The following is a 144,179-nucleotide window of genomic DNA, read 5'->3' as shown; positions in this document are numbered from 1 at the left end:
ACCATAGACGCCAACTAAAGTTATTCATTATAGAGGGTTTGGGTTATATTGCAGATTCTTGCTTCATTGTGATAAAATTGTTTATGATGACTAGAGTCAAATTGATTATAAAATTTGTAATTGCATGTCTTTACTTATTTCAACAATTACAATCATAGTTTTAAAAATCGGATCGAATTGACTAGTTCAACCAAGCATCGGACCCTAATTGATCAAAAACCAGTCAAAACTGGTAAAAATCGGGAACCGTGATCTTTTCTAGTTCTTTGATTGTTCCAGTTTTTAAAACCATGATTACACCTACTAATAGAGTCTTTTTCATTTCTATAATTAATTTTTTTAATACATAATATGCAAGGAAAAAACTATATATATACACATACAAATGATGGCTGCAAATCACAAAATTGTATATTTCCGGCCATTTTAAATAATAATCGGCTATACGAAGACCCACTAAATGCCTCAAGTAGATTTAAATGAAAAAAAAGTCACAATCTATTCATCCTTAATACTTCACAGTTAGTTTGTCTTTTATCATTTTATCTAAATATTTGTTTATATTTATGTTTATTTTACATTTATATTGACATTATATTTATATTTTTCACAATTATATTGTTTCTTACCTTATATATACATACACACAAGGACATACATGGTCATAAACATAAATATAGTGGTTTCTCTTTTCGTACAATAAAATTGTTAACTTGGTATATAGATATGGATAAAATTAATTGAAATTAATTTAGCATTATAACTGTGGGGGGAAAAAGGCCCAATCTAACATAGTGGGCCTAGGACCCCATGTGAGGATTACTGTGCGTCCGAAGAGAAGGAGAGGTAAGGGCAAGGCCCATCTGGAAGAGGGACCCCCAAAAAGAAAAGTGATTACAATCCGAAGAGGTCGCCTTCTGTCCGAAGAGGTTATACTCCTCTGATGCGAATAGTATGGATCAATTGAACGTATAAAAGGTCAAAATGATCTTCCGAGGACTCCTCCTGATCAAGATAAGCTCTGAGTATACTTTGAGACGATAAGGATGAAGAAATATCTAAAGAGAAAGCTGCTACCACCGTATTTAATGCTTTGCAGCAACTTTTCTGGCCGCATTTATGTGGAGAAGACTCCTAAACAGTGTATCCTCACCTACCACCATTCACACAGAGCTAAAGGAGATGCTTGACATAACATATACTCAAGTAGACTCACGGATGAGGTACAAATGGACGATGGAGATGAGGAGAAGGGAGGTTATATAAAGGAAAGAAGCTCCTGAGGAAGGAGGGAGATAAGGAAGGAGAGAGAAGAAAAACAAAAAGAGCTTGATTGTAACCCTAAGATCTGTATTCACCACATAATCAATAATATACTTCTTCGGACATCCATTCTTTACGTGTAAATTCATGTTGGTTTGTGCTTGAGGGTTGTGATTAATTGTTGTCGATTCCATAATCAACCTAGCTCTTTCACCCATTCTCTACAAATTCATTGTTTTGGGCTTGGGCTATAAATCCTAACCCTACAATTGGCGCCGTCTGTGGGGAGAGCTTGAGTGTAAGGGGAAGCAACAGCAGTTGGTCATGGCCGAACCAGGGCAACAACCGGCAGAATCTGGAGCGTCCCAGCATATAGACCATTTTCTCAATTTGGAGCGAAGACAAGATCGTGAAGGTAGTGTGCATACTACACACACTGAGCGAACTCAACCTCATGGCGGAAGTCATGTGTCTCATGCAGAGAAGAATAGCATGCAAATAGAGATTAAAAGGTTAAGAAGGGAGTTGCGCCATGCGAAAAGAAAACGTACTGCCTCGCATTCTGATGAAGACTCAGGTGACGAACAAGACATCACTTATGAACAAAGGTCTCGAACTCCAATCAGTGAATCTTTTTCATATGAAGATGAACACCCTCGCAACAAGCAACTTCAAAGGCCATCACATGACGGGGTGGGAAATGATGCCATGAGCAAGGCTTTGAATCAAATCTCTAGGTCACCTTTCACGCGCAGGATTGAAGGAGCAAAGCTTCCTCGGCGCTTTAACCAGCCAACCTTCACTATTTATAACGGTAAAACGGACCCTGTGGAACATGTGAGCCATTTTAACCAAAGGATGGCTATTTACTCCAGAGATGAAGCTCTGATGTGCAAGGTATTCCCTTCTAGTCTTGGACCTGTGGCAATGAGGTGGTTCGACAACCTGAAAGCAGACTCCATCAATTCCTACCAAGAGCTTACTCAAGCTTTTGGTTCACGTTTCGTCACATGCCGAAGGGTGGCCAGGCCCTTGTCTTCTCTGCTATCCTTGAGCATGCGTGAAGGTGAATCCCTTAAGGCGTATTCAAATAGATATTGGGAGATGTTTAATGATATGGAGGGCAACTTTGATGCAATGGCCCTAGACATGTTTAAGCTGGGTCTCCCCACTGATCATGGTTTAAGGACATCCTTGTCCGGCAAACCTGTTACTAACATGCGTCAACTTATGGACCGTATTGAAAAATATAAAAGGGTTGAAGAAGATCAGCAGCAAGGGAAGGATAAGGATAAGGTTATCCCCCATGACAGGAAGGACTTCAGGTCGGATCGTTACAACAACAATGAGCCGCGGAGAGATGTCGCTGGGCAGTCGGGGTCAACAAATGCTCAAGCAGTCAATACAGTATTCAAGGAGCCAGTTCATCAAGTTCTGGAAAAGATCAAGAATGAATCATTCTTTAGGTGGTCGAGTAAAATGGTAGGGAACCCTGAGAGACGCAATCACAATCTCTATTGTTAATACCACCAAGACCATGGGCATGCCACTGAAGACTGCAGAAGTTTATAGGATCATTTGGACCAACTGGTCCGCGAAGGCAGGTTGAGGCATCTTTTGCACCACTCCAATGGCCGAGGAGGTTAAGTGAACTTTGAGTCCGAAAAGAGAGATTCTACGAAAACTCCATTAGGTACTATTAACATCATTTTCGCAGCGTCAGGAAGAACAGGGTCCTGGCCATCTAAAGTTATGTCAGTGGCTCGGCTACCAGTAGGGGATATTAGTCGAGATCCGAGGAGCTCTAGACAGGCTGTCCCGCCCGTTTTAGGCTTTTCGGACGAAGATAAAGCTGGAACCATTCAACCTCACGACGATGCTTTGGTAGTCACCCTCAGAATTGGGGGATATGATGTGAAGAGGGTGATGGTGGATCAAGGCTGGGCGGTGGAGATTATGTATCCTGACCTCTACAAGGGGTTGAACCTCAAGCTTGATGACTTAACTCCATACTGTTCTCCCCTGGTTAGCTTTGAGGGAAGGATGGTCACCCCGAAAGGACAGATACGGCTGCCCGTACAGATTGGCTCCGAAGTGGTGGAAGTGGATTTCATTGTTGTAGATGTTTTTTCCCCGTATACAGTAATTGTAGCCAGACCTTGGTTACATACGCTAGGGGCTGTTTCCTCCACTCTACATCAAAAAGTTAAATATCCATCCGAAGGGCGCGTTTGTGAAATCCGCGAGGATCAATCCTCGGCTAAACAATGCTTGGTGGCTGCCATACGACATGAACCTGAGACTGAATCCTCAATCAGGGTGGAGGGAGACTTATAGCAGTTAAGAGGTCGGTTGTCACCCGTCGAAGATCTTGATGAAGGCGCTAAATGCGAGGACTTAGTGCAAGTTTTAATTGGGGGCAATCCTGAAAGATACTTTCAAATCGGGTCTCAGATACTTCAACCAGAAAAAGAAGAGCTGATTGATTTCCTTAAAAGAAATATTGACGTATTCGCCTGGAGTACTTACAAAGCCCCAGGAGTAGATCCAGAGTTCATTTGCCATCATTTGAGGGTCAACGCACTATGTGTACCCAAGAAGCAGCCTCCTCGGCGGCCATTCAAAGAGCATGCGGACGCAGTTAAAGAAGAAGTGATGAAGCTCAAACAAGCTGGGGCTATTAAAAAGGTTTTTTTATCCAGAATGGTTGGCAAATACTGTGGTGGTAAAGAAGAAGAGTGGAAAGTGGCGAGTTTGTGTGGACTTCACGAACTTAAATAAAGCTTGTCCTAAGGATCCTTTCCCTATACCGAAAATCGATCAATTTGTAGATGCTACTATCGGCCATCTCAGATTTTCTTGGATGCTTTCCAAGGTTACTATCAGATACCGTTAGCCCCAGATGACCAAGAGAAAACTGCTTTTGTTACTCCCATTGGTAATTACCATTATAAAGTGATGCCATTCAGTCTAAAAAATGCAAGTTCTACTTATCAGTGGATGATGACCAAGATGTTTGAATCACAATTAGGCAAAAGCGTTGAGGTCTATATAGACGATATGGTGGTAAAAAGCAAAGTTATTTCTGAGCATGTGAAGGACCTTGATAACGTTTTTGAAACCCTGAGGAGACACAATTTGCTCTTGAACGCCTCGAAGTGCTCATTTGGTGTGGGATCAGGCAAATTTTTGGGTTACATGGTAACGCATAGGGGAATTGAGGTCAATCCCGATCAGATAAAGGCTATTCAAAATCTGCAGCCTCCTCGGAATTCAAAAGAGGTTCAGAAGTTAACAGGGATGGCAGTTGCTTTGAACCGATTCATCTCCAGGTCTGCGGATAGGTGTAAACCCTTCTTTTCGCTGATCAACAAGTGGAAGGGATTTGAATGGACTGAAGAATGTGCCTCAGCTTTCCAACAACTTAAAGACTACTTGGCTCGGCCACCAATTATGTCTAGCCCTGAACCAGATGAGGTCTTATTTGCCTATATCGCAGTGGTTCCCCATGTTGTAAGTCTAGTGTTGATAAGAGTGGATCAAGTATACAAAGGTCGGTTTACTGTGTGAGTAAGTCTCTACATAAGGCTGAGATCAGATACTTGCCATTGGAAAAAGCTATTTTGGCAGTAGTACTTGGAACACAAAAATTGCTCCACTACTTCCAAGCACATACTGTCATTGTGCTCACGCAACTCCCGCTTAAGACCGTACTTCGAAGTGCCGACTACACGGGGAGGATAGCCAAGTGGGGCACTATCTTAGGAGCTTTTGATATCAAGTATATGCCTCGCGCTTCAGTCAAAGGGCAGATCCTTGCGGATTTAGTGGCCGAGTTCACAGAACCCAGCTTAGAAGAAATAATGACAGAGAGAGACATGGATGGAAAATCGGTTGGCATGATTTCTCAACAAGATCCTACCCACTAGGGAGTATATGTGGACGGCGCTGTGAACCGGAAAGGTTCTGGAGTAGGGCTAGTCTTGATATCTCCAGAGAAAATCATCATTAAAAAGTCATTAAGGCTGGATTTCGGTGCAACCAATAACGAGGCAGAGTATGAAGCCCTATTGATGGGAATGTCTATAGTCCGAAGAATGGGAGGAAAGGCAGTGGAGTTGTTCTCGGACTCAAGATTAGTTGTGGGCCAAGTACAGGGGGAGTTTGAAGCAAAGGATGAAAGAATGCAAGGATACTTGAATCGAGTCAAACGTTTGCAGTTGGAATTCGAATTTTTCAGCTTGCTACATGTTCCTAGAAGCAGTAACGCACATACAGATTCTTTGGCCACACTAGCCACCTCTTCGGAGCAAAATTTACCGAGAGTTATCCTCATCGAGGATTTCCATAAACCCACCGGGACAGGAGGGGATGCAGTCCGAGTCCACCAAATCAGAGACAGTCTCTGCTGGATGGACCCTATAACCAAATTCTTGAAAGATGACATTTTGCTAGAAGAACGGGGGGAGGCTGACAAAATTCAAAGGAAGGCAACCAGATTTTGGCTGTCCGAGGACCGAAAATTATACAAACGATCCTATTCGGGACCATACCTGTTATGTATTCATACAGAGACGGCTGAGTTGCTACTAGAAGAGTTGCATGAAGGAATTTGTGGGAGTCACACTGGGGGTAGATCTTTGGCTCACCGAGCCATTACTCAAGGGTATTGGTGGCCGAACATGCAAAAAGAAGCCCATGATTATGTAAAGAAGTGCGATCAATATCAACGATTTGCACCGAACATACACCAACCAGGTGGAGTCCTCAACCCACTATCTAGTCTGTGGCCGTTTGCACAGTAGGGCTTGGATATAGTGGGTCCATTCCCAAAGGCCACATGAAACAGGAAGTACCTTCTGGTCGGCACAGACTATTTCACCAAATGGGTTGAAGCTGAACCTCTGGCCAATATCCGAGATGTAGATGTGCAAAGATTTGTATGGAAGAATATCATTACTCATTTTGGATTTCCTCATACTCTCATCTCGGACAACGGCTTACAGTTCGACAGTAATGCGTTTTGGAGTTATTGTAGCGAACTAAGAATCACGAATAGATACTCTACCCCTGCCTACCCTCAGGGGAATGGGCAAGCTGAAGCAGTTAACAAAGTCATAGTTAATGGATTGAAGAAGAGATTGGACGATGCGAAGGGCAAGTGGGTTGAAGAGTTGCCACGCGTGCTTTGGGCTTACAGAACTACGCCTCACAAATCTACTGGAGAAACCCCTTTTTCGATGACTTATGGCGCTGAAGCTATCATTCCTCTGGAGACGGGGTTCCCAACTCTAAAAACTAGCTTGTTCAGTCCGACCAGCAATGATAAACTTCTAGAAGCAGGCTTGGATTTGATCGAAGAAAGGAGAGAAAATGCAATGGTTCGACTGGCACATTACCAGCAGAAACTCAGGCGGGGTTATGATGCCAACGTAAAGCTAAGGCCCCTAGAACCCGGTGATTTGGTACTCCAAAAAGTTGTTGGCACTGCAAAAAACCCAACCTGGGGGAAATTAGGACTAAATTGGGAAGGGTCATATCGTATTACTTCAGGGGCTGGCATTGGGGCATATTTCCTGGAAGACTTGGATAGTCATGTAATACCACGCCCCTGGAATGTAAATAACCTCAAAAGGTACTATTATTAATCGAATCATTTCTTTGGTCATTGTGATAACTTGTCATTCTTATCAGTTCTCTAAGTGTTTAAACTTAAATCCATTCATGCCTGTAGTCCTCGGACCAGATGATTTGGGTTAGTTAACACTCCTTCTCAGTTCTCTAAGTGTTTAAACTTAAATCCAATCATACCTGTAGTCCTCGGACCAGATGATTTGGGTTAGTTAACACTCCTTATCAGCTCTCTAAGTGTTTAAACTTAAATCCAATCGTGCCTGTAGTTCTCGGACCAGATGATTTGGGTTAGTTGACACTCCCTTATCAGTTCTCTAAGTGTTTAAACTTAAATTCAATCGTGCCTGTAGTCCTCGGACCAGATGATTTGGGTTAGTTAACACTCCCTTATCAGTTCTCTAAGTGTTTAAACTTAAATCCAATCATGCCTGTAGTCCTCGGACCAGATGATTTAGGTTAGTTAACACTCCTCCTCAGTTCTCTAAGTGTTTAAACTTAAATCCAATCATGCCTGTAGTCCTCGGACCAGATGATTTGGGTTAGTTAACACTCCTCACTGGTTCTCTAAGTGTTTAAACTTAAATCCAATCATGCTTGTAGTCCTCGTACCAGATGATTTGGGTTAGTTAACACCCCTTGGTGATTCTTCCTAAGTATTTAAACTTAAACCCAATCATGCCTGTGACCCTCGGACTAGATGATTTTTAGTTAGTTAATACTTTTGTGTTGCTATTAATACTGAAGGTTAACTTTAGAATGAATTTTGGCTGACATTCTTAACTGTGTTTAATATCAACTCTAACCTATGCTAATATTCTTAGTATACGTGCGAAAAGATCTATCCAACTTTTATAATACTTGTTATGTTCATTACTTAACAGCAACTTTTATGTACTGTCCTCTTCGGAATCAATTTTAGTTATATATATTATCAGCAAGATAGGGTGATTATGTTTGCCTACGCTACCATAATTACAAAGTGAAGTTACTTGTAGCAAAAGTAAGTCATAAGGTATGCAACAAATACACCAAAAGTAAAAGAGAAATTGTTTCATTGATCAAAAGAGGATAGTTTACAATCCCTTACATAAAAGGAAAACAAGAGGAAAAAAAAACCAACTAAAATCTAAGTATCTAAGTTTTTGCTGGAAGGACCCTAGGATCGGTAGCCTGGCTTGTTCGAGTAGCAACAGCTTCTGGGGCCTGGTCCTTGGGTTCTGAGGATGTTGTCTTTTTTTCCAAGCCCTCGCCCATGTCCTTGGGTGGCTCAGCTGGGGTACTCTGATCACCTAGCTGGCCAAAATCCTTGGAAGGCTCAAGGGTGGTTAGAGGAGCTTGGCTGACCAAGGGTTGCTCCGAGGCCTCTGGGAGTTGTGTTGGAGGTGGGGGATCAGACTTTGGGAGCTCTCGGATGTCTGGGTCGTAATAAATGCTCCTAGGCAGCCTCAGTTTCGAGTCAGCAGACACCCCAACAGCATCTAGCGCCTTGCCCCATGTTATATCGCAGTAGTCCTGGCTGACCGAGGCAAACTGCTCAGTAAGACCTTTTTCGGTCACCTCCACTCCCAGTTGGTAGGCTGCTTTCTTTTCGGCCTCGGTCTCCTCCTTGGCCAGCTGAGCGTCCCTCTAAGCCTGCTTAGTAGCCTCCCTGGCCTTCTGAAGTTCGGCGCGAAGTTCCTTCACAAGAGCTTTCTCAGAGGCCAGATTGTTCTGAGTATCATTTAGCAGCTTGCGTTGGGCTTCGGCCTGGCTCTCAGCATTTTTGAGACCAGCATTGAGGCTATCCCTTTCCTAAGTCACCCCTTTTAGCTGGTCGGAGATCTGAGAGACCTTTTCCTTTAAGCTGCCCAAAGCTTTTTCCACCTCGGACCTAGAGTGGGCCTCCGCTTGGGCTTCAACGTAGGCTTTTCGGTTCCACTCCTCGGCCACGAAGACTTGCTGGGTAATCTGAATAGTAAAGTAAAAGAGTTAGCATAAAATACAGAAAATTAATATGCCAACGAAGAGCTGGATAAGCACACTTACCATGGCCAGGTCCCTCTTCAGGGACATGAAAAGTTCATACTGGCTGAAGCGCCTGTATGACTCCATGTATCGGGGGAGGAGCAGTGGTTGCTCCAAGGTTTCAGCTATCAGCCCCGCTCTACTCCCATCATAGTTTCTAACAGAGGTCTCCCAAGAAAAAGGAACGTCATCTAGTTCAAATCTGGAAGACCACATGCGTTGCCCTCGGCGCACGTCAGCCACAGGAGGCTCCTCCCTACTCTTCACGGATGAGGCCTTCTTACTCCAGTGGTCCCTCACCACCTTTTGTTGCTTTGAGGTCTTTGGTGGTATCACCACCTCCCGCTCCTTAGGCTCGAGAGGCCTGTTTTTCTTTAGGTCCGGTATTGGTTTTAAGGCCGGATCAGGAACCTGAGGTGGGGGTAGAGGTGGAGGTAAATTCACTACTGATCGGGAAGTCCCCGTCCCTTTGGACTCAGCTTTCTTGCCTCTTGACTTTAGCAGAAGTTTTAAGTCGGACATCTCTTCTTCTTCCGAAGAGTCCTCTGGAAGAGTGGTTACCAGAACTGGTTGGCGGACGCTGGATTGCCTGTCGGCCTCCTCCTCGGAGTCTGAGGAGGGTATTACCTGCACTCCCTCTGAAGCTTTCCCTTCAAATCTGAACTTGTCTATCTGTTCCTCTAGCGAAGAGGATAAGGAGCCGACCCTTTCTCCTACGACCGCCGGCTCGAGGGGGACTTGTTGAACTGGTTGGATTAGAAATGGCACACCCTGTGGGTTGGGGTGTGGAATGGGCTCAAGGTCGTATGGCGCTAAAAAGTGTCGCCGAGCGACATCTATTCGCCAAAGCCGGTGATCACCTTGTGTAATGGCGTTGTCGGCCAGCTGAATATCTGCTTTCTTAGGTGTATAACCGAGGATAAGTGGGATGGACCGGAGCTGTCCGTCTTCACTCACAAATATCTCCGAGCGAAGTAGATAATTAAGGGCGGCAGTGTTGGTAAGACTGAGTCGAGGAGTAGTATGTGCTTTATCTATAAACACAAAAAAAAAAAAAAAAAAAACAAATAAACAAACAAACAAACAAACAAACAAACAAACACGGTCAGAGGATTGAAATATGACGGCATAAAAAACAAGTTATGAAGAATGAAGATCCTAAGACTATTGTTAGAAATCCTAAGTCTAGGAAGTCACACCTAGCTCTCCTAGCTCGGTCGGACAGTGTATACCGTCATGCCATGCGCCTGAGACGATTAAATAGTCGTCTTTCATCCCTTTATTTGATTTGGGAAGGCAGGAGAACAATCTAACGATGTCGGATCGGGATTTAAGGTAGTATCCCGCCCCTTTTTGGCTATGACACTCATACATATATACCAGGTCATGCCAGGTCAGCCCTAATCCTAATTGTTGGTTCAAGGCATCGATAGCTCCTAGTATCCTAAAGGTGTTGGGCGCGCACTGCTCAAGAAAGAGCCTGTGGTTGCGAAGGTAGTTCAAGGTGATGGAACCCATTGGGAGGGTCATTCCCCCTTCGATGAAGGCTATCATTGGGATTACTACCTCTCCCTCTCTTCGGGCCATTAGTATCTGCTCCGGAGGGCAATATCACAAATTCACCCCCCGCGGTATGCCATAATTTCGCTTAAATTCCTCTATCAACGTCGGACTATCGACGAGATGTTGAAATTTACCCATTTTTAGAGAATGATTGAAGCAGTGGCCAGGAAATGGGTTTCGAAGGTAGAAAATACTAGCCGAGAAGAAAATAAAGGACCAAAAGATGCTGAAACTTACACAGACAAGAGTGGAGAACAATCCCTGGACTCAAAATGGACTCTTGGTAGATCCTGGAAGGAAAGAAGACAGAAAATCGAAGAAGCTTGAAGGGTTTTGAATGAAAGAGCTCGCTGGGTATTCTGAGGATACGTAAAGTAAAGAAAAATAACCTCCTCTGAGGGTTTATATACGGGGACAGGTGAAAGGGTGTAATTCATCTCGTCCAAATCCCGAAGAAGAACCCTGTTCGTTGGATCAACAACCCACCGTTGGATGCAAAAGATAAAACGCCGCCTGGAGTAATTAATACAATGCTTTGGGAATACGGAACTGACAGCAGCAATAATGAAGTGCTTGTCTCTATGCCCGCGCACGTGTAAACTGGGGTATTTACGGATTCTCTCTTTTAAACTTTTTTATTTTTATTTCTTTTTCCTTACGTGGCAGGTCAAAATCTCATTCTTTCTCCTCGGATGTGAGGAAAAAATTAAAATTTTGAGGGGCTATTATGGGGGGAAAAATGTCCAATCTAACATAGTGGGCTTAGGGCCCCATGTGAGGATTACTGTGCCTCCGAAGAGAACGAGAGGTAAGGGCAAGGCCCATCTGGAAGAGGGACCCCCAGAAAGAAAAGTGATTACAATTCAAAGAGGTCATCTTTTGTTCGAAGAGGTTATACTCCTCTGACGCGAATAGTATGGATCAATTGAACGTATAAAAGGTCAAAATGATTTTCCGAGGACTCCTCCTGATCAAGATAAGCTCTGAGTATACTTGGAGACGATAAGGATGAAGAAATATCTAAAGAGAAAGCTGCTACCACCGTATTTAATGCTCTACAGCAACTTTTCTGGCCGCATTTATGTGGAGAAGACCCCTGAACAGTGTATCCTCACCTACCGCCACTCACACAGAGCTAAAGGAGATGCTTGACATAACATATACTCAAGTAGACTCACGGATGAGGTACAAGTGGACGATGGAGATGAGGAGAAGGGAGGTTATATAAAGGAAAGAAGCTCCTGAGGAAGAAGGGAGATAGGGAAGGAGAGAGAAGAAAAACAAAAAGAGCTTGATTGTAACCCTAAGATCTGTATTCACCACATAATCAATAATATACCTCTTTGGACATCCATTCTTTACGTGTAAATTCATGTTGGTTTGTGCTTGAGGGTTGTGATTAATTGTTGTTGATTCCATAATCAACCTAGCTCTTTCACCCATTCTCTACAAATTCATTGTTTTGGGCTTGGGTCACAAATCCTAACCCTACAATAACAAATTAGCTTTGAGTTGCCCACACTTTAGTAACTCTTTACTAAAGTAGTTGAGCCCAACACTTTGAATAACTAATTCTCATTAAATTTATCTTAGGGGGTGTTTCATGTCTCTAGAAAGAGATTGTGAATTTCATCTTGAGAATGTGTGTTCTCTTAAGTCTTAACCCTACATACGCTTGTTTAATGTGTTCAGGTTTTCACCATTGATAAGATCTTATTGTTGTATACATCAAAGCAACTAATATTTCATATTGGGGTTCACAATACTTTTAGGAATGAGAGTTTATGAAAGTAAAAGCAGTGAGATTTATTATTCTATTAACAATAGTTAATCCATAATAAATCTCACAGCGATCCAATTTAATGTATCTTACACACTTAAAAGACTCCAACATATCAATTAGAAGTCTCTACTTCCATAATCAATACAAATGATTTTAATTGATACGTTATAATCTTCAAAACTAAAATGTTCAATTTTATCACCAATTATGATATATGAGCAAGTAATTTTATATCATTGGACTTATTAGCAAGAGAAATTTTAAGGATATGATAAAATCTCACAACATTTTCACAGTACCCTTATTTTGAGTTGTGGTAGATCCACGCATAAATTACTTTATTTTACTCTGACTTGTGGTAACTTGACACTTTACTTTATTGTGAAAATGCTGTGACATTTCATTGTAAATTTTTTTTACAAACATAGAGGACAAAAGAGAAACATTAATAAATCATTTTTCATTAATATTTTTATTCGTAAAAAAATTATTCCATGGCAAAGCAAAGCGATTTAAGAAGAAATAAATGTATTAAAGGAAGCAACCCACAAAAATAAAATTCACAGCTCTCCCGAGAGAATTACATCCCCACAAGTTCCAAAGATCCTAGCGATTCAGTATCTTAGATAATTTATGACATAGATAAATCATTGAATCATTCAACGGGCGAGAGAGCTTATAAACATAACACAATCCCCACACACTGTTCAAAACAAAACAACCGAAAACAAAAGACAAAGACAGAATTAGCTAGAAAGTCAGAGCCAGAGGAATACTGTATATGATCCCCACAAAATGGGCACAAATAATTGTAAAAGAGAGCAGCTAGCGCAGGTCACTCATCCAGTATATATGTGAACACCAACAGCGATGAGGAAGATAGTTATGAGGCCAAAGAAAATGATGGTGTGGACGAGTATGGATAACCCACTTGTCTGCATGCTCCCAAACTCCACCACTTTGTTCCTCCCGGGAAGTTGAAACAATAGCCCTGGGCTTAACAGCACAAACAGCACCACTGCTATCACCACTGGACCCCAATCCGACATGTTTACTTTACTCTAAATTACTCTCTTTTTTTTTCTTTCTTTCTGTATGACTCTCTCACACACATATAAATGGAAGTATGCTATGTATTATATATGTAACACGAATAAATAGGTGATCTATATATATATATATATATATATTCACACTGGTAAGCATGAAAGAAAAGAAAGGAATAAAAGAGAGAGTATGTCTAAGCAAGAAGAAATGTTCTGGCAAGTTGATGCGTCATAGGCGGTGCCTTCTCATAGATGCCAAAGCCATGGCTACGTGTTAGAATGTGACTTGAGCTCTTTAAAGTAGAGCTCTTATGATTTTCCTAGAGATGACACTACTAGTAATTAAACACATTTTTTATTATTATCATGATGATGATGTTTTAGCATTTGTTCTTCGTTCACACGGCACAGAATGAAGAATTATTCACAATGCCAATAAAAATAATATTCTGGAAACTTTTTTTAATCAAACAAATCTGACTTAAATTCACTACGTCATCTCGTGGTGGGTTGGGCCATGAGAAACTTACTGTCAAACTGTATATTCATTAGACCGATATGTATCTTTGGTTCACTTCCTTCGCTCTTTTTCTTCACAAATTGGAATTTGCCACTGCACCCTAATGATTACTAAAATTAGTTTGTGAGAGTAAATATGAACCATAGTTTTCTAAAGTGATCATTAGTTTGCCAATTAATAAGGAAATAACCCTAGCACATCATCTAAAAAGAATGATCTATCTTGGAGAATTTGTAGATTTGTACCCTGAATGTTGGTCCAAGAGGGAAGTGCCGAAATTAGATATTTGTACTGTTAAATATTAACATTGATACACCATGTTGAATGTTGGTTCAGGAGGAAGTGCCGGAATTAGATATTTGTACTGTTAATGAGAGTTACGTGATTTAGCCTAACAGCCTATATCCATGGAGAAAACCCTAAAGGGCTACATCAATAATATATTATAGTGTAGTACAAATCTTGTATTACAATGAATTATAACATGTGTATATATAGTAGATTAAATTCTAGACTAATAGATTTTTAGTACAAGTAAGAGACTTGGCTTGAATACAAAGTAGAATTAGACTTGAGCCTATACTAATGGGCTAATATATCTCTAACATGTACTGTATTGCATCAAATTAAATTAGGCTTTGAATCTGACTTTTTTATTTAGTCTAAAGAATCTTATGGTAAAGCCTAGAATAGTGGTTTTTCTTATATATGGGCTACCTATATCCTCTCACTCGCCCATTATGTGTATGCTATCCAAAGCATATATCTCATATGCTTCCATACACTTGTCCTACACATACAAGTGAAAATTATTCGTTCCATGGACAAGCCTAACCTGCAAGGCCTACATTGCAATTAAGCTCCATCAAACCAGCATAGTGCACCCCCTAAAAGAAACAATAAAGATGGTTTGTTATGTCCCACACACTTATGTGATAACTTTGGATCTAATATCCTAAGATCCCTCATAAGCTTAACCAACTCAAAGTTATGCTCAACCCCAACTTCATAGTAATGTACTCACCTTCATGTCCAGACTCCCTGAGTCGACATGAATCCAAGGAGAAAGCACAAAAACCGTCTTTCCTTAGCCCTAATATCATTTATCATTCAAGTATTGCCCTGTGTCCTTTTAAGTTGAATAAATAATGACCGTAGGAACTAGGAAGCACGCCAAAGCAATATTCATTTATTGTAAACTTATTACACCACATTGATTTTTTTTTTTTTTTTTTAGCTATAGCCATTTATGTCATTGACAAAACATAAGATATAAAATTTTGGGGAGGGGGTGATGGTGGATACTGTAGAAATTTAGGCACATTTCAGTTATTTTGGAAGTTTTAAGGGGTATTTTGGTTATTTGCAATTTTGGAAAGTATTTTCAGTTGTTTAGAGCTTTAAGGAGTTTTTGGCCCAAGGGGAGATTGATTTTGTGATATTGATGATTTGGGATTGTTTATTTAAGTTGTTTTATTGTTTGTATTTGGAAGAGCTATGGGCTAAGGAATGCGCTAGTGAGTTCTAGTTAACTTAACTGGTAAAATCTCTTATTGTTAAATAAGAAATCTGGAATTCTATCCCCCTACACCAAAAACTAATTAGTGTCTTGGTCTAATGATAAATGACAATTATTAAGAATGGACACCATAGATTGAAATTTTACCTCTCAAAAAAGAATGTGCTAGATTTTTTTTTCTTTTCTTTTTTTGGGTTTTTGAACCAATTTTAAAATTTGAGGGAGGCCGAATGAATAATTAGATGGATTACACTAGTAGTATTTTTTTTTTCTCAAAATCTAAAGGGCTAGTAAGTAAATATTAATAAATTTATAATTTTGTTAATATTATTAATGGAAAATTTCAAAATCCATGAGGGCCATGACCCCCCTAACTTCCTAGCTTCCCCACAGCTCACAATACTTGTAGTCGTCTTGGCTAGTTTATTTGTAACTGCATATTTATAATACAAATGTAATAATCAGTATATTAATTTTGATTAATCACTTAATTAATATCTCTTGTTTGGACTGACCACTACTAGCTGTAATTTAAAAAAAAAAAATATAATATATATATATATATGTGGGGCAACGATGGAGCCAAGGGGGCGAGAGGGGCAACTGCCCCCTGACTTCTCAAAAAACATTATTCTTGTATCCATCAACCTATGTCTTACTCCTTCTAACATAAAATAATTACAAAGCAACGCTCTTCAATTCTAAGTAAAATCAACCAAAACTAAGGTGTAATTGGAAATAATAAATAAATAAATAAAGAATAAAGTTAGTAGTAACACTGTACAAAAGGGAGCAAAGAGCTCCTAATCAAGGTTTTGAAACCGGACCGGACCGTACGGTCCGACTGGAAAAACTTTGAACCGTTTATTTTTGCGGTTCTTTTAGCCTCAAGAATCGCTCTATGGGAAAAAAGCAGGGACCCGTGCAAACTACGGTCGGACCTCATGGTTCTGGAAACCGTGATCAGACCGCTTCTCACGGTTCCCTGAATTTGAACCTAAAATAATCCTACTGGACCCTCTGTTGCACAAACATGCGAAGCATTAATGACCCTCGCCTGAGCTGAGCACTATAAATAAGAGGGAAGGAGAAGAAAGAGAGGGTTGGTCAGAAAAAGGGGGAGAAAAAGAGAGTCCGGAGAGCAGTTGGGAGGAAAGATTGTGTCGCCAAGAAGGAGAAAGGTGATCTCAGTGAGTCCTTGGTTGTAGGATCACCCATAGTAGGAAATTCAGCCTTACAAACAAATTAGTTGTGAGCCCAAGTGGGGCTGAGCCCATTGGCCTCATTTGCGACCCGCACATATATATATATATATATATGTGGGGCAACGATGGAGCCAAGGGGGCGAGAGGGGCAACTGCCCCCTGACTTCTCAAAAAACATTATTCTTGTATCCATCAACCTATGTCTTACTCCTTATAACATAAAATAATTACAAAGCAACGCTCTTCAATTCTAAGTAAAATCAACCAAAACTAAGGGTGTAATTGGAAATAATAAATAAATAAATAAAGAATAAAGTTAGTAGTAACACCGTACAAAAGAGAGCAAAGAGCTCCTAATCAAGGTTTTGAAACCGGACCGGACCGTACGGTCCGACCAGAAAAACTTTGAACCGTTTATTTTTGCGGTTCTTTTAGCCTCAAGAATCGCTCTATGGGAAAAAAGCAGGGACCCGTGCAAACTACGGTCGGACCTCATGGTTCTGGAAACCGTGATCAGACCGCTTCTCACGGTTCCCTGAATTTGAACCTAAAAAAAAAAAAAAAAAAACACAGAAAAGGAGAAAAGGAAGAAGATGACGACAAAGCAGTGGTGGCGCCATGAAGCAACTGCTTCTTCTTCTTCTTTCTTTTTTTTCTTCTTCTTCTCTTTCCGTCTCCCTCTCTCCTTTTTTTTTGCTAAACTATGTTATGTATGTGGTCTGGTTTCTCACTTTCTCTTTCTCACTTTCTCTTTCTTTGTATTTGTTAGGACTACACTGACACTAGCTGCCTAGCCTTGGAAATATTGAAAGCTTCCTAAACTCTCCACGTGCCTACAGTACACTGACACTAGCTGCCTAGCGTTGGAAATATTGAAAGCTTTTAAATTTTGAATAAAAGATGAGCTCTCCACGTGAAAGGAAAGAAAAGAAAAATAATAAAAAGAATAAAAAATCACAATTAAATGTTACTACAATATTTTTATAATGTTTCACAATAAATTTTAAGTAACATATTATTATTAGTTAATATTGATAAGTAAAAAAAATAATTTCAACAGTAGGTTCAAATTAGAACTAGTATTAACTTTTCATATAAATTTTGTTGTGAAAGTATTACTAAAAATGTTGTAGACTTCTTCACTGCTTCTGGAGACTTTTTCTTTGCAGCTACTTGCTTTAGTGTCAACTACTAACATATAATGCTTGCTTGCTGTCAAGCACTTCCTTCTTAGATTTTGTTATTTATTTAACTTTAACAATTTTTAAATGCATGGACATCTTCTGATCTAGCTTTTGTTTTTTTTTTTTTTTTTTTTTTTCTAATTCATAATAAATGGTGAACAGTGACTATTCAAATGGGCTTGGGAAAAAAATGATTGGCTGTCAAATGGGCTTGGCAATGAGCAAATAAATTAATTGGTCTCTTAACTATTTTATTGCGTTTCATAAAATATAAAATTATTGGATACTAAAGCGTCTTTGTCATGACTTAAAAATAATTTAGAAACTCAATAGCTATTTATTTTTTTAGAATTTAATAATTTTTATTTGTATTATGAAAGTTATGTTATAAAAAATACTATCTATATTTGTTTTGGACTATTTTAGTAATTTTTCTATTTTTATTAATTTAATGATTTTATATATATTTAAATAATTATTAAATTAATTATGATATCATCACGGTTCGACCCTGGTTCGACCTCAAAAACCTTGAACTCTCCTTTTTACAGTCAATGAACGGTCTGGATCTAAAAACTTTGCTCCTAATAGCATTCACAATAAGACTTTTAAAAGCTAAAAAGTCAAATTTTAGCATCCATTCCACAAAAAAGCCCTACAACAAAAATGTTATTGCTATAAATTTTGGCATATGAGCTATAGTAGACTGCCATAGATAGCAGTCTACTATAGCTCAAATCTTATAACAAGAAATATTATTATATTCCTTAGATAAGTGACGTTGCTTTTAATGTTTGTAAAGATAGTTTTTTATTATTATTTTAAATAAAGTGTAAAAAGATAGAACTTTTGATGTAGGGTATTGTAAAATAAGGTGTTAAAATTTATAAAGTGACTTTTTGAGATGCTAAATGCTAATTTTTTTTTGAAAGTTTTGATGGGAATGCTCTAACAAAGTCAAAAGTTTATTCCAGCTTTTTCACTTTTCCACTAAAGTCATACTTATCCCTTTTTTCTTTAATGCTATAGAGCATAGGCACAAAAATTTCATATTATAGTTGTTGAGGATGCAAAAAGATTGTCACACAGTTTTGATGAATTATGTTACTCTCATACAAAGAGGGAATGTAATGGTTTAGCTCATAATTTGGCTAGATACGTCGTACGCATACCAGATTTTTTACTATGGATGGAGGACGTTCCACCACAATTTCAAAGTGTACTTCAAGCCGATTCTTTAGGCTTATTTCAATAAAATAAGTTCCATGGTTTCCCCTCAAAAATAAAATAAAATAGAAAGAAAAGAAAAGGTTGGTAAATTTTAGTGGTTTTTATTTCGGCCCACCATTTAAATATGTGAAATATTACATCTATAATATTTTTACCAAAAAAAAAATATATGTGGTAAATTGTTATTGGTTTTAATTTGAACTCACAATAAAAAATTACTTTTTGCCCCTAGTTATAGTCAATAACAACCTGTTGCTTAATATTTGTTATGAAGTATTATGAAAATATTATAGACAAAACATTTCTTTTTAATTTTTTTATTTCCTTTTAACAACTAGTCTCCTTAACAATTATAAAAATATTTTGTAAATTTTGTTTGTACTCTAGAATTATTGCAATTTTTTGTGTCTCATGCCATTTTAATTAGTGAGTCCTATATTTTACACATAATAATAGTAATAAACTATTTAATGCTCTTTAAGACACTAAAACCATCACTATTTTTTTTTCTCTTCCATCTCTTTTTTATTTTTTTTATTATTTTTTTTTTATGATTCCAAACTCTAGATTTTGTTATGAATCCAAATTTTAAATAGTCATAAGAGTAGAAAAAAAATGTTCAATTCTAAATTTTTTGATCAAGGAAAGTGAACCTATATACTATTTTTTAGGTATATTGCTATACCCTTAACACTTTTAGATTGACAAAATATTACAATTTACATTTATAATAGATTTTTTTTTTTTTTTTTGGTGACAATTACATTAGTTTACAATTATTATTATTTTTATAAATATTGACTAATATTTTTCAGATTAGCCTTACTTTTAATCTTGCCCCCTCTCCCCCTAAACTGAAATCCTGGCTCTGCCATTGATATGGGGTAAAATTAAGACCGATGTTCAATTGTTCCAATGCCATTTTTTACCTAAGAATAACAAGAATGGAATCATAATCTATAGGATTTGAATTTATGACATTGGGTTTTGGAGACTCGTGTTCTACCAAACTAAAATAAGAGCATTTTATTACATTCCCACGTCTCCATTCCACAATTGAGGGAAAGAAAAAAAATTAGTACAGAGATTAGTGAGAAAGAGAAAGAGAAAAAGGTAAAAAGAAGAAAAAAAGGGAGGGAGAAAGAAAGAAAAATAGTATAAGTAGATAAATAACAACAAAAGAAGGTACATGCTTAGTTGAAAGAGGAAAAAAGAGGGTAAGGAAAAAGGAAAATAGAAAATAATGAACGTAAGGTGGGATGAATGGCATTAGGTCACGATCAAGTCTTATGTGAATTAAGAAAATCAATTAAGAACTTAAACCAATTGCTAAAAAATATTATAATAAAAATTCCCAAGTCAATAAATCAATCACATAGAAGAAAACAAATGTCTACATTGAAACCTCTTTCTCTTTTAAAGGGAAAACTACAAGACAAACTCTGGAAAAAAAAAATCACTAATATAAAAACAAGTACAATATCTTTTTAAAAATTTATGCCTAACTTAAGACTAACACCATAAGTTCTTTCAATCCTTTAGCCAATTCAAGTTTTTAATGCCCATTTTGCAAAACTGTTTGGAAGTAGAGCTTTTCAAATATAGATAGTATTTTAACTATGTGACAAATTACAATGAATAGTGCTTTAAAGTTTTGGATTTATAAAATATGAACAGTAAATTGTAGAGCTTCTTTCTTAAGAGTTCCAAATTTCAGCTTTAGCCTATTTAAGGACCCCTTTAAAGCACTTTAGCAAATTTGTCAAATGTTTGGTAATTTCTATTACCTATATAAAAAGTGTGAATGAACTTGTGAACAGTACTTTGTCGAGTACCTTTTTTATTTATTTATTTATTTATTTATTTATTTTTAAAATGAGACTTTGCTTGCTCTGTGTTTATTGTATGTTTAATATTTGCAGTAACCTTTTTACCCTTAAAATACAAGTAGGCTGAATGCATTTAAGGGTTTATTTTATCTCTTTCTAATATATATATATATATATAAGTGCAAATGCTTGTATTCAATGTAATGACTTTTTTGTCCTTGAAAAGTAGTTAGGCAGCCTTAAGTGTTTCTGGGTATTTTTGTCTTTTTACACTTTAATTGGCAGCAACCTATAACAAAAGTTGATGGAAAAGTATTAATTAAATAAACTTGAAAACTAGAGACTAAAATGAGTTAGAGGATTTAATGAATTTTGGTGTAACATAGATGATGAGTTTTGCATTTTAGCCTTTTTTTTTTTTTTTTAAGTTCGTAGCAGAAATGTAGAATCAATAGGCATGGTCTTTATGCCATTTACTCATTTACTCCCACAGGATGCCTTTTAGCCCTAGATTTCTGTATGGTTTGTGTTAATTTCTATATATAAAAAGAGCTAGGAGCTTATCACAATATTTTCACAATTAGTGAGGTGTCATTTTTTTACCTATATGAAAAGTGCAAATGAGCCTGTGAATAGTGCTTTGTCGAGCACCTTGCTTGCTCTTTGTTTATTGTTTGTTTAATAATTGCAATAACCTTTTACCCTTAAAATACAAGTAGGCTAAATGCATTTGAGGGTTTGTTTTGTCTTTTTCTATACATCTATCTATCTATTTATCTATCTATCTATCTATCTATATTTATATATATATATATATAAGTGCAAATGCTTATATTAAATGTAATGATTTTTGTCCTTAAAAGTAGTTAGGTGGCTTTAGATGTTTCTAGTGTTTTTGTCTTTTATATTTAATTGCGTATATACAAATTGTAAAAGTCGATACTGAAAGACTAAATACCCTCAATTTTTCTGAAAGTCAAACTTTAAGGAACATCTTATTGTCTGCTAAAATGTATAGTTTTCAAACTACTAAAATTTAAAATTGAATTAATAATGAATAGGAACATTAGATTAATGACTTTTATTTTTAGAAACAGGACAAATGGACATCTAAAGAATAGAGACAAAAAATGACAGAGTAGAAGATTGAAATGAATTTTGGTGAAACGTAGAGGATAAGTTTTGCATTTTAGGCCCCCCCCCCCCTCTTTTTTTTTTTTTTTTTTTTTTTTTTAAGTTCATAGCAGAAATGTAGAATCAATAGGCACGGTCTTTCTGCAATTTATTTATTTGCTCCCACAGGATGCCTTTTAGCCCTACATTTCTGTATGGCTTGTGTTAATTTCTATATATAAAAAGAGCAAGGAGCTTATCAAAATATTTTCACAATTATTGAGGTGTCATTTTTTTTTTTTAAAGTTAAAATAAAATAATAAAATATCATTCTAAAACGAAACACAATAGAAAATAAAGGCATTGTGAAATGTTGTGACATGTTGTTATCACAATATTTTCATAACCATTGAGCTATAAGTTCTTTAAAAGTCAAAATAGAATATACTGTAATAAAATAATAAATGTATTGTTAAAGTGTTGTGACATTTTGTTGAGCCAAAATTCACTGTTTCACGCACAATTTTTTTGTTGACTTTTTTTTTTTTTTTTTTTAATGCACTGTTTTAAGTGTGTGTGTATATATATATATATATATATATAACACACACACACACAAAGAAGCAAAAACTAAATATAAAAACACTTTCCATCATTTATGTTTGGGATAGTTCATAATTCCCCCCTAAACTTTAAAATCAAGCAATTTCTCCTTAATCTTTGGGAAACTAGAAAATACCCCATACTTTACTATCTTAGTTAAACTTTATTGAAATCTTATGATTCATAAAATAAAATGTAGTGTTTAAAACACCCCAACTAAATTTTGATATCCCAAAAATTTTCTTCAAGTGTTTTGAGTTTTAGATGGTAATAAAGCTTTGAAAATTGGAATGGTGATATAGGGTGTTTTATTTGTTTCTCTTATATTTTATCTAAATATAAATGATTATGGCTATTATTAGTATAAATTTATTATGAATGTGTTTATATATGCAACTATCTATTCTATCATTTTAAAAAATATAATGTGACAAAATTCTAATGAATGGTTTGTGTTGGGGAGATAACATCTTGTGTAGACTTTAATTAACTAGTTAATATGACATATAGGGACACAGCTTAACCTATGTGGTGGGCCTTTTTTGAGATTGTGGGCTAGACTACCTCTTGCCACACTACAGCCCAAAGGTTCTAAGTAGGAGAGTCAGGACTGGTCCAATTGCAACTCACCTTGAACCGGCTTGTGCGTAAACTAAAGCCCGTTTGTTGAAACTTTGGTTATATGCCCATGACAGATGAAACTGTTACAAAAGAGTTACGGTAGACAAGTATAATATAACAACAATAAAGGATAAGGGCTTACTGTTAGTCAAAACAAGCAAAGAATTCCAAATATTATAAAAAAGAACAGCACAACAATAGAAATGCACTATGAATAAAATGGCAAGGATAAAAGAGAAATAACACTGAAACTTAATCAATAAAACCAAAGAAGAAATGGTTAGTCTGTCGTGCTTAGTTGCATTACGGAACTAAGACCAAGGAGGAAACCATTTCCTCAATGTGGATAACATCACAAGAAGGTCCTGCAATAGAAATTACCCACTTTGAGAAGATGGGCCTAAATAGCTTATGTCCTGAGAAATCTTTAATCCTTAATAGAGGGTCGGCTTTTAGAAGAAGAGAAGGAATTAGCCTATTGGTGCATGCCTGCCATCACACGCTTGCCTACTTTTTTGTTTTTCTTTCTCCCTATTTCGTTTCTCTGCTTTTTCCCACTCTTTTCTTTTTTTAGTTCTTGCTCATGTGATGTTGTTTTTCTTGATGTTGCTGTGATGTGATTGTTGTAATGTTGTGACTCTCTCGTTATGATTATTGTTGTGTTGATGATCCTACTATGCATGGTGAAGGCTTCTTATATACAACTTGCTGTGATTGGTTTTTTTACCATTTCACCCTTTAACCACTTTTGTCTAGGTGTGAATGTCATTCTAGACCACCCACTAGTTTGTCAGCTGCCATCACCACTTACTTATGCTGGTCGTGCCACATCTCATTACCCGAAAAAGAATTCTATTTTGTTTGCTTGTTCACCATGACATTCTCATCCGGAACAAGGTAGGCATTCTCTCTCACTATCCCTCATGATATGCACCTAGTGATTCCAATTCATCTTTCCCTCTTTTGGGTGGTATGTCATCCCATTAGAACATTTCCCCCAAAATATTTTAAGCAAGAACCCCATGCCAAAATAGGCTCCCCCTTCTCTCCACCACCAGATTATACCCTTTCTTACCTCTGGCCCATGGCCCACCATTCCTATATTGGCTGGGTACAGGTTGGTAGTGCCTGAGCCTTGTGCATGCTCCACTTCCGTGTGTGTTCAAAGCTTGTTTGTTGCTCATGCGTTTGCCATGATATGGGGGCTCGTCTGTGTGTTCTGCTACTTATTCTTGACCTCTTGTGGCGTGAATTGGTTTTTTGATCCTTCATTCTTTATGGCTTGCTTCCTTCAAGGGCTGGGCCTTACTTGATTGTGGGCTTTTCTCTCCTTAATTCATTCTTTGCTCCTTTCATAAACATGCTAGCATTCCTGCCATGCCACTATGTTATTCCTGTTGTGGTGTTATTTGATCCGTGCTTGCTGGGCCTCTTTTGGGTCTGCTATATATTTTTCTTTCACTTAATTACAGTGACCTAGTATTGTCATTGGGCTTACATTCATGCTACTTCGGGCCTTCTTGACCCATTCCATTGCTTACAGGCTTCCTTGGCCCATTTCTTTCTCCTCGGGCATCCTCGGCCCATTTTCTTTCCTTAGGCACCCTTGGCCCATTCAAATTTTGCATTTCCATGGGCTTCTGCTAACTTTTTTGGGCTTCCCTAGCCCAATTACCATATCTTTTACCTTTGGGGTTTATGGGCTTTCTATCAACTCCTTACTCACTTATTTCATCATTTTGGGCCTGCTTCAGCCCATTCTTGCTTTCATACTGCCCATGGATCTACTACTTCTTTCTCTGTGTTCCTTTAGGCCCGCTTGCTTCCTTTGAAACCTATTTATTATTTTCTAGGCCAATGACCCATTATTCATGCCATTCAGGTTTAATGGTTTTTCTCTCAATTTACTAACTCTTTTCTGCCCATATTGTTGAGCTTCTTCCTACTATTAGGCTTTTCTGCCGAAATGAGCATCAACAACCTAAAAGCTTAAGACAATGGGTTCAAGTCCAATTATGCTATTAATTACTCATTCTTCTTATTAGTCTCCGATATGAGACTTCACTACTTAACTAACCTCACAACTGACATGTGAGAATTTCAATAGTTTAAATACAATATAGAATTTAAAATAAATTATACCCCCTCATGAAATTATGCTAACGATTTACAAATAAATTATATTTTAAATTGCATTTTTTGAATTAATTTGATTGAATGATTTTCCTTTATGAACTTATAAAATTAGATTCATCAACCTTTTATTGTTAAGAATTATATATAGTTTTTATAATGAAACGGCCCGTTTATATTATCAATAAAATTACAAATAATAATTTTTTATCTTATCTTATAAATTTATTTTTAAACTTAAACCATCCAATATCAAGCCTATATTTTTTCAACATGTATGAATACAATTATTTAATATTATATATATTTAAATTGAATTTTGTACTCGCGAGTTTGTTCACAAACACATTAACATTTTTTAGATCAATTTGTTTAATATTTTGAGCTCAAACTTAGTCTTCACCTTGACTTATTTCATAAATAAATATAATTTTTTTTTTTTTTGGTTGAGTTAGAGTCCGTACTATTCACAAATAACTAGGTTTGTTTTAGAGCCCTAAAGCATCAATTTCTTAATTTTTATTAGTATCTTATATATATATATATATATATATATAATTACAATTTACCCACCTATGGTTTGGCCGAAATTTAAGTTGCCTACCTGTAATTTAAAAGTTAGCACTTTGCCCACCTGAGATTTACTCTGTTAAGCTTCCATAACCCATCTTTACTTTCGTCGTTAAAAACACAAAAAACATAACAAAAACATAAAAATAAAGATCTAAAAGTATATTTCTTAAGATGGTGAAGTTTTGGCTTAAGAACATTCTTCCTTTTCATAAGAATATTCTCAAGCCTATCAATCCAAACAAAACTATCAAGGGGATAGAAAAGATTGAGAAAGAAATTTGAGGTGTGTTTGATTTGGTTTTAATTTTTATTTGCAGTGGCTGTGGGTTTATGTTCAAAATTAATGAGTTTAATTTTTGGTTTATGTTCAAGATTTCTGGGTTTATGTTCAAAAAAATCTGAGTTTGGCTTTTAGTTTCTAAATTCTAGGTTTAGCTTTTAGTTTCTAACTTCTTAATAGAAGCTTGATAAAAATAGCTATAACAACTGTTGACGCAAGAGTCATCAAATGCCGCATTCATGATTGTTTCCAAGTCAAGACATGAAAATTTTGCAACGAAAGCATGTCTAGAAAATGCAAGAGGCGGACAATCCAACAAAGTTTAACAAACATAATACCAACATAATTGTATTTCATCTTCGCTCTTTGCTTGTATTTGGAGTCAAAGATCTGCCATCTAAGTTGTCCATTTCAAAATTATTTCATGCTAGATTCAAGTTACTCAAGGTTTTGGCTGCACGGAGCTAAAGTGACTAAACTACCACCAAATTTCAATAAACTCAGTGGATCTGAAAGCTTCACAGTTTTAAAAAAATATGCTTTTAGATCTTGATTTTAATGTTTTTTTTTTTAATGTTTTTTGTGTTTTTAATGGTGAAAGTAAAGAAGTGGGTTACAAAAACTTAACAGAGTAAACATTAAGTGGGCAAAGTGCTAACTTCTAAACTAAAGGTAGGTAACTTAAATTTCAGTCAAACTACAAATGGATAAATTGTAATTTGCCTTATATATATATAAAGCCAAAGCTTAGAGAAAATCATATTAGAATTCAAATTGAATTTCAATTGGAATCCAATTGTACGCCATTTGTCTGTAGGGGCCTTTTTTGTGTACTATGCATTGGGCTGAGCTGCCTCCTATAGTAATGGGCCCGAGTATTCTGAGTAAGAGAGTTGAGACCGGTCCAACTGTAACTTAATTTGGGCCGGCTTGTGCACAAACTAGGCCTCGTCTGCCAAGAGTGTACTTATGGCAGGCAGAGCTGTTTCAAATGAGTTACAGCAAGCAGATATAATAACAAAAAAAAAGAAAAACAGAATACAGTGACCTTTTCTTAATGGAAAATGACCAAGTAATCCCTATTTATGACAATCACAGTGATAACAATGGCTTTTACAAAAGCAATAAAGGAGTAAGTGATAATATGAGTTAATCAAGAATAAATATCAAGTCAAGTTTGGTTTGTAGAGGTAAAGACCAAAGAGGAAGAACGCTTCTTCTCAATGCAACTAATCTCCTAGGAAAGATCCTGCCGTGGGGATTAATAACTTTGAGGGAACTGGACCTAAATGGTTAGTGCCCAAAGGAATCTTCCTTTCATTATTTTTCTTGAAGAGAGTAGGATTTCGAGGGGGAGAGAAGGAAATCGACCTATTGGTGCATGCCCATCGTATTATTTCTCTTTGTTTTCTGTTTTCTCTCTTATCTTTTTTCTTTCCCTTGTTTTTGCTTTCTTTTTATTTTACTTCGTGATACTCCCCTATTTTTCGATCCCCTCTTCTGGGCATGGCAAGGGTCTTCTTATAGTGCCTGCCATGACTAGATTTTACCACTTTGCCCCTTAACCACCTTTATTTGGTCTACGCGTACTTGCCGACCACTAAAGGGTTCGTCTATGTGCCACTCACCCTCGTTAGACAAAGGCAGGTTTGTTTCATTTGTTAGTCCGTCATGGCACCCTTTCTTGCCACCGTGTAAGTGCTTTCTCTCTCTCTCTCTCATGGCATGCACCTAACGGTTCCCCCCTCAACCTTGCCTCTTTTGAGTGGTCTATCATCCCAGTAGGACGTACCCCCCAAAAGAGCTTGGGCAGGAACCGCATAATAGGTCTTTTCCCCTCTCCCCACCACCAAACCATACCCTTTTACCTCTTACCTCTGACCCATGACCCCACCACGTCACATATTGGCTGGGTACAGGCTGATGGCGCATGGGTTTTGCGCGTGCTTTCCTTTCATGTATGTCCAAAATTTGCCTGTTGCTCATGCATTTGGCGCGGTCTAGAGCTGCGTTTGCACAGTCTGCCGCTCTTCTTCGTCCTTTTATGTGGGCCGTTTTCTAATTCACTATTTCCCTTAGAGGCTGGGCTTCATTTGATACTGGGCTTCACATTTCCTCTAGCCCATTTCTTGATTGCGATCATGTCCTGCCATGTTACTTTGTCATTTCTGCTGTATTGACTTGATCCTACAGGCCCCTTTTTAGGTCTACCGTGTGTTCTTTCCCATGCCTATGGGTTTTCTTACTTATGGGCTCCTGCATCCCTTTTGTTTTTCCCTTGGACATCCTTAGCCCATTTGCTTGCCTTGAGCTTCCTCGGCCCTTTTTCCTAACTTTGTGTTTCCATGGGCTTTTACTAACTTCATTGGGCTTCCCCGGCCCAATTACCTTATTCTCATCTTTGGGGTTTGTAGGCTTGCCATCAATCTCCTACTCTCTTTGTTTACATTACTTTAGACCTATTGCGGCCCAATCTTACTTTTCCACATCGTATACTGCCCATGGGTTTGCTAGTTGTTATTTCTCTCTTTCCGGGCTCTTTTAAACCCATTTGCTTTCTCAAGGCCCGTTTATTTATTTTATGGACCTGTGATCAATTATTCCTGCCGCTTAGACTTAATGGTTCTTGTTTTCCATCTCTTTGCCAGCTTATTTTCGGTCTACGTTGTTGGGCTTCTTTCTTTCTTTATGATTCTTCAAAAATGGCCCTCAACAATGTCTTATTTAATTTTTAATTTTTGAATCAAATGAATATTGAATGTAAAAATCAAAGAGTCTAAATCCAATTAGATTCTAAATTGAATTTCAATTGGAGTTCCATTTTGTGTGCCACGTATCCATCAAATTTTTTTTTTTTGTGACTAGTGAATTATTGGTGTATAAACTAAAGAGTTTAAATCCAATTAAATTCTAAATCATATATATATAATGAGAAACCATTACATTTTTTTAGAAATCTATGGTTTAAAAAATGTGTAAGTTAATACCATGTATAATTTTAACCTCTTCTAAAAAAAAAGTTATAATTTGAACCGTGTAACTGTGATTGTTTTTAATTGTATCTGTGCATATGCGCAGGATTACACACTAGTATATATAAAGCCAAAGTTAAGAGAAAATCCAATTATCAATCAATATATATATATATATATATATAAACATAGATAAGCATAGGGGAGAGTATGAGGTTTTGTCAAATAGCGCATTTTATGCAAAGAGAATTGAAATATTCTCAAGTATCACATCAGAGATAAAAACAAATTAAATATTAACTTTTTCTTTCATTTGATTCAATATTTCAAAACTTTTCTATTTTTTTTTTTTTTAAATTGTATCCTTTGGTTTAATGTTTCTAGACTTTTCATCCCTCATACAAACACACAAAACTCTCTACATTTTAATTCGCCAATTTCACCTTTTGCACTTCTACCCCTTTATATATACCTAGCCTTAGCCGTTCATGCCATCCCATTTCAAATACACATAGAATAAAAATGATGTCATTTACTTTTAATCTTTCGATAACACCTATTTAGCTCTAACATTATTGTTTTATCTAATCCTAACTAATATGAGTTTGCTACAACCAAGGAATGGGTGCTTGCATTTTATATTGAGTGGCAACGGCAATTAGGATTTTGATATTAAGGTGGATTTGTGGGTTTTGTAAATAATTTGATTAACTGTGGGTGTTTGAGATGTGTATTTTGTTTTAGAAGTAAGCAGGAAAAAAAAAAGACATATTCTATATTAACTTTTATTCTATAGTATTCTTTCAAAGTTGTTTTTTTTTTTTTTTTCCTTTTCATTACTTTAGGTGTCACGTTAACAGGTGTTGAACAGCACCCATTAATGTGATAAAATTTAAAATAAACTATTCACGTTTTTTTAGGGATATGGAAAAAACTGAATAAGTATTAAATGTGTGTCAGTTTAGATGGAGAAAGTCAAATTATTTTGCAAAATCAAAGCTGAAAAGTAAAATTTTACCAATTTTCTATGCAAGTGGAATTTGTGATAGATCATAAATGAACCACAGCTAGTTCATTAACAGGTGCTGGCCGGCACCTGTTAACGAAGTCCTTACTTCAATTGAATAATTATAATGAATATGTTTGTGCAATTTATAATTGTTGTTTTTTATGATGAACTCATTACTATAATAAAGTTCTATAACAATTATGCTATAATAAATATACAACATTCTCCAAAACAATATTACATAAAACATTATAATCTTATCCGTGCATCGCACAAATAACTTACTAGTTAGATTTGAATTATGGGCTAATCATCCCGTGTCTAATTGAACTTTCTTAATTTTGGTGCACACAATATTAACACAACTTCAATCTCAATACAATATCTATTATTCAATTATTCTTGAGATAAGAGTCCCTACACTCAACACGAAAATCTAGGGGCCTCAATAATAATTCTCACTCATCTAGGAATGATCTCACTCATCAAACAATCAAGCAGAAGCTAAAAAGTCAAAGACTAATGTCAATTCTGCAATACAAACTTGGAAGGGTCATACGCCAATAGAGAGAGAGAGAGAGAGTACATGAAGTAAAGAGAGATAAAAGGAGAGACTTGCAGACCGTTCATAGGCTCTTTACAGCCATTTGGAAGAGTTTCAATGTGAACTTTGATACCACGTTGCTTTATTGTAAAGGAGGTTTTGAAGATAACGAACACAATATAGAGATCATTGCTATTTGCCGACTAATATTTGTTTTTTGTTTTTTGGTTTTTTTTTTTTTTCCAATTCATTGATTGCTTTCACTCCTCAAATTTGAATCTAAGAATTTAGGAGCCGATGGAGGTTTAAATCTCTCTCTCTCTCTAATGAAGACTTTGCTTTTCTGTTTTTATTTTGTACATTCTATTTCTGGTTTGTTTTCTTGATATTATGATAATAGTCTCACGAATCTATCTAATCTCTCAAAATTGGGTGTTATGACCTATTATAGCCTTAAATCTTCATCTTCGTTAGTACATTGTGCTACTATTGTCAATATATCTTTTGAGTATGGTGCAACCATGGACTTCTTTTCTGTGGTTCGTGTCACTCTACAATATTTGAAAATATTTGACAAATTTTCAACACCCATGTCATGAATAATTTTTTGAAGGTAACCCCTCTTTTTCCCTTATATTTCTTTTTTTTTTTCAATAATTTATGGCTTTTGATTCTTTAATTTTCTAGCTGTTTGAAAGCTTTAACAATTGAACTCTTGGATTTTTTTTTGGTTCATTAAGATGCTAATAGTTAAAATCTTTTGAAGGACTAGAAAGTTGTAACTTGCATGATTGTTAGATTGAAGAAACATTGTGGCTCAAGTGATTTTTGATATTCTAGATATTGAATGTAGAACACAAAAAATAATTGGATTCCTTTAATAAAACTTCAAATACTAATTCTAAATGTAGATTTCAATAAATAAATAAAAAATTAAATCCCAATTAATTAATAAACAAACAACTTCATTACTTCAATTTTTTTTTTTTTTTTTAAAGATTGTTGTCAACCATTGTGTTTCACATATTCACTATACAACATTAATATTAATAATAATCAACATTTTTTTTTTTTTGCATGAATAATAACAATTTATAATTTATAAAATTCAAATGAGTACTAACAAAATTCTTTAATTTTCTTTTATCAATATTATTTGATGTTTCCGTGCATATGCATAGGTTACAAGCTAGTGTTAATATAAGCACACAACTCTCCATGTAAAGTTGTAAACAACCAAAAATTGATTGATTTTTTCATAATATTCTCTAAACAAAATATGTCAGTTGTCGCATGATAAATTATAAATGTTCCAATCTTGGAAGTTAAGCTATGTCAGTTGTGGCATGATAAATTATAAATGTTCCAATCTTGGAAGTTAAGCCCCTGAAGGCAGTGTTTTGTCTAGTTGGATAATTCCATAGGCAGTAGCACTCTGAAAGTTCTTTTCTTTCTCTTAAAAGCAATATAATAATATGTGTACGCATAAAATCATAATCAGACATAATTTCTTAGATACTATGGAATTTTGATTTGCGTTTTTTAACGGTCAATTTGAGCCATCAGTCATCAATGGATAATCCCAAATAAGCCTCAATATCACCAACTCAACTAACATTCAAAGACAACATAAAATACAAATTAATCACAAAGATATGAAAAACTCAAATCAAAAGCCCTTCTCAATATTATTACTCAATAACTAGGATTAACACATAAATGAAGAACACTAACTCAAGTTCCAACTGAAGAAAAAAACACACACCCAATATCAATATTTCCCTCTCTGTTTTTTGTTTTTTTGTAGAGGGGTCAACCAAGGTACAAGTGAACCTTGACAGCCAACAAGAAGATGCAAATGAGGCCAAAGTAAAGTAGGGAATGAATCAGTATGGATGCACCACTCGTCTGAAAGTTACCAAAATCCACACACCCATTGCGCCCAGGCACTTGAAAGAGCAGACCCGGAGTTAAGAGTACAAATAGCACCACAGCCACAAAAATTGGACCCCAATCCGACATCTTTCAAGCTTTCCCAATGTAATTAACTTGGGAATGATTGTTGGAGCTAATGAGATTATGGGAGAAAAATGAAAATAATGATGGAATTGGTAAACTTGAGAGGTGTTTATGTAAGGAAAGAAAAGAGAGAGTGCAGACTAAAAGAGACTTTGGTGGGAAGAAAAGTAGATAAAGAGAGTGTGGGGCGGAGACTTGTTAAGGGAGTTAATCACTTGGTTCCGCTCCTATAGTCCCTAATTTTGTAACTTGTATACACGTGACAACTGGGAATAACTTGTTAGTCATGCTTGCTTTGAACAAATCACACTACTATTTTGGTTTTAGTTCTTGTACATTTACAAGAAAATGTATTGTAGAAGCAAATAAAAAGGGATTTGATTTGATTAGGCCTACATGCATACGATGTGATTTTGTGCTTTTATATTGTAGGTTGTGCACCAAAATCAGCTAAAGTTAATGATCTGCTAGCGAAAAAGCTAAAGTTAATTATCAAAAACTCAGTGATTTCTACTTCATGGATAGCCCTTGATGGTTCACCCTTCTTTTTGATTCTCTCTCTCTCTCTCTCTCTCTCCTTTGATACATTGAAATGAGAACTTACGAATAAGAATCTTTCTTTCCATGTTTCTTTTACCGCTTCTTTACAATCTTGATACTGCATTTGGGAGAACAAGGTCTTACTGTTTTTATACACATCAATTTGAGTTCATATGCCCATGAAGTAACGGATAATTCCTTCAACAAAAAGCAAAAGCAATGGATAATTATTATCCATTAAAAGAAAGAAGAAGAAGAAAAAAAAAAAGCATGAAAGAAGTTAATCAAGCCACCTAGGGCAAAGAGAGATCATAAAACAGTTTTTTGCTTCTTCTTTTTTTTTTTTTCACATGCAACAGTAGTCACCAAATAGTTAATGTCATAATTGGAAAAAAAAATCGTCATAAGTTTTTTATGATATAGGGTTTGTTTAGATATTACTTATTTTGTTAAAATTGAAAACTTATTGCTGAAAGTACTGTATATAAAGGTAAAAGTTAACTGAAATAGTACAGTAGAGCTCACAAATAGTACCAAAAAGTGTTTTCATATACAACAGTAGTCACCAAATAGTTAACGTCATAATTGGAAAAAAAAAATAGTTAACATAATAAGTTTTTTATGATATAGCGTCTGTTTAGATATCACTTATTTTATTAAAATTGAAAACTTATTGCTGAAAGTACTGTATATAAAGGTAAAAGTTAACTGAAATAGTATAATGGAGCTCATAAATAGTAGCAAAAAGTGCAGTGGCACCCATAAATAGTAACAAAAATAAACTGAATAGTGAAATAATTTTTATTTTTCATTGGTATTCAAACAGAGGCATAACCGCATAAGTGTGTAGGATTAATTTTTTGGGCCAAATTTACTTTGGGTTATGAAGTCCAAAACCTAAACTGACGAACGAGAGTCACATAGGCCGAAGAATGGACAGATGGATAAAGGCATCAACCACCACTACAGCCCATGACAATTCATGCCCACCAACTGGGCAATCAAACTTGCTGAATAAAGAACTAACGAAACCCAAGTGTTATGTCTCGAAAGAAAATAAACCCGTGTTAGACTCAACTTGGGCCAAGTCCAAAAAGGATTTAAAAATCAAATCAAAACTAGTTGGAAACTTGTGGGACGACCGAAAGGCAAAAAGTTTAATGAAATGTACTTATTTTAACTTTTATTTTTTTATTTCTAGAGAGATTTAATCCATAGCGTCTGTTCCTTAATTTTTGGTTTAAGTAGAGATTGAATCTCAAATTTCGTATTTAACTATTAAAAACTTTAACAATTGAACTAACTATAACTCACAATTAATATGATTCTTAACTTGTCCAATTTAAAATGCAAAATAGAAATAAATGCATCTCTCTCTCTCTCTCTCTATTTAATTCCATTTTTTGTGCTACATTGGAAAATACAATCAGCTTGAGTATTCTTGTTTTCTCTCATTCTCTCTCACATATCATGTAGACTTATCTCTCTTGATAAAAATAAAAATAAAAAAACTCTCCAAAATCCTTCCTCGAAACTGAAAATGGCAACTCTTCGTGAAAATGTTACTCCCTCCATCCCCCTTTTTTTTTGTCTTGTTTGAAAAGTCAAACTTTTTAAAGGAACATCATTTATTGTCTTATTTACCTTTTAAAAATGCATAAATTTCCTAAACTACCCTTTAAAAAATTTATCAAAAAATTGAATTTGTAAATTAATAGGGGTATGATAGGAACATTAGTAAATTAATGATTTTTATTTTTAGAAACGAGACAATATTTTAGGACATCTTAAAATAAAATAGAGGACAAAAAAAGTTAGACGGAGGGGGTAGGTCTTTAGTCAAAATGTTGAGTCTTTTTGGAGTTTTGTTGAGCACCCATCTTTCTTGACAAAAGACTCTCCAAAATCCTTCCTTGAAATAGAAAAGTTAGAGAGAGAGCAAATGTGAGAGAGAAAATGCAAATATCATTACTCCATTAAGGTTACGTTTGGATTGGGTTGAAAAACCCAGCATGTCTGCGTCTGACACTTTTCTTTCTTTTTTTTTTCTTTTTTTTTGCACGCATTTAAGAGACTTTCTCACTGTTACTGCTATTGTTTATGCACTGTTTATGAAAAGTAGTCGCAATGTTTGACTTTTCCCACCTTTTTCAACTCATAGTGGATCCGTGTACTGTTCACAAGACTCACAAACCTCATTTTTCAGTAACTTTTTCATTTAAAATAAGTCTCACAGTATTATTCACATATTTAAAAATTATTTTGCTATAATGTTTTTTAGTTTTCAGCTGTATCCAAATGGATCTTAAGACTCAATCTTTTAATGCACTACCTTTTACAAACATTATCAATTGGCGTATACTTTTTTTCTCTCATTTTCTCTCACATTTCTTTCATCTTTCTTCACCTTTATATATATATATATATAGGGAGAGGCTCGCCTCCAATTTTAAAGTAGATGATTGACGTGTGAAAATAAAATGATCTAACGGTTAGAAAATTAGCAAATTTTGTTTTCAAAAATAGAAGCAAAATCAAACCTTTTTAAGATAAAAGTGGAGGAAGAAGGCATGGGCTCTTCGGATTCGGAGCCATAATCAATGACAGTCTTCGACAACACGTGGATCAACGTCCAAACTTCAGAAAGCGTGTGAGGCCAACGATGGAGGCTAGCTTCTTGGGTTTTACATATCGGAGGCCGACAAAGAGATTCGTGACATTGGATTCGCGAACCACCAATTGATGAGGAATCTTAGACAGCATGTAGATCAACGGCCAGAAATTTCAAGCCACACATGGTAGCGTATGAGGCTGATGATGAAGATTGGACTCTTGGGTTTTCGATATTAGAGGTTGATGAAGAGATGTGGCATTGGTTTTGCGAAAGGATTGAGAAACACTAACAGATCTAAAGGGAGGCTCAAACTCTATGGTTTTGTACCTGTGATGGCTATGGCTTTTGATGGTGGCGAGGCAGTAGTGGAGAGACCTTGTAGAGGTGGTGTAGGCAGTGGTGGTTTTGAGTTGAACAATGATGATGTCTAGTAGATCAGTTTGACTCTAGAGACGGTGAAGGGAGAGGCAACAGAGACGAGATATTATTGGATTTTTCTATACTGTTGGATCATTTTATTTCCACAAGTCACTCATCTATTTTTAAATGGGAGAGGAAACTGGAGATTTTAAAACTAGAGGTGANAGAAAGTTAGACGGAGGGGGTAGGTCTTTAGTCAAAATGTTGAGTCTTTTTGGAGTTTTGTTGAGCACCCATCTTTCTTGACAAAAGACTCTCCAAAATCCTTCCTTGAAATAGAAAAGTTAGAGAGAGAGCAAATGTGAGAGAGAAAATGCAAATATCATTACTCCATTAAGGTTACGTTTGGATTGGGTTGAAAAACCCAGCACGTCTGCTTCTGGCATTTTTCTTTCTTTTTTTTTTTTTCTTTTTTTTGCACGCGTTTGAGAGACTTTCTCACTGTTACTGCTATTGTTTATGCACTGTTTATGAACAGTAGTCGCAATGTTTGACTTTTCTCACCTTTTTCAACTCATAGTGGATCCATGTACTGTTCACAAGATTCACAAACCTCATTTTTCAGTAACTTTTTCATTAAAAATAAGTCTCACAGTATTATTCACATATTTAAAAATTATTTTGCTATAATGTTTTTCAGTTTTCAGCTGTATCTAAATGGATCTTAAGACTCAATCTTTTAATGCACTACCTTTTACAAACATGATCAATTGGCGTATACTTTTTTTCTCTCATTCTCTCTCACATTTCTTTCATCTTTCTTCACCTTTATATATATATATATAGGGAGAGGCTCGCCTCCAATTTTAAAACTTCCCGTTTCCTCCTATTTTAAAGTAGATGATTGACGTGTGAAAATAAAATGATCTAACGGTTAGAAAATTAGCAAATTTTGTTTTCAAAAATAGAAGCAAAATCAAACCTTTTTAAGATAAAAGTGGAGGAAGAAGGCATGGGCTCTTCGGATTCGGAGCCACAATCAATGACAGTCTTCGACAACACGTGGATCAACGTCCAAACTTCAGAAAGTGTGTGAGGCCAACGATGGAGGCTAGCTTCTTGGGTTTTACATATCGGAGGCCGACAAAGAGATTCGTGACATTGGATTCGCGAACCACCAATTGATGAGGAATCTTAGACAGCATGTAGATCAATGGCCAGAAATTTCAAGCCACACATGGTAGCGTATGAGGCTGATGATGAAGATTGGACTCTTGGGTTTTGGATATTAGAGGTTGATGAAGAGATGTGGCATTGGTTTTGCGAAAGGATTGAAACACTAACAGATCTAAAGGGAGGCTCAGACTCTATGGTTTTGTACTTGTGATGGCTATGGCTTTTGATGGTGGCGAGGCAGCAGTGGAGAGACCTTGTAGAGGTGGTGTAGGCAGTGGTGGTTTTGAGTTGAACAATGATGATGTCTAGTAGATCAGTTTGACTCTAGAGACGGTGAAGGGAGAGGCAACAGAGACGAGATATTATTGGATTTTTCTAAACTGTTGGATCATTTTATTTCCACAAGTCACTCATCTATTTTTAAATGGGAGGGGAAACTGGAGATTTTAAAACTAGAGGTGAGCCTTTCCATATATATACAAGTGTTCATGGTGCGGTTTTAGTTTTGGGCCATTTCAAGCACCTACTTTGCGTTGTAATTAGGCCGAAACCATAACTGCATTGCATCTTCATTTTACGATTACATGTGTGATTTAGTGCAGTGAATGAAGAGTGGTTTGATTGGTTTTGACAATATGACAATTTGTAATTTACTATTAATAATTATGACAATATGACAGTAAGTCTTTTTTTAAAAAAAATACAACTTGTGTAACAAAAAAAGTAACACATATATATACAAGACAAAAAAATTTCATGACAAATTAAACTAAAAACACCACAAATATATAATATATTAATACAAAAAAAAAAAAAAAAAAAAAACAATAGTATTAAACATTTGGGCTTTTGATTTTGTGAGAGTGATAGTGTGAGATGGAGATGTGAATGATGTTTAGAATTTTTGATTTTGTATTTAAACAAAACGAAGTTGTTTTAACGTGAAACTAGAATGCACTAACACTTAGTTAACCACTTACTTAATATATATATTAAATATATATATATATATATTTGATATAAAATAAATATGGGTGTGGTGCAGTGCAATTCGTTACTACTTGTAGTGCGGTTCATTATCACACGGTGAGGTACGGTTACTTCATTTTGCATGCAATTTTGGTCAAGTTATATATTTTTTACACCATTGAACTTTCATACCATTGAATTTAAGTAGATGAAAAAGTGAAAAAAAAAATTTTATTAGTATGTGTTTGGCAAAAATTATTTTTGCCAACTTATTTTACTATTCACTTATTTTTCTACTATTCATAGGTCCCAGGAAACTTTTTGATACTAGTCATGGATCTCATGGTGCTATTTCAGCTAACTTTTACCTTTATATACAGTATTTTCAGCAAGAAATTTTCAATTTCAGCAAAATAAATGAATCCCAAACAGACCCTTAATGTTTTTTTCCCTCAAAAAATCATTAATATGTTGTCATGTCATCAATTTCTAAAAAATTAATGCTATCTGACATTAAAAAAAAAAAAAAAAGACATTAATGGATAGTGGAAACATTATCACTCATCACTCATCACTCATCACTCATCACTCATCACTCATCACTTAAATCTCATAGCTCAAACTCAGTTTCCATATCTCATATCTTTATCTCTATTTTTTCACTCACTCAAATTAAAACTTGTTTGGTTTTTTATTTTGTTTTCTATAACTCAAAATTTTGCACAAAATAGTGAGACCCATTTACTATGCTAAGTCAGAATGGTCCCTTCTCTATCTTTCTTTCTTTCTTTCTTTCTTTTTTTTTCCTAGGTCTCTTCCATTTCACGCCTCTCTTCCACTTTGGAATGGTAACAAGAAGTAGAAACTCAAAACCGTAGCTAAAACTCAACACCACACTATGCCTAACAGAAACTCAATGCCGTAACTAATGTTGCTATTCCAATTCCAGAAAATGTTGATGTTCCAATCTCAAGAAATATTCATTCCCCAATTCCAGAAAATGCCGATATCCCAATTCCGAAAAATAACCATATCTCTCAAACACAATTTCAAAAAGCTGATCTTGATTCTTTGGATTATGATCCCGAAACACGCAAACAAATATAGGAATATCATGTTAGTCAACGTGATGAAATTCGACGGGCTTACATTAAAAATGGTCTGCACCAACCTCCTCTATAGACATACAAAAAAAGTGGAAAGCACAATCGTAGCTTTCAAGCTTCTTGGTTTGAATATAATTCAACATGGATTGAATATTCTCCTACGATAGATGCAGCTTATTGTCTACCCTGTTTTGTCTTTCATAATCTAAATGGGTTATGGGACAAAATACATTCACTGTTGGTGGATTTAGAAATTGGAAAAAAGTTGGGGGCAAAAATTGTTATTTTCAAGGTCATATAGGAAAAAATCATAACTCAGCTCATAAAGTTGCTGAGCAAATGTGTAAGGATTTGATGAACCAATGGTAGCATTTACAAAGGGTAGTTGACCATTTCACTACTGAACAAATTGCAAATAATCGATTGCAACTGAAGGCCTCAGTTTTTATTGTCCGATATCTTGCCTTTTAAGCGATAGCTTTTAGAGGTCGAGATGAAAGTTTTAGTTCATTAAATCGTAGGAACTTTCTTGAATCATTGGGTATTATGACTGAATGTTCAATATGTGTGTAAAACACCCTTGAACGTTTAGATCCTAAATTACAAAATATCAATTCAAGTTTATTATCAAACAATTAATGTGTGAAACATGAACATAAGCCAAACATAGAATTGATAAACAATCTAAGTCAAATATAATCACATCCACAACATAAAATAAATGGCAAAGATAAAGGAAGAGAGATGCAAACACTAAGGCAACACTCGATGTGTTATCAAAAAGGAAACCGATGCTCTCAGCGTAAAACCTCTTCGCCGCCCTCTAAGCGATCAATAATCCACTAGAAAATGTAGTTGTGATACATGAACAGCAATAGACCCTCCAAGCCTAATTTACCCAAGTACCTAAGCCCTCCAAGCTTTTTGTTCTAACGAGGTTGCGCCGAACCTTTTTCTTTTCTATCTTATCGGATTCTAGTATAAACCATAGCATCAACCAATAGTCATTGGTCCCTTCCAAACTACTTCCCTTAGCACCAAATGAACTTTCTCACAAATGTGGGTGTGATGAGAAAAGGATTTGGTCAAGAACCTCTCAAGGATGTATCAATAGAGAAGAAGAGAGTAGAGGAATTTGAAGAGTCTCTTAGTGAAGATTGAGGATGAGGCAATCTTGTTTTTCTCTAGGGTTTCTCTCACAAAATTCTCTCTGGAAACTCTTTACATTTCGTGGGTATAAGGGTCTATATATAGTAGTATGTGTTTGGAATACGAAGAGTCAGTTTTTGCCAAACAAGATTGGTTGGCGACTTGGCCTCGCGGCTTGTCCAAGTTGCGAGTTTAAGTCACGAGGTAACGACCTAGCCAGCCTGGGACTTTTGTCCTACAGTGCGACAGCTAGCGTGACCCTTCACCTTCCCACATGCTTCTCATGTGCACAGCATTTAGCAGCTTACAAGTCGCGAGTCAGTCGTGAGTCCTAGCCGTGAGTCTCTGCTTCTTTGCACAAAGATGAGCAATTCTTCACACTCTCTTCACACACTACCCTTACATGAATCCCACCTAAATACAGAGTTACTAAGTGCTAAATTACAAGCAAATTGGCATGGAATAAAACCAATAAGATGGTTGATAAATTTCAACCTTACATTGACTTTTTGAAATGAGAAAGTTGCTAAAATAATAGAAAAAGCTCTAAAAAATGCAATCTACACATCACCTAGGATTCAAAAAGAAATTCTACATGTTTTCTCAGCCAAAGTGAAGAAGGTCACTTGAGAAGAAATTGGTGATGCCAAGTTTTGCATAATGACTGATGAAACTCGTGATGAGTCCATGAAAAAGTAAATGGATGTGGTTTTTAGATATGGTGATGCAAAAGGCTTTGTGAAAGAATATTTTTTTGGGCTTATTCATGTTGTTGACACTACGGCTTTGACTCTAAAGAGGGGGATATATTCTTTGTTATCTCAACATTACTTAGATATACAAAATATTTAAGGGCAAGGATATGATGGAGTAAGCAACACGTGAGGTATGTGGAATGGATTACAAGTTTTGATTTTAAATGATTACCCATATGCTTACTACATCCATTATTTTGTACATCGCTTACAATTGGCATTAGTAAAATCATCAAAACCAGTTGTCCCCATTAGTGGGTTTTTTCTTAAATTGCTTTTTCGGATCAAAATTGTTAATGCTTCATGCAAGCGTAATGAGCAATTGAAAGTTGCCAATGCTAATGAAATAGCACATTTGATTGATCTTGAAGAGCTTGGGACTAGAAGTGGACTTAATCAAATTGGCACTTTACAACGACCTGTAGAAAGTAGAAACACGTTGGAGTTCACATTTTAGATCAATTTCTAATTTATTAAGGATGTTTACTTCAACTGTTGAAATTTTAGTAAATATAATTGATGATGCAATTGATGGAGAACATCGAGTAGAAGCAGAGTCAGCTTATGATGGTTTAACTTCATTTGAATTTGTTTTCATCTTGCATCTTGAGAAGGAAATTATGAAGATCACTGATAAACTTTGTCAAGTTTTGCAAAGCCAATCTTAAGACATTTTAAATATCATGCATTTAGTTTCATCTACTAAAGTACTTATCCAAAAATTTAGAGATGATGGATGGGATGGCTTACTCACCACTGTGATATCATTTTGTGAGAAACATTGCATTGATGTCCTATATATGAATGCTTGTTATGATATGAGGCGAGGTTGAGCTCGTAATCAACAAGATAACGTTACAATTGAGCATAATTATTGAGTAAATATTTTTTATGCTACAATAGATTCTCAACTACAGGAACTAAATCATCAGTTTAATGAAGATGCAATGGAGTTACTTAGGCCTAGCTCAGCTTTAGAACCTCTAGAGGCATTAAAATCTTTCAGAAGTAGTGATCTTTGTTTGTTGGTAAAGAATTTCTATCCACAAGATTTCACAAATTATGACAAACAAATGTTAGAGAAAGAGCTTTATCATTTTGAGCATAATGTAGTCCAGTATTCAGAGTTCAAAAAATTGAAAAGTTTATCTGAGTTGTGTCAATGGTTAGTGAGAACAAGAAATTCAAAACACTACAAACTTGTTTATAAAATGGTGAGACTTGTGCTTACTCTTTCAGTTTCTACTACTACTACAGAGCGAGCATTTTCAGCTATGAAAGTTGTCAAAACTAACATTCGAAACAAAATGGAAAATAATTTTTTGACGGACTCTTTGATGTTATACATTGAAAATGATATAGCTTCAACATTTAGTTTGGATTCAATTATAAATGATTTTGAAGATTTGAAAGAGCGTCGAGTTCCCTTTTCATAGATGATTGTATTAAGAAACAATAGTATTTTGGGTATTTTGCTTTTGTTGGTAGATGATTGTATCTTAATATATTAAGAAACAATGATTTTTGGGTATTTGTTTTGGTTAATAGTTTATTAATACTATATAAATGAGTATTTGAATTTTTTTTCTCTTATCTCTGGCCTGCCCAGCTTGAAATCCTGGGTCCATCCCTACACAATACCCATATATTTTTTAGTAATGTGAATGAGATAGTAAAAACAAATCACAATACCCATAAACCCATTGATCTCAACCCATAAACCCACCAAGAAAATGATCCGTAAAGAAGAAAGAATAAGAAAAAAATTATGTAATGAGAATGGCGACAAGGAAGGGAAAATGGAAAAGAAAAAGAAAAAGTAGAGCAAAAATTGCTTCTTGGTGTTAACTGTTAATGAAAAAAAAAAGTTGAGAAGATAGAATAAAGAAAGAAAGGTAGTGGTAAAGTTTGACTTGAGCAGTATACGGGTTTCCAGCACTTTATATTTTTACAACTTTGCCATTGAACTCAGTTTTCAATCACTTGAAAACATCTCAAAATGTTTTCAGTTTTCATTACTATAACTCATATTTTTAGGGAGTATTTGGTGCAATATACTTGAAAATATGCGTTTTATTGTTTGAAAATACGTGTAAAAATACGTGTCGGTAAAAAAGTATATAAAAATACGAGTAATATTACTTAAAAACTGAAAATTATTGCTTAAAATAGTGTACCAAACACTATCTTAAAGTTTTAAGTGATAAAAACATTACTAAAAAATCTTCTTATATCTCATATATTTTGAGTTGTGAGTAATAAAAACTGATTTATATCACTCAATTTTCACAAAATTCAAATAGCCCCTAAGCGTCTTTTCTTTTGTCTCCGTCTCACAGTCACGGCTTCCCCAGTTTTTCCTTCATCATCTATCCTTTTCTTCTTATGTCTTTGTCACTTTCCTCTCCTTCATCAAAATTCAGTCTAATCAATTGCCGTTTTTACAAAGTACCTTGATAGTGTCAGTCAAGGTACTACTATTATTTTATTTATGTTCTTATGGTATTAATAAATTTTATTGGTTTGGAGTTTGGAAATATCTGGGAGTTTGGAAATATCTGGCATGCTAGCTATTGGTATATTGGAAAGGGACGCCTCACTTTTATCTTCTTCTTTTTTTTTGAGAAGGACCTCACTTTTATCTATTATCACACATTTGACACTTTTTTTTGACCAAGTGCTTTTAATGTGTTGCTATAAACATCCTCTTCATAATATCAAATGCAATCATCAAACCAACTAGGCAAATAATATGGTATAAAGCTAGGCAAAATTGTAATCTGATTCAATATTTCAATATTCTTGAATATATATATATATATTAGCTCTCTCTCTCTCTCCATACATATATATATATATATATATGCATGGAGAGAAAATGGAGAAAACTCAGGTTGATTGTGTTTAAACTTTAAATATCAATTAATTTTTATGTACTACCCCAGACAAACTCAATCAACTTAAGTAATTTCTTCTTTGTTAATCCTACATTGAAAAATAAGTGTGAGTTAAACAGGTTTAAAGCGTGTGCTGCATATCCAAGAGTTGCCTTTTTGGATATATACCACTGTCAGTTTTTTTAAAACTTTCTCTCCTCTCCTAACGTGTGTGTGTTAAAATACTTAGTATTCTAAAAATATATATATATATATATGTTTTTAGATATGGTGATGCAAAAGGCTTTGTGAAAGAATATTTTTTGGGCTTATTCATGTTGTTGACACTACGGCTTTGACTCTAAAGAGGGGATATATTCTTTGTTATCTCAACATTACTTAGATATACAAATATTTAAGGGCAAGGATATGATGGAGTAAGCAACACGTGAGGTATGTGGAATGATTACAAGTTTTGATTTTAAATGATTACCCATATGCTTACTACATCCATTATTTTGTACATTGCTTACAATTGGCATTAGTAAAATCATCAAAACAGTTGTCCCCATTAGTGGGTTTTTTCTAAATTGCTTTTTCGGATCAAAATTGTTAATGCTTCATGCAAGCGTAATGAGCAATTGAAAGTTGCCAATGCTAATGAAATAGCACATTTGATTGATCTTGAAGAGCTTGGGACTAGAAGTGGACTTAATCAAATTGGCACTTTACAACGACCTGTAGAAAGTAGAAACACGTTGGAGTTCACATTTTAGATCAATTTCTAATTTATTAAGGATGTTTACTTCAACTGTTGAAATTTTAGTAAATATAATTGATGATGCAATTGATGGAGAACATCGAGTAGAAGCAGAGTCAGCTTATGATGGTTTAACTTCATTTGAATTTGTTTTCATCTTGCATCTTGAGAAGGAAATTATGAGATCACTGATAAACTTTGTCAAGTTTTGCAAAGCCAATCATGCTATCTGACATTAAAAAAAAAAGAAAAAAAAAAAGACATTAATGGATAGTGGAAACATTATCACTCACCACTCATCACTCATCACTTAAATCTCATAACTCAAACTCAGTTTCCATATCTCATATCTTTATCTCTATTTTTTCACTCACTCAAATTAAAACTTGTTTGGTTTTTTATTTTGTTTTCTGTAACTCAAAATTTTGCACAAAATAGTGAGACCCATTTACTATGCTAAGTCAGAATGGTCCCTTCTCTATCTTTCTTTCTTTCTTTCTTTTTCTTTTTTTTTTCCTAGGTCTCTTCCATTTCACGCCTCTCTTCCACTTTGGAATGGTAACAAGAAGTAGAAACTCAAAACCGTAGCTAAAACTCAACACCACACTATGCCTGACAGAAACTCAATGCCGTAACTAATGTTGCTATTCCAATTTTAGAAAATGTGGATGTTCCAATTCAAGAAAATATTCATTCTCCAATTCCAGAAAATGTTGATGTTCCAATCTCAAGAAATATTCATTCCCCAATTCCAGAAAATGTCGATATCCCAATTCCGAAAAATAACCATATCTCTCAAACACAATTTCAAAAAGCTGATCTTGATTCTTTGGATTATGATCCCGAAACACGCAAACAAATATAGGAATATCATGTTAGTCAACGTGATGAAATTCAACGGGCTTACATTAAAAATGGTCTGCACCAACCTCCTCTATAGACATACAAAAAAAGTGGAAAGCACAATCGTAGCTTTCAAGCTTCTTGGTTTGAATATAATTCAACATGGATTGAATATTCTCCTATGACAGATGCAGCTTATTGTCTACCCTGTTTTGTCTTTCATAATCTAAATGGGTTATAGGACAAAATACATTCACTGTTGGTGGATTTAGAAATTGGAAAAAAGTTGGGGGCAAAAATTGTTATTTTCAAGGTCATATAGGAAAAAATCATAACTCAGCTCATAGAGTTGCTGAGCAAATGTGTAAGGATTTGATGAACCAATGGTAGCATTTACAAAGGGTAGTTGACCATTTCACTACTGAACAAATTGCAAATAATCGATTGCAACTGAAGGCCTCAGTTTTTATTGTCCGATATCTTGCCTTTTAAGCGATAGCTTTTAGAGGTCGAGATGAAAGTTTTAGTTCATTAAATCGTGGGAACTTTCTTGAATCATTGGGTATTATGACTGAATGTTCAATATTTGTGTAAAACACCCTTGAACGTTTAGATCCCAAATTACAAAATATCAATTCAAACTTATTATCAAACAATTAATGTGTGAAACATGAACATAAGCCAAATATAGAATTGATAAACAATCTAAGTCAAATATAATCACATCCACAACATAAAATAAATGGCAAAGATAAAGGAAGAAAGATGCAAACACTAAGGCAACACTCGATGTGTTATCAAAGAGGAAACCGAAGCTCTCAGCGTAAAACCTCTTCGCCGCCCTCTAAGCGATCAATAATCCACTAGAAAATGTAGTTGTGATACATGAACAACAATAGACCCTCCAAGCCTAATTTACCTAAGTACTTAAGCCCTCCAAGCTTTTTGTTCTAACGAGGTTGCGCCGAACCTTTTTCTTTTCTAGCTTATCGGATTCCAGTATAAACCATAGCATCAACCAATAGTCATTGGTCCCTTCCAAACTGCTTCCCTTAGCACCAAATGAACTTTCTCACAAACGTGGGTGTGATAAGAAAAGGATTTGGTCAAGAACCTCTCAAGGATGTATCAATAGAGAAGAAGAGAATAGAGGAATTTGAAGAGTCTCTTAGTGAAGATTGAGGATGAGGCAATCTTGTTTTTCTCTAGGGTTTCTCTCACAAAATTCTCTCTGAAAACTCTTTACATTTCGTGGGTATAAGGGTCTATATATAGTAGTATGTGTTTGGAATACGAAGAGTCAGTTTTTGCCAAACAAGATTGGTTGGCGACTTGGCCTCGCGGCTTGTCCAAGTTGCGAGTTTAAGTCGCGAGGTAACGGCCTAGCCAGCCTGGGACTTTTGTCCTATAGTGCAACAGCTAGCGTGACCCTTCACCTTCCCACATGCTTCTCATGTGCACAGCATTTAGCAGCTTGCAAGCCGTGAGTCAGTCGTGAGTCCTAGCCGCGAGTCTCTGCTTCTTTGTACAAAGATAAGCAATTCTTCACACTCTCTTCACACACTACCCTTACATGAATCCCACCTAAATACAGAGTTACTAAATGCTAAATTACAAGCAAATTGGCATGGAATAAAGCCAATGAGATGGTTGATAAATTTCAACCTCACAGTGACTTTTTGAAATGAGAAAATTGCTAAAATAATAGAAAAAACTCTAAAAAAATGCAACCTACACATCACCTAGGATTCAAAAAGAAATTCTACATGTTTTCTCAGCCAAAGTGAAGAAGGTCACTTGGGAAGAAATTGGTGATGCCAAGTTTTGCATAATGATTGATGAAACTCGTGATGAGTCCATGAAAGAGTAAATGGATGTGGTTTTTAGATATGGTGATGCAAAAGGCTTTGTGAAAGAATATTTTTTTGGGCTTATTCATGTTGTTGACACTACGGCTTTGACTCTAAAGAGGGGGATATATTCTTTGTTATCTCAACATTACTTAGATATACAAAATATTCAAGGGCAAGGATATGATGGAGTAAGCAACACGTGAGGTATGTGGAATTGATTACAAGTTTTGATTTTAAATGATTACCCATATGCTTACTACATCCATTATTTTGTACATTGCTTACAATTGGCATTAGTAAAATCATCAAAACAAGTTGTCCCCATTAGTGGGTTTTTTCTTAAATTGCTTTTTCGGATCAAAATTGTTAATGCTTCATGCAAGCGTAATGAGCAATTGAAAGTTGCCAATGCTAATGAAATAGCACGTTTGATTGATCTTGAAGAGCTTGGGACTAGAAGTGGACTTAATCAAATTGGCACTTTACAACGACCTGTAGAAAGTAGAAACACGTTGGAGTTCACATTTTAGATCAATTTCTAATTTATTAAGGATGTTTACTTCAACTGTTGAAATTTTAGTAAATATAATTGATGATGCAATTGATGGAGAACATCGAGTAGAAGCAGAGTCAGCTTATGATGGTTTAACTTCATTTGAATTTGTTTTCATCTTGCATCTTGAGAAGGAAATTATGAAGATCACTGATAAACTTTGTCAAGTTTTGCAAAGCCAATCTTAAGACATTTTAAATATCATGCATTTAGTTTCATCTACTAAAGTACTTATCCAAAAATTTAGAGATGATGGATGGGATGGCTTACTCACCACTGTGATATCATTTTGTGAGAAACATTGCATTGATGTCCTATATATGAATGCTTGTTATGATATGAGGCGAGGTTGAGCTCGTAATCAACAAGATAACGTTACAATTGAGCATAATTATTGAGTAAATATTTTTTATGCTACAATAGATTCTCAACTACAGGAACTAAATCATCAGTTTAATGAAGATGCAATGGAGTTACTTAGGCCTAGCTCAGCTTTAGAACCTCTAGAGGCATTAAAATCTTTCAGAAGTAGTGATCTTTGTTTGTTGGTAAAGAATTTCTATCCACAAGATTTCACAAATTATGACAAACAAATGTTAGAGAAAGAGCTTTATCATTTTGAGCATAATGTAGTCCAGTATTCAGAGTTCAAAAAATTGAAAAGTTTATCTGAGTTGTGTCAATGGTTAGTGAGAACAAGAAATTCAAAACACTACAAACTTGTTTATAAAATGGTGAGACTTGTGCTTACTCTTTCAGTTTCTACTACTACTACAGAGCGAGCATTTTCAGCTATGAAAGTTGTCAAAACTAACATTCGAAACAAAATGGAAAATAATTTTTTGACGGACTCTTTGATGTTATACATTGAAAATGATATAGCTTCAACATTTAGTTTGGATTCAATTATAAATGATTTTGAAGATTTGAAAGAGCGTCGAGTTCCCTTTTCATAGATGATTGTATTAAGAAACAATAGTATTTTGGGTATTTTGCTTTTGTTGGTAGATGATTGTATCTTAATATATTAAGAAACAATGATTTTTGGGTATTTGTTTTGGTTAATAGTTTATTAATACTATATAAATGAGTATTTGAATTTTTTTTCTCTTATCTCTGGCCTGCCCAGCTTGAAATCCTGGGTCCATCCCTACACAATACCCATATATTTTTTAGTAATGTGAATGAGATAGTAAAAACAAATCACAATACCCATAAACCCATTGATCTCAACCCATAAACCCACCAAGAAAATGATCCGTAAAGAAGAAAGAATAAGAAAAAAATTATGTAATGAGAATGGCGACAAGGAAGGGAAAATGGAAAAGAAAAAGAAAAAGTAGAGCAAAAATTGCTTCTTGGTGTTAACTGTTAATGAAAAAAAAAAGTTGAGAAGATAGAATAAAGAAAGAAAGGTAGTGGTAAAGTTTGACTTGAGCAGTATACGGGTTTCCAGCACTTTATATTTTTACAACTTTGCCATTGAACTCAGTTTTCAATCACTTGAAAACATCTCAAAATGTTTTCAGTTTTCATTACTATAACTCATATTTTTAGGGAGTATTTGGTGCAATATACTTGAAAATATGCGTTTTATTGTTTGAAAATACGTGTAAAAATACGTGTCGGTAAAAAAGTATATAAAAATACGAGTAATATTACTTAAAAACTGAAAATTATTGCTTAAAATAGTGTACCAAACACTATCTTAAAGTTTTAAGTGATAAAAACATTACTAAAAAATCTTCTTATATCTCATATATTTTGAGTTGTGAGTAATAAAAACTGATTTATATCACTCAATTTTCACAAAATTCAAATAGCCCCTAAGCGTCTTTTCTTTTGTCTCCGTCTCACAGTCACGGCTTCCCCAGTTTTTCCTTCATCATCTATCCTTTTCTTCTTATGTCTTTGTCACTTTCCTCTCCTTCATCAAAATTCAGTCTAATCAATTGCCGTTTTTACAAAGTACCTTGATAGTGTCAGTCAAGGTACTACTATTATTTTATTTATGTTCTTATGGTATTAATAAATTTTATTGGTTTGGAGTTTGGAAATATCTGGGAGTTTAGAAATATCTGGCATGCTAGCTATTGGTATATTGGAAAGGGACGCCTCACTTTTATCTTCTTCTTCTTTTTTTGAGAAGGACCTCACTTTTATCTATTATCACACATTTGACACTTTTTTTTGACCAAGTGCTTTTAATGTGTTGCTATAAACATCCTCTTCATAATATCAAATGCAATCATCAAACCAACTAGGCAAATAATATGGTATAAAGCTAGGCAAAATTGTAATCTGATTCAATATTTCAATATTCTTGAATATATATATATATATATAGATCTAGCTCTCTCTCTCTCCATATATATATATATATATATGCATGGAGAGAAAATGGAGAAAACTCAGGTTGATTGCGTTTAAACTTTAAATATCAATTAATTTTTATGTACTACCTCCGACAAACTCAATCAACTTAAGTAATTTCTTTTTTGTTAATCCTACATTGAAAAATAAGTGTGAGTTAAACAGGTTTAAAGCGTGTGCTGCATATCTAAGAGTTGCCTTTTTGGATATATACCACTGTCAGTTTTTTTAAAACTTTTTCTCTTCTCCTAACGTGTGTGTGTTAAAATACTTAGTATTCTAAAATATATATATATATATATATTTGTCTCATTCTCTTTCATATTTGGTGTATATTCATCTTTTTTGATTAAAAAACTTTCCAAAATCCTTACTTGAAGGCTTGAAGCTAAAAATGGTGAGTCTTTGTGAAAAATGTTGAATCTTTTGTGAGTTTTGGTGAGGACTCATCTTTCTTGACAAAGGAGTCCCCAAAATCCTTCCTTGAAGCCAAAAAGTGAGAGACAAATATAATTAGTACGAGTATTCTCTTTTTCTCTCATTCTTTCTAGCATTTGCTCTTTCTCTCTCATATTTCTTTCATATGATTTGTAATATATTTATACACGCACACACTTGGAAAACAAAAAAAACACTTATGAAAAATTAAGTACATGTTTCCATGTTCATTGTTAATGCATGAAAAAAAAAAAAAAAAATCTTGAGCAAGTTAGTTTATGGTAAAGTATTTGACAACAACCAAAATAATAATAATAATATACATACATACATATATATATATATATAAAATAAATAATACACACACACACACACACACACATATATGAAAATTGGAAAACCCCACCCCCCAAAATATTGAAATAATATTTCACCTAAAAATCCTTGGAAAATCATATGGAAATATCAAACTTTTAAATTTTTTATTACATTAAAAAATTTTCACAACCCCAAATACAAAAGGAAAAAAATTTCACAAAAATTAAATAAGAAAACTTGGAAAAAAAAAGGAACATAAGTAGAAAACTAAAAACTTTTTAAAACAATAATAACAAATAAAACATATACTAGTATTATTATTCCATTCCACCAATCTTAACTGAGAAAATAGATTTATTATTCAAGAATTTAGAGAGAGAGAGAGAGAGAGTATTACTCCACCATCTCTTCGAATTGTAGAATTCTCCCAAAAGTTTGAGAGCAATGGAAATGTGTGGGACATCGCTCAAATACATGTTATATAACATTTAAGTGAGAAGACTATAAACAAGCATTAGATTTGCCAACTTGAACTTGCAAGCTAAAAATATACTAGGCAAAAATACATTTTTAGTCCTTACATTTTGGGCAGTTTTTCACTTTGGTCCAAAAAAATTTTGAGCTCCCATTTTGGTTCTTAAAATTCGAAAATTGAGCCATGGATTTAGAGAGAGAATTGGGTTTTAGGCCATGGATTTAGAGAGATAAAGAGTTGGGTTCTCAACCATGGGTAGAGATAGAGAGAGAGAGAGAGTCTAAACCAGCCACTCGGTTTGGTTGATTGCAAGCGGGGTTAAGAAAGGCAGAGTCACTACTGCTAGTGGTGGTGGCATGATCTTTGAGCCCGGTGCTTAGAGATGATATAATATGTGATTAGATGAATTTATGTTTTAGTAATATAATGATGTATCATGTCCTTATTGGAGGGTATAAACCAAAATCCTTCTCTCTCTCTCTGTGTTTGTGTCTATATATATATATTATTGTAGATAATTAGATTAGATGGTGCACTGATACTCATATTTGTGATTTAATATTTGTAACTACTTCATTTCAGTTGTACTAATTACAATCAAAATTTCCTACTTTAATTGTATATAAATGTAGATTTAGTTATCAATTTGATAATTATACGTGTGTGTATATATATATAATAATATAATATAAAAGCGAAACATTTGAATTTTTGTTGATCATCTTTATTGCTCCATATGGCTATATAAATTACTGCCACATTTACATTTGAAAACACTGAACAATTGTGCCTTTTCATTTTGCCTATACATAACCTCCAAAACAACTTAAAGTTGTAAATAGATTCAAACCCAACATGCATTTTCCAAAAGTCATTAAGTTCTAGACGTTAGGCGATCTCAAACTCACATGCATGTCCGATTCTCATATTTTTACCCAAAAAAACTAAAATAATAAATTTATAAGCGTCACCTCTCCGTTTGGTTCTAGAACACCCATAAAAAAAGGGTAAGCGGAAAAAAATCACAGAGAAACATTCCCCAATTTTTTTTTTTTTTTAGAGAAACCAAACACAAAGCCTAAATACATTTCATTGAGTAATACTTAGGTGCTCCCGGAGCACGAAAAATGGTGCTCTCTCTTCTCACATATATGGTGAAGTCCACTCATTAAATTCATGGTGGGGTCTATTATGAATGTGAGAGGAATGAGCACCATTTATCCATGCTCTGGGAGTACCTAAGAATTTTTCCCATTTCATAATTCAATTTGCTAGATTTATTCCCGTGGAACCAAGAACCTTCTAGAACCCGAAAATAGAAAACAAACTTGAAAACTTTTTTTTTCTTTTTTTCTTTTTAGGAGAGGTAGATTAAATACAAATAGATTAAACAATAAAAACACGTACCAAAAGAAAAAAGGGGCAAAGGCAAGGCAGAAACAAAGTGATAAGGATGAGAGTTTGGATCTGTGAGAGAGAAAGCACTTCAAAAATGGGATTCTTTCATTCAAGTTAGGACTTAGGAGAGAGAGAGAGAGAGAGAGAGCAATTTTGGAGAAGACCCATAAGTTTCTTGTGTTTCTAAGAAAGATGAAAGAGAAGAAGTTACCAATTAATGAATATGAACCATTATTTATACTCAAAGGATTATGACCCTTCAATAGGCATATTTTTGGTCAATAGGTACCATTTTCATTCAATAGGTACATTTTCGATCAATAGGCATTTTTCATTCAATAGGCATCTTTCTAGTCAATAGGCACATTTTCAATCAATAGGCATCTTTAATATATATCCAACATGAAAGGTTATGACTTCTGACGTGGCATGATAAGTACTAATGTGGGAAGGGACGAAAATCAATACATTTGGAAAAGTTTAAGGACGAAAATAGAACTTTTGAAAGTTTAGGGACGAAAACGAACTTTTGTGATAGTTTAGGGACGAAAATAGAACTTTTGAAAGTTTAGGGGACGAAAAACGAACTTTTGTAATAATTAGGGACGAAAATGATATTTTACCCATATATATATAATATATTTATAGGTATTTATAGATTTTATTTGTGTATAAAAAATATGTGGATAATGTTATCTGCAATAGTGTTTGTGAAGGTATATGGCAGCTTCTGTGTATTTTGGTAAACTGAAATTAGCATTGTTCTTGAATTGGGCTTGTTACAATACTTTGCTTAGATGATGTTGAATTCTCAACTGTCTTGTATTGCAGCTTGTGTTTTGGTAAATATCATCTTCTTACTTGCACATTTGATTGAATGGTATGTCAAATAATTTGGTATGCTAATATATGTATGTCATAACACCAAATTGAGTTTTAAAAGTGTTTATCCTATTGACCACCTAAAGGGTAAGATATACGTCGTGTTTGTTGGTCATGTGCCTGGAGTGTACGACACATAGGAAGAAGCTCGTGCCCAAGTCGATCAATATCATGGGGCAGACCACAAGGCGTTTAAGCATAAACTGGATGCATAAATTTCTTTTATGAAGTTTTGGTAGATTGATGGTAGGAATGTGCAACAAGGTTCTTCATCCAGTACTCTTTCAACTCCTTTAACTAAAAAGAGTTCCAGCACAGAAGGTGTTAAATACGATTTATTGAAATATCAATTAGATATCGCAACTGAGCAGCAGAACCATGCAATGAAGATTGCAAAGTTGAATGCAAGAATGCTAAACACAGTGGCATCTCAAGTCTTGCCCGATGATGAGCTCAATAAAATGGCACATCTAAACTTGGGTGAATGACCATGAAAGTTGTGTTAGGGTTGTGATTTTTGTATGTGGGTACCTCTGTCATTGTTATGTAAAACTTGGATGTGTATAACGTTCATATTTTTTGTGATTGGAATTAATGGATGTGCATATATGATGTGTATAGGTATTTTGAGATGCTCAATTGTATTAGGTATATTTTTTTGGTATTTTCCCGAAATGTTTTACATTGGTGGCCCAAACGTAGGAAAATATTTTCTAGAAAAATGCTTTTACATGAACAACCAAATACTGAAAATACTTTTCCGGTGTATTTCCTAGAACCCAAAACAAACATCTGAAAATATTTTCATTTTCGTAAAATATATTCAACTGAAATTATTTTACACACGAAAATAATTTACATCTTACCAAACACAGCCTAAGTCCTTACATTTTCCCAACCAAAAACAAAGGTCTATTCATTTTCTTCCTAATTAATTCTTTTAGGTAATAGCCTTTTAAGTCATTTTTATTTTATATTTGTTGTGATCAATAATATTTTTCAAATCATATTTATGTCATGTCATACATAAAAATCTACACATGCACGTATATAATTATATATACTAGCTAGTTGCCAACCCGTGCAATGCACAGAAGTAGCTACTGGATGAGTTTCAAGAAAAAAAATTTATCTTTTAGTTGGATTAGTAAGGCAAAAATGCATGAAATTAAAAAAAAAAAAAAAAAATTGATATTGAAAGAAATAACACAAAATGTGCCTATTGAAAGGTTATAACCATTTAAATTGAATATATCAAAAGGTGCCTATTGAAATGTCATAACTCTTCATATTAGATATATTAAAAGATGACTATTGAAAAGTCATAACCTTTCATGTTGGATATATATTAAAGATGCCTATTGATTGAAAATGTGCCTATTGACTAGAAAGATGCCTATTGAATGAAAAATGCCTATTGATCGAAAATGTACCTATTGAATGAAAATGGTACCTATTGACCAAAAATATGCCTATTGAAGGGTCATAATCCTTTGAGTATAAATAATGGTTCATATTCATTAATTGGTAACTTCTTCTCTTTCATCTTTCTTAGAAACACAAGAAACTTATGGGTCTTCTCCAAAATTGCTCTCTCTCTCTCTCTCTCTCTCCTAAGTCCTAACTTGAATGAAAGAATCCCATTTTTGAAGTGCTTTCTCTCTCACAGATCCAAACTCTCATCCTTATCACTTTGTTTCTGCCTTGCCTTTGCCCCTTTTTTCTTTTGGTACGTGTTTTTATTGTTTAATCTATTTGTATTTAATCTACCTCTCCTAAAAAGAAAAAAAGAAAAAAAAAGTTTTCAAGTTTGTTTTCTATTTTCGGGTTCTAGAAGGTTCTTGGTTCCACGGGAATAAATCTAGCAAATTGAATTATGAAATGGGAAAAATTCTTAGGTACTCCCAGAGCATGGATAAATGGTGCTCATTCCTCTCACATTCATAATAGACCCCACCATGAATTTAATGAGTGGACTTCACCATATATGTGAGAAGAGAGAGCACCATTTTTCGTGCTCCGGGAGCACCTAAGTATTACTCAATGAAATGTATTTAGGCTTTGTGTTTGGTTTCTCTAAAAAAAAAAAAAAANGTAAAATATTTTACACTTGAGGGGCTCTTATTTTACGGTCAAAGGATTTGATTTTCCCTTTAACTGAGTTTTACATGTGCTCCCAAACACACATGGCGTTTTAAAATATTTTCCAACTTTTATTTTCACCCAAAACAAACACAGTCTTAAATGTGAGTTATCACTTTGATAATATTGTGTGTATATAAGTATATGTGTCTATATATATATATATATGTATGTATGTATGTATGTATGTAGTTATAGATTTTTATGTATGACATGACATAAATATGATTTGAAAAATATTAATTGACCATAACAAACGTGAAATAAAACGGCTTAAAGGGTATTACCTAAAATAATTTCTATTTTAGAAACATTACTTAAAAGAATCAATTAGAAAGAAAATGAAATAATTTTATTTTTCTTTGCTTGGAAAATGAAGGGACTTTTTTTTTTTTTTTCAATGAGAGAAAAATGATAGGACTTAATGGTATACGAATTATCTTTTTAATCAGATTTTATTTATGAATTTTTATATTAATTTAATAAAATTAATAAGAAATGACATGTTGTCATAGTAGAATATGTTAAGAATGTGTCATTGTTGTATGTATTTACCTGCCAAATAAAATGGGAAATGAGATGAATGATTTGGACAAGTTAGAAGTTCACATAATTTTTGCTAACTTGTCATCTCCATTTTTTGCCATGTGAAAGCTAGGGTCACCCAGGCTAAGGATGGCAAGTGCCATTATTTTGGTGCATACCTTTCTTTGATTTATGTGCTAAACGTATACTCGCTCTTTAAGCTAAAGCCCCAACCATTAAAGTGATTGACTGTGATAGTAGGGCAAAAAATTGTGAATTCATGTGAAAATAATAACAAATTGCCCACAATTTATTATATCAAAGTTATGGTACAAAAATTATGGTCTGAGAAGAAATCGAGATTATTTTGACTTATCCTCAATTTCAAAAGGTGCAGCCGTCACTTAAGCCTAAGCTTCGTGCACACTCTCTGCCCCATGCAAAGAAAGAATCCTATCACATATCATTAGCAGCATGCGCCATCTACCCATGCTCTCTCCTTTCCTAACTTATCCCCCTTTGGCCCATTGTGTTTTACTTCCAAGCTTTTAGAGTTTAGTGTGCTAAACTGCTAATCTTATTTTAATATAGTTCTATGTTCGTTAACAGTTAAATATGAAAATTTCCACAGTTGAATAAGAAAGTTCCCTACTGCCGAATGAGGAAGATTCCTACCGATAATTATATGAAACATTCCTCTTATTGACTACTAATTTTCTCACGCTTTACCCACTAACCTTTTTTATTTATTTATTTATTTTTTAATTATAAGTTTTAATCGCTCTTGTTTGTCGACAAAATTAATCTTAATTGCGATAACTAGGCCAAGTGCACCGATAGCAACTTAACTGAGAAGTGTGGGCCTGAGTCCCCTTCTTGAAATCGGGTGAAAGGCCAACCAATCCCATTGTCACCAGTGTTTAGGTAAAGAAAACGACCACGCATACATAATTATCTGTATGAATTAAATATTAGGAGATAGTCTTCTCTATTCCTTCAATCGCTCTCATATACGGTATATTTGGGGTCTACTTATTTTGTTAAAATTAAAAATATTTTTATTGAAAATACTGTAGATAAAGATTACTAAACGAACACATAGTATAAAAAAAAATTTGACCTCAAGTTTATATATTTTTTTAATTTTATCTCAGACCTCAAGTTCTTTCTTAAATGCTAAGAACTTTCACTAATTAATCAATTTACACTATAATTCTCGCTTATTTTGCTGAAACTGAATTTTTTTTTTGCTGAAAGTATTGTAGATTAAGGTAAAAATAATCTTTACTAAATGGACACATAGTATATAAAAAAAAAAAAAATTTTACCTCAAGTTTATATATTTTTTTAATTTTATCTCAGACCTCAAGTTCTTTCTTAAATGCTAAGAACTTTCACTAATTAATCAATTTACACTATAATTCTCGCTTATTTTGCTGAAACTGAAAATTTTTTATTAAAAGTACTGTAAATTAAGGTAAAAATAATCTTTATTCAATGGACACATAGTATTAAAAAAAAAAAATTTGACCTCAAGTTGATACATATTTTTAATTTTATCTCAAACCTCGAGTTCTTTTTTAATGCTAAGAATTTTCACTAATTAATCAATTTACACTATAATTCCATAAAATGATCAATAGTTAAAGTGAGACAAATCAATGCAACTATTTTGTTGTAATTGAAAATTTTTTGTTAAAAGTACTGTAAATAAATATAAAAATAATTTTTACTAAACGAACACATAGTTTAAAAAAATTTGACCTCAAGTTTATATATTTTTTTAATTTTATCTCAGACCTCAAGTTCTTTCTTAAATTCTAAGAACTTTCACGAATGAATCAATTTAACACTATAATTCCATAAAATGATCAATAGTTAAAGTGAGACAAATCAATACAACTATTCTTAAAGGAAAAAAGAGAGAAGAAATCAAGATTACCATACACAAAAATAATGCTCTTTGAGGTGAATATTATGTGTATACCCAAATATGCCTGGCTTAACTCCCAACACGCAAATAAGCATTTCCAAAGCCCAAACCAATGGGCTACATGCATTTTGTTGGTATAGAATGAGAAATTAATATATATATATATATATATATATAAAATTAATTAATTATAATTTAAGTATTAAATCTATTAAAAAATTAAATGACACGTCATGATTTTGATCTCGGTTAAAACTTCGATCCGATCTTAAAAACTTTTTTCTTTTTTAATTCTTTGAACAATTTGAGTTTAAAATTATGGTTTTGGCTTGTAGCCACACCATGTGCGAATTGTCAGTTTTGTTGAGAAAAGAAAAATTAAATGACACGTCATGATTTGATCTCAGTTAAACTTTGATTCGATCTTAAAAACATTTTTTTTAGGATCTGTTTGGATACCGCTTATTTTGCTGAAAGCTGAAAACTGAAAACACTGTAGCAAAATAATTTTTAAATGTGTGAATAGTACTGTGAGACTCAGTTTTAAATTTTTTTTTTAAAATAAAGTACATACGGGTCTCGTGAACAGTGCATGAGATTCATTGAAAAAACATAATTTTGCTTTCTTTTCTTGCACTGCAGCCACGTGAAACCCTCTTCTAAAAAAAAAAAAAGAAGTGAAATGCAGACGCAAGTTCTTTTTAGCACTATCGTTTTAGCTTGTAGCCACACCATGTGCGGATTGTCGGTTTTGTTGAGAAAAGTTGGAACTATAATTATGCCATGAGTTTAGCAAACCTACCCCAACTATCACCTTTTGTTCTATTCGTTATGTAAATAGTGGAAACTGGAAAGTCATAGTAATTATATGAATTGAGTTTACCAAACGTGCCGTCGTATGACTTTCTGTTCTACTCGTTATGTAAAAAATTGTGGAAACTGGGAAGTCATTCAGCTAGCCACTAGTTATTCGTGTTTGTGGCACTACAGTTTGCATATTGTACAAAGCATTCCGACGTGGTTAGCATTTGGATAGGGAAGCACGAGGATATTTCACACTTCTCAGTTTTCACTTTTCACCTGTCCCCTTTATAATGGCTTCTTAACATTTTCTTTTTTGACTAACTTAATTGACTCACCTCTAAAATGTTTCGCACGTTTTACTTGAATTCAATATGTCTAAGAAAGATTTACTCAAAAAAAAAAAAGTCTAAGAAAGATATATATATATATATATATTTATTATTTTGGGTAACATCTGAGAGAGTTTGCTGTTCTCTATAGTAATTCAGAACCTTTTGTTTTTCCCTTGTTTGTTAGTATTTGAATCCATGGCATATGTATTTTATTTTATGATCACATTTTATTATAAGGTGAATACTTCAATATGTTTGTGGTGTAGCCGTGTAGGGACGATTTGAACTTAAGTCTTTTTAGTGATGATGATAAATTCTATTAGTTAAACTAATTGAAACTGACTAATAATTAATAATTTTGATTAATGCATTCAACTCAATTTTACACTTTCAAGATGCGGGACTGATTTAATACAATTTGAGGTCTAAAGTGACCACTTTAAATGAACATGTTTATATTTAAAAATCACTTAAATAATATTTAATCAGTTAATGTTATCTATTATAGATTTTTAATAAAATTTGATTAATCTTACTTTCTACTTGTGACTAATTCACTTAATAGTAATTAGGTTTGATTCCTTTTAATCCATAATTTTTTTGGGGTTTTTTAAAGATAAATGTAAAAGGTGTACAAATCACATATATATTTTTAATTAAACAAAATACTTATTCCTTCACATTTAGGGGCATTTCTCTAATGAGAAAGTTTAAAGTCACAATTTTTGCCACAATTATGATATGTGCAATTGTGAGTGGTAGAGAAAAAGTAATGAGTTCATGTAAAGGTAGTTCACAAACTATAATTGCATATATCATTAAGTTGGGGCAAAATTTGTGAAAAATGATATGATCATTGTTTTAAAAACCAGACTGGAGTTCAACTTGGAACCCAACTTGAAATCAGTTTGGTCAAAACCTAGAAAACCAGAAAAGGGGTCAAAATCGGAAATCAATCAATAACCTGTAAAAACCTAGAACCAGTCTCTTTTTTGGTTCTTTAACAATTTTAATTTTTAAAACCATGGATATGATCCTACAAAAATTGCGATATTTTAAGAAGCCTATGCCATGGCCTAGGCATAAGGCTGGCGATGTGAAGATGGACTACTCCTTGTGTCACATATATTTTTTAACAAAATTCCAAAATTTAAAGAATTATTTTAGGACCATGTATTTGGCATATACTTTTCTACAACTTGCTTAAATGTCAATCGATGATTGGATTACATAATTTACACAATTTTTTTGAGGAGAATCCACATCAACTAACTTTTATTAACCTCCAAAAATATCAGAAATAACAAAATTAGAAATGTTTGGAAAAAATACTCCATATCCAAACTAACAAAGAAAAAGAATGTATGACTCTTCTAAATAAAATATGAGTTACAACATTGCCCTGTCGTCTAATATAAGAGAAGGAAAAACCCACTAAAGAGCCAATTATAGACAAAGTGTCTTTTACTAAATGCCCAATGGACGAGAGAGAAGAATCAACATGGTTTAAGTTAATAACAACCTCCGAATCACCATAAAATATAGAGTTATTCAATCCAAGTTCACGAATGAAAGTCACAGCTAGCCCTTTAAGCAACCAACATTTCCAGCAAGACAACAGATGCAGGCAAAGAAATGTTTTTTGATAGCGCTGCAATGACCTCATCCCTGCAATTCCAAACCACCACCCCAATCCCAGCTTCATTAGTTTCTGCGAAAACAGCACCATGGAAATTTGTTTCAAAACAATCAGCAGCCAGGGCTTTCCACTTAACCATTCTTGAGCGTTGTCGAGGTACTGTGGGAGGCTTTTTTTTTTTTTTTGCCGAAACTCTTGTAACAAAAGACTAGCAGCTGACTTGACTATTCTTTGAACCGGAAGGCATGGTTTTTCAACCCGGAGTTTGTTTCTTCTATACCACACAGACTAAGCAACATTGGCAAAAAAAATCCAGGTCTTGGCACTTCTATTCAATTAATCCAACATGATTTACACATAGATCAACCACTTAAGTTTTTCACTAATTTACACTCAAGCAAATTGTGATATAATTCGGTCTATAGATTTTTTTTTTTTGAAATTTAAATTAAATATATATTATATTTTAACAGTAAACTGCCAAATGTAGAGAAAAAAAACGAGAGTTTTACTAACACGTGACTTTAAGACACATGTTAACAAATTATTTTAAGAAATTTTTTAGGAAAAAATTTATAACTTTTTTGACAATTTTTTTTAATTTTTTATAAAAATGAATAGGTTTGGGTACTGATGAATAGCTAGCTTATTGTGTCTGTGTTTCCTTTTTTTTTTTTTTTTAAGCAGCATGTTTTTGTGGTTGTTGGCTTTTTCAATAAGTTCTATACACTGTTCAAAAGACCCATAAATATATTTTTTTAACAAAATTTTTATTAAAAATAAATTTTACGGTACTATTCACACAATTAAAAAATATTTTGTTATAATATTTTTAATTTTTAATTTTGGATTCAAAACCAACAAAAAAAAACAAATATACTGAATCACTGATATTTCCGCAAAGCATGTTCCACGTTTTGTATATAGTCGTTGAAATATTCAGCTCACCCCGATACCCTGTCCACGCAACCAAGGACTGAGGTGGAGATTCTACGGCGGGAAATACCCATAATGCCGTACGGAGTCAAAGTCTTTCTTTATTCTTTAAAACCAACTACCAAATATGCCCTTGGGCTTATCCTGCTTTCGTCTCCGCACCCGACACTAATGAACGTTGGATAGAATTTTGCACATGATGTCAATAATCCAAAAATCTCAGACTCCGTAGTCCTTACAAAGAGTCAGGAATACAGCTCTTCTGATTAGTAATTACACCTTGACAAGGTTACTCTAGTAATTTCATATAATACGATAAGATTACAAAAGTATCACCCTTTTCGCTTTTGGAAATTGCAAAAGAGAAATATTCCTCTGCGACAAAGTATTAAAAATTTCCCTTTCCAAAGATTTGTGACCAATACTACCTAACCACGTCACATAAATATAAAATGTTATTTTTACCGAAGTAGCAGAGAATTGCACACTTCTTTCTTTTATGCACCTGCACCGCAGTTTCGTCGGTATGTCCTTTTTTTTTTAATTCATTTTTGTCTTCACACAGTCTCAATATCAAACTGTACAGTACTGTAATCAAATCTATATATCTCTCTTTCAGTCTCTCTCTCTCACTGTCCGTTGAGTTGGACTCAAAAATGACATATCTCGCAGCTTCTCTTGGAGTCCTGTAGTGAATTGAACCGTGGATAAGACGCTCTCTCTGCAATTTGTCCCTGTAAAATTTCACCATGATGCAATCAGGTATGCTTCATGTGATTCCTTCTTCTATGTCACTCACTCTCTGATTTTTTTTTTTTAAATTTTTTTGTTGAATATTTCTTCCTCCTTTATGTGACGCCTTTGATTCTGAATGTTAAACAAGAAATGAAAATTTTGAAAAAACTAGTAGTGTTTTTATTTTTATAATATTTTTACTGGTTGATTAGGTTTGGTTTGGATCTCGAAAATTTGGGAGATATGAGTGAGAAGAGAGAAGTTACCATTGAGGGAGGGTTTTTCTGGGAAAACATTTTATACTCTTTAAATAAAATAAAATAAAAGTTTTCCACTCTACTGGGCTTTTTTTTTATGTTGACGAGAAAAAAAAGTCCATTGACTTACGTTTTCCGCCATACCAAACACTAGAAATTGCTGGGAAAATCTCTTACGTCAAAAACTAAATGAAGCTTAACATTGAAAATTTGACTATGGATCAAGGTTTCAATTTTTTTTTTTTAATAATAGTTATATACAATTCAAACCATGCATCCATATAAAATTTGATATCCCCTGGTTTTATGTTTCTAATTTTCCAATCACACTCTGTTTGGTATACAGTTGGTCTAATTAATTACTTCCATCCAGTTTCTGTTAACTTTATTTACAGAAATAATTTAGTGACATGAGGTTCACCAACTTCATACGGTTAACCACGTTACACTCTATGTAATCACACTTCCTTTGCTATCCAATTATTTTAACGTGACTAATTTTCATTAATGATTTTTGCAATAACCGGATGAAAATAGTTTATTAGAACAATTGGATAGCACAAGAGGTGTGATTAGAATAAACACAATCCAAGGCTATCAATGGAAATACATCAAAATTCATATGCTGAATTGGAGGTTTGACACTTATTAAACATATTATTAAAAGGAGTAATGATTTTTGTGATGAGTTCCTTGCTGAAATTCATATGCTTATATGTTTAAGTTTATTAAAAAAATGTGACGATACATATCATTATGTATTAGCTCATATTATCAAATGAGCTCTAGCTCAAATGGCACCTTGAGAGTAACGTTTTAGACCCCAAATTGATTATGAGGAAAATTTATCAATTTATGTCCAATTAAACTAAATACGTGATCACAATTATATGGATGTAATCAATGAAACCAGCAAGTAACCAAATCTGTAAATCAAGTAGTAAAAGCATTAAAAACAATAAATAGATGATGACACAGTGATATGGTGACAAAGTGGAAAACTAATGGAGAAGTTCTCCAAAGGAAAATCCACTATCAAGCAAGGCAATCCACTATATGAGAAGGAATTTACAATCTTGGACAAACATTTGTAACCTAGATTCTAGAATCCTAGTAGATGAACTCACTATTGAGATTGACAGCAGCTTCAAAACATCTGAATTTATCATACATGGATCTCTTCATGAACGACACACCTGTGTAAATGACCAAAACCTCTGACCAACTCTAAGCACCTCCTCTAAGATTTGATACCACAGTGAATGTCACTAAGTTGTGGTTTCAAGCTTTGATCACACCAACTCGAAAGAATTTGGCTTTGTGCACTCATGGGTAGACTGGGATGGAAGTTATATTTTCTTCTCTATGTAGAACAGGGTTTTTGCCTCTTTTTACCACTGTCACTGAAATCGTGTTATGAAGGGCCTTATATAGGCAACGCAAGTAGTGTTAAAAGCAAATGCATCGACTTCTTTAAAACAGGTGACTGAACAAAGTCTGCAATTTTCTATCATTGATCTAATGATAATTGAAATCGTGACAAAATGTCTTCTTGAGCTGCCACTTCACAGATTGTTCTTGAAGACCTCAATGTTTGTTGCAGACTCAACAAATATTACACTGCCATGGAACTTGTCAATTTAAAATCTTAATACCTCCTACCCGTCAAAGAGTAAGGTGGAGGTTGAGGTTGGAGGTTCAAGGCCCACATGTTTTGTGTAACTAACAATACTATATATTTGTTTTAGGTATTTTAGTAATAAAATTAGGGATGCATTAGATAGTTTCTGCTTTTCTGTAGCTTTTCAAATAGATTACCAATATTAATATATGTCCTTTACATATATTAATATTGATAATCTATTCGAACCAGAGTCACAAAAGTTCCACTTATACACGTCTGACTGCTGTTCTTCGAATAAACACAGGATATGATATCAATGGTCTATTTCGAGAAGCTCTAACCCGTTGGCTGAAGCCTGCAGAAGTACTCTTCATTTTACAGAATCATGAGAAATACCAGCTCACTGAGGAGCCCCCTCAACAGCCAACTAGTAATGTTTATGCCTATTTAGACATTTTTTCAGGATTCTGACATCTTACTGGCTGTACATATTACTGACTACTGATTCTTTAACAGGTGGATCTTTGTTTCTATTTAACAAGAGGGTGCTTCGGTTCTTTCGTAGGGATGGTCATAACTGGCGTAAAAAGAAGGATGGAAGAACTGTTGGAGAAGCACATGAACGACTTAAGGTATGCCTATGCATTTATGGTTACTGGCCATCCTTTACTAGGAGGAACTCTTCCCTTTGTTACACTGATGCACTATATCTTTTTCTTGCTAATTTTCTGGGGAAGAAATCAATCTGAAATTTTTTTTGGTTTACTTTTCGATTTTTGGCATATCACTCGGTCATATATCCTGCTATGGTGTTTTGTTTGATAACTCTTCTGTTGAATATATGGTTTGTGACTTTATGTGGACAAGGGACTAGATTCCAGCAATTAGTGTTAAAGGCAGAGAGAGAGAGATGCTTGATTAGTTCTGCTAATTCCAATGCATCTTCAAATTTCTCAGTGTTTATTTTTGGAGATCAATATTTTTATTTCTTAACATGGTTTTTATGTTCCAGTTTATCATAATTCCATATTTATGTGGCTGACCATGATTAGTTTGTTGGGGATTCATAGTTGACCTCAGGATTTTGGAATTAAGTCTCGGTAGTAGTTGTATTTAATAATCCTGCATTTGCATGAAAGAGTGGTCCACAAACAATTCTAGACAAATCATGGAAAAGGCTGGGACCCTAGTGTTGTGTTTGGGTGAAGCATTTGTAGGCAGCATTTGGGCACATGAAAAAAATTTAAAATTCTTTCAAATAAAATTCTTGTTTGGGTGCATCATAAGAAGAAATTCAAATATCTTGGGGGATATTTTCCCAGAATTTGGGGGACTTGAAATTCTGTATTCAAATTCCACCTCTAGAGGTGGAATTTCTAAAATTCTTTATATTTTCTCTCTCTTTCTTCATTCGATGAAAAAAACTTTAAGAGCAGTTAGGCAAATGAGTGTTGTTGTGAACAACACCAGTGAACTTAAACGACCCAGTGTAGAACCCAGTTCATTGAGACTGAGTCCATATTTGGAACCAGCCGCCCTGTCAAGCCTAGATTAAACTCTTCACAAGTCTCCCTACTGGCATCTTGAAATTCTCAACTTGATGCCATTTTGCTTAGCTCCTCACCACATTTTAGCATTTTCACCCAGCTCCCAACCTCTCTGATCTAGCTCCACCTTCATTGCCATCTCTGCCACCATTTTCTACTTCATATTTAGATCTCAATTGTCCAACTTCTCTGTTGGTGACATTGCCATCAGCAACTTCAACCTAATGATATTGACGTCGTCTTCATTGGCCCCAATTATGTCGCTAGATAACGTCACTTCAGAACCAAGCATGGGGTTTATTACCAAAAATAAAGCTTTGTTGGTGGAGGTTTGGGAGTCTTGGCCTTCATTAGCGTCATCTAGGAGATCATCTCTGAGTGAGGTGCTAAGGAATTTCTTGGTTGGGTTGGATGAAAAGTCCAAAACCCCTCCCCTTCTCAAACAAATAAGATATATAATTAATGGGGTTATAAAAAATGGGATTGTAAATCACGTCATTTGAGATTTTCCCTTCAAAACTCAATTTCTTCATCCAAATAGTGTAGATGTTTTGCTTATAAATTTCAAATATTAGTTTGCACCTAAAATGGTTTAGCTAGAATGTTATGATCCTAACTTCCCACATGGATAAGTGTAAGCTTAACTATGTGTTTATAAGTTTTTGGGCACCCTTCCCTTGCAAGCTGGTTTTCAAGGGTGAGTTCTGCCCATGGGTTCCTAACGTGGAATAAGTAAAAGTTGTTCAAACATGTAGCTGGACTAAGTTGTGTGTGGTTGTGTTATGTTGCTCTGTTATCATTATTATACGTAATTTTTGTATTTACCATTTGTTCTGGCATTAATGGATTTCTATATATTGATTTTTTCTTCAGTTTTGAGTATGACAGTTTATCTGCATGGCTAGGTTGGAAATGTTGAAGCGTTAAATTGCTATTATGCACATGGAGAGCAAAACCCAAGTTTTCAGAGGCGTAGTTATTGGATGCTGGATCCGTGAGTAGAATTTTATTTATTAGCAGACTGTATGAAATCTTATACCTTTAAGTTTCCTGCTATGACCTATGAGTTATGGTTTTACCAGTGAAAAATTGTTTAGACAGATTTATGTTAGGCAGAGTTTAGATGGGCCTTGGAATTTCAGCGTGTGTGCTTGTTCATATTATATTTATAGTGTCATTTTGCAGTTGCTATGTCAACGGATATATATTTCTGAATGTATTGAGTATCATATTTACATGCATGTTATTTTGCTTGGCAGGGCATATGAACACATTGTTCTTGTACATTACAGAGAGACTAATGAGGTGAGTTTGTAGATCCTGATTATAAGCAAGGCTGATCTCACTGTACTTTTACTTGATTCTTATAACCTCTTTGTTGGCCTCTCCTAATCTATTTATAATGGCTTAGACCAATCACATTTCCCAGTTATATGTTCTTAATTTTGTCTGCATAGTTTTTCAATTCTTTTCAGCCATAGGTCGCTTTATCCTATCCTGGTGGGCCTAATTACCTTTGAATGTTTTGTTGCTCATTTCTACCAGACCATCAATATCATAGAACTAGTATGAGTTAATAATGCTTTAAAGTTTCTCATTTGTCAGGCGCTTCTGTATCAAGGGTCATGGATCCTAGATGTAGTTGTTTCTGTAAAACATAATCTGCTACCTCTCTGTTTGTGTGCTATTTAATATTTTCATTGTTTTCAATAGTGAGATTGATCTTAAAATAAAAATAAAAATGGTTGTGTTATTGGTTTCAGGGAAAGGCCACTTCTGGATCTGTTACACTCTTATCTCCAGGATCCCCTTCTACCTTCAGTCAGAGTCCTTGCTCTTATACTAAAAATCCAGGCTCTAACTCCATAATTAGTGATTTCTTTGATCCTTATCAGAGTTTATCTAGTCCAGAAGTGAGTTCTGAGATAGCCATCAAGAATAATGGGATGGATCACCTGGACAGGGTAGATAGAAGAGAACAGAGAGAGAGTTCTCCTGAGCTTGAGGTTACTCAAGCTTTACGAAGGCTTGAGGAGCAATTAAGTTTAAATGAAGACAGCGTCAAATATATTAGTACATTCTACAGTCAAGATGAAAATTCTAATGATTCAGATATCCTGCAATATGAAAGGGAGAATGCAAAGCAGGATCAATGTGCAGCTTTACTGCACGGACCAGAACATATTGGTCAGTTTTGTGGGGGACATGTTGTCATTCAGGACTCAAACAACCTTGAGTTTCTTTCTGCTGCAGGTTCTTGGGGGGGGGGGGGGGGTGTCATCCAGTGCATAGAATTGTTATAATGAACTTGTATGTGTCTTAACAGATCTGGTATATTGTTGAAACTACATTCTTCTTGGCTGTGTTTGGTTTCAGTTAAATTAGTTCTATATTTTTTGACATCTTGCTCATTGATGATGATATTCGTTGTGGAATCTAATATGATTTTCTATCTTCTTATGTTGTGTTTTATAGTTTCGTCAGCTTGTACAAGTCCTTGGTCATGAATGAGCAGTAGTGTTAATTTTTTATATGATAGTTATCATAACTACTTTGAACTCTTTTTTAGATCCATCACAAATCCACATCATTTCATCTGCATCTGGTGTAATGTATCAAAGCCAAAAAAGAAAATACAGATAGGATGTACCATTGTTTGTGCAAAGAAACCCCAAATTTATACTCAAGCATTAAAAAGGGAATTTTCTTTTTCTATATCAGTTTTTGAAACATATGATGTGCTTACTGTGAGTGAAGTTACCACATGAAACAAGGTTGAAGGTTAGAAAACATCTGTGAGAAAAATGCCTACCTTCCTAGGTACCTAGCTAGGGGTGTGAGCACAAGCTTTAGAAATATGACAAGTACTGCCCTGTAGAATTATGTTTTATATAAAAGAACATGTAATTGCAATGCGCTATCAAAGAGTACTTTGGGGGTAGGCTGTAAATGAATGGGGCTGTTCAGCTCAGGCTCTACTTGGGAAAAGCTTGTTATGTTCATTTATTTAATAAATGAGCCATGCTCAAGCCTGACGTTAGACTTGACTAAACATGCTGATCTCAAAGAAAATAATGTGCTCATGAACAAGCTTGTGAATATGAGGCTTAATTTAAGTAATATTATATTATAGGTTTATATGCATATATGTATAAATTGATGTTTATGTTTTGAAATGTTGTAAGATATGTTCACCTTCAAAAGGCTGTATTCATTGTACAATGCTCACCCCTTTATGGGGTTTGGGAAAGGGGGTTGGTATCTAGACTTGCCCCCAACTTTGGAGTGTTTGATTTCTAGGCTCAAACCCATGACGCATTGCTTGTGTGAAAGGCACTTGCTATTGCCCAAAGGTTTGACCTTAGGTGTTCAGCTTTAAATTTGTTTTTAAATTTAAGAATAGAGAACCTAAATCCTTTAGATGGTAAGGCTATTCATTTTCCTTAAATTACTGTAGAAACATGGAGAAAAAAAGCAGTTAAAATTGTATGCCTCCGTCCTGTTTAAAAGAAAGTAAACTCTGATACATCAACTTTCAAGAGTTGCTAGGTCAGTCCTTTAGATTTTCTTCAGTTTGATCACTCAAAACATTGAATTGCCTACCTGCTTTCTTTCTCACTTCTTTTGCCTGAGATTTTCTGTGCATCCAATAGTTTCCAGTTTGTAAAATGTTAAATGTCATAATGTTCTCAAATTTTCAAGTCTTAAGCTTCTGCTTCGTTCGCTTTCCCTGTTACTGCTTTTCTTTGTTATTGTAAAAAAAATTACATGGGAAAAGAAAACAAGAAAGAGCTGATGGAGTCACTTTTGTAGGTGACAGTGGTAAAAATCACAATCAATCGTTTGGGCATGATTTTACCGATGGAAGTAAAGGATCTTTATCTTGGACAGAGATGTTTGGGTCATATAACACTTCATCAGGTGTTGAGTCCCAGAGTGAAAACTTGTACATATTGGATGGAAATGTGAGTATCACAAAGAATCTCATGGTGTCTTTTATTTCACATCTATGATCTCTCTCATGTTTGATCCAGACTCTGATTTATTCCTGGTAGTATCTGTAATTTTTTATTTTTTATTGTGGGACTCAAAACTTTTTCTACTTATCCTTTACAATACGCCTTAATTCTGTCTGTCGACTATATAGGTTTTTTTGTGTGTGTGTGAGAGTCTATATATAGTATATGTTAAATAACTCTTTTGAATAGGGTGTTATTTTTAATTCAGTTTCATCTGTCCAACAGGGAAAACCTCCTTCTTCAGGGAAGGCACCTAAGGAAGAGCAGGAACATGGTCATTGGCTAAATTTCGATGTAGATAATTTTGAAAACAGTATGATTTCCTCTGCTTCTGATAGTAACTAGCTTGTAACTCCCTATTTATGCACATACTCATTTTAAAACAAACACCATTAGATACATATAAAACGTTTCTATCTTAGTTTAACTTTGTTGGTATTCATTTTAGGACTTTTTTTTTTCAATTCTTGAAAAAACTTTGTAAGGATAATATTTGATAGTGCGCGCTAAGTGGAGGGTGAGGTCATGGGTTCAAGACTTATTGGATGCATGTGTAACTTACCAATAAATAAATAAAGAAGATAATATTTGGTAGAGTATGCAAATTGTTCATTATTAATTGTTTCATTTTACTTAAAGGAAAAAATGGTAGTTTACTAAGCTATTTGTATACTTAATTTTTACTTCTTAATGTAATTTTTGTTCTTGTAATGTAATAAATTTATTTAGTAATTAACATTTTTACAAATAATTTTCATGACTGAGTTTTTATGAAAATATATTGAGAAGGAACAGCAAATGTTTTAGAACTTAAACTTTCTTGAATTAATAATAATTTTTGTAATGAAAAATTGGATTAGTTTAAAATGAGTTGAAAGTAGTTCTAAATAAGCCTCAAGTACAATTAGATAGAAGTGGTTTTAACTGGGCTTGAATAGTAATGGGTTAGAAGTAATTTTAATTGGAGGGACATTTGGCAAAAAATTAGAGCGCAATTAAAATCTAATTTTGATGGAGTAGAAAGCTAAATAAATAGAATTCCCTTTTGGTGCGGACACCACATGATAGCACATCTGTGAAGATTATCTTTATCATTTATGTTATCTTTATTTGAGTTTATCTTTAGTATTGGATTAGTATTTGAGATTGTTAGGATTATTGTATTAGTATTTGAGATTGTTTAGGATTTGTTTAGGAGAGTTTATCTTTATCTTTGTGATTCCTAGAAGCTGTATATAAAGCTCCAGATGGTTTCTTTTGTACTTTACTGATTATTATTATTATTATTGAGATTATTTTCATTGATTTGTTTGGTGGTGATTCCAAACACCTTAGGTGGGAAGCCTAAGGTTCTACGGTTGTCCTACATCACCTTTCCTTCTCAAAAAATGTGCCACTTGATGGAAACTTAGACAACTATATATATATATATATATAAATATTTTTTTTTTCTTTTTTTGACGCTGTTTTAGCCTTAGTGAAATTTTATGAAGTATTCATACTTTGCTGTAGCATCATAGAAAATTAAAGTGTTAACCGCAAAGAGTAGGTGGATCACCATGAGGGGGTATTAGACCTGGTACCAACAGTGAAGCCCAAAATGTGTCCAGCCAGAACCGCACCATCCAACAAACGGCTTAATGCCTCCATAACAATAGCAAATAAGAGCGGGGAGAGAGGATCTCCTTGGCGCAACCCTTAGAGCTCCCAAAGAAATCCTTAGGGGAGTCATTTATCAAAATCGAAAATCTCACTGTGGAGATACAAAACAGAATCCACTTTCTCCATTTCTTAGAGAATCCGCAACGCTGCAACATATATATAAGAAAATCTCAGCTGACATGCTCAAAAGCTTTCTCCACATCTAACTTATATAAAACCCCAGGTATCCTTGCCTTGCGCCAACTATCCAAACACTCATTAGCAATTAAAACAGAATCTAGGATTTGTCTATCCAGAACAAAAGCATTTTGAGACTTAGAGATAATTCCAGTAATCACCCTTCTTAGCCTCTTAGCCAGCAACTTGGAAATGACTTTATAAATACTACCCACAAGACTAATAGGTCTAAAGTCTCTCACACTGACAGCATCTACTTTCTTTGGAATGAGAGCAATGAAAGTTGCATTAAGGCTTTTCTCAAAGACAGCTTGTGAATGGAAGTTGGCAAGAACCTTCATAATTTCAAGTTTTAAAAAGTCCCAACAAGCCTTAAAGAAAGCCATTGAGAAACCATTTGGTCTTGGAGATTTATCGCCATTACAACCTTGAATGACACCATATACCTCCTCTTCCTCAAATGGTCTTTCTAACCAAGCAGCTTCCTCCTCAGAAATCATAGAGAAATCCACTCCATCAAGCACAGGTCTTTGGCCCTCATTTTCAGAGTACAATTGTTTATAGAAGTGAGAGATGCAAGCTGCTATTGAATTAGGATCCGATGTCAATTCACCTTCCACCATCAGATTGTCTATCGTATTAGATCTTCTGTGGGAGTTTGCTGTTCTATGAAAGAACTTAGTGTTTCTATCTCCCTCTCGGATCCAAAGGGCCCTAGATTTTGCCTCCAATATATTTCAACCATAAGAGTTACCTTTTCGAGATCAATGCAAAGACATTCTTTTTCCAAAGTCTCATCATATGACAGAGGACGACTATCTTCCAGCGAGTCCAGTGCTTCAAGCTTCTTCCATAACTTGTTCATCTTATTCTTCACATTGCCAAATTCTTCTACATTCCATTTCTTTAAATCTAGCTTCAAAGCTTTCAATTTGCTTGCAAACTGAAAGCTAGGGGAACCTTGAAAATGATAGGACTCCCACCAAGTTTTCACTTTCTCTACAAAACCCTCTGCCTTTAACCACATATTCTCAAAGCGAAAAGGACGACTGCCTCTGTGAAAATTTCCCCCTTCTAACAAAACTGGAAAGTGGTCTGAAAGTAATCTATGCAGCCTTTTTTGACGAATATTAGGAAAGTGCTCTTCCAAATCAGAAGAGAGAAGAAACCTGTCTAGCCTAGACCGCGAGGCCATTGCTCCAGAATTAGACCAAGTGAAAGTACCTCCCTCCAATGAAATCTGAAAAATCAAGCATGGCTGATGAGAAAGAGTCTGCACCAAGTCGCTCCAAAGGAAATCGCACGACATTAAAATTGCCTCCAATGCACCAAGTCGCATTCCACCAACTATGAATACCAGCCAGCTCTTCCCAAAGCAGTCGCCGGTCACGATCAGAGTTTGGTCCATATACACCAATGAAAGCCCAGACAAAATGATCTACCACATTCTTAAATTTGCAAGAGACAGAAAACCTTCACATTGCTTCGTCAATTTTTTCCACCATCCTTCTATCCCACATCACCAAAACACCCCCCGAAGCACCTATAGAGCCCAAATATAGCCAATCCAAATGTTGACAACCCCACAAGCTCCGAATCTCTCTCCTTGTTATCAATTCCATTTTTGTTTCCTGCAGACAAATAATGTCTGCACCCCAACCTATGATCATATTCTGAATTCGAAGTCTTTTTTCACAATTATTCAGCCCCCTAACATTCCAGGAGATAATTTTCAAATTCATTGAGGCACCATAGAATCTCGTTCCCCACTAGCATCTCCTACCAAATCAGGATTATTCTCAAAGTTCCAAGAATTTAGCAGACTTTTCAACTCCCGATGCCCTTTAGAACTTGTCTTAGGCTCTCTCTTCTGAGAGCAAACTACCTGCATTTTAGCTTTCTTCCTAGCCACTAAAGCTAAGAAAATCCCAGTAATTTCCGCTTCGAAGCCTTCCAAGGAAGTACCCACAGATTTCCTAAAGGCTTTAATTCGTTTCTCAACCCATGGTGATAATTGAGTGGAAGTATCTGCCACTTCTACAAGTGGAGCAACTGGGTTAGCCATCGCCAAAGGTTGCACAACCAATGGTTCTTTATCATTTTCCCAGTTTACAAGACCCCCATTAGATTCCCCCAACTCACAATCTGACCCTGAAACAAGAGAAACATTATCCAGAGCACCTTCACATTCATTCGCCCAACTAACAATATGCCCTTCTTCCTTGAAAGTGTTGTTACCCTGTCCCACAGCTCCCTCAAGATCGGAAAAGTCCGACAAGCTCCTAGGTGAGTGGTAAAGTGAGGGAGGGGTAGCTATCTGCCTACCTCCACGAAGCTCTAAGACCCATTTCTCAGAATTACCCCAGGTGTGCTCCAAATCTTCAACGAAATTCTTAATGGAGGAGTGAGGCTCAACATGACAATCCTCAGCTGTAACTAGTACCGGAGCAACTGGCAAATCAGAGAGAGCAATAGCGCTCGATTGAGAAGTGCTGTTGGTCAACGGTGGTAGGTTGATGGCCGACACAGACCCAAATTGTAAAGAATCAGCCCGTGGTGGAGAAGAGCTGCTGTTGTTGGTGGTGGGGCTGTTCTTCACTGGTGGGGAGAAATTGATATCGGCCGTCGATGGAGGAGTGGGATTGTTCTTCACCGGTGGGGAGATGACGATGTTAGACGTGGTGTCCTTGATGATGGTGGACATTGGTTTTATTATAGAAGAAAAACCAGAGTATCTTTATAAAATTCCACTGCTTATCAACCGAGCTTTGAATGATGGTCCACCTCTTCATGACTGGTTGAATTTCAGAATTCATATTTGGAAAACTACTAGTGGTGTGGACATTAGATGTAGACCTCCAAATAAGCTTACTTATGGACACAGATGCCAGAAGACATCCCATTAGGGCTTATGGATGGGGCCTACCATTAGTTGGGCCTAAGGGCTAATCACTTAATGTCTAAGATTAATTTTAGTTACGTAATTTAGTTATTTCTTTTCCTACTTCGTATAGGAATTTTATTCCATTTCTTAAGGTTGGTAGAGTTATTTTCTTTTCGTACTAAATAAGTTTGGAACTCTATGTAAGAACACAATGTTTAACATTCTTTTATAGCTTTCTTTAGGAATAAAATTATTTATAATTTTCCTTCATAGCATCGTGCTAATTCTGGGCAACTCTAGTACTGGATTCCTAGGTTTTGCTTTCTTGCTTGGTACCGATTCCACATAAGTCTAGGTGTTAATTCTTGGGTTATTTATAGTTATATTTTTATGTTCTTTAATTTCAGGGTTGAATCAGTTTTGGTTTTGTCCTGCATCTAATTTTGGTATTAGAGCAAACTCTAATCCACACAATTAACCGAGAGCCAAGACTAAAATAATTGGTCAATGTTACACATGTTAATTTACCAAACATCGCAAGCAAAACATTGGTCTTTATACTCTTATTTAAAAAAAAAAAAAAAAAAAAAAAAAAAAAACATTGGTCTTTATAACCCCNAGTATATGTTAAATAACTCTTTTGAATAGGGTGTTATTTTTAATTCAGTTTCATCTGTCCAACAGGGAAAACCTCCTTCTTCAGGGAAGGCACCTAAGGAAGAGCAGGAACATGGTCATTGGCTAAATTTCGATGTAGATAATTTTGAAAACAGTATGATTTCCTCTGCTTCTGATAGTAACTAGCTTGTAACTCCCTATTTATGCACATACTCATTTTAAAACAAACACCATTAGATACATATAAAACGTTTCTATCTTAGTTTAACTTTGTTGGTATTCATTTTAGGACTTTTTTTTTTCAATTCTTGAAAAAACTTTGTAAGGATAATATTTGATAGTGCGCGCTAAGTGGAGGGTGAGGTCATGGGTTCAAGACTTATTGGATGCATGTGTAACTTACCAATAAATAAATAAAGAAGATAATATTTGGTAGAGTATGCAAATTGTTCATTATTAATTGTTTCATTTTACTTAAAGGAAAAAATGGTAGTTTACTAAGCTATTTGTATACTTAATTTTTACTTCTTAATGTAATTTTTGTTCTTGTAATGTAATAAATTTATTTAGTAATTAACATTTTTACAAATAATTTTCATGACTGAGTTTTTATGAAAATATATTGAGAAGGAACAGCAAATGTTTTAGAACTTAAACTTTCTTGAATTAATAATAATTTTTGTAATGAAAAATTGGATTAGTTTAAAATGAGTTGAAAGTAGTTTTAAATAAGCCTCAAGTACAATTAGATAGAAGTGGTTTTAACTGGGCTTGAATAGTAATGGGTTAGAAGTAATTTTAATTGGAGGGACATTTGGCAAAAACTTAGAGCGCAATTAAAATCTAATTTTGATGGAGTAGAAAGCTAAATAAATAGAATTCCCTTTTGGTGCGGACACCACATGATAGCACATCTGTGAAGATTATCTTTATCATTTATGTTATCTTTATTTGAGTTTATCTTTAGTATTGGATTAGTATTTGAGATTGTTAGGATTATTGTATTAGTATTTGAGATTGTTTAGGATTTGTTTAGGAGAGTTTATCTTTATCTTTGTGATTCCTAGAAGCTGTATATAAAGCTCCAGATGGTTTCTTTTGTACTTTACTGATTATTATTATTATTATTGAGATTATTTTCATTGATTTGTTTGGTGGTGATTCCAAACACCTTAGGTGGGAAGCCTAAGGTTCTACGGTTGTCCTACATCACCTTTCCTTCTCAAAAAATGTGCCACTTGATGGAAACTTAGACAACTATATATATATATATATATAAATATTTTTTTTTTCTTTTTTTGACGCTGTTTTAGCCTTAGTGAAATTTTATGAAGTATTGACAACCATCTTGTATTACCAGCTTCTATGTCTCTGGCTGAGGAAGCCGACAGGTTTAAATTTCCTGCGTATTCTTCAGAGATAGAGTCTCATGGAACCAATTCCAACTACTACATGACGTTTTTTGACCAAGACCAAACAGGAATTCCTCTTGAAGCAGACTCAAGTTTGACTGTCTCACAGAAACAGAAATTTACCATTCGGGAAATATCCCCAGAATGGGGTTATGCCAACGAGGCGACAAAGGTATGTATCATGTAAGTCCATGTCTTGGGTGCTATTCCCTAAGATGTATTATGCTTCCTTCGCTGAGACGGCAATATTGTTTCATTGACTGAATACTTGGTTTGTTTACTGGATCTCCTATTGCTCTAGAGCATCTAAAAATCAGGCTGCATATGTTGAGTGATTAACTAAATCCTTATCTGACAACATAATATTCCTGTTTCATGAAAGATAGGTTTATCAACTTTAACTAAATGGTTGGGTACAACACGGTTTTTTTTTTGATAAATAATGGAATTGTATTAATTAAAAGTCCAGAACCCCCTATTTATGCCAGACTGCCCTTGGCAATATTTGAGCATGGACTTTATGTTAGGACTGTCATATACCTTTAGGAAGCATGATTCAATTCTAGTAATTGTAGACCGTTTCTTTAAGATGGCCAATTTCATCTCATGCTCCAAAACCTTGATACATCCACAGTTGTAAAGCTTTACTTTGATGAAATTATCAAGTTGTTTGGTCTTCCTAAAACCATAGTGCATGAAAAGGATTTTTGGTTCATGAGTTGCTTTTGGGAAATCCTGTGGCATATGGTAGGCACAAATTAGAAGTTTTTCACAGCATTTCATCTTCAGGTTGGGCAAATTGAGGTTGTTAATAAGAGTCTTGGAATTTCTTGAGTCCTAGTGATGGCAAAAATGCCCTGCTTGGCCTGTGTTGCCCCACTTAGGCTTTCCCTGCCCAGAAGAGTTGATGGGATGAGGATGGGCCTTGCTTGCCCCACTCCGTCTTGCCCTGCCCTGTGTACATATATCATACATATCCAAATTATAATTTGTTTTTTTTATACATATATTATTACCATCCCAAAACACTTGTCTCTCATTCTCTCTTTGTACTTTTAGAGCCACCCTTCCCCATTCTATTTTATATTTTTTTAATTAATGTTGGAGCCATATCATTAGGGATATTAAAATACCTCTACCTGCCCCATCCATAATCTGTCCCGCTCCTTTCCCTGCCCTGCTTTATCTTTGGTTTTATTTGCTTGAATTTAATAAAATTGATTACAAGTTTCTTCCTTTCCTTGGTTAAAAAGTTATTGCCTTTTCTAACTTGGTTTAGAAGTTATTTCCTTTCCTTTTGTAATCTAACGTGGGAAATCTATTTAGATGCCCAAATGTTTAGTATTGTTACATTGACTTGATTCGGAATGCAGCTCCTTCCACTTTCCCTTGGAAAGGAATTTGGAAAGTTAAGGTTCCTAAAAGGGTGGCTTTTTTTATGTGGACAGCAGCCCATGGTTAGATTCTAACTTTAGATAATCTTATGCTTCGTGGTCACCTTTTGGCAAATCATTGTTGTTTGTGCTGTTGCAATGCGGAATCTGTGGATCACCTGTTACTGTTTTGTCTGATAGCTCATTCTTTGTTGATGTATGCTTCAGTTGTTTGGGATCAAATGGGTCATGCTAGGCTCAGTTGTGGACTTATTATTTTGCTGGTATCATTGGTTGGGGAAGCATAGCTCCGATATTTGGGATTTGGTTCTAGGTTGTTTAATGTGGACTATTTGGACTAAACGGAATCGGCGGTCTTTTGAGAATGAAGGGAAAACTATGGTTCAGTTATTAAAGTATTGCCAGCGGATCCTCTTTGATTGGTCTCGATGTTGGGGTTATTCCGATTGTTCTACCCTTTTGGATTTTCTTTCATCTATTAGAATAGATTAGGGCCTGCTTCTATTTTTTTTTTTTTTTTAAATTTTTTTTAACTACCATGAACTATTTGTGCTTCTCTTGTTTTTATTTTATTAATAATATTCTCTTCTTACTTATCAAAAAAACATTGAAATTTTTGCCAGTGACTTGGTGTTGACTCCAAGCAACTAGGTGCTGACTCTCTGGTTTTACTTTGTTTTTTGCGCTTGGTTTTGATTCCAAGAAACCCTAGATTCCGATTTCTAGGTTTATATTTTTAATTTTTTTTTTTCTGTTTTATTTGTTTCCCACAAATTCATTGAGAATTTGTTGCTTCATCAACTTCAGTATCAAACAAATTTTGTGACATTTTTATTTTCCATAATATAGTTGGTTTTCTCTTGAACTAGATAGCATAAGGTTCATGGACTTAGGTTAGGTCCACTTCAGTGAATTCCTGAATGTCCTCTTTAACTTTTTCAAAATGGTAGAATCTCTATCTGAAACTGAAGATCTACTGGTCATGCCATGTTAAATGGATTTTGATCCACTGGGTCATTAGCCCTGCCCTATTATTTCTTTAATGGGGTTTGTCATTTATTGACAGATTTTTGAGGATTTGTCTTTTTTAGAATTGGATGAAAAAGATTAAAATGACTGTTCAAATTTCACCTTCATGCTATATAAGGGTTGGTCCTGATCTAATAATTCAACATGCATTCCCTAGATGGATATGCTGAATTCTGCCATAAATTAATTTGTTGGTGCAGCTGTTATTTTGTGGAGTGTTAAATTACTGATTGTCCCAAACTCTCCATTTAGTCCCAACACATGAGATTTTTAACATTTTAAATGGGAGGTAGATTGGAGACAGAAATCGATCTCAGGATCTCCCGCTTGATACCATATCAAAATAAAAATGAAATAGAGAATATTGTATCACAGATAGACGCACGAGAGAGAACACATGAGAGTTGTGTGGTTCGGCCTTGTGGCCTACATACACAAGACAAGAGCCCAAAGGGCTACAGATTTACATACATCTTTCTTGAATATACATTACAATGGGATCCATATTTGTAATGGGATTTACATACTCAAGTCTATGATAATTTGAATTTGAACTGCATATTTGTTGCCTCAATCCCACGATTTTATCTAACAATTATTCCCATAATTTTCTCCCAAAATCAATGTCTTGATTTGGTCTTCAATGACATGGAAAATAAATTATACTTTCCATCATGGAGTTTAAGTTTAAATAATTCTAATGCAGGTCTTCATTATTGGATCTTTCCTCTGTGATCCATTGGAATCTGCCTGGACTTGTATGTTTGGTGATCTTGAAGCTTCTATTCAGATCATTCAGGAAGGTGTCATCTGCTGCGAAGCTCCTCCTCACCTTCCTGGAAAGGTGACTCTCTGCATCACTTCTGGCAATCGGGAATCCTGCAGTGAAGTCAGGGAGTTTGAGTATCGGAGTAAGACTAGTGCTTGTGCTCACTGTAATTCGCCTAATACAGAAGCCGCCAAAAGTCCTGAAGAGTTGCTGTTACTTGTTAGATTCGTGCAGATGCTTCTTTTTGAATCATTGATGCAGAAAGGAGACACTGTAGAATCTGAAATTCAACTACTTAGAAGATCTAAAGCTGATGATGATTCATGGGGTCATGTCATAGAGGCTCTCTTAGTTGGCAGTGGAACTTCATCCAGCATGATTGATTGGATTCTTCAAGAGCTTCTAAAAGACAAGCTGTGCCAGTGGCTTTCATCCATATCCCAGGAAGGACCTGACCAGACAGGCTGTTCCTTGTCCAAGAAAGAGCAAGGGATAATACACATGGTTGCAGGGTTGGGCTTTGAATGGGCCTTAAACCCAATTCTCAATTATGGTGTCAATATAAACTTTCGTGACATTAATGGGTGGACTGCTCTTCATTGGGCTGCACGCTTTGGAAGGTAATTGAAACTCCTGATATTGCAACAGAAAAATAAGGATTATAGCTCTTATATGAAGAAGCATTTGTGTTCCCAAAGTTTTTGGAACTGATAAATTGAGGTTTTAGCTGTTTTTGACCTTTGAAATCCCACTATAGTAATGCAAACAAATATATAAAACGAGAGACCCAAAGTACTGAGAAAATGACTTGTAACTATGAAGTTGCAAGGAATCATTCCTTGGGAATTACAAGATAATGAAAACTAAAATGCACGAACATCCCAAGGACAGTTTGAATATGTCTGGGACATAGTCCAAAACGCAGTCAATCTTAAAGTTTTTATGATAGGCACTTCAGCTTAAAGTTGAAAGGTTAAAAAAGGCCTAAAATTGAGGAGGAGCTTGATGCTTTATGGCCTACTAAGAGATGTGGCTTGGTCCAATTCGAAGAGGGAGTCTACAGTGGAGATGAGGTTGTAGAGACCATGGTGGTGGTCAGAGGAGCGGTCTCAACATGTTCAAGGCACAGGGCAACACAGCAGAGTTCAGTGGAGCTTGTTTCTAGTGCTGGCGAGGAGGCCATCAATCTCAGAGCTTTGCTGGCAGAGAGCCTCTGCGTCTCTGTCTCTCTGTCTCTCTCTTATATTGTGTCATGACTCTCAAGGAAGGAGATTTTTCTTTTTGTTTTGGGTCTAAAGTGAGGAAAGTGAGAAGGAATCAAGGAATAGAGTAAATGAGAAAGAGTACTAGCCAACAGATTGGGCCAATTGGCTCCATAAGATACTGGACCTTTGGATGATTTTATTTATTTATTTATTTTTAAAAAATGGCCTTTTCTATTGAAGCAGACAAATAATTTGATATAGGGTTCCTTTTTTTTTTTTTTTAGGGAGAAATTACATTTACTAAAAGATGATAAATAAATATATATCAACATATAAAATATATTGCAATTTAAACCTAAAATGATCATAAATTATGCCTATATATATAATAACTTAATTGCTGTATCCCTGTCATGTCACTGTGTTTGTAATTCTTAGAATGAAAAGGTACTAGTGACTAAGATGTGAGGTAAAACTTTTACCATTTAAAAAAAAAACATGTATTTGTTTGTTTAACAGGTTTGGCATGACATCATAAATAAGCTCTACCAAGGATTGCCAAGCATTTGGCATTGAAAGGCATTGGGATCAGGGAAGGGACTAAAAAAACACTTGGTTATAGATGACTATGGGTTGATCTTAGGCACAAATTTGGATGCTGTCGCTTCATGTCATGCAGAATAATGCTGATTCTTATTCTCACTAATTAGAAGCAAAAATAAATCAGAACTCTTAAGTTCCTTCCCTTTTCCATATAGTTGTTTCTAATCCTATATGTTGTCAATTGCAAAATTAATGAAATGTTTAAAGATGAACTTGAGGTTGAGATTCAATGATTTGAAATCACATATTAACTTGTTGGATCATCGTCAACAAACATGGCTATAGTTGAACATCAATTCAAGATCTCTCGCCTACTAACCTTAGCTTGGCGGTATATCTCAAGCACACGATGATATTGTTGACGGGCCTCTGGAGAGTCAACCATTGACAGCACCCGTGAGACAGCCTCTTCAATAGCCACATCCACTTTTTGTTTGCGAAACACCTTGAGAATGTCTTCATCTCCAGTTTCATCAATGACCTGTGTATCATTCCGAAAACCTCGCAAACCAACTCCTTTCCGTCTCCATCGGAGTACAACCTTATCTAGAATTCCAACAGCCCAACAGATTTCCTTGTAATGCTTCCTTACCTGATAACCTCTCACATGAGCCTGCCAAGCAAAAGTTAATAATCTTTATAACTAACTAATTTAACATGGATGTGAGTTTGTTATTATGATAAAAAAGAAAGGGGATAAATTTATATACTTCTTGAGTCATCCATTATGTGAGTTGATAAATGTATGTGAGTAATATCTACACACATTACTCAAGCACAGAGAAATTCCCAGTGTTCAGTGTGTCATCAGATTGAAAAAGGTGATACCTGTATCTTAACAATTTTCTGGCGAAATGCTAGGAAATCCTTGCGGCTTTTCCAACCTCGATACTTCTTCTGAATAGATAATGCAGCTGAATTGTAAACACGTGGGTTACGAAAGGCTAGCCTTGACAGTGCTGAAATGTCATCTGAATTGATACCATAGTCATCTATACTAGCAGCAGAGGAATCTTGTCTCTGTATTCGTTTTCTGAATGAATGTGCACGGAAAGCAGATTGTATACGTGCAGCAGCCTGGGCTGCATTCCGGACAGCAGCTAAGGTGTCTTTAAGGGTAATTTGATCCTCGCTTAAAGCAAGACTTCCTTTTGAAATGCTATTCACAGTTATTTCTGCTTCAACCTCAGCAGAGCCTTTGGAAAGCTCACTTTCTTCCAGTGTGAGGGATGACAGATGGCTAGTTAATGCCACCTCTGAAAGGTAGCCAGCCAGTCCTTTGTGCCCATTTGTAGCTGCAATAGATGCTGGGGTTTTACCTCTTGGATCTTGTGAATTGGGATCTGTCACTGCCCCAGCTGATGCACCAGAAGCAATAAGTGCAGCAACCATTTTTTCCCTGTTACAGAAGAGCAATATGTAAATGGTAAACTAATCAAATAACATGTAGGCATTAAATAATATAGCAGATGGGATAAAGAATTTTGGCATAGAGATCAACAACCTTAAAATTTTTTTAGATAAGATTAATTGCATATGAATAATCGACTTAGTGATGAACCTTAATGATAATAATATGCGATGGCTTACTACTAGTCAAACCAACCTTAGTGATATACGAATTTGCTTCTTTTTATTTATTTATATAAGTAAAAGTTTATTGAAGAAAAATATAAAGGTTCTATCCAAGTACATGAGATGTGTAATGATAGTACAACATGAAAACAAAAGAAAGCAAGATGAAAAAGAGTAAACATATAGAGCTAGTGGAAACTCAAGGAATCCAGGAAATGCAAGAACCCCACAACAGAAAAAAACAGACTGCAAAATCCAATCAAATAATGACTTCAGTAATAGATACTTCAACTTTGCTGCACTTAGGTCATGTCCCTCAAAGCACCTATCATTCCATTCTCTCCAAAGACAACACATGAGACATAATGGAACTGCCTGCCATATCCACCCATTGCCTCTTCTTCTGAAACACTCGTTCCAGCACACAAACATCTCCTGCACCTATTTTGGCATCACCCAAGAAACACCAAACAGAAAAAATATCATAGACCACGGCTCCTGAGCCACAGTGCAATAACAAATTGGTGCTGTTCAATCATGTGCAGCACATCCAAGAACATTTTGAGTGTAACATTTAACCCATACTATTTTGCATTGTATCCACTTCACTAGTAGTCATCCTGTATCTTTTCTTCCCTCTAGCCATAGGTATGAAATACAAAGAACTAATAGACCAGTGATGCACCGCTGTAATTCCTTTCTCAAAATGATCTAGAAATTCATAGATGTGTTCAACTGTTGTCGCAAACAAGTATTTTCTCCCCTTTGGGTGGAAGTCTATGAAATGTCTAACATAATCTTTTGAACAATATTTCATGAACAAGTGAGGAAGTTAAAACATATAATAATTGATTTCAATATATATATATATTAGATTTCAAACTTCAAACTGGGAGAAAGATTACACATGAAGTTTAGCAGTATACATTTCTACGCTTTTCTGAANCTTGTTTCTAGTGCTGGCGAGGAGGCCTTCAATCTCAGAGCTTTGCTGGCAGAGAGCCTCTGCGTCTCTGTCTCTCTGTCTCTCTCTTATATTGTGTCATGACTCTCAAGGAAGGAGATTTTTCTTTTTGTTTTGGGTCTAAAGTGAGGAAAGTGAGAAGGAATCAAGGAATAGAGTAAATGAGAAAGAGTACTAGCCAACAGATTGGGCCAATTGGCTCCATAAGATACTGGACCTTTGGATGATTTTATTTATTTATTTATTTTTAAAAAATGGCCTTTTCTATTGAAGCAGACAAATAATTTGATATAGGGTTCCTTTTTTTTTTTTTTTAGGGAGAAATTACATTTACTAAAAGATGATAAATAAATATATATCAACATATAAAATATATTGCAATTTAAACCTAAAATGATCATAAATTATGCCTATATATATAATAACTTAATTGCTGTATCCCTGTCATGTCACTGTGTTTGTAATTCTTAGAATGAAAAGGTACTAGTGACTAAGATGTGAGGTAAAACTTTTACCATTTAAAAAAAAAACATGTATTTGTTTGTTTAACAGGTTTGGCATGACATCATAAATAAGCTCTACCAAGGATTGCCAAGCATTTGGCATTGAAAGGCATTGGGATCAGGGAAGGGACTAAAAAAACACTTGGTTATAGATGACTATGGGTTGATCTTAGGCACAAATTTGGATGCTGTCGCTTCATGTCATGCAGAATAATGCTGATTCTTATTCTCACTAATTAGAAGCAAAAATAAATCAGAACTCTTAAGTTCCTTCCCTTTTCCATATAGTTGTTTCTAATCCTATATGTTGTCAATTGCAAAATTAATGAAATGTTTAAAGATGAACTTGAGGTTGAGATTCAATGATTTGAAATCACATATTAACTTGTTGGATCATCGTCAACAAACATGGCTATAGTTGAACATCAATTCAAGATCTCTCGCCTACTAACCTTAGCTTGGCGGTATATCTCAAGCACACGATGATATTGTTGACGGGCCTCTGGAGAGTCAACCATTGACAGCACCCGTGAGACAGCCTCTTCAATAGCCACATCCACTTTTTGTTTGCGAAACACCTTGAGAATGTCTTCATCTCCAGTTTCATCAATGACCTGTGTATCATTCCGAAAACCTCGCAAACCAACTCCTTTCCGTCTCCATCGGAGTACAACCTTATCTAGAATTCCAACAGCCCAACAGATTTCCTTGTAATGCTTCCTTACCTGATAACCTCTCACATGAGCCTGCCAAGCAAAAGTTAATAATCTTTATAACTAACTAATTTAACATGGATGTGAGTTTGTTATTATGATAAAAAAGAAAGGGGATAAATTTATATACTTCTTGAGTCATCCATTATGTGAGTTGATAAATGTATGTGAGTAATATCTACACACATTACTCAAGCACAGAGAAATTCCCAGTGTTCAGTGTGTCATCAGATTGAAAAAGGTGATACCTGTATCTTAACAATTTTCTGGCGAAATGCTAGGAAATCCTTGCGGCTTTTCCAACCTCGATACTTCTTCTGAATAGATAATGCAGCTGAATTGTAAACACGTGGGTTACGAAAGGCTAGCCTTGACAGTGCTGAAATGTCATCTGAATTGATACCATAGTCATCTATACTAGCAGCAGAGGAATCTTGTCTCTGTATTCGTTTTCTGAATGAATGTGCACGGAAAGCAGATTGTATACGTGCAGCAGCCTGGGCTGCATTCCGGACAGCAGCTAAGGTGTCTTTAAGGGTAATTTGATCCTCGCTTAAAGCAAGACTTCCTTTTGAAATGCTATTCACAGTTATTTCTGCTTCAACCTCAGCAGAGCCTTTGGAAAGCTCACTTTCTTCCAGTGTGAGGGATGACAGATGGCTAGTTAATGCCACCTCTGAAAGGTAGCCAGCCAGTCCTTTGTGCCCATTTGTAGCTGCAATAGATGCTGGGGTTTTACCTCTTGGATCTTGTGAATTGGGATCTGTCACTGCCCCAGCTGATGCACCAGAAGCAATAAGTGCAGCAACCATTTTTTCCCTGTTACAGAAGAGCAATATGTAAATGGTAAACTAATCAAATAACATGTAGGCATTAAATAATATAGCAGATGGGATAAAGAATTTTGGCATAGAGATCAACAACCTTAAAATTTTTTTAGATAAGATTAATTGCATATGAATAATCGACTTAGTGATGAACCTTAATGATAATAATATGCGATGGCTTACTACTAGTCAAACCAACCTTAGTGATATACGAATTTGCTTCTTTTTATTTATTTATATAAGTAAAAGTTTATTGAAGAAAAATATAAAGGTTCTATCCAAGTACATGAGATGTGTAATGATAGTACAACATGAAAACAAAAGAAAGCAAGATGAAAAAGAGTAAACATATAGAGCTAGTGGAAACTCAAGGAATCCAGGAAATGCAAGAACCCCACAACAGAAAAAAACAGACTGCAAAATCCAATCAAATAATGACTTCAGTAATAGATACTTCAACTTTGCTGCACTTAGGTCATGTCCCTCAAAGCACCTATCATTCCATTCTCTCCAAAGACAACACATGAGACATAATGGAACTGCCTGCCATATCCACCCATTGCCTCTTCTTCTGAAACACTCGTTCCAGCACACAAACATCTCCTGCACCTATTTTGGCATCACCCAAGAAACACCAAACAGAAAAAATATCATAGACCACGGCTCCTGAGCCACAGTGCAATAAACAAATTGGTGCTGTTCAATCATGTGCAGCACATCCAAGAACATTTTGAGTGTAACATTTAACCCATACTATTTTGCATTGTATCCACTTCACTAGTAGTCATCCTGTATCTTTTCTTCCCTTTAGCCATAGGTATGAAATACAAAGAACTAATAGACCAGTGATGCACCGCTGTAATTCCTTTCTCAAAATGATCTAGAAATTCATAGATGTGTTCAACTGTTGTCGCAAACAAGTATTTTTCTCCCCTTTGGGTGGAAGTCTATGAAATGTCTAACATAATCTTTTGAACAATATTTCATGAACAAGTGAGGAAGTTAAAACATATAATAATTGATTTCAATATATATATATATTAGATTTCAAACTTCAAACTGGGGAGAAGATTACACATGAAGTTTAGCAGTATACATTTCTACGCTTTTCTGAAACATGGACTTTGAAATATAATTTGATATAAAGAATTATTTGAATAACATATTAGTTCAGATTTTAATGCACTATGTGAGTCAGTAAGTGATAAAAGAAATTACACCACCCCCACCCACCCACCCCAAACTCTCTCTCTCTCAAATAACCCGAGAAATGGGCTTCATTTTTTTAAGCTTCTCGTTACCCCCAGGAGTCCCACTACCAAGTCTGGCTAAAAGTCGTAACTCCTTAATTGAGCTTTACAAGTTCAGTTAGTTGCAAGTCGTGATTTTTTTTTTTTTAATTATTAATATTTTTTTTAATATGGTCAGGATAGACTGGTTCTCTTGATGTTTTGTTTTGTTTCCAGAGTAAATGCACTCTCTTGAGAACACTAATTTCTTTTCTGTCCAAAATTCATGAGACAGTTTGTGTGTAGATTTCCAACCATACATTTCATTAGGTTGAATGATGGTTCACATATGTTATATTGGATGCAAATCATATTTTAAAACATGTACAATTGAAGATGTTATTCGAGTTCAATCATGATGTGTGATTACTTTTGGAGGGGTCCCTATTCTATATATTTGGAAGCCAGGTGTATGACTTCTTTGGCCAAACATCCTTAAATTAACGATAAGAATTAAAAAAAGATAACATGACTCCAATATCCTATATTATTTAGTAGTAGTATTTTTCAAGTTTATCCTAATGGGTCTCTCTATGTTGGCATTTTATTGGCCTATGTGTATAAGTTAATGAATTTATTCAATTATTCATGCAGGCTGAACTTGATGGCATGGATAGTGAAGGTGTGGGATCTACTTCTCTAGGTGATGTGTTCGGAATGGAAGATGAAGATTTGTATCAATTCCCATAGCATCTGTTAATCAGTCTAACTAATCATAGGTTGACCATTTTTTCACCTCTCTAGATGGTTTCTGGATTTAGTTTGTGCATAATGGGTTGGATTTCACTAAATTGTAAAGTGATCGATAAGCACTTGCTCTAATATATTATGTAAATGCTTCATGTAATTGTTGTAAATGGTTTTTATAGGGGTTTGAATGGGTTTAAGTAGAGAGAGACTCTCTTGCCCTCCCTCTCTTTCAGATATCCTTCTCTTTGCAGCAGGTAGGCCAGTGAAAGCCTCAGAATTAAATCAAGTCATGGAATCCAGACCCTTCTTACATAGCTACTTTCCCATCTGGCTACGGTGCTGAAACGATTCTGGGGCTTTTTTTTTGGGGGTGGGGTGGAGGGGGAGGGGAAGAGAGGGGTTCTATTATTTAAATATTATTTAAAAGATCTCCATTGGTGAGAGTCTGAGCCTTAGATAAATCCCTTTATTCTCTGACCAATAGCCCCACGATTACGGAGTCTTTGAGTACCTATTTGTATCCTAGTTTTACCCTAGTGTGCTGCAAGCTGGGAGTGAAGAATTTATTATGCTTAGAAGTTGGTTCATGCGCCCAAGACTTGTACCTTATCTTCCTAATGGATTCAATGGAGAGAGAGAGGGAGAGAGAGAGAGAGATTAAAACTATATTCGATTCAATTGAACATGTTTTTAAGATTAGAGAGATTTTTTTTTTTTTTTTTTTTTTATTGAAGATAAATTTTGGAAGAAAAAAAAAAGCTGTATTTTGAAAAGGCAAACAGTTTGAAAATGTTATTTCTGATTTTCTTGGTGTTTGGTGCAAAATTGGACCATGTTTATTATTATTTAAAAAAAAAACATTTTCCCAAGATACTAAAAATAATCCAAAAGAAGTGAAAAGCTTAAAACATTTTTTGAAACACCTGTCCTCAAAGCTACCTTTATTCTGTTATGTAACCAGTCTTTTCCCATCATAACCGTTGCTATATCTTCGCCGTATCTTCGTTGTCATTGTAACCTCAACACTTTCAACATTCTCATTGTAATTGTTATTATCATGTATATTGTACAAGTAAAATACTTTGTCTGCACATCAAATATGATTGGGCTTCCCATCGAATATATAAATATATATATGCATAGGATTGGGCTTGGGCTTGGGCCCTAACTTTGATTAAGCATGTTATCTTGTAACATCTCTTTTCAAATAAAGTGGAAACTTCAAGACAACTTTAAGTTCATAACGTAAACTTGTGAAAATGCTTTGAATATGCCTCAAAGATGCCTTCAAGATATTTTGAAGATGCTTTCAAGATGGTGATGAAGAATGGACTATGCATACTGTAAAATGAACAGGCAGTGGAGGAATGTCGGAAAATGGCTACAGGGGCCTAAAAATAGTTGCATCAATAACCTAGGGAGCCGTTATGGTCAATGGACTACTATACTAAGCCTGAGGAACATTGGCAAAGGACAAAGTCATGATGATGTACGTACAATGAGTCGACAAATTTTGCATAGGTTGAACGAAAAAGAAAGAAAGAATGAGAACAGAGTCAATTTGTGTGATTTGGGTGTCTCACATAGAAAAGTAAACTCCAAAATCAAAATGTACGTGAAAAACATAATGGAATACATCTAACTAGAAAAAGTCAACTTAAGTCAATAGTCTAGGGTGAGTTTGGATCAGCTTTCTGAAATTGAGTTTTTTTAAAAATGGAGTTTTTAAAAAGTACGAACCTTTTGAAAAAATTGAGCGTTTTGTAAAAGCTGTTAAAAAATACTTTTTGAAAAATCTATTTTTGGTTAGCACTTATAAAAGTGGTAGTTTGAGTGGTAAATTACCAAAAAGAACACATGAATATATAAGGGAGTTTATTTTATTTTTAAATCAACTAATTCATAATACTTACTTAAAAAAAAAAACTACTTAATAATAATAATAAATATATTATTTTCATAATTTAAAAAGAACACATGAATATATAAGGGAGTTTATTTTATTTTTAAATCAACTAATTCATAATACTTACTTAAAAAAAAAAACTACTTAATAATAATAATAAATATATTATTTTCATAATTATTTGTTATTACTATTACTATTATTGGTATTATTTTAATAATGTTAGTTTTTTTTAGCATCAATTATTTGTTATTCTAAAAATTTTGAAGCTAGTATGTTATCTGTTTTACTTTAATAATGTTATCTATTTTTAACAATATCAATATCACTATTTTAATAATGTTTTTGTCTTATTGAATATGGTGTTATCTGTTCTGGGAACATGATGGTCTGAAGAGGTTTCAAAGGGTAAAGTTGGGTTTTTAATAAAACAAGTGGGCAATTTGGTAATTGAACCAACAATTCCTGAAAGTTGAAATGACTTTTTTGCAAAAGCAAGCCGAAGGTCCTTTGGCTTTTTGGAAGTCTTGCACTTTTTGAAAAAACAACTTTTTTGCAAAAGCAGCTTTTAATACCCACCAAACACCTAGCATTTTGGATTTTGAATTAAAAAAAGATTTTTTGCCATTTGAAAGTGCAAACAAATGAGCACCTAGTCTGATTCAGGCAGCAATTATTGTACATCCAAGTCAAGTTGACCTAGGTAAACACTTACATGGTAAGTAGGCTAACGTGGCAGCTAATGTGGCACATGGGGTGTTGTCATGGTAGAGAAGACATGGCACAAGGGTTAAAGAGTAAATCTAGTGTCACAAATTTTTTTACAATTTTACCACAACTTTGTTATGTGGCAACTCATGATTGATGTAAATAAAATAGATCAACGTGGATTTATGATTTCGCCACTCACAAGTCGCCACGTAACAAAGTTGTGGTGAAGTTGTGAAAATATTTGTGGTACTACATATACTCCAAAGGTTAATGTGACAGAATAGCTAGGCTGACGTGTATTGCTGGTGTGGCCTTAGAGCTGGCAAGGTGCAATATTGTGTTGACACTTGGTGGCATTCTAAGAGGTAGTCTTGTGGCATGTATGGATCAAGGCTTGGCTAGGTGTGTAAGGCACATGGGTCAACAGTCAAATCTTTAGGCAGAGTGTGAAGCACATTTGATCAATGCCAGAAACTTTTAATAGCATGTGTGTTTACTTGGAAACTTTGATTGACTCGAATTCTTCCGCCGTTGAGAAGATTGGAGGAAGATCTTTTGAATGGTAATGGCGGTTAAGTTGAATGGAGGCTTTGATATGGTGGTTTTGAGGAAGGTAATGGTTTTGTGGCAGTGGGGCTACACTAGAAATTTCTTACGGTGATAGAGGGATGCCAGAGAGTTTGGAAGGTTGAAGAAGTTGAGAGAGAGAGAGAGAACAAAGGACATTTACGTCCAAGAAGAAAAGAATTTAGTAGCTACATCCTCACAGTACCAAATTGTTCAATTACAATGAACCCAATTTGAAATATTAATGGCTTTTGTTAATGGATACATTTCACACTCCTATTAAGGTGAAATTTAATTAGGTGAAATTTTATTCGCAATTGGCTCTCATCACATTGGAAAACAAACAAAACAAATAAACAAATACTTCTTTAACTAACCGATATGTAATTATACTAAAAAAAAACCAATTGATTATTATCAAGAAAGGTTTGTATTACCTTGAGTACTTTTTTAATTGGACAAAGAGAATTTCAGTTAAAAAAAAAAAAAATTGAAAGTAAACTAAACCTTATAAAGAATTTAATTTTAATCATTGCCTCCAAGTACTTGTTAATCCAACCCACCAAAATTTATTGGAGGTTAAACCCTAAATTAATTATATACTTATATTTGTACAAGCAGAATACTATACTTACACAAGTTGGAACTTGGAACAACTAACACTTAACGTTAAAAACAAGAAGCCGTGCAAGTTAGAATGGCAAAGAAGAAATAGCAAAGACAGAAGAGTATAGTAATGAAATGGGACCTTACCGACACTTTCTTATCATGAATCTTCTGAAAAATGTCTGTGGTCAGGTCTCATCTTCGTGCCATTACTACAATGATCAGCAATATGAAATTGGCCGCAATTAGTACATTTAGCATTCTTTTTCCCTCAATTATTTGACGTGTTAGGCAGGCTTTCACATCCCTGTCAAATTTGAAAGACCGACCACCCTTACACTCTATAGTCCTTTCAGGAAATTGCCCAATTGATTTGGACAACCTCTTCAGCCGCACAAATAAAGTAATCAGTGCAGTATGCGCCACGATAGGCTCAAAATGCTACGTGTCTTCCGAGTATGGTAAGCTTTATTGGACAGTTGGAAGTTTTGACTTGGTTCTCGAACTCTCAATCACAATCTTAGTTTTCTCATCAAAGTTGCATTGCATCTCTCAAAGTCATCGGTAATGGAGTCAAATCAGAAGGTGGATCTAGAACTCATTAACATGGCAATCCAGAGACTTGTTGAGGAGAAGAAAATCAACGAGGCCTCTAGTACTGATTGCCTCGATGACCAGCTTCTCCTCTCCAAATTGCTCTCTCAGGTTTATTTGATTACTTCACCTACTTTCTTTATTTCTCTCATTCTCTCTTTTTATTGTCAAATTCATTTATTAAGAAAAAAAAAAAAAAATAACTTATAATTTCCTCAGTTTCATGTTGGAATTTTTTTATTTCTTTTTGTGTTAAAAAAAAAGATCTACATATGTTGTCAGCTCCTCCTGTCATCTTTGACTATGTTCACTGCTTTTTTTTTATTGGATAAATCTAAAAGATCCTTAATTTACTGTTGGAAATATGTTTCTTTTAAGGAGAGGCTGGAAATGCACACCGTGGAAATAATAATATCTTCTTTCATTTTTACTCCTGACTTTGTCCACCTTATTCTTTTTCGTATTCTCCCAAATGTTGTCGGTTTGTTCCTGGGCCAATGTCTGTTTGATGCTCCCAGATAATGTCACTGGGAGTCTAGGACTTTTTATCCCAGATAATGTCACTGCTAATTACTAGGCTTTGAGTAGCACGAACAACTATAAAACATTCTTGTTTTATGTAAAATATACTGTACAATTTTGCAAGAAATACTGAATACGTGCAATTGACTTAGCTGTACTAATATATCCTTGCTGAAGTTAACTAGATTGCATTCATTGATGTTCAGGAAATTAGCCTTATTTTCTTTTATTACAATGGTAAATAGAAAATTTAAAATCATAGCTTCAAAATTCCAAAAGATACAACAAACTTACGTAACTTTACGCATGTTTAACACAGTTGGAATCATTGAAAGGAGATGGCACAATTAAGGAACCCGAAACTTCAACTGAAGCTTCAACCGAGATAGACGAGGTATCTCCTACAGCAGTCTGTAATGTTGATAACAAGATGGAGAATGCTGGTCAGCTGAATGGGGGTAGCAACGAAACTGAGAGCAAGATTGTTAAAGAGCTTAAGAAGGTGAAGAGACAGAATTTTGTAACCCACTGTCTTCTTTCTGTCTTGATTGTACTGACTGCTGCTTGGCAAGTATCTGAGGTAAAACTAATTTTGAAAGTCAAGGAGGGATTAAGCAACCCATTTCAATCCTTCGGAAGTTTACTCACTGGAATGCTGAAAGGCCCCAATAAAAATGGTGAAGATGCAGAAAAAAAGTCCTCACATGCCGAACAACCAATCGAAGCCCCTCCACTCCCGGCTCTCAAAATTCCAGAACTCCCCCATGTGGATTTACCAGATTTAGGTTTGAATGGTGAAAATAAATGAGTGCTGTTTGATATGAAGCAATAGCATGTTTCAAGCAGAACTAATCTGCAATGTTCGAGACTAAATTATCTTTAGCCTAATTTCATTTGTTGATATGTTTGAAAGACATGATGCAATATATTTTGCTTATAGTCTATGAGCTGGTATATTAAAACGAAATATATCCTCAAATTTCATTTCTTTTAACTAATAACATCAAGAGACCGCATATGCACTCAGACAGTAGTGCTGCTAGTGCTTGTGCACATTTCTGGTTCTTCCTTATACAGTGCAATTAACCCTTCTCCTTTGGTTGGGCACAATGCTAAATCCTAAGCAGGTACAATCACATAATTCTGAGAGCATTCACAACAGTGATGCTATATTGCTAAATTTGAACTCCACAAACGCTAAATTCATGCTCTAGCAATGGAGCTAAATCTATTTTTTTTTTAGCTCCACTGTGCACATCTATATCTATAGAGATGTGCACTGTTCATGAGAGCTAAAAAAACATTATTTTATTCCGGTTTTTGATTAAAAAAATGCCACTTGCTCTCTCATTCACTCTCACCATGCCTCTCCATCTCTTCTTTCTTCCTCCACAGACCCACAGACCCTTCTTTTTTCCTCAGAGGCCCATCACCGATCTGCACGAGCCCAGCTGCCATAGACCCGTCACCGCTGACTTGACCCATTTCGAACTCTCTTTTCTATTTTCGGCGTTTCAGTTTTGTGTTTCGGGCTGTGCTTGTGTTTTGGCTTTGTGTTTCAGGCATGGGTTTCGATTTTTGTTTCGGGCTGTGATTTTTCTACTTTCTTTTTTTTTCTTCTTCACCGGCTTTGATGGGCATGGCAGGGTTGTGGTTGTGCAATGATTTTTATGGGTTTGATGGTGGTTGTGGTTATGTGTTGGTAGTTGAATAAAATATTATTTTATTGTAGTGTTTATATTATTTTATTATGTTAAAAACTAAAATAGTTTCACTGCTATAGGATGTGTGAAGGTAAAATAGATAAAGTTACTTTTTGTGTAGCTAAAAAGCTAAAAATTTAGCTCTACTGCTGTGAATGCTCTTAGCATGCTGTTGCCTAATGCCTATTTATATTGCTCAAAAGAGCATTAGAGCAGACCTGATTTCAAAGTGCCATGCTGGTCAGGGACAGCCATGGTAGTGCCTGACCTTTCGAAATGGAGAACAAAAGGGCAAGGATCCAAATAGAAATACCATCCGTCTGAGCAAATGTAAGTCCACATTTGAAATATGCTGCTAATTTGGGAGGAACCCTATCCTGTAAGATGGACTACAAAGTAGTAAAAATTATTAGGTACAGACTGTATAAGTCAAGTTTATTATTGGCCAACTTTCAGTGATACTGTGGCATGCTTGGATGAGATTATTCACCCAAAGTATCAGAAACACCGGCAACCATGCACAAAGGGTAGTTAGACCTTTTATCTTAGTTGGAAGAGAAGATAAGAAACAAGAAGAAGAGGGCAAGGATGAAAAGGATGTGGAATATGGATTGCTGCAGGGGCATATGGTTCACATACCATTCTTCCTTGCCAACAGATTGGGGTCCCTAACCACAAGCGCCAAGCCAACAGCCATATAAGCAAGATGCAAAACACCTGCCAGTTGATATTTTTTAATGTAAATAGGTATTAACAAATAACCAAAAGCAGAGCTGATTGCCCATATGTGGGACTCATCCAAGACTAAAATTATACTTATTTGGTATTAGCCAAACTTTCAGAGCCGATGTAGTAAACGCACTTCATTCAAACAGATATCCATGAAGGTATCTTTCATTCAAACAATCACAACTGAGAAATCTCTGAAACATGGGGACAAAAGCATAATGAAACCTTAAACACAACCATCCAAAGAAAAACCTCTTTCCATTTGATATGTCTATAATTAAACAATGATAAACAAACATACAATCCGGGACATTTTGGCCGCATACGACTTCCATTTGTTGAATTTGAGTGGTTAATTATCTTGTCTTCATGCATAGTTCAAACGGAATATGTCATTCAACACGTAAAAGCTTCCCTGCGTTGTTGGTATCAAATGGAACATCTGAGCGCAGAAAGCATGACAAGAAATTACAGTTAGAACAAAGAAATGCAAAAATAAAAGAACTATTTCTTTTATTGGTAATTTACACACACAATAAGTAAAGAACCTACAATGTACCATTTAAACTAGAGATCATTAGCACAAGAATAAGTTAATACATGAATACACATGATCATAAAACACGCACAAAGAATCAAAGATATAACATGTCAATTTAGGCTTATAATTATTTCAAGCAATGATTCTTAACCGCATCATTAGTATAGTTGGCTTGCACTTCATGCAAACCATTAAGTATCAAAACATATAGGCCTAGAGGCTGCAGAGATTTAAATGCCATGATTCCTATATAAGAACAGAAATTGAATAAATAAAGGCAAAACGTTTATGAGTCCGATAATAAGTACACGCTAAAAAATTCAAAACATTTCCTGCATAAGCTTATTCATAAAGGCTCTCAGTCTCTCAGAAATGCATAAAAATAGCATAAATACAAGCATAATCAGAAAATCAAATGAACTCAGACATTGATTGCTCGTCTGCCTATAAAAGAGACCGAGTAATGCAACTGCCATAAACTATTTTATAACATTTTTACAAATGTGACCAACTTCTTACTGATTTTCATCTAGGCTCACCAGTATCATCAGTTCTTCATTTACCGATAGCAACTAACCACATCAGCCATTTGTAATTTTTTTTATTAAAAAGTCTGTATCTCTCACATTACTCGAAAAGACTCAATAGCTTTCATACCAAGAATCTCTTCTTTTTTTTTTTTTTTTTAAAGCTTATTTCACCATTAGCGAGTAACGCAATCATTCCGATTTTGAAATCTAGAATGTGAACAATTGAGGAAGACATACATTGAAATCGATACATTCAAAGTAGAGTACTAACATCACCAATAAACAAAAGCAATATATTCATCCAAAAACCAGACGATAAACCCTAGATCCGACAAAAAAAAAAAAAAAAAAAAATTCAAAGTAGATCTGAGGGATCTGGAATCCGATCGATTCGAAATTGTTACCTGGCTGAACTTGAGGGCGTGTTGTTCGCCGGCGAGCTGGAGGTTACCGCTGACGAAGACGAGCATGCCGCCGGCGGGGCCGGAGGGCTGGCAATCGACGGTGGTGATGCTGTGTTGGCACTGCTGGAAAGGGAGGCTGGTGAGCTTGGCGACGATGTTTGGGGATCCTTGGATCTTCTGACCCTCGAAAGTGAGCATGGACTCGTCTTGGTATAGGGTTGCCAATCCGGCACGATTCGCATCGAACGTTGNTCGTTTGCAAACCAATCTAGTGACTGACAAAGCAAGGGCAACAAATCAGTCAATGCTACGCTCAAACAATTGCCCTCAAAAACAAAATTCTCAATATGGGAAAAACACCTAAAGACCCTCCTAAGCGAGCGAATAGGAAAGAAATTGACGGGCAGACTGTCCTAACCTCAGAACTACGAACCATGAAAACCAAAAAGAAGACACAGTACAAGCTAAACCCCAAGAAATTAAAAAAAAAAAAGTAAAAAAAAATTAAAAAAAAAAAAAAAAAAAGGAGAGAAAAGTAATTAGAGGCAAGGTTGTAACAGAAAAGAAAGGAAGGGCATAGAAGGGAAAAAGAGAATGGGCGTACCTTTAAAAAGCAGTAAACAGGGGAAGCACCACCGCGTCATGCACTAGGTCAGAGGAAAATAGCAGAATGAGGTCGCCGGAGAGGATGGTCAGAACAATGATTGAAGGATTTTGAAAAGAGTGAGAAGGAAAAAGTAAGAAGAGGAGAAGTTTAAAACCAAGAATTGAAAAACTGAAAAACTAACGGGAAAACCAATAGTCCCATCATATGAAGCATTAACTCCACCAGTCAAAATATGCCACGTAGGCCACAACCCGAAAAGCACCGCTGCTACGCATTTAATACGGCACGGAAACCTAACAACCGCTTGCAATCCAAAAACCATTCACCTTCCCTGATCGACATAACTTGTCATGACGACCACGGAATCCGGGGGCAGCTAATGGGACTGACGAAATCAATTACAGACGAGCTCAATAGGACATAAGAGATCAGCGTAAGAGGACGAGTACCCACTTCACTGACGAAGGTAGACATTTCATTCAATGCTGCCAATAACACCCTGGACGGTTACAAAGCCAACTGTACAGACCATTGGGAGCAAATTAAAGCAACATTATGAGGCAGGAAACGTTACCGAGAAGGGCATTAAAACCACCATAATTGCCCCAACGGCTAGAAGCTATAACAACATATATAAAGCCCTCACATTGCCAAGAACAAGATACATATACACTCAAATAGATACTAAGAGATTTCTTTGATTCCATTACATTATATTGTTCATTCTTAAAAAGCTCCTTATACTGACTTTGGCATCGGAGACGTTGTGGCAGGCACCACACCGGTGACCACTTTCGAGAGTACATTCATACAGGCTGGAGATTGCTCCCATCTGCACACTCTGACTGACGAATTCACACTTCATCAGTTGATGAAGTGAAGAACTTTGCAGCCAACATCTTTTTCAAGTTGCTGGTGTTAATCACGTACTGGAATTCGTGCATTGAACTGGAAAATTGCCACTACAATACAAGTCCAATTGGGTATTGAATTAAGAGTTCAATTGTAAGTTGATATTTCGAGATAGGCAAGGATTTGGTAAGATTCCTTATACTTGTAACCGCTTGTGATTGATAATAGTTTTTGGGAGTGGTGACCTAAAATTCACCTTGTGGAGTTTTGTCTCGGTGGTTTTTCTCATTCGTAAACAAATCACTTGTGTCAAATTTATTTTCCACTACATTTAGTATAATTAGTGATTTATTTTTGCTACCACACCATTGCATGTAATTGAACCTAATTAATTAACTTAGATAATTAATTAATTTGCAAGGAGTCAATTCTTTTTAACCCAACAAAATGCAAAAATAAAAATCTAAAGTTTGACATCACTTTAACCTAATCAACAAAATCACAAAAAGACAAGAGAAGAAAAGAAACTAGAGAATAGATGATGAGTGCGAGAAGTTGAGAAATCTTATGGTGGCACTACTATGAGAGAGACCACTGGCATTGACATTATGTGAGACACTTGGTATGGTTGTTTGCTTTGACTTGTTTAAGTGAGACATTATGTATGTTTGTGGTGTTAAAAGTTAAAACTTGGAACTTTGTTATATATTTGTAGTTTGATACTTAGCATTTTATTAGTAATGTGTGTTAAAATTTACTTTTGTTCAATGTATCTTTAATATATATTATGAGTATATCGCTCTCTGATTCCTGAATCCTTTTTCATCAATTTTGTGTAAAACTTGATCTTGATGAGCATGATAAAAATAGTAAACTAAATTTAGACATGTATTTATATCTAAAAATTACGCCCATTAAGTACAGTTTGTTGAGACTCGAGAATTCTCTTAACGGCGAGCCACATATAAAAAAGTCGTTCTCTATCTCAATGAAAATTTGATTTTTCCAAACATTCTAGAAAACACGCTTGCTTCTCTCTCTTTCTCTCTTTCTCTCTCTTGGCTCTTTGTTGGTAGCGTGAGGCATAAGCGGAGGAGGGGCAGTGATCTGGTGCGGCGGAGAGATGGATCCAGACCAGTTGTCTAGAGCATTCGTGGAGCACTACTACAGCTTGATTATCTTTAAGCTTCAATGGTAGCAACCAAGTTGATCATCAAGATGTAGATATTATCTTCAACTTGAAAACCCTAAGCTTTGTGTAAAGGAAAACTCCTCAAAGATCTCACAAGAGATTTACACAAAACAGCAATGTATGAGCAACAATACAATTAGAGCAACCCTCAAAAACGTGGCTAGGGTTTTGTTTATATACCTAGGGTAAAAACATAAAACCCAAAACGTTTAATGAAGTAGGGCTGAGTTGAAAATTCTGCAGAAAATTCAACCTGTGCGATTTTCGATCGATCGAGTCTAATTTTCGATCGATCGAGCCAGGCCGAAAGTCCCAAGTACTTCTGCAGCCACTCGATTCCAACCTTACAATAATAAACCAACTTTGAGCAAGCCTAAACAAGACTACATACTGTGTTTTGATCATGGTTTGCCAACATTACACATTAGAGTTCTAAATACATAAAATCCTAAGACCTTAGAACCTAACAAAAACTGCTTATGTATTTTGGAACCTATTGCAAGTTATAGCTTTGATATATAGAAAACTAACTACTTTCTAAACCATCTATGATATACTCGTAAGATTAAAGTATGTGATCTATTTACAAAAAATTATTTTAAGACTATAAAACTTCTTTAGTTATTTTTGAAAACCCATAGTATATCATAACTTTTGAAGACTCATATTACATCTTATTACTTTACAAATCTATTGCTATGCCTAGTCACGGGGATATAGCGGGACCATAGTCATAAGATTGTTATGAATATGAATTACGTTTGAATATTTGAACTATTTTGAGTTACTAAAACTGCTTATGTGTTTTTGGAACCTATTGTAAGTTATAGCTCTTAATATATGGAAAACTAACTCTTTTCTAAACCATCTATGATATATTTGTAAGATTAAAGTATGTGATCTATGTGCAACTTATTATTTTAAGACTACGAAATTTCTTCGGTATTTTGAAAACACATGGTATATTATGACTTTGAAAACACATATTACATCTTATACTTTACAGATCTATTACTTGATAGAACTTGATGAAGCGTGAATTCGTCAGTCAGAGTGTGCAGACGGGAGCAATCTCCAGCCTGTATGAATGTACTCTCGAAAATGGTCACCGGTGTGGTGCTTGCCACAATGCCTCCGATGCCAAAGTCAGTATAAGGAGCTTTTTAAGAATGAGCAATATAATGTAATGGAATCAAAGAAACCTCTTAGTATCTATCTGAGTGTGTATGTACCTTGTTCTTGGCAATGTGAGGGCTTTATAAATGTTGTTACAGCTTCTAGCTGTTCGGGCAGTTATGGTGGTTTTAATGCCCTTCTGGGTAACGTTTCTTGCCTCATAATGTTGCTTTAATTTGCTCCCAACGGTCTGTGCAGTTGGCTTTATAACCGTTCAGGGTGTTATTGGCAGCAATGAATGAAATGTTTACCTTCGTCAGTGAAGTGGGTACTCATCCTCTTAGGCTGATCTCGTCTGTCCTATTGAGCTCATCTGTAATTGATTTTTTCAGTCCCATCAGCTACCCCTGGATTCCGTGGTCGTCATGACACATTATGTCGATCAGGGAAGGTGAATGGTTGTTGGACTGCAAGCGGTTGTTAGGTTTTCGTGCCGTATTAAATGCATAGCGGCAGTACTTTTCGGGTTGTGGCCTACATGGCATATTCTGACTGGTGGAGTTAATGCTCCATATGATGGGACTATTGGTTTTCCCACTTGTTTTTCAGTTTTCCAATTCTTGGTTTTAAACTTCTCCTTTTCTCACTTTTTCCTTCTCACTCTTTTCAAAATCCTTCAATCATTGTTCTGACCATCCTCTTCGGCGACCTCATTCTGCTATTTTCCTCTGACCTAGTGCACGGCGCGGTGGTGCTTCCCCTGTATACTGCTTTTTAAAGGTACGTCCATTCTCTTTTTCCCTTCTATGCCCTTCCTTTCTTTTCTGTTACAACCTTGCCTCTAATTACTCTTTTTTAATTTTAATTTTTTTTTTGCCTTGTTCTTGGGGGTTTAGCTTGTACTGTGTCTTCTTTTTGGTTTTCATGGTTCGTAGCTCTGAGGTAAGGACAGTCTGCCCATCAATTTCTTTCCTATTCGCTCGCTTAGGAGGGTCTTTAGGTGTTTTTCCCCATATTGAGAATTTTGTTTTTAAGGGCAATTGTTTGAGCGTAGCATTGGCTGATTTGTTGCCCTTGCTTCGTTAGTCACTAGATTGGTTTGCAAAGGAGGTGAGAAAGCGAAAGAATATGTCTGAGGTTAGGTCGAGCAAGCTCGAGACTGGGTTGTCATCTAGTGGCGGCCTAGCAGAGGGGGATACCGCCATCTCTGCCCCTCTAGAGGTTAGGGCTTTCCATCCTTTAGAGGAGAAGTGTGGGCTGGACGCTGACACACTTGGGAGATTTAAGGATAGGTTTCAGTTCCCAGATCGGGTTAGGGTTCGTCTACCCAATGAGGAGGACCGGGCTTGTCACTTCTTCCCAGGCGATGTGTGCTTTTACGAGTCTGTCTTCATCTGTGGGCTAAGATTTCCTGTGCATCCCTTCTTTATGGAGTTATTAGATCATTTTGGTATTGCTCTTGGGCAACTTTTGCCTAATTTGTGGAGAATATTGGTCAGTTGTATGGGAATATGGCTAGCCACCACTGACGGAGATATGCCTAGGGTTGATGAGCTCATCTATTTGTATCGCTTAAAAGCGTCAAAGGAGCACGGGTACTATGAACTGGTGCCTTGGGTGAGGAGGACTAGGATTGTCAAGAAGTTACCTTCGTCGTTCAGGTACTGGAAGTCTAGGTTTTTCTTTGTGTCTGGGGACGATTTTGAAACTCCCTCAAGTGAGGTTTGGGGTGATCTCCCGAGGTTGCGTCGTCAGTGGGGAACCCCGACCTTAGGTGTGTCAATATTCCCTCTTATACATTAAGTTCCGTCGTGCTTGCCTTTATCGCTATTGATTCTCTTACTTCTTCTTTTGCGCAGTTAAGAGTCGGCCCAAACTGAAAAGTAAGTATAAGGAGCGAGTTTAGAAGGCGATTGAATATGCGTAGACGACTGAGAGTTGGGATGACCTTGTAGACCCTAGGACACTTGCCTTCTACTATCTTGGCCCAGATCCTTCCAGTTACATCCTGCGAAACCTTGACATTAAGGGAAAAAAGAGTAAGTATGGAGTTTGTCAGCATTCACCTTTATATATATCTCCTCACTTTTTATTTTTTATTTTTTAACAAGTGTTTCCTTCTTGCAGAGATGACAACCAAGTACAACAAAGACATGTACGCTAAGATGAGGGCAAAGAAGGAAGAGCCTCTATCAAACTTAGGGAAGAAAGCAGTGCGCGTTACTGGGAAAAGTGGCTCTGTCCCTCCCGCTTCCTCCGTCAGCCCAATCATGTCAGGGGTTGCGACAACAAGGACTGCTTCTCCCACGACTTCGGTGAAGGAGATTGGGGGTACTCCCGTCTCCAAGAGGACGAGGTTGTCCGAGAAGGAGAAAGAGAAAGGTGACCCTCGTCCATCCACGCTCTAGACTGATGAGAGGCTTGTAGTGGATAGGGCTCATAGAGTGGTGACTGCTGCGGATCTAAAGGTCCTATCCGGCGTCCCATTCAATGACGTGGCTGCTCGCCATGTCCACAAGCTTGTACAGGTTAGTTCGCTTGCGCCACCCCTTTTTTTTTTTTACTGACGACTTTGAACTTTTTTTCTAGGTACTAGGAGAAAGTATCCATATCACTTATTTTTTTTTTTTTTTTTTTTTTTTTTACTGACAACTCTGAACTTTTTTTCTAGGTACTAGGAGAAAGTCTCCATATCACTTCTGAGTATCTTACCCAGGAGGCGAAGGTGGCGTCCCTCACGTCCAGGATGGAAGCTCTGGAGGCAGGGAACTTTACTCTGAAAAAGAATCTTATTGATTCCATGGGTGAGGCTGCTTCCTTGAAGGAGAAAGTGAAGACACTGGGTGACGAACTCAGAGTTGAGCGCCAGTTGACACTGGAGAAGGATGAGCAGCTTTTAGGTGCTAAGGAGAAACTGAAGACAATTGCTGCAAGGTCGGTGGAAGCATTCCAAACTACCAATGAATATAGCACCGTTCTGTTCAGCTGGTATTTCAAAGGATTTGAGCTCCTGAGGAGATACCTTATGAAGCATCCTTCTGGGGTGGACATGGAGAAGTTGGACCTGGAGGAAGTAGACCAGGAAATGGCTGCTGACGAGGCCGCCCAATCTTCTGCCATTGAGCCTGACGCTCATGAGGATGTTCCTGCTGATGACGCTCCAACTGGTGATGACGATGCTACCAACGCCTGACTCTGATACTTGTGAAAATTTCTTTTCATTTTGGTGGATGCCCGTCATGTTTTTGGGCCCATTTTTTTTTTTAGATCTAATTTCTAAACAATTACTTTTTATTCTATTTTAAGAACAATATTGGTAGCCCAGTGTTTATGGTTTTTTTTTTTTTTTAATGTAAAAACAATGGTAATTGCCCTTGGTTTTGGGGCTTTAAACAAATTTACTGCATACTTACTTGTACCCGTGGTTGCACACTTGTCTATTAAGTTTTGCCTGAGTCCATATGTTGTGCTTAGTGAAAGTTCCTTACTGTGACTTTCCTTTCTTTCGTCAGTAGTTTTAGCTATTTTCTTGCAACTAGAACTCCTTTGGTTCAGGCGAATGGGTTGGGTGCCCAGGTTCAGTTTTAGTTTTGATTCGTTGTGAAATCCTCGTCAGTAACTTACATCCATCAAGGCGGAATCTTGCTACTTAGTTGTTTTATCATTTACACCCATTTACACCCACTTAAGGGATTTTGTCGTCTTTAATTGTCTTCATCGGTAACCTACATCCGTCACAGCGGAATCTTGTTACTTAGCCACTTTTTTTTTTACTTACACCCATTTAAGGGATTTTGTCATCTTTTAATTGACTTCGTCGGCAACTTACATCCGTCATAGCGGAATCTTGTTACTTAGCCATTTTTTTACTCACACCGATTTAAGGGATCTTGTCATCGTCAGTAACTTACATCCGTCTAGGCGGAATCTTGTTACTTAGCCATTTTTTGATCTACACCCATTTAAGGGATCTTGTCATTGTCAGTAACTTACATTTGTCTAGGCGGAATCTTGTTACTTAGCCATTTTTTGACCTACACCTATTTAAGGGATCTTGTCATCGTCAGTAACTTATATCCGTCTAGGCAGAATCTTGTTACTTAGCCATTTTTGGCTTGTGTGGCTTATATAGTTGACCAGACCTGTTTGCACAGAGACATTAGTTGAATAATTCATTTATTGACTTTAATAACGAATACATTTATTTGCTACATCTATTGATGGTATTTTTTCAAATGCTCAACGTTCCATGGCCTTGGTAGTCTTTGCCCGTCTAGGGTCTCCAGGTGATAACCGCCTTGTCTGGAGTAGTGAACGACTTGGTAAGGTCCTTCCCATGTGGGGTTGAGCTTTCCTTGGGCAGAGTCTTTAGTGGCCGTGGTGACCTTGCGCAAGACGAGGTCGCCTATGTTAAGTCGTCTGAGCTTTACCCTCTTGTTGTAATAATTAGTCATTTTCTGCTGGTAATCGCCATTCTGCTGCAAGCTTTGTCTCTTACCTCGTCTAGACAGTCCAGGCTAACTCGTAGAAGATCGCCATTGTCTTCTTTGTTGAATACCTCTCGCCTGGTGCTAGTTACTCCTACCTTGACCGGGATCACTGCTTTGGTACCATAGGTAAGTCTGAAGGGGGTTTCTCCCATTGGGGTTCTTGCTGTGGTTCTGTAAGCCCATAAGACATTGGGCAACTCTTCTGGCCAGGTCCCCTTTGCATCGTCCAGCTTCATTTTGATGATCTTGAGCAATGCCCGATTTGTCACCTCTATCTGTCCATTCGCTTGTGGATGCCCTAGGGATGAGAATTGATTCTTGATGCCTAGCCCTGAGCAGAAATCCCTGAAGTCTTGGCTATCGAACTGTCGTCCATTATTTGATATGATCATTCGTGGGATCCCAAACCTGCAAATTATATTCTTCCACACGAAGCGTTAGATTCTTGCTTCGGTGGTGGTTGCAAGTGCCTCTGCTTCAACCCATTTCGTAAAGTAATCAATAGCAACCAGTAAGAATTTTACCTAACCTTTGCCTTATGGTAGTGGGCCGACGATGTCGATTCCCCATTGTGCAAAAGGCTATGAGGACGCAATCGTCGTCAGTTTCTCTGCTGGAAGTCGCTGAACATTCCCGAACTGCTGACACTTGTTAATGAACTCTGTGGCATCCGTCTGCATAGTTGGCCAGAAATAGCCTGTTCGAATGATCTTGCGCACCAAGGATTTGGGGCCAACATGATCCCCACAAACTCCTTCATGGGTCTCCTCTAGGATGTACTTTGCTTCTTCTTCATCAACAACTTCAAGTAAGGCATGGAGAAGCCTCTCTTGTATAAGGTGTCATTGAGGATTGCAAATCTAGCCGCCCTTTTTTTGATCTTCCTGGCCTCGTCTGCATCCTGAGGGAGACGTCTATCCTGAAGGAAAGATAGGATGGGCGTCATCCAGCTATTTGTTCTCTGGATCACGAACGTTGGGATTTCTTCAGTGCTGGGGTTTTTCTAGACTTCCATCATCAGGTTTGTGTTCGATCCCCCTTCTTCTGACGAGGCTATCTTTGAAACTTCATCTGCTGTCATATTTTGGCTTCTGGGGATTTGCATAAACTCCACTTCATCAAACTCTTGAGTCAGATGTTTCGTCAGCCTGAGGTACTTCTGCATTCTTTCTTCCTTTGCTTCATATTCCCCCTTGATTTGCCTAATTACTAGCTTTGAATTGTTTTGGACTAACAGGTTCCTAACTCCAAACTCTTTTTCGAGCCTCAAACCCATCAGAATTCCTTTGTACTCGGCCTCATTGTTGGTGGCAGGAAATTTCAGCTGGACTCCATACTTTAGTATTTCTCATTCAGGGGTGATTATGACAACCCCTACTCCTCCCCTTTTTTGGGCTGACGAACCGTCGGTCTGTATTGTCCATCGCTTTTCTTTGTCGGTGAGGTCGTCTTTGTTCGGGAGGGTAAACTCTGCGATGAAGTCTGCCAAAGCCTGTGCTTTAATGGCTGTCCTGGGATGATATTCAACATTAAATTGGCTGAGTTCGATTGCCCACTGGACCATTCTCCCAGCTGCCTCAGGTTTTCCCATGGACTTCTTGATAGGTTGGTCCATCATCACCAAGATTGGATTTGCTTGAAAATACTGTCTAAGTTTGCATGAGGCTACTATCAATGCGAACGTGATTTTTTCAATCTTTGGGTACTTGGACTTAGCTCCTTGGAAGGCTTGGCTGACGTAACTGGAAGTTGCTTCTTGTTTTCTTCCCAGATCAGGGCTGCACTGACAGCTGTAGCTGACACTGTTAAGTACAAATACAAGTTCTCACCTTCTTTTGACAGGCTTAGAATGGGTGGATTGCTTAGGTAGTGTTTGAGTTCCTGGAAAGCTGCCTCACATTCGTTAATCCAGGCAAAAGCCTGTTTCAAGGTCTTGAAGAAGGGTAGGCACTTGTCTGTCGCTCTAAAGACAAACCTATTGAGGGCTGCAATTCGCCCTCTAAGCTTCTGGACTTCCTTAACGGTCTTGGGTGATGCCATGTTGATTATGGCTTGTACCTTCTTTGGATTTGTCTCTATTCCTCTCTAGGACACCATGAATCCTAGGAATTTCCCTGAGGCTACACCAAAAACACACTTACTAGGATTCAGCTTCATGTGGTATTGTTTGAGGGTAGCAAATGTCTCTTTAAGATCGTCCAGATGAGCAAGTTCCTCTTTGCTCTTAACGAGCATGTCATCCACGTACACCTCCATATTCATGCCTATTTGCTTGCTAAATATTCTGTTTACCAATCTCTGATAAATAGCACCTGCATTCTTCAGTCCAAAGGGCATTACCTTATAATAATAGAGCCCTTGACTGGTGATGAAGGCCGTTTTCTCCTGATCCTCGTCAGCCATTTTTATCTGGTTGTATCCTGAGAAGGCGTCTATAAATGTCAACAGCTTGTGTCCAGCTATAGAATCTTCCAGCTGGTCTATTCTTGGAAGAGGGAAGCTATCCTTTGGGTAGGCCTTGTTCAGGTCCATGAAGTCCACGCACATTCTCCATTTCCCATTCGCTTTCTTCACCAGGACGACGTTTGCAAGCCAGTCTGGATAGTGTACTTCCCGGATGAAGCTTGCAGTCAAGAGTTTGTTAACTTCGTCAGCGATCGCTTGGTCTCTTTCAGGTGCGAAGACTCTTCGTCTCTACTTGACGGGCTTCCTTTCTAGGTCTACATTCAACCTATGCTGAATGACTTCTGGAGATATGCCTGGCATGTCGTTGTGGCTCCAGGCGAAGACGTCTAGGTTTTCTTTAAGAAATTGGACCAGCTTTGTTCTCATCTCGGGACTTAGAGTCGTCCCTATCCTGGTCGTCTTATTTGATTCTCCTTCGGCCAGCTCTACTGTCTCTCAAGCCTTTATATTTTCTTTCTTCTTTTCTTCGATCATCCATGTATGGTTCTGTCTTGCGACCACGACGGCCTAGTAGCATTCTTGAGCTAAAACTTGATCTCCTTTAACTTCACCAACACCATTCTCCATTGGGAATTTTACCTTTAGGCAGTAGGTAGACGTGGATGCTTTCCACTTGTTGAGTGCTGGCCTTCCAATGATTACATTGTAGGACAAGGGGCAATCTACCACTAAGAAGTCCAGATGACAGGTCAACTACTTCGGGTAGGTTCCCATCGTCACCGTCAATATCACTATGCCCTTGGGGTATACCTTGTCACCACTGAAACTGACGAGGGGGGAATCAAATGGACGCAGTCTTTTTGGATCCAGTTTCAGTTGTTGGAATGTAGGGAAGTAGATGATATCAGCGGAGCTACCATTGTCCACGAGGATCCTTTTTGTGTTGAATCCTTCTATGGTAAGCATTATGACCAAGGGGTCGTTGTGAGGCTACTTCACTCCCCTAGCATCTCTTTCATTGAAAATTATGTCCTGATCAGTTCGTTTGTGCTTCAACGGGGGTGTCGTGTGGACGTTGTTCACCTGTCGTTGATATGCTTTCTTAAGGGACTTGAATGATCCTTCTGTGATGGGCCCTCATACGATCGTCTGTATTTCCCCGATCACATTTTGAGGAGGTTGGAATTGACGGTCACCGCCCCTAGATGAGGACTCATACTGGCCTATGTTTTCGACCCGAAACTTACTATACTCCTCCTTCTTCATAAACTTCTGCAGCTTCCCCTTTTGTATCAACTCCTCTATTTGCTCTTTAAGGTCTCGACAATCTTCGGTTTAATGGCCATGATCCTTGTGAAATCGACAGTACTTATTCTTATCACAGACGTTAGGAGACGAGTGCAATGGTCGCGGCCATTTAAGGTAGTGTTCGTCCTTAATCTGCGTTAAAATTTTATCAACTGGCATAATAAGAGGGGTAAATTTTACCGTTTGTGGACCTTTATCATCTTTCCTTCTACTCCCGTCATTGGTTCGATGATTTGGGCGCTCCCGCTTTTGTCCTTTACGATCATCATCTTTCCTTTCTTTGTCCCCTGGTCTCTCTACATCCCTAATGGCTGCTAATGCGTCTTCAGCATTCATGTACTTTTGTGCTTTAAGGAGCATCTCAGCCATCATTTTTGGGGGATTCTTTGCGAATGACGTAACGAGCTCTCTGGATTTCAACCCTGCCTTGAAGGTCGTCAGTTGCACCTTATCGTCAGCTTCGTCCACCTCCAGTGTCTCACGAGTAAAGCGTTTCACGTATGACCTTAGGGTTTCCTTCTCTCCCTGCCTGATGGTAAGTAAGTGGTCCGCGGTCCTCTTAGGGCGTTGTCCTCCAATGAAGTGGCGCAGGAAGGTGTTGCTCAATTGCTTGAAGTTGTCAATGGACGATGTTGGCAACTTTATGAACCATTCCCTTGCAGCTCCTTTGAAAGTGGTTGGGAAGGAACAACATAGTATTTCGTTTGAGGGCTACTGCAGCCCTAGTGTCGTTTTGAAGGTGTTAAGATGATCTTGAGGGTCCTTTAGCCCATCGAACGGTTCAAGTTGGGGCAACCAAAATTTTGACAGCACTAGGCATTCAAGGACTGCTGTGGTGAACGGCGAATTTGTTGCCCTGACCATTCGATCTACACTCCGTTCTGTTTTCTCCTTGATGGCGTTCCTAAGTTTGTCCATCTCCCTCCTCATCTCTTGGAGAAGATCTGAGTTGTGCTCAGTTGGAGTAGTAGGCCTTTGATGGTCACTTCTTCTGTGGCTATCTCCCTCGTCATTTCGGTTTCCTTTAGACCGATTCTCCTCCTGCTGAAGCCGTAGCTTCATTTCCTGATTTTGTCTGGTCAATTCTTCAACGGTGGCTGCGAGAGCCTGAACTTGCTGAACTAAGGGTGTGGAATCTTGATTGGACTCCATCTGATAGTAATTGTTGATTGGAAACTACTTTTTCGAGATTAAACACGAAAATGTCGTTCCCCACAGATGGCGCCAAACTGATGAAGCATGAATTCGTCAGTCAGAGTGTGCAGACGGGAGCAATCTCCAGCCTATATGAATGTACTCTCGAAAGTGGTCACCGATGTGGTGCCTGCCACAACACCTCTGATGCCAAAGTCAGTATAAGGAGCTTTTTAAGAATGAGCAATATAATGTAATGGAATCGAAGAAATCTCTTTGTATCTATCTGAGTGTGTGTGTACCTTGTTCTTGGCAATGTGAGAGCTTTATATATGTTATTACAGCTTCTAGCCATTGGGGCAGTTATGGTGGTTTTAATGCTCTTCTGGGTAACGTTTCCTGCCTCATTATGTTGCTTTAATTTGCTCCCAACAGTCTGTACAGTTGGCTTTGTAACCGTCTAGAGTGTTATTGGCAGCATTGAATGAAATGTCTACCTTCATCAGTGAAGTGGGTACTCGTCCTCTCAGGCTGATCTCGTCTGTCCTATTGAGCTCGTCTGTAATTGATTTCGTTAGTCCCATCATCAACAATGAAGATTAGGAAGCTCTTTGGTTACAAAACCCTTGGCATAAAGAGGCAGTAGTTTCTTCAGAGAGAATGATGAACTAGGTCACTTTTTGCATTTAGTCACTCAAAAGATGTGTGACAGCCTTTAAAATAATCCTTATATATGTCTAGGATTGTGAGAAAAGAAACCCTACACAAATACATAGGAATATGCGTGTAATCATATCTGAAAAGTTTGATATTGTAATTCTCGACAGATACAGCTTGTGTCGAGCTTCAACATTAAATTTCAATAGAAAGGATTCTACCGAGACATCTGTCAAGTTTTAATGAACTGCATTTCCTTCACTTGTTTCTTGGTCAAATTTGCATAACTTCAATACTTAACTTGAACACTTGTTTCTTGAAGTACTAAACATATCCTAGATCTACCTAATTACAAGTAAAGTGTGTTTAGTCAAAGGATTAGCCAATTTACATAAAATATGTCCCTTACACATTTTTATATTATTTTTATTTATTAATTTGGGCCGAGGCCACTATGATGATCTATTTACTACGTTTTTTTTTTTTAATAGTTTAGGGTCTTTGGGCTCCACTTGGAGGCTCGAAATAAGAATTTTTTTTTTCTTTTGATTTTCCTTCATAGTACAATATCCTTGATATCATTATGGGATTAGGATCCTATTAAATCGTAATATCCAAATCAGGATCCCATGTAGATTCTACTTTGGTACATATCCTAGTAAGATCAAAGATATTGTAGGATATTAAGATTTGGAGGATCCAAATCGGGATACTAATAACCATGTGTTGAGGACCAAAATTTGACAAGAAAGTCCATTCCATGAAAAATAAGGAAAGACCATGTGCCTTAATAAAAGAATGCCTAATTCATGAAGTTAAGAAGGACCATGAAGGCTCAAAGTCCAAAAAAAAAAAAAAAAAAAGAGGACCCCAACTTGGTTAGGCTAGAGGATATGCAGTAGGAAGAAGGATCTTAGTCAGGCCAGAGAACATGCAACAAGAAGAATCAACATTAAGGCCTTAGGACCTTGATGTGTCCTCTTGAAGCCTTGAAAGAGGACCTTGGCTGACACATGGGAAAGCCAAGGTGTATATTCAAATTTTCAGCAAAAGCCATTAAAAAATCCAGCCAAACTAGGTATTATCTTTGTAACCCATGGTTCAAGCCCATGGGATCCCGAGTTGGTAGTAAAGGAGAAGTGTTTTGGTCGATAGGGGATTGATTTCTGGTGAAAGGAGGATCCCGAAGGTTTCCCTTGGAATGCATGAACTAATAGAAAACTTAGTTCCTCCTTGTGCATGACATCTCCCCACAATTTCCTCTTAATTGTCATTTTTAATCAAAGCTGTCATCCATTGCATTGAGCAACCTACCCACTCCTTTAACTTTCCAAGAAGAAATCTTCCATTTGTAGCTAAAGCCAAACACCCCTTTTGAGTTATAATTGTCTAATTAAGTGAAACTTCTGCCTAATGCACTTTTTCAGGTTCTCGAGGACATGGTTGTACCTAGCAGACCAAGGATGTCCTCTCCTGGGGTACTAGACCATGTCCACTATAAAAGGAACACTAAAGCATAACAGAAGGGGGGTGGGGAGGGAAATGGGGATTCAGATGGAGGAAAAAGGGTGTGAGGGTCCTTTTTTGGATAGTGTCCAGGCCCAAGTTAAAGCAAGGACCCTGGGCCTTTTAATAGTTGTTTAAAGGGACTGGGCTTGGTTCACCAACTAAATGGTCTATTTACAAACCAAGTGGTGCACAGAGCCAGAATCCTACAATACGTACATACCAGCAGGCAAGAATATATACGTTTTGAACAGCAAGAAACACTAAACGAACAATGCAATAAAGAGAGACAAAATAATTGTTAAGGAACCTTAAAACCTTGTGAAATAGTTCATTATTTTCATTAGTTATCAATTACAACGTGCTCACTAAGATGTGTTACAAGGTCCAAATAAACTCAAAAATTACAAATTTAGATGGCTATCCAAGCCTCTAAGACTTGCAAGATTTGAATCCTTTTAAATTCAAGTGTGTTCTATAGTGGCTGTTTTGGGATACTGGACGATATTCCTCTTTCTTTTTACTACTTTCTTTGAGTTTTTGACAGAGTTTTCTCAATGATTCTGTTCTAATTCACTCTTGCTGACCTCTCTCCCAATGTTGGCTACTTCTTCCTTTTATAGTGTCATTCTAGGGTTCTGGGGTACCACTGATTCCCCCTCCCCTGTTCCCCTGGGTACCAGTGCCTATGTAGTGCCAACTACTTCAGTGGCTGATCCCTTCCTTATTTTCTCATAGTTTCCTTCTTTTGATGTCTTTTCCTCAAAAGCTCCTTGCTGACTTTCCTTTCTGGGGTGTCCCTAGAGAGCTGACTTATAATCTCTCTTCCTTTAAGGCTTCTACACCTTACCTTTTTAGGTTCAGCTTTTTTTGGCTACCTTTCCTTTTGTCATTTTTCCTGAGTGAGCTGATTCCATCTTTGCCAAGTTGAAAGTTTTCCCAACTACTTCCTTTCGTGGTTCTTCCTTCTGGGTTTCCTGAGGTATCAGCCCTTTGTTTATGAATTGTTTACTCCCAAGCTCTCTGATTCCTTTCTGCATCGTTGGGTGGCTGATAAAGATGTATTTGTTCTTCATTTCTTGTGTTTTCTGGACACTTCTTTTGAGTTGTCTTAATCTCATACCAGCTTTGCTTCATGTCCCGAGGACCTCGGGCTTCTGGCAGTCCGTGGGTCTACCGGTCTAGTTCTTATCACTGGACTCCCTTTTGATTTTCTGATTTTGATAGGCTAGGCTTCTTCTTCTTTTTTTCCTTCGTTTCATGGGCCCTAAGACCTTTCCTTTCTTGGGTTCTGGGCTTTAAATCTTTTTGTAATGGACTTGGGCCTACCATCCTTTTCTCTTGTGATCAGTTCAATCCTTTTATATGGGGTTCACCTACTGTGCTATTTTCGACCTTGGTGTTATAACTTTTTAGACCTCAACAAAGGGGAGAGTTCAAAGGTTCAAAAAGATAATTCTTTAAGCTTTAAAAGGCCAGCAAGGGAGAGAAGAGAGCCAAGGGGGAGGAATTCATCCCACATCCTTGAGATCATTCAAAATATTACTTAGCCTCCAAAGAAATATAGGCCAAAACATGCACACATCATATATCACTCTCCCCCACAAAATCCTCCTCACTTGACTATCTTGGAAGACAATGACCAAGCAAAGCTACTTGGACTTAAGTTCCAAATCCCACAAGTCTTGTGCAAAAGCACTAAGCTTGTGAGAATTGGGGCCAGGATACTCATGGCTGAATCATTCTTTTGAAATTTATTTACGTATATGTATATTTATTAGAATATATATCCTAATCTAAAAAAGGCTAACAATTATTTGAAGATATATGTATTGTATAGTTGTTCTTGTGCAAGACCTATAGAGGTAAAGGGAAAACACAAAACTCCATTGCATAATAAGCTTGGAGAAAGATCCTATAGTTCAAGGAACCAGAGATTCTGGGTTCCATGGATTACAAACCTAGTACCCTTGGGAGCCTTGACATCACATTCGGGGTATCACGACATCACACTCGGGGAACCAAGTGAAGGAACTCTTTTAAATGTTCACACAATAAAAGATAAGTCTTAAATATTTTATTTCAATCTCCTTCTCATTGTGAATATTATGAATAAGTATTTTACTTATTTCGTAATTGTAAATGGTCATTTTATGACACTAAAACACTTATAATGGTATTTTATTACTTAAGAGGAAATCGCATTTTAGCCTTGAGGAGCTTTATGTGACTTATGCACAAACCGGTTCATATAATGACCCCAATAAGCTGCAGAGAACCGGACCAAGTCCAACCATTCATCCCTAGAGGCCCAAGATCCCTTGTCATTAATGGACTTGGGTACTTTCCAAAAAAGGAACCCACACCATGTGTTTAAGAGTATTCGCATCAAGGTTTCTTAAAAAATCCCCATTTTACACTCCGAAAAATAATTTTATCCATTTTAGCATATCATTTCAACACTCTCCTTACATCTCATCTCTTATTTTTCACATCACATCCAACACTATTCATTTCTCTCTCTCTCTCTCTCTCAAACCTACATCAACCAAGAGCAAACCAAACCTATTGTAACCAAACCCATATCAACCCACATGCCGACCATGACCCACCCACAACCCACCGCAACAACCCATTGGTGCCGATCAACCCAACAACACACCAAATCAAACAACCCAAAAACCATCAACGCACAAAAAACCCTAATGACGTCGATCCAAAAGGCCAATTCAAGCCACTCGTAGGCAAATTGATATTCCCAACAACACATTGAAGCAACCTAGCAAGTTTGAACAAGAAATTTTGAACTAGCAAGTTTGAATCGGAGGTTAGAGAGAGAGAGAGAGAATAAAAAAGCAATAGAAGCTACAATTCACTGTATTTGACTTCTAAATTCTTTTAGGTATAGAGCCTTGAATGTAGAGGATTTTTTTTTTTTTGGTTTATATAGATTATAGGGTTTGGGACTCAAAATTAAACTTTGAGACTTGGTTGGTGTCATGCTACTATTTGGCTCTACCTAAACATTTCATTTTGATTTATCTTGCTAATATTTCTCAAAACTATTTGGATAAGATCACATATGTTTGAATTGGAAATCGAAATAAAATGAGATCCTCTTTGTTTTGAAGCTAAAGTGGCTCTTCTTGCTATTCTCTTGTTGCTTAGGCCCTTTTTTTTTAGTTGTCATGGTGCTAATGCCATCTCCTCTCTCCTCTCTGTCGTTATGCAGGCAAAGAAGGGAGATAGCTGCAGCCTTGGATCTTTTCCTTAATAAACTTTTGTATTACTCAGCAAAAAGAAGAAAAAGAAAAACTGAGATTATACAGTTTCGAACTTTTGTGTGCGTTTAAGAGGTTTTAAAGTTAATAAGACTAACTATATTTTTGTTAAATGGATTTTTGACGTCTCTCTCTCTCTCTCTCTCTCTCTCTCTCTCTCTCTCTCTCTCTCTCTATATATATATATATATAGACACACACACACACACTATATATATACATCCCTAGGCCCAATTACTCCATTGTTCTTGCCTCATCCTATGACCCTTATGCTATAACCCCTGTTAACCAACCTATTAGAACTGCTTTTCTCAGAAATTACAATATCCCTTAATATATCAAAACAAATATTTCCCAAACTTGTTTTATATTGAACCCAACAGAGCCTCAATTTCTGATCCTCTCAAACTTGCTAAAAGTTATTTCCTTCCAAGGTTTCACTGGATTCCTGAGCATAACTAAAAGAATTTATAGTATTTATTCTGACCTCTTGTGTCATGAAAAATCTATTATTATTAGCACCATAAAAGACAAAGATGATTCCTCCAAAATTATTTACCACAGTGTTTACCTAGTCAATATTATTCCTGAAGAAAAATGGGGCCTTCCCCTAATTCTACTAGAACAATGCCCACTTCTCCCATCCCCTATTCCTACCATGATTATATCACTGCTTGGTCAAGATTTATGCTTCACCAGAATGAAAACATGTCTCATTCTTGGTTTGTTAATTTTGACAAAAGTTTCACTGGTTCTCTGCCCCTTTGGTTCAATCGTTGGTGGACCTAATTTGGCCCTATTAATGACATATTTCCTGAACCATTACTTAATGCTTTTGAATGTTTCAAGAAATTTTATAAGGTTGATGCTTATGGTGCTAAGTTCCCTGCTTTACTTAACTTTGTTAAACGCCATAAGGTACCTTGGATATAAAAATGGCAATATGAAAAGGATGGTGACGTTCTTTCATGACATTGGTATGTGAAATGGTAGGGAAAATTCCCTCATACTCAAAGTATCATTGCTACTATTTCTAGAGAATATTCATCCACTATTGCTCTCCCCATTATCAAGGATAATCCACCAGTTCAACCTCCTGTCCTTACTAATGCTCCCTTCTCCTCTTCCACCAAGAATACTAAACTCCAGTAAAAAATAAGAGCTCCCTATTAATGATTTAAGAAAAAACCCTGATGCTCTTTTTGCTTTGCTTATATGGGCGCAAGAAGCTACTGCCAATCATGGAGATTCTGAAGCCTCTTCTAAAGAATCCATTACCCACAACCCTTATTCCCCTTACAACCAGGAACTGTTCAATCATGATGAGGATAACACTCCTAATCTTGTGGAAAATTGATTGATACTATTTGTCTGGCCTGCACAATGGCCAAAATGTTACAAGATTCTCTACTGATATGCTATAATGATGATGGATGATGTTTTCAACTATTCAAAATGATGATGTTTCTCATGCTACTTTCAAGACTACTTTTGACTACTTTCAGCAAGAAAAGGACAAGTCTCTTGCTACGGATGTTTAGAAGACAAAAAGAAAAATTCATTGCATTGTTCACGGATTACTGTTCACCAAGTATTGTTCACTTTTTATTGTTCATGATACTGTTCACTCCGAATTTTGCCTACTTAAGGGAGGTTGTCCCTTAAGTTTAGCTTAGAATTCTCTTTTGGAAAAACCTTCTTTCCTTTAGAAGCCTTCTTTAGGGAGAGTTCCTTGTTCCTACTACCACTACTATCCATACAACCTTGTAACTATGACTAGTTCAAGCTTTGTAACTGTTAACCTGTAACCTGTCCTTTTGAGATCTTGTAACTACTACTGTAAGTGTTTGTTCTACTTTCAATAACAAGTATTCTCAGCTTTCTGTTTAACATACTACTTGTTGCTACCGCCATTTTGGATGGTTCTAAATTGCTTTCATTTACTTTGAATTACTTTGATATATACTGCTTGGCTGGTTCTACCGCCTTATTATTACTTTAAATTACTTTGTTTATAACTACAATATCTCCTTCTTGGCTGGTTCTACTACGCTTATTTTACTTTCAATATATTATACTATGCTTCCATCTCTTCAGCTATGCGTCCCCTTCCTCCTTTTTGGTATCAGAGCCATTATTTTCTTGCTGGTGATAGTGTTGGTGTGTCTTTATCTCTTATTTGTGCTTACCCGAAACTTTGATACTCTGTTGTTGTGTTCCCTTCTTACCATTTTTGGCGCCACCCTAGACGTAAAGTGAATTCCTAGAACCTGACTGTAAGGCCCATTTGAGCCAAGAGAAGGCGTGTAAGGCATGAGAGGTATAGGGTTGCTTAGGGTATGTGTTACAAAATGCAACAGTTGTGAGAAAAACATGATAATTGAGTGCTAAACTTAGGATAGTATGAATAAGTTGTGGAGATCTAACTCTTCTGTCAGCTCCAAGACTGGTTGTCCTCCTGATATTGTAAATGAAGAAGATCACACTGTTGAAGAACATGAGTTACCTAATTTCCAGAAATAGAATATTCCTAAAGTTGATACTAAAATTATTTACAAAACTAGTTGGGTTAAACTACTTTTCATCCCATTTACAAAGTGAGAACTATTGAACAAATATTTTCTATTTCAAAAACTCATGAAAAATGTTGCTTGTTTTCTAAAAGAAATATTAATGATTTCATTGCTAAAAACTTAGTTATTTACATATTGGTATGGTTCAAGTTGCTGTTAAACTACTTACTAGAAAAGGAATAAATGCTTCTGTCCTCATGTGTTTAAGAGATGCTAGATTTAAGCACTTTAAAGATAGCATTCTTGGTATGATTACTGCTTCTTTGTATGATGGTCCTGTTTATTTCAATTGTTATCTTGATTTTACTCTTGCTTTGGATGATATATATATATATACACACACACACACACACACACTAGTCTCTAAGCACGCACTCATACACATGCTCGTGAGTGCATACTCAAAGGCTCTTTCTATTTTTTTGAGTAAAGGTTAATAATTTGTATCTATTATAATTTAGAAATATATATATATATATATATATATATATTTCCAAACAAATAAAAAGGATAAACTTTAGAGATAAGCAATAACTATAATTTCTTTTTTGAACGTGAAGAGAAAAAAAAATCCTAAATTTTAGGAATTCTCTTTTTGAATTTAAAATGAAATTTGTTTTTTGACATTTATGACTATATTTCTAAACAAAGTTACCCTTCATTAATAGGTCATTTTTGAACCACATAAAAGTCCAGTTGAAAGAGAGGAATCCTCTTANTATTACAGCAATATAACAGTTGATATAATGAATTGATGCTTGTTAAAAATAGAAATAAAAGAAAATACTACCAAAGTAATTTTGCTCAGCCTGAAAAAGACCGTGTTAAAAGAAAATGGTTAGAAAAAATGAATCAATTGAAAAAACATATTTTGTTTTTTGACTTTCTTGAAAAATATTATGTTTCAAAAGATGAAGTTTCAAAAAATCATTTGAATGTGATAAAAAAATCAAATTTTGTTAAAGAAGACAAAACCACTATTAGGTTTAGCCATCTGCCTCTTGAGACAATTTTGATAACTACTAATAAGAAGACTAATGTTAAAGCCTTCCCTTTCAAGATTGCTGATGATCAAACTCCCATTACTAGTCTCATTGAACAAAACAATTTTACTAATGAATCTTTGCATTTTATTGGTCAACAGCTTGACCGTATTGAAGAAAAAATTGTTGAAAAAACTGTTTCTATTGAAAAATCTGTTTCTCTTAAAACTAAGAAACATTTGATTAATTTACCCAATCAAAATAAAAAATTTAAGTTCTAAACCTCCCAATCTAAAACTCTTGAAACTGTTGAAAAAATGCTTGCTGATTTAAAAGTTAAAACTGAAGGTACTTTTACAAATACTACTTGCATTATTTCAAGAAATGAAAAAGGAATTGTTTATGAAGAAATACAGATTCTGATACAATGTCTTCTGTTTCTGCTAAAAATATTTTTGATGATGATTTTCCATAAATTAAAAGATTTGTTGGCAGTTCCAAACCTATGTTTTTTTTACAAAAAATTGGTATTCAAAACCTACTCCTCCTGATATACAGTTTGAAGAAAGACCTTTTCAAACACAATTTTTTTGTTTCTGCTGATAAAATTTATGAATGGAATATTGATGGTTTGTCTGAACAAAAAATCATTAATAAAATGGGTCATATGTTTATGGTTGAAATTGCTTATGTTAATAACCATAATCTTGATCACCCTGAAATTGTTGACCTTCCTGCTACTGGTTTTTCTGGCACTCTTCGTGGATGGTGGGATTCATATCTCACAGAAGATTCCAGAGAATCTATTAAACATGTTGTTAAGAAGAATGATGAAAGTTTGCCTATTTTCAATGAAAATATTGGTCGGGGTATTCATGATGGTGTCAATACTTTGATTTATACTATTATCAAACATTTTGTTGCTACTGCATCTAATGTTTCATCTCGAATTTCTGATCTTTTGAATAATTTGAGATGTCCTACTATGTCTGATTACAGATGGTACCAAGATGTTTTTCTTTTCAGCGTAATGCATCAAAAAGATTGTTACAAGCCTTATTGGAAAAAAAATTTTATTGACAGTCTGCTACCTATCTTTGCTTATAAGATAGAACAAGAATTAATTGGTAAAAATGATTCCATTGATTATGATAATTTAACTTATGGTGATATTTTAAGCACTATTAAAAATCTTGGTATTAATATGTGGAATGATGAAAAACTATTAAAACACCAATTAAAAAATAAAAGAAAAGCTAAATATGAAATGGGTAATTTTTGTGAACACTATGGTTTGCCCCCTATTGCCCCTTCCAGGAAAAAGGGTAAAAAACAGGATAAAAGTCACAAAAATTGTAGCCATAAAAAGCATAAAAAATATAGAATTAATTTTAATGATTTTTATGCTAAAAAGAAAAATGTTTCTAAAAAATATGATAAAAAAAGATCAGCTAAATGTAAATGTTTTAATTATGATAAACCTAGACACTTTAGTAAAGACTATAAACAAAAACCTGGTAAGTTAAAAATAAGTTTAATTTGTTAAATATTGATGATAAAAATCAAGAAGAATTATTCAGAATCCTTGAATCAAACAATTCGTCTGATTCTTTGGAAGATGATTTTTCTTCTTCAATTGATTCTTGCTATCATTCTACTGATGATTCTTCTCATTCTCCTAATGTTAAAATTGGTTGTAGAGATTCCTGTTGCAATGTTATTAAATCTATTAATACTTTCACTAAAGGTGAAGAAAATGAAAGTCTATCAGTTAAATTGATAGGTCAAATTGAAAACCCTGAATTACAAAAAGAATATTTGGACAAGTTTAAGAGAATTTTGATAAAAGATGAAACTAGTAAAAAACTTAAATCAACAATAAGTTTTGAAGAAACTTTAGAAAGATTTAATAAAAAGAAATCCGAAGATTAAATTATTAATGATCTTCAACATGAAATTAATATTGTTAAACAAGAGATAACTGAATTAAAACATGAATTTAAAAGCATTAAAAATGATAACAATAATCTTAAACAAGAATTGGTATTGTTAAAAATTGATCAAAATAAGTCTGATAATGAACAAGATAAGCACAAGGATGGAGAAGAATCCAGTCAACAGGCTTTTCTTTCTGATAAAGGTATTGCTGATTCTCAACTAGTCTTGTTAATAAAATACTTCCTCCAAAATGGTTTAAAAGTCAAAATTATTGTTTCTCATGATTATCATTTCACTGTTATTGCTATGATTGATTCTAGTGCGGATATGAACTGTATCCAAGAAGGATAGATTCCTTCAAAATATTTTGAAAAATCAACTGAAAGATTGGTTTCTGTTAATGGTTCTCACATGAAAATTAAATATGAATTGAATAATGCTCATGTTTGCCATGATAATGTCTGTTTCAAGATTCCTTCTGTTCTTGTTAAAAATATGACTGACAAAGCGATTCTTGGTCTGCCATTTGTAAATGCTTTATATCCTTTTCTTGTTGAACATGATGGAATTACTACTGATCCTTTTGGACAGAAAGTAAAATTTAAATTTGCTTCAAAGTTTGAAATTGATATTGATTATGCTTCAAATCTGATTCATGCTAAAATCAAACATCTTAGCTTCCTCCAGCAAGAAGTTAAATACAAGAAAATTGCTAAGCAACTTTTTGATAAATTTTTACATTCAAAAATAGAGAATTTTCAAAAAATGTTGGTTGATGATGTTTTCTCTGATGTTCCTAATGCCTTTTGGCACAGGAAGAAACATATTGTTGACTTGCCTTATATTAAAAATTTTGATGAGAAAAACATTCCTACTAAGGCTTGACCTATTCAGATGAATGCTGAAACTATTGAATTTTGTAAAAAAGAAATTTGTGACTTGTTAGAGAAAAAACTAATTAGAAATAGCAAGTCCCCTTGGTCTTGTTCTGCGTTCTATGTTAAAAAAAAAAGCTGAAATTGAGAGAGGAACCCCTCGCTTGGTAATTAACTATAAACCTTTGAACAAGGTTTTAGAGTAGATTAGATATCCTATTCCCAATAAGAATGACCTAGTCCATAGGTTGAGTGAGGCTGTGGTATTTTCTAAGTTTGATATGAAATCTGGGTTTTGGCAAATCCAGATCAGTGAGAAGGATAGGTACAAAACTACTTTTACCACTCATTTTGGTCATTACAAGTGGAATGTGATGCCTTTTGGTCTTAAAAATGCCCTTAGTGAATTCCAAAATATTATGAATGATATTTTCAATTCCTGCAGTCATTTCACCATTGTTTATATTGATGATGTTCTTGTTTACTCTAGTCCATTGATGAACACTGGAAACATTTGTATTCGTTTCTAGATACTATTAAAAGAAATGGCCTTGTTGTTTCTGCTAAGAAAATTAAACTGTTCCAAACAAAAGTTTGTTTCCTTGGCTATGACATCTTTGAAGGACAAATTCGTCCTATTGATAGAGCCATTCAATTTGCTAATAAATTTCCTGATGTTATCATTGATAAAACCCAGCTCCAAAGATTTCTTGGATCATTGAATTATGTTGCTAATTTCTACTAGGATATGAGGAAACTATGTAAACCCCTGTTTGATCGATTAAAGAGTAATCCTCCACCTTGGTCTGATGTTCATACTTCTCTTATTAAACAAATTAAATCTCATGTTAAGACACTGCCATGTCTTGGTATTCCCACTGTTGATGCTTTCAAAATTGTTGAAACCGATGCCTCTAACATTGGTTATGGTGGTATCCTAAAGCAAAAGGTTTCCCCAGAGTCTTCTGAACAAATTGTTCACTTTTATTCAGGAATCTGGAATAATGCATAGTTAAATTATAGTACTATTGAAAAGGAGATTTTATCTATAGTACTATGTATTTCAAAATTTCAAAGTGATTTATTAAACCAAAAGTTTTTATTACGTATTGATTGTAAAAGTGCTAAATATATTATTGAAAAAGATGTTGAAAATATTGCTTCAAAGCATATTTTTGCCAAATGGCAAGCTATTTTAAGTGTTTTTGATTTTGATATTGAATATATTAAAGGATCTCAAAATACTATCCCTAATTTCTTTACCTGTGAATTTCTGCAGTGTCAAAATGGCAAGTAGAAGATCCAAATATACACATCTTGCTGAAAACTCCAAACAAATTTTCAAAAAGGAACCTGTTTCTCCTATTGAAATTGCTAACCGATTCACCACTCTAGGAACCATCCCTAGGCCCAATTACTCCATTGTTCTTGCCTCATCCTATGACCCTTATGCTATAACCCCTGTTAACCAACCTATTAGAACTGCTTTTCTCAGAAATTACAATATCCCTTAATATATCAAAAAACAATATTTCCCAAACTTGTTTTATATTGAACCCAACAGAGCCTCAATTTCTGATCCTCTCAAACTTGCTAAAAGTTATTTCCTTCCAAGGTTTCACTGGATTCCTGAGCATAACTAAAAGAATTTATAGTATTTATTCTGACCTCTTGTGTCATGAAAAATCTATTATTATTAGCACCATAAAAGACAAAGATGATTCCTCCAAAATTATTTACCACAGTGTTTACCTAGTCAATATTATTCCTGAAGAAAAATGGGGCCCTTCCCCTAATTCTACTAGAACAATGCCCACTTCTCCCATCCCCTATTCCTACCATGATTATATCACTGCTTGGTCAAGATTTATGCTTCACCAGAATGAAAACATGTCTCATTCTTGGTTTGTTAATTTTGACAAAAGTTTCACTGGTTCTCTGCCCCTTTGGTTCAATCGTTGGTGGACCTAATTTGGCCCTATTAATGACATATTTCCTGAACCATTACTTAATGCTTTTGAATGTTTCAAGAAATTTTATAAGGTTGATGCTTATGGTGCTAAGTTCCCTGCTTTACTTAACTTTGTTAAACGCCATAAGGTACCTTGGATATAAAAATGGCAATATGAAAAGGATGGTGACGTTCTTTCATGACATTGGTATGTGAAATGGTAGGGAAAATTCCCTCATACTCAAAGTATCATTGCTACTATTTCTAGAGAATATTCATCCACTATTGCTCTCCCCATTATCAAGGATAATCCACCAGTTCAACCTCCTGTCCTTACTAATGCTCCCTTCTCCTCTTCCACCAAGAATACTAAACTCCAGTAAAAAATAAGAGCTCCCTATTAATGATTTAAGAAAAAACCCTGATGCTCTTTTGCTTTGCTTATATGGGCGCAAGAAGCTACTGCCATCATGGAGATTCTGAAGCCTCTTCTAAAGAATCCATTACCACTATATCAACTGTTATATTGCTGTAATAGATATATATATATATATATATATATATATATTATTTTGATACAAACCTTGATATTATATAAACACCAAACGATTAGACATTGCATATAAAACTCAGCTATAATATTTGACTATTTTAATCATGATTCATGAATATCATTCTCTTTTCTTTTTTTTCTTCTTCTTTTTGAGAGAGTTTCAATTTATGGCGTCTGTTCCTGATAATAATTCTTTATAATCAAAACAATACACCAATTAATTTTTGGTGTAGGTGGGGATTGAACTCTAGATCTCTTATATATCATTCTCATATATATATCACAAAAAAATGAAAAATTATTTTTAAATAGACTCACTAATTTTGTATAGAATAAAGCTATGAGTACAATATTTTCACAACAAAGTCGAGGTATCAAACTGTTAATAGTAGGTGAAAAACTGATGTCAATAGTGGGCTCATGTAAGAACCAATCATAAGTTGCTCCACATTATGTGTAGGGTGGTCCTAGCACCACCTTGACTTGTGAAAAAAAAAATTATTATATATAAATTTTAAAAAATTTGTGACCACCGTAAATTCTTTTGGGCTCAACATATTTAAATTTTGAACAAAATTTAGTAACAAACTTGATTATAGTCTTGTAGACTAAGGTTACAACTCCACTCAACATTTTTTTATTGAATGTGAATTTTGACAAATCCACTATTGGATTAATTTTTTTTCTTACATCCTCCATACTTGCAAGATTTCAAAAAGATTAAAAATCAATAGCTATGTCATCAATTAAATTTTTAAATTTCGAGTTTTTGTAGTATAAAATTATACATAAAAAATAAGTTTAAGAACTAAATAATAAATTAACATATGATTGACATCAAATTTGACATGTGTTTTAAGATCATAAATAACATGCAATTCAATGGTTAGATTTTCAAAATATATAGTAATATTAATTTTTTTAGTGAAAGTTGTAGTATTAGCCTACAACTAAATTTGTAGCCAAGTTTTATCCTTAAACTTTAGTCCCTTTAACAATATATAAGGTCTTTACAAACAAAAAGAAAAGGCAAAAGAAAATTTTTATTTAACTAAAATTTTGAAAGAGATGTAGTTTGCAGTATGGATAATGAGATTATTATACAACGATTTCAAAATAAGAAAATTTGTAGATGAAAATTGTAAAACTTTATATATTTGCGTGTTTTTTTTTTTTTGGTCAACATATGAAGTTCTCTTTTTATTAGATTTTGTATAATTTAAGTTTCTTATTTGTCATCTTGGAAAAAATTCCTAAAACTGCCACTAGAACCAGTAACAACTTGCTATCTTGGCTTTGTTGTGAAATTGTTGTACTTGCAGCACTTCTCTTTTATACATGGTTTGTATAGTAAAAATGAAATTGTTATAAAATTTAATTTAGTGTAAATCATAGATGATTTTCAGGATTAAAAAAATGTTGACATCGAATTACAAGATTTCAAAAAGATAAAAAATCAATAATTATGCCATCAATCAAATGTTTAAATTTCGAGTTTTTGTAGTCTAAAATTATACATAAAAAATAAGTTTATGGATCAAATAATAAATAACATTTGATTGACATCAAATTTGGCATGTGTTTTAAGAACATAAAGAACATGCAATGGTTAGATTTTCAAAATATGTAGTCATATTAATTTGTTTAGTGAAAGTTGTATCCTTAGCCTACAACTAAATTTGTAGCCAAAGTTTTTCCTTCAACTTTGGTTCCTTTAACAATATATAAGGTCACAAACAAAAATAAAAGGCCAAGGAAAATTTTTATTTAACTAATATTTTGAAAGAGATGTAGCTTGCAACATTGATAATGAGACTATCATACAAAGATTTCAAAATAAGAAAATTCGTAGAAGAGAATTGTAAAACTTTATGTATTTGCGTGTTTTTTTTTTTTGTCAATATATGAAGTTCTCATTTTATTTGATTTTATATAATTTAAATTTCTTAATGACCATTCTGGAAAAAATTCCTAGAATCGCCACTAGAACTAGTAACAACTTGCTACCTTGGTTTTGTTATGAAATTGTTGTACTCATAGCACTGCTCTTTTATACATGGAACTTTAACTTTGTATAGTAAAAAGGAAATTGTCATAAAATTTAATTTAGTGTAAATCATAGATGATTTTCAGGATTAAAAAAACTCTGAGTTCTATTTTAATGATTGAATAGAAATATATTAAGAAACGATTATTTTATATCTTTTCATTTATTTATATTTTGTTATTATATACTATTGTTAAGAAAATACGAGGTGTTAAATGGCCCCAAATATTAGGACACATTTTGTTTTAGAGGAAACGAGTGTAGACTTTATTTATACAGAATCATATTGTACAATAGGAAAGAGAAACAAGGGACATTCTTCTAACTGAAAAATGTCCTCCTCATTCTCTTTTGTAAACTAGTGGAGGGTAGAGCACCATGATTACATCGTAAAGGTATGCTAACAAACAAAAAAAAAAAACAAAAAAAACAAAATCAAAACTATCACAAATAAAATTGATGTTTTCTAAAATCCAAGCTACTTCAAGAGAATAGATCCTATCAGATTTCAGGAGATAAACAGCTTAGCAAAATTACTTTAAAGAAGGAGGTGCTTTTGATAAAATTGTAAGTCCATCCACATCACATAAGCAGCAATCTTGCACCAAATAAATTTTGGAATGGGGAAATAAATCTAGCCACTCATGATTATTTAACCCACATCCAATATTGCATAAACTAGATTCCCTTCAAACCTTCTATTACACCACGTAAATTTTGAAGCATTAAAACCCAAGTCCAATAGAGAACAATCATCCACCGCTCTAATAACTCAACAATCTGGTTTGGAAGCTTAAAACCTCTAACCCAATATTGATCAGGGTGTAGTAGTTCACTCAAGTCACCAAGGAGAAGTCATGGAAGAGTGTAGGAAGCTTGTAAATGACGTAATAACTCCCAAGATTGTTGACTCACCATATTCGATTAGTTAATGCGATTAGTTAAGCACTGTCATGCATTGCATTTGCATTGTTCATTTAGCATAATATGTGCTTTTTTTGTTTTTGGTCATATAGTTTTTAAAACCAAAAAGATTTTTGTGTTTTGTATTTCACATCTTGGATTTATAATCAAGGATTGGCCATTTTATCTTCACATAACAAGTTTATGTACCTTGTTTAGCTTTGATGAGTTTATCTATTGCACTTTACTAGCTGAAGCTTTGTAGTGCATGTTGTGTAGGAAAGATGTTTATGGTTTTTGATCACTTTGTCTTGATCTTGAAGTCACATATCTTTGACTGTCGGACTTGAACCTTTTGAGAAAGGCATAAATAACCATCTTACCACTATTCACTAGCCAATCATGAACACCTTAGTACATATCGTAAGATTCTATACTCGAGAAAGTGTAGCACATGCACAAAAAGAACATAAGATGTAGCCTCGGTTTAATTGGTTAATGCTTAAAATTGGTGTGTACTATTAGGCTTGATTTCAAATCACATAATTAAAATTGGTGTATACATTATCCTGGCTTTTAAATAAGTTTCTGAATAAATTAAAATTGGCGTGTATATTATGAGGCAAAATTCAAGAAACTTATATGATTGCAAGCTTATGTTCTAGGAGATGTGGGAGTTATATGATGTAACTCTTTAGGTGATAATCTCTTTAAAATTCTATGTGATGAATTTTGTAGACTTTGTGATTGATTGCTATTCACATATCACCTTACATGTATCTCAAATTTTTGCTAGTTGCACACACTACACAAGTTACTCTTTACTAAACTTGGTACATTATATTGTGTGTGTTTTTGTTGTGGCCATCCAAGATTAAAAGTTCCTTGATTTTAATGCAAAATATGTTTAATGTTTGCGCTTTGAGAACAAATTGATTGAAAATCTTGATTTTGGAAGATCTGGGTTGAATTCAAGTGTTTTTGAAAAACTTTTCATCTCATACTCATGCATTTTTTTTATAAAACAATGTGCTTTGAGGAGTTTCTGCATTAAAATGCTCTGTTTTTCAAAAATCTGATTTTTCCAGACTTTCAATCGATCGAACCTGTTTTTCGATCAATCGAAATTGCGATTAAAATTTTTTGTTTGAGTCTGCCTGACTTGATTGATGTTCTACCGATTCTTGATCGATCGCAACTGAAAAATTTTTAGTTTCTATGTTTTTGACCAAATTTTTTTTTTCATGCATCATTTGTGTTTAGGATTCACATGCATTGCATTATTTTTGTATCCATCTTGCAGTTTTGCAGTCATATCTCTCATTGTTTTCACACATAACATGCATACACTTTGCTACATTGGGTACTCAACTTGATCAAAAAATTGATTGATTAATTTTTGAGCTATGTACTTTCTAGTATATGCCTTTTTTTTATGTGTGAATTGTAGAAATATTTTTCTTAAGATATATGATGGATAATCAATGTGCAAATATTTTCTCTACTCATGCAACTGTTTATGGGTCACATAGTGCCATGTTTGTATTTTATTGAAAGAGAGAATATTTTTTCTTCATGTATATCTTCAACTTAGTTTTTTTTTTTTTTTTTTTTTTAAACTTGGTTTGTATCTTTTTATTTATCCCCACCCCCTTTTTGTATATCTTCAACTTAGTTTTTTTTTTTTTTTTTTTTTTTAAACTTGGTTTGTATCTTTTTATTTATCCCCACCCCCTTTATTTTTCCCCAAAACTATTTTTTTCCAAAACTTGTTTTGTTTTTCCTATTTTTATAGGGGGAGAAATTTTTTTTAAGCTTTATGGTTCTTAGGGGGAGTTGTTGCTCTTCATAAGGGGAGTTGTCTCTATTTTCTCTTACTCTGTTGGGTATGTTTTCTGTCTACCTTCTGATTAGGTAGTCTTTGTCAATACGTGACAAAAAGGGGTAGATTTAGATGAAGTGTGAAAAATACAAGAATGTTATGTTTATGGGGAGTTAACATTGTTTTTTATGTATCTAACTTAGGGGGAGAGTTAGTTTGCATATTTGTTGATTTATTGTTTTCTGTCACACATGCGTTTATGCGTTTTGTTTAGTGTTTCAGGAAAATATATAGGTTGATTCAATTGAGTTGTTGTCTACACTTGCAACTGATAGATAGTAGTTAGGTTGAATTTGTTGTAATGAGCATTTTATTGTATTGGGTTGTTCTTGTATTTGAGCATTTCATTTTGTATGAAAGTTTTGTCACAAATTGCCAAATGGGGAGTTTGTTAGGTTCTAAATGTTTAGAACAATTGGCAAATCGTGAACACAAACTTGTCTAGATATAAATTTTAGAGTCTATAGGTTTTATTAGACACTGCTCAAGGTGATTCAAGTCAAGATTCAAGAACATGCAAGTTGCAAGAAGAAGACTTCATATTCTGCTTGGTTCGATCAATCGAAGAACAGGCTCGATCAATCGAAAATTGTATCTGCAGAATTTTAAGTCGGCCTAAACAGCAGCTTAAGCCCATTAAGGATTAGGGTTTTAAATCTACTTCTCCCACTATATAAAGAAAACCCTAAGCCACGTTTTTGAGACTGAAGAAAGAAAGATTAGAATGCCTCTTGTGCCTCTTTTGGTTTTAGGGTTTTGTACCCAAACCTCTCTAAAGTCTTGGTTGCTTGAGAGTTGTATTGTTGCTTATATTTTTTGTTTTTTGTAAATCTCTTGTGAGATCTAGAGTAGCTTTTTTTTACACAAAACTTAGGGTTTTCAAGGAGGAGATATTATCTACACCTTGATGATCAACTTAGTTGCTACCATTGAAGCCTAAAGAAAAACAAGTGTGGGTGCTTGTATCTGGTAGTGAATCCAAGAAAGAAGAAGTCCATGGTCTCGGAGTTTGCACCTGGTCGTGTTAGTAAGTTCTACTGGTGGGTAGTAATAAAAAGTCGAGCGTGGGGGCTTGTAAGTCTTATTGTATGAACTTCGATTCTTTCAAGATAGTGGATTCAAGTTTACCTTGAGGATAGCTAGGTTAAATCCTCCCCAGGTTTTTTATCAGTTTGGTTTTCCTAGGTCATCATATCTTTGTGTTATTTATATTTCCGTTGCTATATACTTGATATGATTATTTGATTGTGATAACCTAGATTTGTATAATTTGACTAAATTAATTACTTGGCTAATTAACTAGGTTAATTTGGTTGTGTTAAAGGGTCTAAAAACTTTTCAATTGATTCTAATTTGAACCTACCACTAAAATTATATCTACACTTCCAATAACAACAAGTAACAACTTGCCACATAGAATTTGTTGTGAAAATATTGTAGACATGACATTTCTCTAAAATTTACGTCACATTTAAAATTTAAAATAGATTCTCCATATTCCCCACTTCTGGGGCTAAGATAACTACTTATTAATACAAAGGCAAAAAAAAAAAAAAAAAAATACTGAATTCGCGTAGTCTACCACAACACGCATTAATCATAATAAGTCTAAAAAACTTAAATAATTGGTTAAAATAAGTAAAATAATAAATTTTTAAAAAAAACTATGTCAGGCACAAACTATTGATGTCACAGATTCTTATTAGTTCTTATCTAAATCTACCACAAATATCACTTTTTTACTTGTCAATAACTATCCACCACAACAGCGGTTTGTGGAAAAAGTTTGCAAAATAGTTCGTACCTTTAGTATTTTACTTATATTACATTTTAAATTTAAAATAGTTTCTCTATATTCTTAAAATTTATGTCACATTTAAAATTTAAAATAGATTCTTCATATTCCCTACCTTTGGGGCTAAGAATCCTAAGATAACTACTTATTCTTATTACTACAAAGGTTAAAAAAAAAAAAAAAATTACTGATTTTGAGTTGTCTTCCGCAATACCCTGGGGGAAAAAAAACGTCGACAGCAGGGTTCGAACCTGCGCGGGCGAAGCCCAACAGATTTCAAGTCTGTCTCCTTAACCACTCGGACATATCGACGAACACGAAAGTTTGAAGTTAAACATTTAATAATATCATCACGGAAATAAAGAATATGCTCATCCACGAACCATGATTGACGCCCTGTAGTGTGGATATATATATATATATATTTTTTTCGTTTCCATATATAAAGTTAACAACATGGACCAAACAAAAAAAAAAAAAAAATCCCATTTCATATAATTAAAGTTGGAGATTATAAATTAGAAATTAGAAAAAGCTTGTCACTTACTGGCATTATCCGGTTCCTATAGTATATAATAGAGAACCTGAGCATTGAATCTCCCTCCATTTTTTGTAAGTTAAAAAGAAAAGAAGATATATATAAAAATATAAAAAGGGGGAAGAATAAGAAGAAAAAAGAAAGAAAGGAGATTATGGATTACAACATCAAAGGAAAGAGTTGATTACGTAAAAACATCATAGGAGATTACATGCAAAAACGTTCACACGCAGACCCCAGGGCCCAGATACAAAACTTTTACGAATATAATCAGTTGCGCTAGCAGGTAATTTATCAAAATAAAAGGTCATTTTGAGTAAATAAAATGGAGAGCTGGAAGGGCCAATTTTCAGTTATCAAGCATGGTGGTACAAGTAACAATTTGCTGTCAAGTTTGTTCATCTTGTTCTATTGAATTCCTGTTTTGTAGTGCCTATTTTGATCTATTAATTCCATTTCCAATCTCGAAAGAAAATTTTCTGAAGTTGCTTCTAGTTCTAGAACAATTAGAGATAAGTATTACTACTTGTATTCAATTACTTAGGGAAATGATTTAGATTTCCAGTAAATACAATAATTTACACACAACACTCAACAGTATAACTTGGTTGTATGCCAGGGGTTCAAGAAGTATGTTTGCATTGATACCATACTGAAAATCATAATTAGCCGAAGTGGTACAAGAAATGTACAGATCAGGCAAGAATGGTGATATTACTCAAATGTATACAGTGTCTTAGTTACATCAATTCTCTGTTGGACAAACTTTTCGCATGTTAGGAAAAAAAAGAAAGAAGAAAAAAGAATAAGGAAAAAAAAGGGGTTACTATATAAGTACACATCAAACATCTTTATTGAAGTTGTAGGTAACATGCACAATGCATTCTCTCCCGTTGCCGAGAAGTTATATTTCATTCCTTCAACTGAATCAATAACTATAATACAAAAATTGACATTCAGCGAAAGGGTGAGATCTCTTCAAGGAGTGCAATCTTTATTATTGCACTGAAGAAGATGCAACCTCAGAGCTTCTATGATACATCCAAGTCCAGGGATTTTTCTTGGCCCAGTTAAGGTCCCATCAAAGAACCTTTACTTGCAGAGATACCTCAAATAACTAACCCCTGGTGAAAGGCTTGGAAATGAGATGAACTTTACACGTGAAAAAATGAACTGTCTTCTACGTCTGGCTCATCAGAAAAAATCAACAAAAACTCAATCCTAACCAATCATGCTTGGCTATTATATACACTCTGCCACAATAAGCAAATATCTTCCTGCATATAACAAGCACAAAATAAGTCAACAGACTAGCAGTTTTAACTACACCAATTTTAATTCAGAAGAATGATTAAGAAACAAGTTTTTGATGTGAGCTCTTGACACAATTCAAATGAATTAAGTAAACTTTCTAAAGAACATAGTCACCCCTTAGCAACTATAAAATCACAAAACAAGTTTTGGTTCAGAAGAACTTACTCCTGGAAAGAATTTGAACCCATTTAAGCATTCCTAAGCATCCACGAGAACAGCTAGTCATGCTTGTATCATTGGCAAGCCATTAGAACAGAAGTCGTCTCTATAGATTCCCATTTGGAACTGATTGGAAAAACCGTGAAACCTCCCTATAAAGTTGTTCAGCTTCAAATGGTTTTGAAACATATCCATCCATTCCACATTTTAGGCATTCCTCGTGTGTAGCCTGGATTACATCTGCTGTCATGGCCAAAATGGGAACATGCCAGTTTGAAACATTATCATAGGCCTCCACAGATGTTTCTCCATGTTTCTCCATTTCCCGAATTAGTTTTGTAGCTTCAAACCTGTGCCAAAGGGAGATTCAATGGTTCTCAGATCTCATGATTGATCTACCAATCACGTCTTTAAATTAGTAAAAATGAAAAAAGATCATCAATGGAAAGAGCAAAGCATTCAATCCAAAGAGAGTTACTATCAATAATCAATGACAACAAACTTGATAAAATAAAAAAATAAAAAACCTTGAAAAAACTTGATAAAAACAGATGCCACTGTGCACAAGGCAGCCTACAATTACCCAAATGGTTAACTTGACAGCTACGAGTACAGATTTTAGAATTAGATCATTAGAATAATATTTTATTTATTTCTTGTTTTCTAAAGAAAAGCCTTTCTGAAATCATTAGGCAATCAAGCATCACATACCCATCCATTTCCGGCATTTGGATATCCATGAAACAGGCATCAAAACAGTGAGGTGGCTTAAGCAATGAGACTGCCTTTTTTCCACTGTCTGCACATTCTACTTCAGCCCCATACTTCTTCAAAGCACCAGCAGCTACTTTCAGATTCACATTATTGTCATCTATGATAAGGATTTTTCTCCCGAGAAGAAGATTGCGGAGAGCGGGGAGCTCCCTATTGCGGGCATTCCCCTTGCTTCCAACACCCATGGCTCGCTGTAATGAGGCAGCAAGCATGCTTGATCTTAGGGGCTTCATGATGATAGATGGGGTATTATCACCTGAAGTTGTGGCACTTGTTCTAGACGTACTGATAAAATTAGCTAGAATGAACAACTTAGGAGGAGTCCGACGGTCAATTTTCTTAAAGTTATTAATGAAAAGAGATGAAAGGTGTGAATCCCTATCCCAAACCTCCTGTTCAACAAGGACAATATCAATAGCCCCATTGCCACTGCTTATGTTAGACCAACCTTGATTCAAATCAGAGACTACTTCAACACTAATTCCAAGCCGTTGGATATGATATCTTGAGACCTTAGCCCGTACAGGTCTAGGGTCTACAACTAATGCTGTCATGCCCTGAAATTCTGTGGATGCAGAATTGGATTGGTTGTTAATTTTATGGCTTTTATACTCATTGGGATTGGAGCAGCCATTGGTGAAGACAGCAGTAAATGTAAAGGTGGAACCAGTCTTTGGAATGCTCACAAAACCAATTTCCCCATTCATAAGGCCAACTAAACACTTGCTTATGCTCAGGCCAATACCTGTGCCCCCATGTATTCGGGAGATTGATGGACCAACCTGCATAAAAGGAGTGAAAACACGAGATTGCGCCTCCGGAGGGATCCCTACTCCTGTATCCTCAACAGATACAATTAGGTTGATTGAGTCTGAGGGAGGTGAGAGAGGAAAAGTGGATCCCTCTTGACTGAAAGCCTTAAATCCTTTCCAACTACTACATCTATCAGTGACAGGGAATCCACTCAAGGTGTTCTCTGATGATGTCTCAACTTCTGTTGAACCAATCACCTCCTCGACAAGATGAACAGTGACAAATATGTGTCCTTTCTCTGTAAACTGCAACATAATTATCAGTTTTTGTTACTTAATGCAAAAAAAAAAAAAAAAAAAATAGGCAGCATAACTTTAGATTTCATTAACATTAATCGCTTTCACGTTCTAAGATTCCTATGTAATATACCATTATGCCTATAGCACAATTCAAAACTATTTTATTTATTTATTTATTTATTTTGGATGAGAAAAGAAAAATTAATTCTTTAAATCCGTTAAATTTCATCATTCTAATCTTTTTCCCCCAGATGAAAATGAAAACACTTTCACCTACAAGCCCTCAGTTTTTAATATCAAACCAACCTTGCTTTGCATAGAGTAATGACAGAATAGATTCTCATGATTGTTCATTCCCTTCCCCTCCAACACCCCCCCCCCCCTCTCTCTCTCTCTGTATATCTTTTAAGTAATGGTAAACACTATCCCTTTTCTTTTTCCCATAAAGTTTTTCCACTTAGAAGGTAATGATTTTATAACCTACTGTGTACTTACTTTCATTGAGTTACCCATAAGATTGGTAATGATTTGGCGAAACCTTCCTGGATCACCAATTAGCATTTCAGGAACCCGGTCTGAAATATAAACTGCCAGCTGCTCCACGAGTTTGGCCATGCAAAAGTCCATCAATTCAGTACATTGACAGAGAAAATGTAGAGCAGAAAGCAGCATGCAATGACTGATAATGCAAAACAAGAAAGACTTATTACCTCCACTCCCTTTTCCTGGGACTTTCCAGAAAAGAGTGACAGAACATCATCTAAAATTGCTCGCAGATCAAATTGCACTGCATCAAGCTCAAGCCTGCCAGATTCAATCTTTGCCTGGTCTAAAACCTCATTTATGAGTGAGACTAGAGCTTTTCCACTTCCCTGTGCAGTTCTGACATAATCTTGTTGAGTAACATCAAGATCTGTGTCCATGAGCATATGCAACATTCCTGAAAAATTAACAGAATTGCAGTGTCATGGCTCAACAGTTTCTACCTTGAACATCATGCAATATCAAGAACTAAATTAAATTAATAAGCAACATTTTGAAAGACTCACCAAGAACACCATTCATTGGGGTTCTGATCTCATGGGAGACAGTAGCAAGGAACTACAAAAGGTTATAATTTGATTAGGGCCACATGTGCATGATAAGAGCAAGCTAAATAGTGTAATTAAGTAATTAAAGCATCAAGCACCTGAGATTTGGCAACATCAGCTGCCTCGGCTTTTTTTTTGAGCTCCATCATCTTATTGTAATCATCCTCCACTTTAGCAATTCGATTCACAGTTGCATGAAATATATATCCAACAAGATATGCAATCACGAGGATGCCAATTGAAGTTGTTATAGCCAACCATGGCCATGGCGGTTTTTGTTTGAATCTGTGTCAAGAATGAACTTAGTTTTGCACATGCTTCAAGTCTTCAACTCTTAAATTTCAATTATTGCTACAATTTTCCTCTCAAGATACAGGAGACTGGCTCTTTGGGAACCAGTTACAGTACAGTCACATCAAGTTATATAGAGGTGGACTAGTCATACAACAGGAGAAACTTATTAGAAAGCTTTCAAAATGACAAAAATTTTCCAGAATCTTGATGTGACGCCGCAATTGGTTACAAAATAACCAAAGAAGTCTATATGACTCATAAGCAGAACCCATAATAATCAGCACAGAGAAGAGCTTAATGATTACCTGCAATGCATCTCATGCTTCCTGAAGGGATCTCCAAAATTAAGAGTGCTAACATGCTGCAAACCATCAGCTGATACATTTGAACCATACATGCTGATTGGATGTGAGCGATTAGTAGTGTCATAAACATTCACAAGGATGGTCTGTTTACTAGCAAGCTGTTGAAGCAACTTCTCCACAAGTGACTCGACATCAAAGACACCACCAATGTACCTGCTTGGCAGCAGTGGAAATGGTGAAAGTCTTATTAGTTGTTTTTATTTATTTGATATGCCCTAGTTGAAATTAGTAAGCCTTTTCATTAAGAGAAATGATATATCCACAACATTTTTACAATAAATTTTAAGTGGCAGGTTGTTACTGGTTGTTATTGTTGGGGCAAAAAAGTAATCTTAGTGTTAGGTTCAAATTTGAACCAATAACTGCTAACTATTTATGATTTGTTGTAAAAATGTTGTGGACGTAGTATCTCTCTTTCATTATAGTCATCATTATAGTCATCCAATCGAAATCCCCTTTAGTACCACATATGAGTAACAGTAATCCATTATTCACCACAAGACGTATAAGTGCAAACCTTAATCTTTCCAGAATGAGTTGCGTACAATAAATTTGAGTTTTATTAAGATTCAGCATTTTTTCTTCTGCACTACCTCAATGTGACATGAGCATGAAAGGGGTTCAAGAATTGCAAATTCATCAAACATCCTAGATCAAGTAAAGACTTAGGGATTCCAAGAAGCCACTGCTACATCTGTTTCAATTAGAGTTGTCTTATGGTAATTATATTACAAACATCTACTTCAGATTCCCCACCCCTAACAACCCCATTTATAAAAATTATAAAATAAAAATCTAAAATTAGTTTTTTGCCTGAAATCAATATTGGCTGCATCTTTTGGTTTGGTGTGACTGGTTATTCCCTACCTCAGAACCAAATTGGTTATTAGGCAATCCCCTTTTGCCCAAATCTTTGATCTAAAGAATTCTAGTTTTAAGAAAGACTTCTCTGACCCTTACTACCCATTGTTTCAGTGTATTTAGCTTTCCTGGAAGTATGACATGGGTTACTTCAACTTTGTAGTGCCTATTACTGGAACATTGGCTTGAGGCATCCCAAACCAAAATACCACAAAAACCGCCTCTTTGACGACATAGTAGTAGGAAAGGGCAATATTAAGCTGTTTTAAATTTGAAATGTCAACCCGTCTATGAATCGATTCTACTCATCGATGAATTCCTAGAATTTTGGGTGGGATGAGGATTGTTATTCTTCAAACTTCTCAGGATACAATGCTATAGGTATAATCCACCCAACGACGACTTTCTTTCAGACTTCTCAACCAATTGATATGACGCTGGAGAGTAGCTTCAAAATCAAGTAACAGATAAGAATTTTGGCCATCTGTAGTGGGAATTTTGTTAGTAGGAATATATGCCAAAACATCTCTCAAAAAGGTCTCAACTATTGGTAAAGTCATCATACTTCAATCATAAAAATGCAAGTATGCGTTGTCTCAACATCTTATGGGGGTAAACAGATTTGGTCAAACCTTGAACATGTGAGTCTTGAAACCAATGGCCAGTCTTTGTCTGGCATGAAGAAACTTTTGCACACCTCACTGGTGGAGAAATAATGTGTTATATACAGTAAGCTCTATTCTTTTTTCAATTGGAAATTCAGTATCATTATAAATATCAACAATATCTCTATTATCCTTTCATTAAGAATTCTTTGGCTGGGGTTTTATGAAAAAAGCCAACAAAACCTAAAAAACATTTTATGAAAATAGGACCAAACACGTCCTAAGTTAGCGGGCATTGATATCTCGTCATTTTCCATAACTTATATTTGTTAGGACTAAAAACTTAAAAACTAACTTATTTTTTTAAAAAAAAGCTTTTGTTAACAAGTGTATTATGCACCCGTTAATTAAGAATTTAATGGATGCCATTGCATTGAAAAATAACAAAAAAAAAATTATCATTAATATATTAATTCAAAGACATAGCTTATATTCAATGCATGGATTAGACTCAAGAAAAAAACAAATGCAGTGTCCAATTTCTATAACGCGTTGATATTGTGTTGGCTCCAACGCACGGTGGAGTAGACCCAAAACCTTACCTTACCTTATTGTAGGCAAGGCACGCACACTTAGAAGCCGACAGGCGACATGGATATATAATAGTCCAAAGAGGAGTAGAGGGAGGGAGCCCTCTTTGTACACGTGAGAGAGGTAGATGCTTTTAATTTTATCCTCCCCCACAGATGACACGTAGCAAGGCAAAGCTATTATGGCATTACACGTTGCGCAACGTGATTGGTCGGGGCAGAGAACCGGTGCGCTGACGTGGACATCGATGTCAGAAAGAGCTCCCCAGACCCAGAGGACACCAAAAAGAAGTGGGTAGTAGTGATGGCCTAATCACTTCGTGACAAGCCTTGATTGAAGTGCCCTTACACCTTTGCCACTGCTTTTCACACTTATTTACTCTTTTGTCATTTCTGTCGCTCTAACCGCTTTTTCCTATTTACTCCTCCCTCTGTCTTCAAAATTACCGTTTTACCCTCGAGCACATGACCTATTTTCTTCGTTTGCCTAATTCCTTGTCCGCCCATTGTTTCTTGTTGCTTCCTATACGGTTAACAAATTATATAAAAAGCTAAAAAGGTACCCACCCTATTACTCTTAGGTTTGGGGGGTTGGTTGTAACTACATTTTTGTACTATAAAAAAAACAAAGGTGTTATTTTATCATTGGTGTGGTGGGGGCTTTTACTTCCTTTTTAACTTGTTGGAGTAAAATCAGCTAAGATGTCAATATCATTAAGCAAAAATATATATATATATATATATATTACTCCCTCGTTTTGAATGCTATACTATTACCATCACTATGTAATTATCAAAACCTCATGTATCCTATTTTGAAAAAAATTATGGATCCAATTGGTTTGTTGGTTGTTTTGAGAGAACCAGGATTTCCTAATTGATAAACGTATATTATTTTATGCTTTGGGAGTCCAAAATCTAGACCTCTAAAATAAAAACACACTCAATAATAATGTTTTTTTAGCTTCCTTTATTAACATACATCAAACTGTATAAAATAAGGTAACATTTAACTTCAAAAGAAAGCTACGCTATTTAGTATTTACTATAAGTAAAAAAGATTTATTTAAAGACTAATCTCTAATCATCAATCACATTCTTATCAAATTATTCAATTCTTAAAGGTATCATACTATTTTAAGCTGAGAAAAAAAATGTTGCTTCGAATGAATTTTAGAGCTGTATACCTGTAAATTGATTTGGATTACAGAACATAATAAAGAAGATGATAATAACACCTTGAGAGGTTCCTTCCAGTTTTAGTGTGAGTGCTGGTTACCTCTTTACCTAATCTTTTTGACTCTTTGGGCNCCCTCGTTTTGAATGCTATACTATTACTATCACTATGTAATTATCAAAACCTCATGTATCCTATTTTGAAAAAAATTATGGATCCAATTGGTTTGTTGGTTGTTTTGAGAGAACCAGGATTTCCTAATTGATAAACGTATATTATTTTATGCTTTGGGAGTCCAAAATCTAGACCTCTAAAAAAAAACACACTCAATAATAATGTTTTTTTAGCTTCCTTTATTAACATACATCAAACTGTATAAAATAAGGTAACATTTAACTTCAAAAGAAAGCTACGCTATTTAGTATTTACTATAAGTAAAAAAGATTTATTTAAAGACTAATCTCTAATCATCAATCACATTCTTATCAAATTATTCAATTCTTAAAGGTATCATACTATTTTAAGCTGAGAAAAAAAATGTTGCTTCGAATGAATTTTAGAGCTGTATACCTGTAAATTGATTTGGATTACAGAACATAATAAAGAAGATGATAATAACACCTTGAGAGGTTCCTTCCAGTTTTAGTGTGAGTGCTGGTTACCTCTTTACCTAATCTTTTTGACTCTTGGCGTCATTCATGGGCAAATGGCAATTAAGGAAAAGTACAAGGTATCTAATGCGATTGAGGCAAAAAAGTTAAAAATGTTTGATGGTTGAAATTCTGTTTCCATGCAAGGGTACTTTTGCCATAGAAAAGTACAGCCATACAAACACATAGAGTTAACGACTTAGCGTGTAGGAGTTGTCTACTGGTATTGGATGGATAGGGATGTGAACAGTGAACACAAATGGAAAGTTGGAAAAAGCAGTGATTTTTGATGAGTGGTAGTATACCTTTTCTACCCTTATAAACTTTTATTCCATTATTTTACACTATATATCTCATTTTTAAAAAAAAAAAAAAATATATATATATATATAATGATATTAAATTAATTATTATATTCTACTTTTTTTTTATTGTTTTTTTTTTTTGATGAATTTTTTATTGTTTATTTTTGGGGTGGATGGTATGGATGGATAGAGATAATGGGTAATGGCCTTTGCTAGCAGACATTTCTTTCTACCACCATATTTTGATACTCTTCTCTATCTTTTGTTTTTCATAGATTCTAAATGCCCATGAAGAACTCACTCTGCTCAGCTTCTTTTTCTTCTACTGCTACTGCAACTGCTTCTTCTGCAACCATTCTTGGTCATTATCATAGAGCTGCTTCTGTGTTAAGAGTACTGTTGTTCAGGTTGGTTTACTCAAAGAGTCAAACTTCAAAACTCACATACTTGATCTCCTCCTTGTTTTATTTCAGGAAGTTAAGGAAAGTTACAAACTAGATTCTTTTTGGTTGTTGTGGGGTTTTGTTTTCTGATTTGTTTAACTAAATTTAGAATCTTTGTTGGTTAGTTTGCCCATTTTTCTGGTTCTGGGTTTTGGTTGGTAGTTAACAGGATAAAATCACAAAAATTTGTTTGGGATTAGAAACTCAGAATCTTGGGATTCTTTGATTCCTTTTTTTGGGTGTGTGAAGTGAAGTGAAATTCTTTTCTCTCCGACTTTCGCTTGCATTTCCCAACTCGAAGCTATTTGGTTGGATAAGATAGCATCTTCCCATTTCCACACATCACTATCAACCTCTCCTGTTTCTAGTGAATTTGGAGTTGGAGTTGGAGTTGGAGTTGGAGTTGGAAGGTGAGCTTCAGGCTAGCTGAGCTTTTCGTTTCTTCTTCTTTCTTGTTCTTCTTGAACTTCTTGCAAGTTTGAGTTTTTCTTTTTTGATGTTGGGTTTAACTAGACAGGTTCTGTGGATTTGATAGTGGGTCTCCCTCTTTCTATCTCTATCTATATCGCTGGAAGTAGCAAGAAGTCAAACCCACTTCATATTGCTACTGTTTCTTGTTGTTAAGTTGTGTTGTTGGTTACTGCTGTTGATGAGTTTGCTTCACGTAGTTGGGTTTGGTCTAAAAGTGGGGCATCTGCTTTTGATGCTATGTTGCTGGATTGTGTCTGTAATTTCCATGAATTGGTTCATTAATGGAGGGATTATGGACACCAAGTCTGGTATGTTTTGTGATAGTGGCAAGATGTGGCTCAAATTGTGGGAAAAGATCTTAGGGAACAGCTGTATGATCCACCATCACTACTACCAGTATGTTGGGTCCAAGAGAGTCCCCAAAACATGGTGGAAGAAGCTTTTGATGACATGGGTAGTTGGTTGGCTCATAGTGTCTTTATCGATCTTCTGGTACATGAGGCTACAAGCTACTGAGAAGAGGAAAGAGACCCTTCAAAGTATGTGTGATGAGAGGGCTAGGATGTTGCAGGACCAGTTTAATGTAAGTATGAATCATATTCAAGCCATGTCCATTCTGATCTCAACCTTCCACCACGGCAAGAAACCCTCTGCTATTGATCAGGTAACTTGATCTCCTTTCTTATTTGGACAATTTAGGACAAACTCTACATTATGAAAGTGCTTTAATTTCCCTTACTATCACCTTTTTTTCTTTCATTAAATTTTTTTGGTCAATAATGTCCATTATGCAAATGGCTTAATTCACAACCACCCTTGAGCTATTTGTCCAGTGACCTCCTTTATTTGGATCAATTGCACGGTTCTTAATCCTTTATCTTTTCATTATGCTACAATTTCATTACACAATTGCACTTTGTGATATGTCTTCTTCATTTGGAGGGATTAGTTCAAGGTCTCACTTCCGGTTGTTAATTTGGTTAATTTAGCTTAATCTAAAACCAGATCTGACTGCTTTTGACTATGATCACCAGTATTTAGTCAACAAATCAATCTAACTTTCAAAACTTGTATAGAGGACTTTCGCGAGATACACAGAAAGAACCGCTTTTGAAAGGCCCCTCACAAGTGGCGTGGCATATGCTGTAAGGGTTCTCCACTCTGAAAGGGCACAATTCGAGGAGCAACAAGGTTGGACAATTAAGAGGATGGATACTCTCGAACAAAACCCTGTCCATAAGGATGACTATGCCCCAGAAGCTTTAGAGCCATCCCCAATTAAAGAAGAATATGCTCCTGTCATCTTTGCACAGGATATCATTTCTCACGTGGTTTCGATCGATTTGCTGTCGGGGAAGGTAAGTTTCGTTTCTATCTTCTGCATATTCTCTAGTCATTATTTGTTGGCAATTGACCAGATTGAATTATTGAATTGAAGTTCAATCCATTTACATTGAAACAGAATTTGGTTATGACTCAGAAAGCGCTTCTTCTAAGTCTTAACATTCTGAATATTTTAAATATATGATCTTCAAATGAAAATTTTCAACCAATTATGGACCAACAGGAAGATCGTGAAAATATATTGCGTGCAAGAGCTTCTGGAAAGGGAGTTCTAACTGCTCCTTTCAGGCTACTGAAATCCAACCGTCTTGGAGTTATATTGACATATGCTGTCTACAAGAGGGATCTCCCCTCAAATGCTACCCCACCTGAGAGGATTCAAGCAACTGATG

The 144,179-nt window shown here is 35.4% G+C and overlaps 12 protein-coding genes and 1 non-coding gene across 14 annotated transcripts in view; 4 read left to right on the top strand and 9 right to left on the bottom strand.

Annotated features, from left to right (window-relative positions):
- The first annotated feature begins 3,015 nt into the window (after positions 1-3,015).
- Positions 3,016-6,911, top strand: LOC136067903 (uncharacterized). Its single transcript, XM_065774342.1, has 5 exons — positions 3,016-3,405; positions 3,718-3,951; positions 4,150-4,776; positions 5,193-5,929; positions 6,113-6,911. The coding sequence occupies exons 1-5, from the start codon at positions 3,016-3,018 to the stop codon at positions 6,909-6,911; spliced, it is 2,787 nt and encodes a 928-aa protein (XP_065630414.1).
- A 1,072-nt stretch (positions 6,912-7,983) lies between these two features.
- Positions 7,984-9,947, bottom strand: LOC136067912 (uncharacterized). Its single transcript, XM_065774354.1, has 2 exons — positions 8,923-9,947; positions 7,984-8,844 (listed from the first exon to the last, which is right to left on the bottom strand). Exons 1-2 carry the CDS (start codon positions 9,421-9,423, stop codon positions 8,689-8,691), a joined length of 657 nt encoding a protein of 218 aa, XP_065630426.1. The 5' UTR covers positions 9,424-9,947; the 3' UTR covers positions 7,984-8,688.
- A 2,811-nt stretch (positions 9,948-12,758) lies between these two features.
- On the bottom strand, positions 12,759-13,511 carry LOC112015288 (uncharacterized). The gene has a single exon (XM_024047676.2). The coding sequence runs from the start codon at positions 13,294-13,296 to the stop codon at positions 13,087-13,089; it is 210 nt and encodes a 69-aa protein (XP_023903444.1). The 5' UTR covers positions 13,297-13,511; the 3' UTR covers positions 12,759-13,086.
- An 18,781-nt stretch (positions 13,512-32,292) lies between these two features.
- Positions 32,293-32,890, bottom strand: LOC112015289 (uncharacterized). The gene has a single exon (XM_024047678.2). The coding sequence runs from the start codon at positions 32,648-32,650 to the stop codon at positions 32,441-32,443; it is 210 nt and encodes a 69-aa protein (XP_023903446.1). The 5' UTR covers positions 32,651-32,890; the 3' UTR covers positions 32,293-32,440.
- Positions 32,891-62,949: 30,059 nt separating this feature from the next.
- On the top strand, positions 62,950-89,049 carry LOC112030013 (calmodulin-binding transcription activator 4). The gene is made up of 15 exons (XM_065774341.1): positions 62,950-63,158; positions 65,317-65,442; positions 65,529-65,644; positions 67,465-67,553; positions 67,819-67,864; positions 68,323-68,812; positions 70,373-70,524; positions 70,804-70,922; positions 74,668-74,703; positions 74,930-75,267; positions 75,969-76,073; positions 77,280-77,503; positions 80,461-81,143; positions 88,083-88,102; positions 88,768-89,049. The coding sequence occupies exons 1-15, from the start codon at positions 63,146-63,148 to the stop codon at positions 88,890-88,892; spliced, it is 2,682 nt and encodes an 893-aa protein (XP_065630413.1). The 5' UTR covers positions 62,950-63,145; the 3' UTR covers positions 88,893-89,049.
- Positions 82,609-83,757, bottom strand: LOC136067921 (calmodulin-binding transcription activator 4-like). Its single transcript, XM_065774367.1, has 2 exons — positions 83,160-83,757; positions 82,609-82,944 (listed from the first exon to the last, which is right to left on the bottom strand). The coding sequence occupies exons 1-2, from the start codon at positions 83,721-83,723 to the stop codon at positions 82,624-82,626; spliced, it is 885 nt and encodes a 294-aa protein (XP_065630439.1). The 5' UTR covers positions 83,724-83,757; the 3' UTR covers positions 82,609-82,623.
- Positions 85,784-86,932, bottom strand: LOC136067920 (calmodulin-binding transcription activator 4-like). Its single transcript, XM_065774366.1, has 2 exons — positions 86,335-86,932; positions 85,784-86,119 (listed from the first exon to the last, which is right to left on the bottom strand). Exons 1-2 carry the CDS (start codon positions 86,896-86,898, stop codon positions 85,799-85,801), a joined length of 885 nt encoding a protein of 294 aa, XP_065630438.1. The 5' UTR covers positions 86,899-86,932; the 3' UTR covers positions 85,784-85,798.
- A 4,076-nt stretch (positions 89,050-93,125) lies between the features above and the next one.
- LOC112030065 (uncharacterized) lies at positions 93,126-94,742 on the top strand. The gene is made up of 2 exons (XM_024062751.2): positions 93,126-93,387; positions 94,118-94,742. Exons 1-2 carry the CDS (start codon positions 93,250-93,252, stop codon positions 94,604-94,606), a joined length of 627 nt encoding a protein of 208 aa, XP_023918519.1. The 5' UTR covers positions 93,126-93,249; the 3' UTR covers positions 94,607-94,742.
- Positions 94,743-96,351: 1,609 nt separating this feature from the next.
- Positions 96,352-98,654, bottom strand: LOC112030060 (nuclear transport factor 2B). Its single transcript, XM_024062746.2, has 3 exons — positions 98,639-98,654; positions 97,706-97,980; positions 96,352-96,672 (listed from the first exon to the last, which is right to left on the bottom strand). Exons 1-3 carry the CDS (start codon positions 98,652-98,654, stop codon positions 96,598-96,600), a joined length of 366 nt encoding a protein of 121 aa, XP_023918514.2. The 3' UTR covers positions 96,352-96,597.
- A 7,889-nt stretch (positions 98,655-106,543) lies between these two features.
- On the bottom strand, positions 106,544-107,553 carry LOC136067902 (uncharacterized). Its single transcript, XM_065774340.1, has 2 exons — positions 107,367-107,553; positions 106,544-106,791 (listed from the first exon to the last, which is right to left on the bottom strand). The coding sequence occupies exons 1-2, from the start codon at positions 107,551-107,553 to the stop codon at positions 106,544-106,546; spliced, it is 435 nt and encodes a 144-aa protein (XP_065630412.1).
- A 24,431-nt stretch (positions 107,554-131,984) lies between these two features.
- TRNAS-UGA (transfer RNA serine (anticodon UGA)) lies at positions 131,985-132,066 on the bottom strand. The gene has a single exon. It is a non-coding gene; the product is annotated as a tRNA-Ser (tRNA).
- Positions 132,067-132,914: 848 nt separating this feature from the next.
- On the bottom strand, positions 132,915-139,008 carry LOC112030007 (histidine kinase 3). Its single transcript, XM_024062692.2, has 8 exons — positions 137,282-139,008; positions 136,781-136,967; positions 136,641-136,692; positions 136,302-136,531; positions 136,087-136,185; positions 134,477-135,597; positions 133,772-134,115; positions 132,915-133,569 (listed from the first exon to the last, which is right to left on the bottom strand). Exons 1-7 carry the CDS (start codon positions 137,371-137,373, stop codon positions 133,872-133,874), a joined length of 2,025 nt encoding a protein of 674 aa, XP_023918460.2. The 5' UTR covers positions 137,374-139,008; the 3' UTR covers positions 132,915-133,569; positions 133,772-133,871.
- A 2,683-nt stretch (positions 139,009-141,691) lies between these two features.
- Positions 141,692-144,179, top strand: part of LOC136067919 (histidine kinase 3-like) — a 2,878-nt gene continuing 390 nt past the window's right edge. Inside the window, exons 1-4 of one of the 2 annotated variants that reach the window (XM_065774365.1) lie at positions 141,692-142,382; positions 142,490-143,107; positions 143,520-143,801; positions 144,011-144,179. The exon at positions 144,011-144,179 is cut by the window's right edge and continues 390 nt beyond it. In XM_065774365.1, coding sequence (XP_065630437.1) covers positions 142,622-143,107; positions 143,520-143,801; positions 144,011-144,179 — 937 coding nt within the window. In that variant the 5' untranslated portion in view covers positions 141,692-142,382; positions 142,490-142,621. Of the gene's footprint in view, positions 142,383-142,485; positions 143,108-143,519; positions 143,802-144,010 lie in introns of both variants that reach the window. The other variant, XM_065774364.1, reaches the window with a different exon arrangement.

Source organism: Quercus suber, unplaced genomic scaffold (assembly GCF_002906115.3).
Source record: "Quercus suber isolate HL8 unplaced genomic scaffold, Cork oak 2.0 scaffold_91, whole genome shotgun sequence".
NCBI classification, from domain to species: Eukaryota; Viridiplantae; Streptophyta; class Magnoliopsida; order Fagales; family Fagaceae; genus Quercus; species Quercus suber.
This window is presented reverse-complemented; position numbering and strand designations above follow the sequence as displayed.

What these genes read in the sequence shown, in the direction of transcription:
- LOC112030007 (XM_024062692.2), bottom strand. Translation starts at nt 137,373, where the DNA reads ATGTATGGTTCAAATGTATCAGCTGATGGTTTGCAGCATGTTAGCACT. An exon ending in CTGATGTTGCCAAATCTCAG is followed by an intron (nt 136,693 to 136,780) that starts GTGCTTGATGCT and finishes AACCTTTTGTAG; the next exon opens with TTCCTTGCTACTGTCTCCCA. An exon ending in CCCAATGAATGGTGTTCTTG is followed by an intron (nt 136,532 to 136,640) that starts GTGAGTCTTTCA and finishes TTAATTTTTCAG; the next exon opens with GAATGTTGCATATGCTCATG.
- LOC136067912 (XM_065774354.1), bottom strand. Translation starts at nt 9,423, where the DNA reads ATGTCCGACTTAAAACTTCTGCTAAAGTCAAGAGGCAAGAAAGCTGAG. An exon ending in TGAAGAGGGACCTGGCCATG is followed by an intron (nt 8,845 to 8,922) that starts GTAAGTGTGCTT and finishes TTTACTATTCAG; the next exon opens with ATTACCCAGCAAGTCTTCGT.
- LOC136067903 (XM_065774342.1), top strand. Translation starts at nt 3,016, where the DNA reads ATGTCAGTGGCTCGGCTACCAGTAGGGGATATTAGTCGAGATCCGAGG. An exon ending in AAGCTGGGGCTATTAAAAAG is followed by an intron (nt 3,952 to 4,149) that starts GTTTTTTTATCC and finishes GGTTACTATCAG; the next exon opens with ATACCGTTAGCCCCAGATGA. An exon ending in CACCGAGCCATTACTCAAGG is followed by an intron (nt 5,930 to 6,112) that starts GTATTGGTGGCC and finishes CACATGAAACAG; the next exon opens with GAAGTACCTTCTGGTCGGCA.
- LOC112015288 (XM_024047676.2), bottom strand. Translation starts at nt 13,296, where the DNA reads ATGTCGGATTGGGGTCCAGTGGTGATAGCAGTGGTGCTGTTTGTGCTG.
- LOC136067902 (XM_065774340.1), bottom strand. Translation starts at nt 107,553, where the DNA reads ATGGGAAAACCTGAGGCAGCTGGGAGAATGGTCCAGTGGGCAATCGAA. An exon ending in ATGGACAATACAGACCGACG is followed by an intron (nt 106,792 to 107,366) that starts GTTCGTCAGCCC and finishes ACCTTATACAAG; the next exon opens with AGAGGCTTCTCCATGCCTTA.
- LOC136067921 (XM_065774367.1), bottom strand. Translation starts at nt 83,723, where the DNA reads ATGGTTGCTGCACTTATTGCTTCTGGTGCATCAGCTGGGGCAGTGACA. An exon ending in AGAAAATTGTTAAGATACAG is followed by an intron (nt 82,945 to 83,159) that starts GTATCACCTTTT and finishes TTTGCTTGGCAG; the next exon opens with GCTCATGTGAGAGGTTATCA.
- LOC112030013 (XM_065774341.1), top strand. An exon ending in AAGCACATGAACGACTTAAG is followed by an intron (nt 65,645 to 67,464) that starts GTATGCCTATGC and finishes CTGCATGGCTAG; the next exon opens with GTTGGAAATGTTGAAGCGTT. An exon ending in TGTAGATAATTTTGAAAACA is followed by an intron (nt 76,074 to 77,279) that starts GTATGATTTCCT and finishes TTGTATTACCAG; the next exon opens with CTTCTATGTCTCTGGCTGAG.
- LOC112015289 (XM_024047678.2), bottom strand. Translation starts at nt 32,650, where the DNA reads ATGTCGGATTGGGGTCCAATTTTTGTGGCTGTGGTGCTATTTGTACTC.
- LOC112030065 (XM_024062751.2), top strand. Translation starts at nt 93,250, where the DNA reads ATGGAGTCAAATCAGAAGGTGGATCTAGAACTCATTAACATGGCAATC. An exon ending in TCTCCAAATTGCTCTCTCAG is followed by an intron (nt 93,388 to 94,117) that starts GTTTATTTGATT and finishes TGTTTAACACAG; the next exon opens with TTGGAATCATTGAAAGGAGA.
- LOC136067920 (XM_065774366.1), bottom strand. Translation starts at nt 86,898, where the DNA reads ATGGTTGCTGCACTTATTGCTTCTGGTGCATCAGCTGGGGCAGTGACA. An exon ending in AGAAAATTGTTAAGATACAG is followed by an intron (nt 86,120 to 86,334) that starts GTATCACCTTTT and finishes TTTGCTTGGCAG; the next exon opens with GCTCATGTGAGAGGTTATCA.